This window comes from Prinia subflava, chromosome 31, assembly GCF_021018805.1.
Source record: "Prinia subflava isolate CZ2003 ecotype Zambia chromosome 31, Cam_Psub_1.2, whole genome shotgun sequence".
Classification (NCBI taxonomy): domain Eukaryota; kingdom Metazoa; phylum Chordata; class Aves; order Passeriformes; family Cisticolidae; genus Prinia; species Prinia subflava.
Genome location: NC_086277.1, coordinates 861453 through 977043, shown reverse-complemented (window position 1 = coordinate 977043; position 115591 = coordinate 861453). Strand labels below are relative to the sequence as shown.

General features: G+C 56.6%; 9 protein-coding genes and 1 long non-coding RNA gene across 14 annotated transcripts; 5 read left to right on the top strand and 5 right to left on the bottom strand.

The window, feature by feature from the left end:
• Nucleotides 1–17734: 17734 nt before the first annotated feature.
• On the bottom strand, nucleotides 17735–34151 carry IQGAP3 (IQ motif containing GTPase activating protein 3). The gene is made up of 38 exons (XM_063420331.1): nucleotides 34089–34151; nucleotides 33150–33237; nucleotides 32658–32814; nucleotides 32299–32376; nucleotides 32037–32113; nucleotides 31834–31901; nucleotides 31465–31578; nucleotides 30887–31065; nucleotides 30531–30618; nucleotides 30111–30274; nucleotides 29838–29925; nucleotides 29509–29672; nucleotides 29198–29358; nucleotides 28838–28962; nucleotides 28490–28653; nucleotides 28232–28322; nucleotides 27985–28152; nucleotides 27718–27860; nucleotides 27103–27273; nucleotides 26741–26824; nucleotides 26194–26265; nucleotides 25584–25653; nucleotides 25005–25213; nucleotides 24647–24799; nucleotides 24375–24538; nucleotides 23586–23810; nucleotides 23360–23500; nucleotides 22817–22901; nucleotides 22295–22527; nucleotides 21673–21805; nucleotides 21267–21369; nucleotides 20977–21109; nucleotides 20725–20812; nucleotides 20244–20456; nucleotides 19968–20134; nucleotides 19723–19824; nucleotides 19283–19391; nucleotides 17735–19083 (listed from the first exon to the last, which is right to left on the bottom strand). The coding sequence occupies exons 1-38, from the start codon at nucleotides 34111–34113 to the stop codon at nucleotides 18970–18972; spliced, it is 4911 nt and encodes a 1636-aa protein (XP_063276401.1). The 5' UTR covers nucleotides 34114–34151; the 3' UTR covers nucleotides 17735–18969.
• A 744-nt stretch (nucleotides 34152–34895) lies between these two features.
• TTC24 (tetratricopeptide repeat domain 24) lies at nucleotides 34896–39529 on the top strand. Of its 3 annotated transcripts, none has more exons than XM_063420380.1 (11): nucleotides 34896–35499; nucleotides 35790–36608; nucleotides 36687–36905; nucleotides 36986–37114; nucleotides 37249–37370; nucleotides 37483–37599; nucleotides 37719–37789; nucleotides 37887–37951; nucleotides 38067–38172; nucleotides 38427–38603; nucleotides 39251–39529. In XM_063420380.1, exons 2-11 carry the CDS (start codon nucleotides 35810–35812, stop codon nucleotides 39348–39350), a joined length of 1905 nt encoding a protein of 634 aa, XP_063276450.1. In that variant the 5' UTR covers nucleotides 34896–35499; nucleotides 35790–35809; the 3' UTR covers nucleotides 39351–39529. The 3 variants fall into 3 exon arrangements, with proteins under 3 accessions (XP_063276450.1, XP_063276449.1, XP_063276451.1); XM_063420379.1 differs by having other exon boundaries at nucleotides 38067–38199; XM_063420381.1 differs by lacking the exons at nucleotides 38427–38603; nucleotides 39251–39529 and having other exon boundaries at nucleotides 37719–37787.
• Nucleotides 39530–39670: 141 nt separating this feature from the next.
• On the top strand, nucleotides 39671–41821 carry NAXE (NAD(P)HX epimerase). Its single transcript, XM_063420507.1, has 6 exons — nucleotides 39671–39872; nucleotides 40140–40248; nucleotides 40610–40720; nucleotides 40852–40965; nucleotides 41053–41200; nucleotides 41298–41821. The coding sequence occupies exons 1-6, from the start codon at nucleotides 39703–39705 to the stop codon at nucleotides 41498–41500; spliced, it is 855 nt and encodes a 284-aa protein (XP_063276577.1). The 5' UTR covers nucleotides 39671–39702; the 3' UTR covers nucleotides 41501–41821.
• LOC134562867 (G patch domain-containing protein 4) lies at nucleotides 41781–44423 on the bottom strand. The gene is made up of 7 exons (XM_063420485.1): nucleotides 44169–44423; nucleotides 43741–43814; nucleotides 43566–43658; nucleotides 43229–43336; nucleotides 43005–43111; nucleotides 42844–42894; nucleotides 41781–42718 (listed from the first exon to the last, which is right to left on the bottom strand). The coding sequence occupies exons 1-7, from the start codon at nucleotides 44242–44244 to the stop codon at nucleotides 42124–42126; spliced, it is 1104 nt and encodes a 367-aa protein (XP_063276555.1). The 5' UTR covers nucleotides 44245–44423; the 3' UTR covers nucleotides 41781–42123.
• Nucleotides 44424–48261: 3838 nt separating this feature from the next.
• On the bottom strand, nucleotides 48262–59893 carry UBQLN4 (ubiquilin 4). 2 transcript variants are annotated; one of them, XM_063420366.1, is made up of 11 exons: nucleotides 59680–59893; nucleotides 57632–57783; nucleotides 55164–55369; nucleotides 54581–54843; nucleotides 53279–53437; nucleotides 52388–52613; nucleotides 51890–52029; nucleotides 51373–51456; nucleotides 50670–50785; nucleotides 49853–50030; nucleotides 48262–49466 (listed from the first exon to the last, which is right to left on the bottom strand). In XM_063420366.1, exons 1-11 carry the CDS (start codon nucleotides 59836–59838, stop codon nucleotides 49314–49316), a joined length of 1836 nt encoding a protein of 611 aa, XP_063276436.1. In that variant the 5' UTR covers nucleotides 59839–59893; the 3' UTR covers nucleotides 48262–49313. The 2 variants fall into 2 exon arrangements, with proteins under 2 accessions (XP_063276436.1, XP_063276437.1); XM_063420367.1 differs by lacking the exon at nucleotides 51373–51456.
• A 356-nt stretch (nucleotides 59894–60249) lies between these two features.
• On the top strand, nucleotides 60250–62185 carry LAMTOR2 (late endosomal/lysosomal adaptor, MAPK and MTOR activator 2). The gene is made up of 4 exons (XM_063420537.1): nucleotides 60250–60404; nucleotides 61309–61471; nucleotides 61587–61676; nucleotides 61966–62185. The coding sequence occupies exons 1-4, from the start codon at nucleotides 60337–60339 to the stop codon at nucleotides 62020–62022; spliced, it is 378 nt and encodes a 125-aa protein (XP_063276607.1). The 5' UTR covers nucleotides 60250–60336; the 3' UTR covers nucleotides 62023–62185.
• A 696-nt stretch (nucleotides 62186–62881) lies between these two features.
• RAB25 (RAB25, member RAS oncogene family) lies at nucleotides 62882–66397 on the top strand. Its single transcript, XM_063420522.1, has 5 exons — nucleotides 62882–63160; nucleotides 64049–64244; nucleotides 64361–64554; nucleotides 64709–64789; nucleotides 65568–66397. The coding sequence occupies exons 1-5, from the start codon at nucleotides 63121–63123 to the stop codon at nucleotides 65696–65698; spliced, it is 642 nt and encodes a 213-aa protein (XP_063276592.1). The 5' UTR covers nucleotides 62882–63120; the 3' UTR covers nucleotides 65699–66397.
• A 466-nt stretch (nucleotides 66398–66863) lies between these two features.
• On the top strand, nucleotides 66864–80207 carry LOC134562887 (ras-related protein Rab-11A-like). 2 transcript variants are annotated; one of them, XM_063420516.1, is made up of 5 exons: nucleotides 66864–67005; nucleotides 70630–70825; nucleotides 70901–71094; nucleotides 71176–71256; nucleotides 74194–80207. In XM_063420516.1, the coding sequence occupies exons 1-5, from the start codon at nucleotides 66966–66968 to the stop codon at nucleotides 74223–74225; spliced, it is 543 nt and encodes a 180-aa protein (XP_063276586.1). In that variant the 5' UTR covers nucleotides 66864–66965; the 3' UTR covers nucleotides 74226–80207. The 2 variants fall into 2 exon arrangements, with proteins under 2 accessions (XP_063276586.1, XP_063276585.1); XM_063420515.1 differs by lacking the exon at nucleotides 74194–80207 and adding an exon at nucleotides 71496–72851.
• Nucleotides 80208–85253: 5046 nt separating this feature from the next.
• Nucleotides 85254–98449, bottom strand: MEX3A (mex-3 RNA binding family member A). The gene is made up of 2 exons (XM_063420446.1): nucleotides 97950–98449; nucleotides 85254–87133 (listed from the first exon to the last, which is right to left on the bottom strand). The coding sequence occupies exons 1-2, from the start codon at nucleotides 98416–98418 to the stop codon at nucleotides 86028–86030; spliced, it is 1575 nt and encodes a 524-aa protein (XP_063276516.1). The 5' UTR covers nucleotides 98419–98449; the 3' UTR covers nucleotides 85254–86027.
• Nucleotides 98450–101337: 2888 nt separating this feature from the next.
• On the bottom strand, nucleotides 101338–113851 carry LOC134562904 (uncharacterized). The gene is made up of 3 exons (XR_010083274.1): nucleotides 113486–113851; nucleotides 105264–107798; nucleotides 101338–104565 (listed from the first exon to the last, which is right to left on the bottom strand). It is a non-coding gene; the product is annotated as an uncharacterized LOC134562904 (long non-coding RNA).
• Between the last annotated feature and the right edge of the window lie 1740 nt (nucleotides 113852–115591).

Below are 115591 nucleotides of genomic sequence, written 5' to 3'. Positions count from 1 at the left end.
GACCCCGGGCCCGGGGCCGCCGAGAGGCGTTTCCTGGCTCACCCCAGGGCGAGTCAGCGCGGGCTGGAGGAGGAGGAGGCTTTTTCTCGCCCACAAGGCTTGCACGGGAGCGTGAACATATTTTGCTTCCAGGTCCATGCCTGCATCCTGCCCTCCTCTCCCTGCCGTGCTCCGAACCCAGCCCAAGCGGGGGCCGGGAGCTGTGCTGGGCAGGAGGGGCAGCTTGCGTTCCACATGCAGGCTCCCAGAACCCGCTCCCGGAGCCAGAGCCACACTCGCGTGTTTATTCCCGGCTGCCGGGCCCCCAGCCAGTCCTTGTGCCTTCACATCTGGGCTTCGCCTCTGCCCGAGTTACTGGGCAGCTCAGCTGGGTCCTGGGGGCTGGGAACGGGCTTTGCACGGAGGGGAAGTGCCAGAGCTCTGCCAGGGCGTGGGATGCAGCGAGTTTTGCAAGGGCTCAGGTGCAGGGTGCAGTGACTTTTACAAGGGCTCGGGTACCTTCCCTGAAGCCCACTCATCATTTCTGTTCCAGGATATTGTCTGGCAGCACTGCAGGATGTCCCCTTGGCTGTGCCTCCGGGCATTAGGGTGGGTGGGACAACACCCCCCACCCCAAAGCACAGCCCTGCTTCCTTGCTGTGTCCATGCTGCAACACGGGGGGCTATTTTTGTCCCTTTCCTTCTATTTATTTGCCAGAGCCATGTGCAATTGGAGAAGGCTGTGGTGTCTGCTTTGTGATTGCTTCCTTCCCGCCCATAACCTTTTGCCTTAAAACGGGATTCGCCCTGGTCCTGGACCCAAGGCCGGGAAGCCTGGGCAGCATGCCATAGGCGCTGGCACTGCAAGGCTCTTAGGGGACAGAGATTCCTGGCTCTGACCCTGGTTTTGATGCAAAGCTGAGCGCAAACACACTGCCCTTCAGCTCCCCATGGCACAGTCCTGAATATCCTCCCCTCGAGCATCCCCAGCCCCCAGGCAGTGCCTCCAGCAGCGCCCGCACTGCCACCTCACACCCAGCCTGTGGAATGCTCACATTCCAAAGGGAGACAGATGGGTGAGTGGGAACCATCGTGGTGAGCCCTCAAACAGGAGACACCACAAGAGAGGGGAGAGAAAGTAAAATAACTCAAGTTACAGAAAGCAGCCACCCTAAGTGGGGGCCACCCCTTGCAGGCAACAGGCAGAGGCAGCCCTGGACGAGCATCCCCGGGGCGAGCAGCACACTCACTGGGGACAGACCATCCTCATCCTCCCTGACACACTACTCAGGGCTCTGAGCCAAGGGGAGAATTATCAGTGCTGAGCTGGACTACCATGGCTGCTAGGCTTGGAGTACACCTGATAAATTCCAGGGGGTGGGGGAGGACCCCACTGCTGTTGCAAAGCATCGGTGTTGCCTTGGCCTGGCCACTGGTCAGGACTATTTGCCAACAACCCCAGCACGCTGCTGCCTTCACCCTGCTGCAGAGTGTGGGATCTGCTCACCAGGGCTGATACCCTGTGGGGTAATCACCAGGGCCAAACCCCAGTGGGAAATGTCCAGAAGAGAAGGACTTGAGGCTGTTGGGGAATGAGAAGCTCAGTGTGACCTGGCAATACAAACTGGCAGCCAATACAAACAATGCTGTCCCACAAATGTGGGGATCATCCTACAGCATGGGCAGCACCTAAAGGGGGGGAGTCTGTTCCTCTGTTCAGCTCTGGTGAGACCCTACCTGCAGAGCTGCCTCCAACTCTGGGGCCCCCAGCACAGGAAGGACATGGAGCTGCTGGAGCAAGGCCAGAGGATGAGATATTGGAAAGAAATTCTCCTCTGTGGAGGTCAATGAGGGCCTGGCACAGGTTATCCAAAGAAGCTGGGCTGCCCCATCCCTGGAAGTGTTCAGGGTCAGAATGGACAGAGCTTGGAGCAACCAGGGATAGTGGAAGGTGTCCTTGCCAGTGGCAGGGGGCGGAACGAGATGATCTTTAAGGTCTCTTCCAACCCAAACAAGCCTATAATTCTGTGATTCTGCAGGCAGCAAACCCAGCTGGGGTTTAGCTCAGCCCGAGCTGGTGGCAGCTTTGCTGGTTTCCAGCAGCAGTTCCTGGGGCAGAACAGGCACAGCAGCACCCCCATCTCCTGCTGCTGGGGGTTTATCAGCTAGGTAAGCATCTTCTAGCACATTTTAGCACCTCGAAGGCTTAAGCCCAGCACAATGCTTATCAGCTAATGGAGACTGGGAACACTTTCGAGCACCCTGCAATTTTAAATTAACTTGATGTCTCCTTTTTCTTCCAAGCATAAAACTGCAGCCCCGTTCTGGTGCAGGCAGTGGCTGTGGCAGCCAGCGGGTAGAGCTCCAGAAGCTCCCCAAGCAAGCGTATCTCCTCCGTGTGTAGGAGTAGCTGCTGACTGGGAGCAGCCCAATTTCCAAGAACTCCCAAAAGTTACAAGCCTTCACGTCTGCTGAATCAGTGCAAGATCCAGAGCAGCTCCACGCTCAGCAGCTCAGAGAAAGCAAAGATCCGTGTGTCTGCAGCCAGAACCTCAGTGCTGAGCAGGAACATCATCCTCTCCTCCTCGAGAGGCTCTCAGTGATTCCTGAACACACACCCGGCCCTAATGAAAGGGCCCGGCACCTCCCCATCGCCCAGCCAGTTAAACCTGCACAAACTGAGCCCATCGCACACAAAAAGCCTCTCCTGGGTGAGTTCCTTATCACCCATGAGTCAAGGCAGCCTCCCCGCTGTGGCTCCGACCCATCCTTGGCACGGATGGGAGGTGCCCGGGACTCCACACCCAGACCCGGCTGCTGGGCCCCAGGAGGGGAGGCTGGATCCCTCCTTGGGCCCCAGGAGGGGAGCCTGGATCCCTTCTGGCCGTGGCCCTGGGGAGCGTGACCCCCCGTGAGGCTGCGGCCAGCCTGCCCTCGCTGCTGCTCACTTGATCCCGTCTCCTCCCCGCCTAATCCTCGCTCCCCTCCCGGTATCCTCTGCTCCACTTTAATGCCAGAGTTGGCCGGCAGCCACTCGGCTCCGAGGACGAGGACGCTTTTTTTTCCTGGTTATGCAACGCACGGCTGAGCTGTTTGCCTTTCTCTGTGAGGAGTTTTGGGAGGCTGGGCTGGCTACCCTGTCCGGGCAATGGGCAGGTCCTGGGATGCCCCAAATGGGGACTGAGAAGCTGCACACTGGTTTGCCCCCTCTCTCTTGCTCCAGGGGCTGTTGTCCATTCCTAATCCATTCCCCTTCTCCTTTTCCCAGGTATCCCCGAGGGTTCAGCCATGCTCCCTTTGTACATGGCTTCTCCATGCTGCAAGAAGAGCTTTCCTCAAGCTCACAGTGTTCCTGGCACTGCATCCCAGTGAATCCTGCCACAGCACCTCAGTGAACCCCGGTGAAGCATCCTGATAAACCATACCACAGCTCCCCAGCTAACCCTGCCATGGCATCCTGATTAACCCTGCCATGGCATCCTGGCTAACTCTGCCATGGTATTCTGGCTAACCCTGCCATGGCATCCTGATTAACCCTGCCATGGCATCCTGGCTAACTCTGCCATGGCATCCTGATTAACCCTGCCATGGCATCCTGGTTCTCTCTGGCACAGAATCCTGGCTAACCTGCCATGGCATTCTGGCTAACTCTGCCATGGCGTCCTGACTAACCCTGCCATGGCATCCTGGCTAACCTGCCATGGCATCCTGGTTCTCTCTGGTACAGCATCCTGGCTAACCTGCCATGGCATCCTGGTTCTCTCTGGCACGGCATCTTGGCTAACCTGCCATGGCATCCTGGCTAACCCTGCCATGGCATCCTGGCTCTCTCTGGCACAGCATCCTGGCTAAGCTGCCATTGCATCCCGACCAGGCCTGCCATCCCAGTTACCCCTGCTGGCTCCCAGCTGGGATCATCACCAACCTTGAGTGGCAGTCCCATTTCACACTGCAGTGCCATTGTGCTGCTGACACTGAGTCTTATTTTGCTTCTCCACACGAGGCAGAGCACCTTGAGCACCCACCAAGGACCACAAGGCATAGCCCTGAATTCTGGCAACCCCAGGGCTAATTTCCCCAGTCCAGGGCCTCCCCTCACTGCCTTTCCCTTGAGCCAAGGCTCCAGCAGCCCCTTTCAAGTGATGGGTTTATCTGCTCCACCACAGCCCCTCTTCAGTGCTGCGAGCTTTGGAGATAAGCAAGAGCTCAGGAGAATGCAGATTTAAGGCTCCAGCTGCCTCCCCCAGGGATGCTGTTCCTGGGCTGCCACACACACAGTAGCATTTGCACCATGTGCTGGGTGGCCAACTGTGCCACCAGCTTATTTTGGGTAGACCTAGGGTGCCTGCTGCCAGTGCCCAGGGCAGACAAGACGCTTTCAGCCATGGCTGAGGCTGCCGTGCCCTTCCAAAACCCACCGTGGCATAAAAAGCTGCCAAAGAGCCTCTTCCAGGGAACAAAACATCCCCAAAGCTGGCTGCTTTGAAGGCATCCCAGCCACCTGCCACCAGGCCCTGGGGCTCCTGACATCCTCCAGCAGCCTCCCTGGACTCATCACAAGCCCACTGAGGTGGTGGGGGGAGGTTTGGGACACTGAGGACACTTTCTTCCCTTCTCTCCCCTTAAATTATTCTGCCACGTATAATAGATATTGGTGCTATTTTTAGGCCTTGCTTGTTTAATTATTGAGAAAGGTTTTGAAGGATCTCTTGAAGGCAAGGAAACAAGGGTGCTCGCTGGATTTCCCTTCCTGAGCACGGGGCAGAGAGCAGGGCTCTAGCAGGTGCCACCTCCCCTTTGCCACAGGAATCCTCTGACACCAGTTCCAGCCTGCTCAGTGTTGGCCTGCAGGGATGGAGAGAATGGCTCTGGGCTTTGGAACTGCTGCGTGATCATGAGGAGAGTGGCTCAGGAGCTGAAACAAGGGACAAGCCCCGTTCCCAAACCAGCACTTGTCTGGCACTAGGGACTGTATCAGAGCTGAGAAATGCTGGGTCCCAGCTAACTGGAACCAGTACAAACCCAGCACTGGCTTCCTTTAGGAGTGAATGTGGCCCAGAACTCACTATTTTTATTTTTAACTGAACGGACACTTTCCTTGCTGAAAAATGACCTTATTCTCAGCTTGCCAAGCAGAATTGCAGCGGCAGATTTTTTTAAAAAAAACAGTTCCTTTCGTGTTTCCACTTACAAAAAACCGGAGAATGGCCTTTATTGGAGATTAAAGAGGTTTGGTCAACTTGAAATCCGCTGAGACTTCAGCAAAATGGTATATAATGAAGCAAGAGCCAAACTCTCAACTGGTGTCCTTTGCCCTGGCTTCAGCAGCTTTGGCTTTCCAATACCTCTTTGTACCTGTCAGCAACCTGGCCCAGGACTTCAAGGGAAACATTGATTTACCTCGGCTGCCAGGCTCAGCCAGCTGGGATTAACTTCCCCCAGCTGAGGATATCCAGGGTATCTGTGATCTGTCCAGGTTTCCTAAGGAATATGTGTGTGTATAGTCATGTATTTGATCTGTTCATCCTCCCCCTCTCAATCACATTGGATACAAAGGCAAAGACACTAATTTTAGTAGTGAGGTGCTACATGTTGCATGAAAAATAATTATCCTCCATGCTGACCCCGGGGAAGGACAGCAGGATAAGACAGCAGGATAACTCTGACTCCATCCCACCACAGCAGGAATGGCCCAAGAGAGGCGTCATTGGTTCAAACTCCCCAAAACCACCTCTGCCACAGCCCTCCACCTGCATCTGGCCCCTGGTTATTCCTGGGGAGGTCAATGAGTGCTGCCACACTGCCAGGATGCTCCAAGGACTGCTCTGAAGGAATTTCTGCACTCGGATTTGGGATGAAGCCGGGTCTGGGGTGGGGACTTTGTGGCAGAGCCAGGCTGCTCTGGCGACACAGGCAAGGGGGGCAAGTTGTCAGCCCTGCTCCTTAACACCCTGACAAGCTTATAACTATTTCATTTGTTACACTGCGAACCTTTTTAAATTAATGAGCATAAGGTTGTCACGGTTGCTGTGGCGACGACACGTTGCTGGGGCAACGGCAGCGATGCAGAGCCTGTGGAGTGTAATCAGGGGTCAGGCTGCCGTGGAGCTGGGATGTGTGGGGGCTGCGGGAAGGGGCAGCCAGCCCCGCTGCTCCCACCAGCCCCACGCTGCTCCCCGAGCCCCAAACCAGCACAGACAGGTGGGGAAAGCACCACTGCTGCCCTGTCACAGCCACCCTGACCCAGGAGCAGCACTGCCTGCACACGTCAGCGTGTGCACAGCCCAGGAGTGTGCTGCGCTCTGTGCAAGGGTGACCCACAAATGGGACAGCTCACAGAGCCCAGCCCATGGGATCACCACCTCCCCTCTCCAATTTTCCAAATCCCTCTGGGTCTCTGGTCCCTCACCCCACCACAGAGTCCACCCAACACAAGGGTGGCTCAGGCAGGACAGACACGGCTGTGGGGCAAAAACTGCACCTCCTGCACCACCTCTCCCAAAGGGACATGAGGACACCAAGGTGGTTTTCAGGGGGTTTGTAATCAGCTGTTCTTTCCACCAGGCAGAGGCTGGGGCCAGGGACAGATGCAACTCAGCATGTCCCCACCCTGGCAGTTCCGGGGCTGAGTGTAATCCAGAGGTTTTGCAGCCACAAAACTCTTCAAAAGCATTTATTTCCCCCCACGCCAGCAACAAGTTAGAAAAGGGAGGGGAGGGAGGGGGCAACCAAACCGCTCTGCAGGGAAACTCCCCAAAATTCAAGCAGGAAAATGATTTTGCAAGATCTCTGGGCATAGAGGCCTTGAGCTCCTCTTCCTAAGTCCAAGTAAAAGGATGGATAGGACAAGGAGAAGCATTTTAACACTAAACAAGGTTGATTTAGGTTTGATAAGGAAGAAGTGTTTTACAATGAGGGTGGTGAAGCCCTGGCAGAGGTTGCCCAGAGCAGCTGCATCTGCCCCATCCCTGGAAGTCCAAGGCCAGGTTGGATGGGACTTGGAGCAGCCTGGGATAGTGGAAGGTCTAGAGGCAGGGGTGTGTAAAGAGATGAGCTTTAAGGGCCTTCCAAGCCAAACTATTCCCTGATTCTATGAGTTTACAGCCTTCAGTCCCTCTCACTCCCCCAGGGACAGCTCAGCAGCCCCACAGTTCTGCAGAGTTGTTCCCTCCCACACCCAGGGAGCTCACACAGAGGGGACCCAGCAGGGAGAGCAGTGGGCCAGGGGAAGGCACAGCCCCGCTGGGTGTGGAAGGAGGCTCTCTACCCCCCTGGAATGAGGCAGAGCAGTGGGGTGAAGCCTGAAGGGCTGGGACAAAGGGAGTGGGGTGCAGGATGGGGACTGTCACCTCCCCAGCACAGGGTGTGGTAGCCACCCTCTGCTCAGGACAACACAGCTGACATCAAAACCCAAGGGTGTGAGCAGAAGAAAAATGGGGTGTGGAAGGCAGATTCCAGGGCTGGGGATTTCTCTGCCTCCTGGAAAGGGGGGTCTGAGCTCATCCCAGAGCCATCTGCACAGAGGAGAGGAGCTCTGTCCCTCACTGACATGCCCAAGGTCCCCACAGCATCCTGCAGCTCCAGATGGGGTTTTCCCTGGCCCTTTCAAGGCACATCCAGCCCAGACATCTTCTGATGGGAAAATGGGGGGCTGGTATGGACCACAAACACCAACCCCCTTTCCAGCCCTGACAGAGTCACAACATAATGCAAAATACATATTTGTAATATATATACTACTACTTATTTAATACAAAACTCCTACTATAGTGAGGTTTAATATGCTATATAGTGTATTTTAATATACTACATATATTTTTGTGTACACAACACTTATATATATATATATATATAAAAAACCATCTCCAACCCATCTTATCCAGATTTTGAAGATAGCTTGGTTCTGGGCTGCTGGCAAGAGGAGTGACCTATGGGGTGAGCGCTGACACTTCACCCTGTGAGTCTTGTGCTGCTGAGGATGCTGCATCCCCCAGCCTGATTCTTCGTGCTGAGCTTTCATCAGCACACGTGAACGGTGCTGTACCACAGCTCCTCCAGCTCTGCTGCCTGTCAGGGAAATGTCTAAATATTTCTATTTTCCCCAAATACATTTTTCATCAGAATTGGAAGGGGGAAAAAAAATTTAAAAGCCATGAAAACACTGAAATCTGCATTAAGGGCTGGAACAAAAGCAGTGTGTGAGCATTAGGAGGAGGACACACCCATGGGCCCCAGGGACAGATCCCCGTGCCTCTGGGGCTTTGTTGGGCTCTAGTGTTCAGCAAATCCCCGTTTCCATCCTGTGAGGGGAGGTGAAGCATACGCAGTCCCAGGGGGACAATTTGCCGTGCTATCTCCTGAGGATATCCACACCAGCCACGGAACAGGGACCAAACTGGAGCCTGGCTCTGCTTGTGTCCCAGATAACGCTGTCAACCCACAGAAACCAGGCTCGTCCCAGCAAGCTCAGCAGAGGCCACGGGGTGAAGGAGATATGTCAGAGCCACCCTCCCGCTGGGAAAAGCAGGGCTGTGACACCCAGGAGGGACGAGTGTCCAGGAGACCTTCCCGGGATGGCCCCGGCACTGTTCTCTGTCAGTCAGCAGCAGCCACTGGGAGCTGTGGCGAAAAGCACTAAGCCAAAAGTTAAAATAAATAATTAAAAAAAAAAAAAATATCTGGAAACCCTCCATGACCTCCACAGGTGCTTGGTTTAACCTAGAGCTTGTTTCCCAGGAGCTGAGCATTGCCCTCGGTCACTGCTCATGGGGGTCCCTCACTCCCACTCCAGCCACCCACCACCAGTGCTGCCACATTTCCCTGGGGGCTGCTGAGCCCTGCCCAAGCTTGGCAAGACACTGCTTCCCTTTGCAAGAGGGAAACTGCTTCCCTTTCCAAGAGGGTCATTTCCAGAGGCCAAACTATGACCTGGCAACCAAACCACAGCTTCTCCTTCCCACAGTCCCAGAGTCAGCATCATGTGCCTCAGTGATGCTGCTCCCCCCCTCCACGGCCTTTTCTGTGTGCAAGGATGGAAGAAAAAGAGAGAGGGAGAGGAGAGGGAGAGGAGAGGGAGAGGCGAGAAGGAAAAAGGAGCCTGACCTCACTGAACCCTGCAACTTCAAGCCAGGGCCAGCCTCAGAGAGGAAAGGACCAGCAAAATCTGCTCCAGCAGCCGTCAAGGCTAATTAAAGAGCAAATGCAGCCATTCCCAAAGGGTTCAGCACTCTCCAGCTGCAGCTGCTGCTGACCCGTGGTGCAATCTTGGGCTGCAGCTGCCCATTGTCACCTCTCTCTCAGTAGCTCAGCACCCCAAAACCTGGGGTACAGCTCCCTGCTGGGTCACCCCAGTTTGCCTCCCTGCCTGCTCCCCCTCTCCCTGGCTCAGTCAAGGACTGCTGGGTGCCACAGAGCACATCCCAGGGCACATCCCAGGGGCTGCCTGCCCCCTGCTCATCCTGATCACCCTCCCACCCTGCAGCTTCCTCTGTCCTGAAGTCAAAGTCACTCACGCAGAAAGACTCTGCTGGTTCTCAACTTTGCTGAGCATGAGGGACTAATCCCATTTTGCAGATTAAGGAAGCATTCTGCCACGTGCTGGGTTGGAAATAGTGCCAAGCTCCCTTCCCTGCTCCAATCCATGGCCATTCCACCTGCCAGCATCCCTGTTTTAATTTTTGTTAGCTCTAATCCCAAGATTTTGGTCCTCCTGTTCTTTAGGGGCAGGGCTCAGTTTCTCCTACTCAGTCCCATGAAGAACCTCACTCCTCACTCCCTCTTTCCCAGCACCAGGCATCTGCTGCACATCCACCTCTGCTCCTTAATCCTCCTCATCCTCATTTCTGCCTCTGCCTCAGAAAGCCCTTATCGAGCTCCCTTGTCTAACTCCAGGGCAGAGATAAGTCACCATCTCCCACCCCAATCTCTTCCACAGTCTATTTTCTTCCTGCCCAGAGTTGATTTCCCTCACCTAATTGCCTAGAAAGCTCTTTTTCCTTCCTCTAATCAGTCTGGAGCAGACTTTCTCCAGATAATTGTGCTGAGACCTGATCACCCTTCTCATCTCCATCTCTCCAACACTCCCATTCCTTCACTAAACTCATCTGCTGGAGCTGCATTCCTTGGTCTAATTATTTCAAGGCTCCGTTGAGTTACTTAATTGCTTATTTGTCTGGCACCTGTATCTGGAAACTCCCAGAGCATCTGAGACAGGGTGCAGGGCCGAGTTATCCTGGTGTAACTGCCTTCCCAGTGGATAAAACTGCTCCAGGTGTGTGACAGTGTAAGCCCAGAGCAAAACCTTACCAAAAAAAAAAAAAAAAAAAAAATTCATCTGAAATTCACTTGCTCAGGTTGCCCAGAGAAGCTGTGGCTGCCCCATCCCTGGGAGTGTTCCAGGCCAGGTTGGTTGGGCCTTGGAGCAGCCTGGGACAGTGGAAGGTGTTCCTGCCCATGGCAGGGGCATCGGAAGGAGATGAACTCTAAGGTCCCTTCCAAGCTGAACCATTCCATGATTCTGAGATTCTGTGGAATGAGGAACTTTCTGCTTCTCTTGGTGGGAGGAACAGCTGAGGAGCTGTGTGAGGCTCACACCAGCCACAGCCAACAATGAACTCATCTTCAGGCCAGGTGTGAATTCACTCGTGCTAAACTGAAATAGCCCACCGATCTCATCCCAGTGCCCCAGGTGCCCATGGCCCTTGGATGCTCCAGCTGGGACCATTTTCCCTTTTTCCACCCCTTCCCTGCAGCTCCACCAGCACCACACTCAAAGCTATTGGGATTGTTTTGACTGGCCCCTATTCCCGTTATCGCCTGGCCACCTCCTTTTTCCCAGCTAATTGATCCACTGTTTTGTTTTCTTATCAAATTGCTCTCAGCCTGTGATGCTCCTTTAATCAATGCTCGGCCCTATCAGTTCCAGGGACTGCTGGGAGACCTCCTCTTGCAGCCACCTCTGTGTCTAATCGCTTGGGGACTTTACCTAATTGGTGTAAAACCTGATTTCTTTCTCTAATCGCTCCGAGGCCCTGATTCACTTATCTAATCGCTCCAAAGCCCAGGCCTTGCACACCTCTCTCCAGAGCGCCGGCATATCCTTCTCCTGCATAGGTTTTTCCCTCCCCCGCAGGTGGCCCAGCTCTCTTGACTCCCTAATCCCTCAGCTGCTTGATCTCTTTAACAAATCCAGCCAAGATTCGGCACCCTGGCTGGCTGCCCCCGTAACCCAGTGCCGCAAGGAGTGACCCCCCCCAGAGCCCCTTTGCCCATCTTCCACCCACCCCACAAAGGCAGCCCCACCACCGAGGGGCTCTGCCTGCCCCTGCACCCCAGGGGACCCTTGGGAAGAGTGATGCACGTCCCCAGCACTCAATCCCCTCAGGGTGTGGTGGCCACCCCGGTGACAAAGGCACAGCCCCCCCAAGGGTCACCGCTCCCCCGCCAGAGGAATCTCCTCTCTCTGCCGGGACGGGGTGCGCCGGCTCAACCAGTTCCCCCTCTGCTGCACCCACTGGGCTGGGCACAGGGAGGGGACAGCCGTGGGACAAGGGGAATGTCAGCCCCGAGTGTGGCTGCTGGCGGTGAGGGGGATTGGGGCGCTGGTGTCCACTGAGGCTCACAGCTCACCCCGAGCCCTCTCGTTCCTCCCGGTGACTCACGTCCGCTGATTCAAGCAAAAGAAGTTGACAGGGGAAAACATTCACAAGCGCCAGCCTGGAAGGATCCCAAGGCTGAGGACAGGGTGGCAGGAGCAGAGAGGAGATTTATCTGTTTTTCCCTGTAGTTTTGTGGAAAGCAAGTCCCATCCCCGGGTGGCTCACGGATGCCACTCACCGAGCCTGGCAATAGTTGGGAGTGCCCTGCTCCAGCAGGCCCTGATGCTCCTCCTGCAGAGAAGGGCAGACCCCAGACCCTCCCTGACCTCCACTGCTCTGGCCCTCTTTGGGCAGCGGTTTCAGCCCCAGAGCTCATTCTTTCCTCTGGAGCATCCGGCCTGAGCAAAAGCTTCCCTTTCCCGTGGCTGTGGGGCCGCGGCCTCAGCCCACGCTGGCTCAGCAGCACAAGGTCGCTCCTGCCTTGGCAGCAGCTGCACAGGGTGACTCACGCTGGCTCCAGCTTCTGCTCAGCCCCGTGCGGAGAGGTTTTTGGGGCGGAAAGCACTGTCCTCCCCTCACACCCCCCCACCATCCTGTGGATTCAAGGCCCAGCTCCGACCTCTTATTTCTTCAGTTTTCCTTTGCCCTCAAGATCGGGCTGAAACTGCACCCGGAGATGCTGCAACCAGTGCTGAAAGCAAAGGAATGGGAATTGGGTTTCACCTGATGGCTACAGCAGGGATGACAGAGAGCTGGGGCTGATTCTTGCTCTCTCCTTTTCAAAGAGGGAACTGCAGAGCAAATCTCTGCACAAATCTCAGCCCCCCATCAGTGTTAAAGTTGTGTTTCCCCCACCCCAGACAGCTCCAGGTGCCACCAAAGCCCCCCCTGCTCCAATGCAGTGGGAGGCAGGCAGACACCCAGCCCCTGCCTGGGTCCCTGCCCTCCGTGCAGGGCCAGGAGCACATTCCCAGAACCCAGCAGTGGGAATTTAGCGTGTTTATTTGCAATCCAACAATGACCCCGGGACGGCAAGGAGAATGAGTCAGCTTCCAGTTCAGGGCAGGATTCCTCATCAGGCATCTAAGTTAAAAAATCACCATTTGGAGATGCGGCAATTAAACAATTCCATTAAACTGGCACTTCTGACTAGTTACAGGCTGAAACCTTTCCATACTGGCACTCTTCAGGCCAGGTGGGATGGGAAGCAGCAGAGCCCTCAAACCATTATCTTGCAGAAATCTCTGCCCAAACCCCGGGTGGACGGCAGTGCCCACAGCCCCGAGGAGCTCAGTCCTCCCACTGCAGCCCCCAAAGAGTTAACTCACATCTCTGGAGCTGCACAGAACGTTCCTGCTCCCAGGGGCGCAGCCTTCACCCACCCCCGACTGCTCTGCCCTGGGGATGCCGCGGGGCACACAGGCGCCTGCTCTGACGGATGTCAGCTCGCACAGCTCGCGGGGCTGCAGCAGGGAGAGAGGGGCTCCGGGAGCATCACCATCCTCCCCGAGCTGCCCTTGGCCCTATCCCCTCCTCTGCCAGGCTCCTCTGCCCTTGGCCCATCCCCTCCTCTGCCAGGCTCCTCTGCCAGGCTCCTCTGCCCTTGGCCCTATCCCCTCCTCTGCCAGGCTCCTCTGCCCTTGGCCCTATCCCCTCCTCTGCCCTGGTGTCCCCAGTCTCACGCTGCCCCTCAGGACCCTGGCTCCATCCTGCACAGGGAGCAGCCCCTTCTGCACAGACCTACAGGAGTCAGAGAGCGGCAGGACCCTGCTCACATTAAGCCACGCTTCATTACCAGAGGAATGATTCCTGTCCTCAGCAGATACAGATGACCCCAGAGCCCCACAGCCTTGCCTGACATTCTCGCAGCCCTCTCTGCATAGTAGCAGCCACCTCTCGACCACACTTGTTTCACTCTCTTTCCTCTAGACAAGACAAGAGAGGATGAGCCCAGATGCTTCCAGGCTCCTGGGGAACAGCAGGGCTGATCTCCATGGACCCTTCAGCCAGCCTTCCTCTGCTCACCTCCAAGCCAGGTCTCCCTCGGAGGGCCCATGGGATGCGTAGCAAGTGCCCACCCCAGGCTCACCCGAGAGAGCAGCAGCTGAGCTGGGCCACAAACGTGACCCCATCAATGCCCTGCCCGAAGCCTCCCATCCCCACCGGGCCAGAAGTTCATCCCCGCAGAGCAGATCCCCAGCTCCCCACCACACCACACCGGTACCCACCATGCTACAGCCTGGAATGTCTTCCCAGGGTTGCCAAAGCAACCGCAGAAACACAACAAACAGCAACAACACACAGCAGACAGTCGGCAAACATTCCCCTCTTATTTTCTCCCCAGTTTGGTTTGTGCTTTTTCCCCTCTCCCACAAGGAAGCTGCTGCCATCGGAAGGGAACAGCAATATTATTCTTCAGTGCAGCCTGTGCCATCCCAGCAGGATGCAGAGCCCCTGGCATTGCCAGGCAGGCTGCTGCTCCTGTGGAGGAGCATGGCACAGCTGAGCTGAACCCTGACTCTGCCACGGGCACTTGGGGCTGCTCACCTGCCTCCTCGGTGCTGCCAGCACGGGCGTTGTGCTGGGTGACCAGGGCTGAAGCCAGGTTGGCCAAGCAGGTGAATCCTCCTCCTGGGCAGTGTGAGGCTTCCAGAGACTGCTGGGATGTACCTGGGGGTGCAGCCCAGCCTCTGTCCAAGGCGTCTTTTGGGGGTGTCCAGACCTCAGGACCCTTTTGCACAGGGCAGGAAGCTCCTGAGCATCCTCAGCACTGGAGCAGCAGCAGCGGCAGCAGCAGCAGGAGCAGGCAGAGGACGTGGGCACGTCCAGCTCTGCCTGTGGAGAGGAGCTGGGTGCAGGGACAGCCTCGAGGCAGCCCCGCAGCAGCCGTGGCACTGAGGGGGATTAGCGGGCACAGCTTGGGGCGCGGGCTTTCGAAATGGGATTAGCAACACTGAGGCACGTGACAGTGGGGACAGTGGCGACAGTGGGGACAGTGGGGACAGTGGCTCTGCAGGGGCAGAGCCTTTGAGCTGGCCTGCCCAGCAGCACCCAATAGCAGCAGCACCCAACACCCAGAACCAGTACCAGCTCCCAACAGCTTCTGCACCACGCCAGGCAGCCCTGAGCTGGTGGGATCACTTGCAGCAGCACCTTTCTGAGCCCAGTTTTACAATTTTTCATCCCTTTTAGGTGTAGGGATTCCTGTGAGCAGGCTGGAGTGGAACAGAGACAGTGAGCTCCCAGCTGTGAACCTCCCAATGCTCCTTCATTGTTTCTCACCTCCCCCTCTCAAAGCCTGGGAGATCCCAGCAGCAAATTTCCCACCCTGGAGCGGGGGAGCAGCCCTCATGTGGGGCACCTTTCTCCATGGATTACACTTTCCTACATACGCTGAGTGCCACAGGCTGCAGGACTTACACCAAACCAGCCTGGTGAGATGTGAAATGCTGAATGCCTATCCTGTACCCTGGTGCCATTTTTCTCTCCCTCTCACACACCTATACAAATGCACATACTTATACACGTAGTTTTCTTAACCCTCCCTCGTTTCTTTTTTTTGCTTTACTTTTTTCCGAAGTCCCCCCTCTGGGAGCTCGTTTGTGCTCCTGGAGGCAATGGTGGCAGGCAGTGATGAAGGAGCAGGAGGGAGGATTGTGCTGTTGAGGGCTGTGTGGCACCTGAGGATGTGGCACCGCCATCAGCAGCCACTGGCACAGCCAGCAGCACTCGCAATGCCACAGCTGAGTGTGTAGGTGCAGAGGGGGAAGTCAGTGACGGGGCTTAATGAAGCACGATGATTCCATGTGCCATGCAGGCAATGCTGGTGGGCCAGAAATGGTGCCCGGGTGCTGGACAGGGTGTGGTGGTGCTGGTCAAGGTGAACTAACACCTCCCTGTACCTAAAGAGTGACAAGGCAAGGGGGAATGGTTTCCCACTGCCAGAGGGCAGGGTTAGATGGGATACTGGGAGGAAATTCTTCCCTGAGAGGGTGGTGAGGCCCTGACACAGGTTGCCTAGAAAAGCTGTGGCATCCTTGGAAGTGTCCAAGGCCAGGCTGGACAGGATTCAGAGCAACCTGGGATGGTGGAAGTTGTCCCTGTCCATGGCAGGGGCTGGGACTGGATGGCATTTAAGGTCTCGTCCAACCAAACCATTGTAGGATTCTCTGCTATGAAACATGAGCCCCAGGGGGAGCCCAAATTTCTCCTTTTCTCCCCCTTCCCAAATAACACCTCTCAGGATGATCTTAGGGATGGCTTGGAACAGGACCTGATTTTCCTGGGCAGCACCACACGGCACTGGCGGGCCCAGTGCTCAGGGAAAGGCTGCAAGGCCGAGGAGAGGCTCCTGCCATCTGCAAGCTCCTGCATTGCTTTGTCTGTCGGAGTCCAGGACATCCCTCTGGCCACTCTGGAGGGTTTGGAGACCGGACAGGGGGTCTGGGATCTGTACATGGGGCTCAGCCAGCCTCACAAAGAGCCCAGGAGGACACTGCCTCTGATCCCTTCCCTGGGAGTGAATACCCACATTGTATGAAGAATCACAACCCAAGAGAATTCGAAATGAGTAGTTGTTAGTTTATCACAGAGTGTGAATGTAGAATTTAGGATTTTTAGTTTATGGGTTTGAAGAGGCAAGATGGAGGAATTGGGGAGTGGTCCTGTCCTCCTTGTTCTTGTTCTCACCCCCCAGTTTCTGCTGAGTTGGATCACAAGGATTGGTTTAGAGTAGAAATGACATGTTAACATAGGTAGTAAGTATTGGTAAGATTTTGTAAATAAAAAGTACATTTTGGACGGTGGTTGGACCAGAGCAATGGAACAAAGGGTCCGGGACCCTCTGACCTGCCCAGTCCTGCCGCGTGTCCTGCTCTGCTGGGGACGCCCTGCAGAGCTGGGAGAGAACTGAGAGATAATGAAGAATAAACAACCTTGGAGGCACAGACTGGCAGACTCTGTTTGTCTTCTCTGGCTCTGGACCTTTCGGGCAAGAAAAGCTCAAAACCCCTCCACACCTCAGGGAACAGCAACCCCGAGGAGAACCTCAGGGAACAGCAACCCCGAGGAGAACCTCAGGGAAAAGCAGCCCTGAGATTTGTCCACATTGGGACGTGCTGGGATTGCTGTGACGGACCCACCCTTGGCGCTGGGGCCCCGCTGAGCGTGTGGAGCCTCCGGAGGAGCCCCGGCGGGGCCGCGCTCGCCCAGCGCTCCCGGCCGCGGCCCCTCCAGCGCTTATCCCCGGCTTGCAATGACACCTAGTGGAGCTGTCTCGGGAGGAGCCCAGCCAGCCTCCTCCAGCGCTTCCAGCTCTTCATTTTCCCCTCCCGACCTCCTCTCCAACATGTGGGCAGAAGGCGAGAGGTGGCACCCTGGTTCTGAGTCACGGCTGGCCACAGCACAACTTCGGGAGCCGAAAATAAATCACCTTTTCCACAGCAACACCGAGTCCTCTGCAGCCCATGCTGCAACTGTGCTTAGTGAATAGTCGGGACTATTATTAGGTGGAGTTCTTTACCTCAGGCTTCCCCCTCCATCCCCAAAGCACCTGAAAAAAGTGTTTTCAGTGTGCCAAATGCTGCTGGTGCAAAGCACGTGGCTGCTTGGCTGCTGGGGAAGGTGGCTGGCAGCAACAAACCACACTGAGCCACAGCCAGAGACATGTTGGATCCTCCCCTAAAGGAAGGAAAAAAAGAAATGTGGTAACCAGAAGATAAAAACCTTAATGTGGTAATGGTAATGTGCAGCAGCAACTTCCCAGGATCCTGCCCTGTAGATGGTGCAGCATCCAACAGGTTAATGGCAGCCCGCTCCTATTTTAAACACAGAAGAGTGCTGTAGCTTGATCCCACTTCATTCCTGTAGAGATATAATCATAGTCTTTAGGAGATGTAATCATAGTATTTATTTAAGAATTAAGTGTGTCTGAAAGTGGCCTAAATTCCCTGTGCAAGAGCCGAGTTGGTGCCTCAGCACCTGACTGGGCACTGCTGTGAGGGAGCCAGTCCCTGGTGTCCCTGGCCAGAAAGCCAAGGGGGCACCTTGTTTTGGGAACAGGGGGCTGCAGAGATGTCACCAGCCTCAAAGACCCCGGTAAGCCAGGGGAGAGGCAGGTGAGGAGCACAGGGAAATGATCATCCAGAGAAATTCTGCATTTTCTGATACATCTTTATTTAGAGTCAACAAGCAGAGGCAGCACAGCCCAAATCCAGCATGGATGAGGAGAGAATCAGCACAGTTTGAGGCATTTATATGAGAGGGGGGAAAGAAAAAACATATAAAAACCTCAGAAACAAACATCAGTTTCTAAAGACAAGACAGAGCCTGAGATGCCAAGAGATGCCTCAAGGTCCCACAGCGGTTACTGAGCAGCAAGGGAGATTCCTATCCCAGTCTCCCAAAATGCTTCCTTTGCAGAGCAGGTCTGGGACCTGCTGCTCCTGTGCCTGAAGGAGATGGGGTGGGAGGAGGTTGGGACCACCAGCAGCTCCCTTCTCATCCCATGGAAGGGGCTGGAGAAGGAGCTCACACAGAGAGAAAGTGCTTTAGATACAGCCGTGGTCCCACACTTGCAGACCAATTAAGCACCAGAGCAAATCAAGAGGGGACAGAGGCACCACCAGCCCTACTGAGATGGTGCTGTGGGTTGTTCCACAGCAGATGCCAGGTGCCAATGTGGTCCAGAAATGCAGTCCCTGCTGCAGTCCCTCAAAACATCCACGGGACAGCAGTGACACTGAGCCTCTCTCTTGTGTTTCCCAGCCTGGCTGAAGAACAGTGAATTTCTTTAAATCTTTAAAAATCAAATTTTTTCTATTGCACCTCAATGTACTAGAGAAGAGCTCACAGGTGTCTTCACAAGCAGTTATTGCCTCTCTGTTCTGGCCTCTCCCTATCCCTCCATATAAAGACTAATTCTGACATTTCCCCAGCCTTAGCATGAAGAAGAAATATATATATACATATAGATATATATATATAGATAGAGATATATTAGAATACCTTTATTACATCAGTAAAATTTGTGTAGTGTCCAGAAATACAGTGTGTCTTTGGGCAGCTGGCTGTTGGCAACACAGGCATTAAACAGCCAAAATATTCAGATAAAATAGACTTTAAAAGCAACACATGCTGCAAAAGCTTTGGCAGCTGCATCCTCCTGCAAGGAGGTCGAGCACTGGTTTAGTACCAAGCTCGGGGTGCCCAGGGGTGGGGCTGAGCCCTCTGTTCCCCACTCAGGCACTGCTGGCTGCAGGTGCTCAAGCACCCTGCACGATTCAGGAAAGCTCCATGGCCAGCAGCAGCTTCCCTGCCCTGCAACCACCAACCCTGAGGTCTCCTTGCCAGGTTTACATTGCCCTCCTTCCCTGCAGCCCCACCCCTGACCCCGTTACTTCTTGAAGAACTTCTTGTTGAGGAGGAAAATGAGCAGGTTGACATTGACCTTGGCCTTGTCGAACATCTTCATGACTGCTACGCCCTCGTACTGCAGCTGCAGCAGGTCCTGTGGGAGAGGGGACCCTCACTGCCACCAGTGCTGTGCCCAGCCAGGGACAGGGGGCTGCGTTTGCAGTGGGAGATGCACAGCCAGGCTGCCCCCAGTTCAGGGCAGGGCTCCACATGGACTCCAAGAGCTGCAGGTGTGGGGGGAACACAGCTGCCCTCATCCCTGACCCCCAGCAGCTGCAGGAGAGGTTCCCCACCTGGTAGTGCAGCTGGAAGCACTCCATGTCAATCCCCATGAACTTGGCTTTCACCTGGAACCTGCCTGATTCCTCACAGGGGATGATGTCGAAAATCACATTCCTGAGCCTGAGAAGACAGAGCCACCAAGAACCAGGTCACCCACCCAGTGCACCCCCTCAGCACAGCAGCCAGACTCACAGCCCAAACCCCACTGCAAATCCCAGCTTTCCTGCATTCTCCTACACAAAACAACTTGCCCCACATGGCAGGACAACAGTGGCCCATCTGCACCCTCCTCCTCGGTTATTTTCCTCTACCTCCGCAAGTTTTCATAGGATCTGGAACATCCTGAGTCAGAAGGGACCCACAAGGATCACTGAGTGCATCAAGTCCAGCTTCTGGCCCTGCACTGAATAACCCCAAGCACGAGCTCCTCCCCTGGAGCAGGGTTACTCACTGGCTGGGGGGCAGGTCCTGGATCTCCAGCAGCACCCCCTTCTCCCAAAGCTGGGCTGCAGTGTAGTGCAGCGAGGGCAGCTTCTTGCTCTTCCCACTGACCCTGGAAGAGAAGGGCAAGATCTCATCTCCAGCCATCTGTGACCTCTTGGATTCCCAACACCTCCAGGACTCACAACGACCAGAGAGCAATGAAAACAAGTAAATTTTTTTTAAAAATTACTGATTTTTGGTAAGGAACCGCACTTGTTGCTGGCTGCCAGGTTGTCAAGGCAGGTCTTGATGTACTGGTTGTAATAATCAATTTGCTCCTCATAAAACAGAGTCTTGGCATCGAGGCCCTCCAGGGTCTGCCTCAGCTTCAGGAGCTCCCTGCGCCGCTGCTGCCGGTGGCGCCGCTGGTTCCGGATGTCCTGAGGAAACAGAGCCAGAAAGCCAAGATCTGTCACCATGAGCTTCACCAGAGCAGCACCTCCAAGGGCTTTAGGGGTGATCTGCACCTCAGTGTCCCCCCCAGCACACCTTGGCCAGCTCATCAACAAGCTCCTGGTACTGGCTGGCAGAGTCCACCAGCCCCAGGCTCTCCAGGCGCCGCAGGTTGCGGAGGACCTTGCGCTTCTTCTCCTCCATGGAGAGCCGGCTGTTGGCAGCCAGGGAGTGCTGGCGCCTCAGCTGGGCACAGGCCTGGGCATCCCGCAGCGCCCGCTGGCGCACGAGGTGCTCGTGGGCAGCTTCCTAGGGGGGAGAAGGGGCGAGCCTGGAGCGCAGCTGGAATGGGATATAGAGATGGAACAACCCAACTCCTGCACCCACGCTTTGATGTGGGTCTATCCTGGCCCAGCACACGTGATTTTACTGAAAACCAGAGTGCAGTCACTGCTGGATCATAAGAACAGTGGCCAAAGCTCTGAGAGGAGCAGGGCAGCTTTTTGCTGAGAACTTTTTTACTGTTTGCCCACCAAGGTTTTCAGTTCACCCCCAGCAGCAGCCTCACACATCCCACCTCATGCTCTGAGGCTGGTGTCCACAGGATTTCTGGGAGGGAATCTCCTGGCTGGGACTGGATCAAATCCACCAGCATCTGCTTGGTGCTAGAGACCAGAGGGAGATGTCAGGCATCCGCACCAGACCATCACCCTCCACACAATATTCAGTTGCCTCCCAAATGTTTCTCACCTACCTTGAGCATCCCAGCCCCCAGTACCCTTCCAACACACCCAGTACTCATCCTGACGCCCACAGAGTCCACCCTCACCTCAGCAGCAGGCTCCTCGTATCACTCTCCTCGCTGCTGGCCACTGGCACCAGCTTGTTGGTGAGGGTGAGGGAGATCTCTGTCCTGCTGAGCTGCTCAGCACCACTGTCTCCCAGGCTGCCAACACTCTCCCCTGCAAGGGCAGAGAGAGCCCTGCTAGCTGTGTTGGGCTTTAGAGGGCTGGCTTCCCATGCCCTAAGCAATCCAGCTCCACCTTTGTGCAAGGAAGGTGTGCCCACATCCATCCTCCTCTCCTCGGGGTGTGTGGTGGGGACCAGGGTTCAACCTACCGAGCAGGGACTGCACTGTGGGAAGCTCATCAAGATCCTCCAGGAGCTCATGCAGGGGGTCGCTGTGGTGTGGTGCAATGGAGTCCTGGTGCTCGAGCAGGAGCTGAACAGTGCAAGGGACGAGTCAGTGGCAAAGGAGGATGCAAAGGGACACTGAGGGAGGGCCAGCCAGGAGTGACACAACACCCTTTGCACCCGAGGGGGGAGGGAGAAGATATGAGGTTTGCAAAATGACAAACCTGCAGAATCTAGGTTGTTTCCTTGCTTAGAAGAGAAAAAAAAAGGGTCAGGAAGAGGGAAGCTGTGCTAAGAGTGGGATACAGAGGAATGGGAGGAAATGCAGGAGAAAGCCCAGGAGGTGGGAGCGGAGGAAATGGAGATTGCCATGGGCTTTATATGCCCTGACCTTGTGCGTGTTGATGAGCTCCCCCACAGTGATGTAGATGACTGGTTTGGCCACTGCCACCATCTCTGAGTACTCATCCATGTTAAACCTCTCCTCAGGCTCAGGGACACAGCAGGCAGCAGCGATGAACCTCCTGCAGGGAGCAGCCCCTTTGGTCAGCCCCCAGCTCCCAACCACCCTCCCAGCCCACTGCCATCCTGGTGCTGCCTTAGGATTGGGTTCTTCTGTTCTGTTTTATTTGATGGCATTAAATGGTGTTGGGATCTCTTCACAGGGTGATGGGGGTAGGGCAGTCTTGTCCTGGTGGGGAATTCAAGGACACTGTCTCCAAGCTCCAGGCCCGAGCATAAACAGCGTGGAAGAGAAAGGCAAGCAAGGAGGACGGTGCTCAGTGATTTAGAGTTGTTGATTGGACAGTTGGTTGTTATATGTAAATGAATGGGAACTTGTAAAAGGGGTAAGATCTCGGGACAAGCCCCTTGCCCCATCTTGGAAACACCCAGGCAAGGCCACTTCTGTGGCTCTGGAGACTCCAGGGCATGGCTTTGAATAAATACCCACTTCATTCTTTGAACTCTGTCTAGCCTCTGTTTCAGCCTCTCAAGGCATCACTGGGGCCCACCTGAACTTGTCGTGGGTGTCCTCCAGGTACTGGTTCACCCCGCAGAGGTGGGCACTGTCCCCCTGGAAGGCCTTGCGGGCGGCGGCGTGCTGCAGCACCCTGGCGATGCAGCCCAGGCTGCGGCGCTGCTCGGGGTGCAGGGCGGCCCCGGCCGACACGTCCACGATGGCAAAGCCGTCAGGGGCCACCACGGCCGGGTTCATGAAGCGGTAGTAGAGCAGGTTGCCCACGATCTAGGGCATGAGAAGGGCTGGGGATTGGGGAGCAGATGGGCTGGGGCCAAGGGGGTGATAGCTCAGCAGGGAAGGATGTTTCATCCTTGCACTGCATGGTAGGGCCCTCCTGGAGGAGATGGCAGTGCAGGGAAAAGCCCACTCTTGGCATTTCCTTAGTGGCTCAAGGAAAATATAGACTTGGAGGTGTTTTTAAGTCAAGAGGGGCTGACCTTTTGTGGAGGGGTATTGGCCCTTCATGTACAGACACAGCTGAACCCCACCAAACCCTGCAGGTGCCCCATGGTACCTTATCGACCTCCTCTGCCGGGGCCTTGGGGAATTTCTCAGCCAAGGACATCCTCAGGATTTTGGCCATGTAGCGCATCCCATAGCTGAGGAGAGGTAGGGAGAGGACCATCAGCATGTGGGTCCACCCTGATGACCCAGTTCTACTACCCATCATCCAAGAAGCAGCAAGCCTCCAGCTGTGGGGTGATGAAGAAGCCAATAGGCAGGATTGGCAGCTACAGCACCCCTCAGCTCCCTCCTCCACCCTGCTGCCTCTGGAAGAGTCCTTCATCCTGAGTTGACCACAAAGCTCAGATTCTTCCTGACAGACATCTTAATGTCATCAGTAAACTGCCCAGAAATAGAGCAGAAAATCAAGCCAGCCCATGGGGTGTTGCTGGTATTTGGGGTTCCCCTTGCTGACAGTGCAGTAACTCAGTCCTGCAGCAGCAAAGGGGCCAGGAAACCCCCAGAACCCAACCTCCTTTCCAAGGCCTTGCTGGACACACCTTAGAGCCAACAGCACTCCTGGGCTGTGCACAGAAACCATCGGGATACTCACGGGATCTTGTCGACAGAAGAGGTGATGGCAGAGACAAACTTGTCTGTCATTGCCAGGAGATTGCGGATAGAAATGTCCAGCCGCCTTTGGACCTCGGGGTGGCTGAGAGCCTGCTCAGGGCTGACCTCATATGGGAGCTTGCTGTGAAGGGAAGGCAAGATCCCCATCACCATCCCAGTGCCCATCACCCTGTGGCCGAGCCAAGCCTTTTTACCCAGGGTCTGACCTCCTGTGCCCGCTCTGCGACTCCGTCTGATTGATCCACGCCTTGTAGATGTCCACGGGGTCCGTGCGGATGCTGAGGGTCCTGTCCTGCAGCACCTCCTGCACTGGGCCAGCCAGGATGTGCCGCAGGGCGTTCTGCCCACGCACGTTGCGGTAGAAGCTGACCACCAGCCGGATCACCGTGGCATTGCCCGTCAGGATGTCATGAACGTGGTCCACCTTGGACCTGGGGGCACACATGGGGCAGGTGGGATGAGGGGATGTGTGTGTTCTGTGGAATTGCATTTCATTGAAATGGTATGCTCTGGCTGGAAAGTGTATGGTTTATCCCAAGTCTGTAACCTCCCTGCAGTATGGTGTCTCTGTAACTCTATTGGCTGGAGAATCTATCCGCGCCCATTTCGAATCTCCCTGATGAGTGCAGGGGGAAGTGGGCTTGCTCTTTTTGCCCTGGAGGCCGCCAGAGGCTCTGCTCCTCTCCCCTTCCCTTTCTCCCCCTCCTTCCCCCTCTCCCTCAGTGACCATGCTGCCTTCCTGGGGTCGAACTCCAAATAAATCCTCACCTCACAGCACCTCACCAGCCGTCTGCAGTCTCCTTGCCTACCAGCATGCAAATACCAACGAACCTAAAGCCCAGGGGGCTCCCAGGGAACCCTCCCCGGGGACCCCCCTTAAATCTAAATTACAACAGTGTTCTTCAAGCAGGAGGCAGCAGACAGGAGAAGTAACAGCATCCAAGCTGACACAGTTCAGCCCTTCCCTGGGCCTGTCCCCACAGCAGGACACCCACCTGATCTCCTCCTGCAGCGCCACTTTGAAGAGCTGCAGCAGCAGATAAGCCTCCCGTGGGTTGGACGCGTAGTTGTAAAGTGTAAAGATCACTGACTCCATGAATTTGGTAGACTTGTTCTGGGGCATCTGGAAGATCAGCCTGGCCAAGTACACTGGCTGTGTCTGCAGGGAGAGGGACAGCAAGCTAACCCAAGGGTCACGGGGTACCTGGGGGTCAGGTCCCTGCACTGCCCCCCCAGCTGTGGGAGACAGCAGAGCCCCCAGCCCCACCTGCAGCAGGTAGAAGAGGTGCTGATACGCCTCCAGCTTCTGCCGCTTCTCCTTGCTGAGTGACTTCAGCCCCTTCTGCTTGTCCATGGACATCATCTCCGAGAGCTGCTCCTTGTTCTTCTTGGTCAGCTTCTTGCAGTGGGAGACCACCTCCTGCAGCCACATAGGCAGGGAGAGAGGCACTGGGGTCTGCCTAAGGCTCCGGCATTCTGACCAGAGCCAGAGGCACCCCAGAGCTCCCCAAGCCCTTCCTGACTCCTCCAACTGCTTAAAACGTGAAGCAGACACAAGTCCAGGCTGCGATCCCACTGAGGGCAGGACAGCAAGAGGTGACCCAGTCCTCCCCCACTCTCTCTACCTGCAGCGTGATCCTGTTCTTGACCAGCAGCCCGATCTTGATGTCCATGAGGTCCAGGTCGCTCTCCAGCTGCCGGCTGGCACGGATCCTCTTCACCACCTCCTCCTGCAGCCGCAGCACCTCCGACTCCTCCCAGAAGTCGTGCTGGCTCTGCTCCAGCAGGTGGACGAAGCGCCGGACGATGCCCAAGGGGGGACTCTTGGTGTGGACTGCAGCAAGGCACAGCAATGCCGTGAATATTTGCAGGTGGATGGAGTGGCCACCCCCGCCACAGAACCTCAGAATTCTCCCAGACACCCCCTCCTCCTCCCCAAAAAGCATCTTCTTGCAGTTCCAGGACATGGGCCAGCACACGGCCATACTGTGCAGCAGCCTCCAGGAAGCTTTTAGGGGCAGAGGGGCAGCCCCAGGGCTGATGACCCAGGACTACCAAGGCTCTGTTACTCCTGACCTTGCCAAGGGGCCACCAGTGGCCCACCCACAACTGCTTCCCCACTATGCAGGGCCAGCAAGAGAAGAGGCAGAGTCCCCTTCCCAATTAGCCATTGCATTTCAGAGCAGCAACGAGCAGGCACTTACCCAGCTTCCTGTAATCCCCACGGGCCTTGTTTGCTCGCACAAAGGCCTGGATTTTAATTACAGCTTTAATCTGCCAAGACAAACAAGGGGGTGGGAGATGTTTTTTCCATGGTGTCCCTAACACAAATGAGGAGTGAAGGAGAGCTGGACAAGCATATTGCTGCTTGGTCCCACTGCTGGGAATGTATTAAGGCCTGGGATGAGGGTCTCTACAACACAGGAGAGATTTTGGGATTCTGTCCTTCTCAGTGGTCATTCCCCTCCTCTTACTGTATATCAGAAGCTGCAGCAACTCCTGGGGTGCAACTTCACTTCCTCAGCTGACACCTCTCCTTTTCCCCAAAAAAATTCCTTCCCCTCTTAATGGGCATCTGAAGTAATTTTTTGATGGAACTGGAGAGTTTTTTCTCTCCTCACACTTTACAAAACCTGAGAGTTTGGCTTCCAGACCCACCAGGTACTTATTACTTCCCATCTGTCTCCCTGCCAGGATGAATCAGTTCTTCCAGCTGCACTGCAGGCAGTCAGGGATGGAGATCTAACTGTGTGCTCTGGATCATCCCCCTACATCCCCACCAACACGGGCCCAGGAGTTGTTTGACTCACTCACATTCTGCCTGAAGTAGCGCAGCCTCTCCTGGTACTTCCTCCGTGCCCGCCACATCCTCACAGCTGCCTGGATCTGGGACAGATGTTCAAACATTTGGATTCTGGAAGGACTTGCTTGACCAAAGGGAATGAGTGGAGGGGAAAAATCATGAGGACCTTCTAGGGGAGGTTTAGGTTGGATATTAAGGAAAATTTCTTCATGGAAGGGGTGGTCAGGCATTGGCACAGGCTGCCCAGCAAAGTGGTGGATTCACAATCCCAGGAGGGATTAAACACCCATAGAGATGTGACACTTGGGGACAGTCAGTGGTGGCCTTGGCAGTGCTGGGGCAGCAGTTGGACTCAGTGATCTTCAATGGCTTTTCCAGCCTCAGTGAGCCCGTGGTAACAATTCTATGATTGTTTTCTCCCCTGTCTCCACTCACACAGTGCCCTGGCCCAGCTGCCACAATCCCCCCAGCTCCTCTGTGCTGGGGTAGATGCCACCTTCACAAGCAGGTGACAATGCCCAACATGGGAACAAAGGCTGAAGAAAGAATCTTCCAAACCTTGATCGCAGCCTCTGTGTTGGATTTCAGGTAGTGCAGCCTCTCCAGGTAAGCTCTGCGCTGCCTGTACCCCCTCCAACAAGCCTGGGCACAAGAAGACACCAGGTAGAGAGACCTGCATGAGGTTACTGTGACTCCATTCGTTTTTCAGGGAACACATGAGGAAAGAGAATAACACAGCGTGGGGACAAGAGGGAACCAGCACAGGTCCCACACTACTCTGTGCAGCACCTCAGGGGTCCTGGCAGTAAAACTACAGAGCAGCAGGCACTGGCAGCCCCCGGACCTGCCAGAAGGTGCTGCAAACACCTCCCTTGGTTTGTGCTGCTGTGTTCAGAGGAGGGAGAGTCTGGCTGTGTCACCTGGATCCTGATGGCAGCTGGCCTCTGCTGCTGCAGGACGCGCTGCCGTGCCGCAAACTGCTGGCGAGCCAGGAATCCACGGAGCCGCGCCTGCAGCTTCACCACCAGGGCAGTGCTGGACGCCCACAGGCACTGCCGACCGTGCGCCGCCGACACGCGGGCGATGACCGACTGCAAGGACACGAGGCACACCTCAGCCCTGTCACTACGAGGTTTTTTACTTTTCTGAGCAGTTGTATTGAAGTCAGGTGTTTGCCACGCTCAAATGACTACACACGGAGGCTGAAAATTGAGAGAGAGGCAGCAGGGCAGAAAAATCCTGCCCCTTGTTTATTACATCCTATTATATACTGTCAGAAAGGTGACAATGGATTCGAGGGTGAAATCCCACCCCACATCCACCATTGGCCAAAAGGACTGCTAGACAGCCCCGTCCTCTCCTGGAGAGGAATGCAAAACAACGGCAATATTTACAAAAAACAATCTTCTGTTTACATGAGCAAAGCGTGAGAAAGTGAGAACTTCTACTTCAATATGACTGCTCAGAAAACTAAAAACATCTCACACAGCCCCAGCGATGCCAGCGGCACTCACGCAGCCCCATCCTGCCCATACCTGGATCTCCTCCCAGCTCAGATGCGTGGTGTTGAAGCTGCCACTGCATGGGCACTGCCAGCTGCCCTCCAGGGTCTGCAGGTTCAGGTAGTACTCAGCACCATCCAGCAGCCTGTGCCGAATCCAGGACGGCTTCGTGCTCCCTGCGTGCCGGGATGGATGGGAGCTGCTGGAGAGTGCTGCTCCCCCTGCCCAGGGTGCACCCCAGGCTCTCGGCGTGGGGAAGGTTTTGCAGCCCCCAGGGTTTTGCAGCCCCCAGGGTTTTACCTGCTGGTCTCTTGGTGGCCATCAGAGCTGCCAGCTGCTCCTGGTAGGCGTCAGCACAGGCGCTCAGCACCCCACACAGGGCCACGGCAGGATTGCACAGCACCCGCAGTGTCTGTGACGCCTTCCCTTCCTTGATGGCCTGGTTGATGGCGGCTGTGCCCAGAGCCACTGCGGGAGCAGAGGGGCTCATGTCAGCCCCCCCTTGTCCCCTGACCTCCAGCAGTACCCACATGGGGAGAGCACTCACTGCTCCTGGCTGCCACTGTGTCCTGGTTGGCCTGGCAAACCCCTTCCTGGATTTCTTCCCACCAAAGAACAGCTCCATTATCCCCTGTGGCCTGCGAGATGGGGAAAATGAGGACCAGTGAGCCCCCTTTGAGCACCTGCTGCATTGCTAGGGTGAGGGGTTGCTGCACAGTCCTGTGACCAAGGCGGGGTACTCTGCACCCAGGGGGAATGCCATGCTGCCATGGAGGTACTCCACAGCTGATGATCCCCAGCCCACCTGGACTTTCTGCCTCCGTGCCCTGGCCAGGACATGGTGGTAGCGTGGGGCAGTTGGGAGGGCAATGTCGGGCAGGGTGGGCGCCAGGAGCAGCAATGCTGCCAGTGTCTTCTCAGGGTCCTCCTGCAGCAGCGCCTCGTTGACCAGCCAGACCGCGTGGGCTCCTGTGTGGGAGGGAAGGGAGACGCCTTTCAACCCCTACAATGCTCTGGGCACTCAGGGGAGTCACAGCCCAGGGTGGTGCAAGGTTCTCTGGCGCCTCATCGGGGCTGGAATCCCAGTGCAACCTCTCTCCCAGGGTATCTGCAAACCCCCTGCATGCCCAAACCTTCTGTGGGCAGGACTCACGGTCGTTTTCATCCTGCACTGATGAATTGGTGCTGTTGATGCTGTCCTGAATGTCATTCCAGCTCAGGAACTCAGCTCCTGCTTTCCTCAGCTGCCCTTTCAGCTGCAGCAAGTCATCAAAGTACCTGCAGGAGAGACCAGGGCAATGACTTGGAGCATTCCAAGAAGGGCTCAGTGCATTCCAAGGAGGGCTTAGTGCATTCCAGGCACCTGCCAGAGCTGCCCAGCTCTTCAGAGGGCAGAGGCAAAGGCACAGGGCAGGGAGGCTGCTGGAACAAGCCCACAGAAAGCCCAGGCCCCCTGACCAGCCCTTTCCACAAGATTTCTTCACACCAACCCCCAACACAGAGCCCAACTCACCGCTGTGCATTTGCATCTTCAACTCCCGAGAGGCCTAGGGCAGGGCTGACCAGGCTGCTCCAGAGCCTGCTGGGGTTCCTGGCATCCAGGGCTTGGTTAACCAGTGCCACAGCTGAGAGCATCTCCACAGCCACAAACAGCTCCTCCTGTGCCAGCTCACCCTGCACAGGGCAGGCAGAGACACTGAACCCCCAGAACCTCCTCCTCCAGCCCCAGCTTCCCTGGGAATGCAGCAGCAGAGGAAGCACCCCAGTCCTAGCAGGGGGACCAATCCACCCACTGTCAAGGGAACCCATCCCTGGGGCTCTCACCCGTGGGTGCTGGCTCTGCAGCAGGGCCAGCTGGTGCTGGTACAGGGGGGCAGCAGGGCCATGCACATCAGGCAGTTGGGCTGCAGGGTCCATCAGCGCTTCCAGGGTTTCTGCTGGCATCCCTCGGCGCACAGCAGCATTGATCCTGCTGACAGCCTGCAGCACTGGGGGACAGACAGGGGGGCTGGCACACCAGGGCTGGCACAGCGGGGCTGGCACAGCAGGGCTGCAGGAGGCAGCTGTACCAGACAGGCTGCCAGCCAGGCCCACCAGCTCCTGGGATGCGCTGGGCAGCAGAACCTGCACCAAGTGTTCACCCAGGCACTCACTGGCTCGCTCCTTCTCGTGCCTCCGGTTCGCTGTGAGGATCCCTGCCTGCACCTCCTCCTGCTCTAGCAGCTCCAGGTAGCCCAGCTCCTGCAACAGGCAGGGAGAGGTGTCAGGTCTCACAGCTCATCCTGCTTGTGCTGGCAGAGCAGCCATGCTCAAACCCCTGGCAGAAAGCTGCCAACTCCCCAGCCCATGGGACCTCCCTCTTCTGGAGACCATGGGCTGCCCCCCACTGCAAACATTCTGCACCCCAGGCTCCTGCCAGCCCCTACCAGTGCCTTCTCCTCCCGGTCCGTGCTGAGCTGCTCCAAGTAGAGCTCGAGGTTGCTGCGCTGGAGACATCGCAGGGCCAGGGCAGGGTCCTGCAGAGCACGGTGCAGCGCCTGCACATCCTGTCTCTCCAGGGCATTGTCCACCTCTTCCAGAGCCCCACGCACTGCAAGAGGCCAGTTCACCCCAGAGGTGAGCAGAAAAATCATCCCACAGCTCCAGGGAGCCAAGGCAGCTATGGCTAAAGCCTGTATACCCATCATTTTAATTTCTCCTTGGAAGCACACACCCCAGCCCTTCTTCCCACTAGGTCTGAACAGATTTCTTTCTGCTATGCCCACCACTCTCTCCACTCCCTGGGCTACCATGGTGCCACCATAAGCCCTGGAGAACCCCCAGAGGGAAGGCCCAGCTTTGCTCACCATTCACTTTGTTGATGTTCCCTTGGATTTCAGCCTGGGTCAGACACCAGTCGTAGACGTCCTCTCCTTCAGAGATTACCTGTGGGTACTGGACAGGGACTCCTCAGTCTGAGCTTTCTGCCCAAGAACACCTCACCATGTGCACTGGGGTCCCCTGCCTGTGCCTGGGCTCATTTCCCAACTCCAAGCCCTCAAAGAGGAATCATCTCCCCCACCTCCTGCTCAGCACAAGGGCTCCCAGGCTGTGTTTCAGCCAGCAAGCACCGTATGGCCTCCAGCTGGAAGAACCCACCTGCCCATCAGCAAAGGGACTGCTCCTCTCCCAGCCCCCCCAGAGCACCCTATGCCCTCCTCACCCTGTTTCTGGCATTGCTGCCCTTCTCCAGCTTGGCCTGGTGCAGCACCTCCTGGTAGGCATCTGCCAGCTCCTCCCGCAGCTCCCCCAGCATGGCGTGGGGGTTGAGGAGGGTCTCCATGGTCCGGGCCGCCACCCCCCGCTCCACCGCCTCGTTGATGGCCAGCACCGCAGCGTGGACTGGAGGAGAGGCAGGGAGCAGTGGGTGAGGTGGGACACGGAGGGGTGAGATGGACCCCCTGCTTTATCCCTCAGGCAGCGGGACAAGGCATTCCCCAGGCAGTGCTGGGAACGCGCCTTGTTCAAAAGGCAGGCTGCAGTCTCCAGTCTGTGCCTCACAGCAAGCCCAAGGAATGCAGAACCCCAGCTGCTGCTGGCTAGGAAAGGGCTGTCCCAGCACCTGCAGCCTTGTGCCAGGCTGAGAGAGAACAACCAGTGCCTCCCACTGCATCCCAGACCAGCATCACCTCGCAGAGCACCCCCTCCCAGTTTGCTGGCCCCAGATTTGGCATTCAGGGGCTGAGCCAAGGTCCTGCTACGGCTGACACCCAGCCCTGCTCCCCACCAGGCACCCATCACCTGCTGCTTCATCCACTGAGAGCTCGTTGGCCAAAATGCCACCAATCTTGCTGAAGGCAGGCAGCTGCAGCCCGTATTTCTCCAGCTCCTGCTTCATGTTGTTGATCTCTTCCTCTGGAGCAGAGCAGAGGTAGCACTGCTCAGCACCAGCCCTGTAGCCCAGTACTGGAGCAGGGGCAGCCAGCAGAGCCCCCCCTCCCCTGCCACACCAAGACGGGTTCAGAAAACTCCCACACTGGGGTGAGCATCCCTGAGGCAGCTTTGGCAAAATGAATCCAAGACTTTCCCCTCCTGCCAGGGGACCCAGAGCATTGGTGGCAAACCCCCCTCGGCAGCTCCCAGCCCAGGTCTCTCTGCATGGCTCCATACCTGTGAAGTTCACTTTCCCATACAAGTCCTGGATGGGAGGAGCCAGCCCTAGCTTGAAGAGGTAGAAGCTGAAATACAAACCCACACCGTGGCATCACCTGCTTTCTCCCTCCCGATGCTTCTGTGTCACCTGAGGCTGACAGGTGACACCACCAAACATGAGCACGAACACATTCCATGACAGCCAGGCCCAGGGCACCCACCTGAGTGCGTGGATGCAGTAGACCACCCGGGGCATGTTCTTCTTGTCGTAGATGTCAGTGGTCTCTGGGTGGAAGATCTGCCAGCAAGACAAGAGACACCTCAGGTAGCAATGGCACTGAGACAGTCCCCAGGTTGGCTCATGTCAAAGAGTGGGGGACAAAGACAAAGCCCCCCTGCCATACCAGCACCCCACCCCCAGTACTGCCACAAGGCAAAGGCCAGCGTGTCCCTAGGCTGGGGACAGCAGAGGGGAGAAGTTACCGAGGGAAGCCCCACGTGGCTCATGGCATCGCGCCAGTGGTTGATGTTGTCCGTGTGCCGAAAGTGAAGCCCGGCTGCCTGAAAGAGAGGGGCTGAGGTCAGGCTGAACCCCATTTTCTGGCATCCCTGGGGGTCCCCCTTGACCCCAGACCAACCCAGCCAAGGCAGGGGGTTAAAGACAGAGGCAACGCCTGTGACACCAAGGGGCAGCACAGCTCAGGGACGCCACTGCAGCAACCTGCTGCAAAACCATCCCTCAGTGACTGCTGTCCCTCCTCACTCTGCACTCACCAGCAAGGGAAGGTTTAGGGGTACACCCTAAGGGGTACTACACCTTCCCTCTGGTGCCACAGCCTTACCTTGTACCGTGTCTGCTCAGGGTCATAGATCTTCTTCAGTGGGATAATGGCAGGGGCAAAGCAGTGCCCCAGCTTGGCCAGGAGGACCCCGTTGCGCAGGGTTTCCTCCAGCTCCGTGGGTGGGGGCAGCTCCTCACCCAGACAGGCCTCCATCCAGCTGGGAGGGCAGAGACAGGGCACGTCACAGACCTCAGCACCCCACCCAGCAAAAAACACCCAAAGGACAGACCCCCCCAACCCCATTCCAATAAATCCTCCCTGGCAGGGGAGCTCAGCCCTCAGGCTTTTGCTGCTGGGTGGTTTTCACTTTGAGTGTAGGGCTGAGTGTCCCTGCACAATAAACCCAAACTCCTGACCAGCTTTGAGGAGACACAAAGCCCCAGGATCCAGGCAGCATTATAGCCTCTCTCCACACATTCCCCCTGTCCCTTGCCTTCACACCCCTTTCCCCGCCAAATCTGAGCTCAGGGATCTCCCCAAGTGCAGCCCCACCGCTTGGCTTCCTCCAGGTGACACAGGTACTGGTAGGCCACGTTCTGCCTCCTCTGTTCGTCCATCTCGTCTGCAGTCGGGCGCTCACCTGAGCAGAAAGGAGGCCTCCCATCAGAGCCCCCTGCTCAAGGAGACTTTTTGAAGCCCCCATGGCCACTGAAACTAAGATTTAGGAAAGGAAGCCAGGTTTTGGGTGCAGTAGCCTCCCACAGCCCTCATGGGAGTGGCCACCAGCGTCACAGTGCCACCAGCCAGGCCCTTCTGGCAGTGGGAGGAAAGTTTCCAATTTCTCTTTTCCCAAAATAACGGCCATCAGAGCTGGAACTGGAGTGGGGGAGGGCGCAGAGCAAGCACCCAGGGAGGAGGTGGGGAACACAGCTACAGGTTTGGGGTCCTTTGACACTGCTCATGCTGGAGGCACCCATGACTTCTGGGGGGCACCCAGCTGTCCCCCAACAAACCACTCCTCAAAATATGTCCCCCTCAGTTTGTCCCCAGGGGCCTGGCACCTTGCCACCGCCATCCCTCTACCCATATGCAGACCTGCCTGTTCCCCCAAACCACCTGCACCCCTGGACCCAACTGTTCCCCCATCCCTCTGCATGCCCAGAGTCCCTGCACCCCACACCTGCCTGTCCCCACAGCCCCTGTCCCCCCAGCCTTACCTGTCGCCTCACATCCCCCTGCACCCCAGGTCTGTCCCCCCATCCCCCCACATCCCCAGACATACCCGTCCTCTCCCATCTCGCTGCACCCCAGACTTGTGTCCCTCTCGTCCCCCTGCACCCCCGGCCGTGCCCGCTCCCTTCATTCCCCCGGACCTGCCCGCACCCCGGCCGTGCCCGCACCCTTCCTCCCCCCGCACCCCCGGACCTGCCCGCACCCCGCACCCCGCCCGTGGGCAGCCCCGCTCCGCCGGTGCCGGTGCCGGTCACTCACCGCGCCCCGGCCCCGCTCCCTCCATGGCTGCGGCGGCTCCGGCGGCTCCGCCCGCGGTTTGAATCTCCCGCCGCACACGTGGCTGCGCGCGGGGGCTGCCGGGCGGGACAGCGGGACAGAGGGACAGCGGGACAGAGGGACAGGGGGACAGAGGGACAGAGGGACACCGGGACAGGGGGACAGCGGGACAGAGGGACACCGGGACAGGGGGACAGCGGGACAGAGGGACGGGGACAGAGGGACACCGGGACAGGGGGACAGCGGGATAGAGGGACAGAGGGACAGGGGGACAGAGGGACAGGGGGACAGCAGGACAGGGGGACAGAGGGACACAGGGACAGCGGGACACAGGGAGAGAGGGACAGGGGGCACCAGGACAGCGGGAGAGGGGGCACCGGGACAGCGGGACACAGGGACAGAGGGACAGCGGGACAGGGGGACAGCGGGACAGGGGGACAGAGGGACACCGGCACACCGGGACAGCGGGACAGAGGGACGGGGGGACAGCAGGACACCGGGACAGCGGGAAAGGGGGACAGCGGGGAGCCGGGACACCGGCACACCAGGAGACCAGCGCACCGGCACACCACCGGGGAGAGCATGGGACACACACTGGGGAGCTCAGAGAGCACCGGGACACTGGGGAGCGGGGGCACCGGAGGGAGCCCTGGGGAGTGGGAAGCACACGGGGAGCTCAGGGTGCTGCGGATGCGGGGAGGTGACATACCGAGAGAGCGAGGGGGGCCTCGGGTTGCAGGGGGAACCTTGGGGTGCAGGGGCTGGGCACACACTGGGGTGCAGGGAACTCATGGGTGAAGGGCTGCTGGGGGACTCCACGGGCTGTGTCAAGGGGTCAGCACCGTGCCAGACCAAGGACATGCCATCCGGCCCCAGGGTGCTCTGTACCCTCGCTGCTCTGAGCCCATCCATCAGCCTGCTTCAAAGCACGAACCTGCATGGAACAAGCCCCCAGCACCTGTTGGGACAGCGAGGAGCCGGTTGTGCCATCCATTACACGGCTGTCCCGTCCATCACACAGTTTCCCCATCCATCCATCACAGGGCTCACACTGGCACTGCCGCACGGAGTTGCCATGGCACTGCACACCACCGTGGTGACACAGATGAAACTGGAGCCAGCGGAGCCATTGTGGGATGTGCTTTCCCAGGAACAGGCCTAGCTTTGTTCCAGCCTGTGGCACGCTCCTGTCTCTCAGAACCTGGCTGTGCTCTAGCAGTAGGCGCTGGCGTCCAGCACCAGGGGCTGCGGCCCGCTCCGGGCAGCTTTGCAGGCAGCCCAAGCCCCGGCACCAGAGAGCCGTGGCTGGCGGCAGCAGCACAACTGCAGCAGTGGGAATGCCCTGTCTCTCTGCTCCCTGCTCTCGGCACCCTTTGCACCTGAAGAGCAAACAGTAAGTGTGTGACACTGCTTATTCTGCCTCCCGAAGCACCCCAGCAACATCCCGCTCCATGCTGTGGTGTCCCTCCTTCTCCCCCAGTGACCTCTTTCCTCTCTCATAGCCACCAAGGTTTGTGGGGTCCTCTATGGCAAAGGCCTTTTTTCTTCCTGAAACTTTATAGCAAACAGACTACGAGACATCCCTAATTTTTCATAAATAATATAAAATAACGCTGCTCGTTTGAAGTGCTCCCTGGCAGGACCGTGCTGGCTTGGCTGCCTAAGCACCTCTCTCTCTTGCAGGCAGGTTGCTGCCTCTCCCCATGGATTCAGAAGAGGCTGCTGATGTGGGAGTGCAGCCCACCACCCCCACACACCCTACTGCCCCCTCTGCCCCCACCATCACCACCACCCCTGCAGCCCCCGCAGCCCCCACCACCTGCAAGAAGAGCCAGAAGAAAAAGGAGAAGGCCGAGATCAGGGAAGCTGCTCAGGAGGGAGGGGATGCAGGGCGGCTGGATGCCATCAAGGGCCTCACACGAGCCGGGCACCGGGCGCTGGCTCTGGGTGCTGGGCAGGAGGCAGTGGGGTTCTTCAGGAAAGCCCTGCTCCTCTCCAGGGACACAGGGAGCCCCCAGCTCCACAGAGCTTGTGCCTTCAATCTGGGGGCTGCCTATGTGGAGGCTGGGAAGCCCAAAAAGGGACTCGAGTTCCTCCTCCAGTCCCAGCCGTCAGAGATGGAGAGCAGGGACCACTTGGGGAGCCTTTATTTCAGTGTCGGGGCAGCTCATGAAGGGCTCCAGGATTTTCCAAAGGCTCTGGAGTGTTTCGAGAAGGTCGCTGGCCACGCCAGCACTGCGCAGGCCGGCGGCCGAGCAGGGACCTGCGTGCAGATGGGCTGCTGCTACCTGGGGATGCGGGAGCCGGCCCGAGCCGCGCGGTGCTTCTTGGACGCGGCGCAGACCTACGCGGCAGCGGAGAGCCCCGAGGCAGCGGCCGTGGCTCTGAGCAGGGCCAGCAGCTCCATGCTGCAGAGCCGGCAGTTCCGGGCAGCAGAGATCACCGGGGTCCTCGCCCGGTGCCGCTCCCTCTGCGAGACCATCCCCGACCCGGCCCTGCGAGGTAACACTGCACCACAGCCCTTCGCTCTTAGGGCCCTGGGGGGCAGCTCCCACCCCTGCTTTTCCTCTCGGCCCCCAGGGAAACTCTACAACGACATCGGCCTCGGCTACTCTCAGCTCCACATCTTCTCCCTGGCTGCCGAGAGCTTCGAGCGGGCCCTTGGGCTGTGTGGTGGGGAGTCAGAGCGGGACCGGTGCCAGGAGGCAGCGCTGCTGCAGAACCTGGGCGCTGCCCACAACGCCCTGCGCAGCTTTGGCACGGCGTTGGGCTGGCACCGGCGTGCGGCCGCCCTGCACGGTAGGCCACGCCGCTCTCTCTGCCTCTTGGCTTTGCCAGATGTGCCAGCTCAGCATGGAGCCCTGTGTTCCTAATTCCAGGTGCTCTGGGGAACCGGAGGGCTCAGGGACAGTGCTTTGGGAACCTGGCATACGCCTGGAGCCAGCTCGGGAACCACGGAGCTGCTGCAGAGAGCTACCTGCACGCCCTGCAAGCCTTCCGGGACTCAGGTGAGAGAGGCACAGGCACCCTCTGGGGGGAGTCAGCAGCATCCGGGAGCCAAGTGGGCTCAAGCTGGGTGATGCTGCCTGCCAGGGATCTCGGCTGAGCAGTGCTGGGACTGATGTAGCCCTTTGCCCCCCAGGGGACTTGCATGGGCAGTGGCAAGCGTGCGAGGGGCTGGGTGCAGCGTGCTTCCACCTGGGAGACCCCCAGAAAGCCATCAGGCACTATCAGGAGGCCCTGATTTTGCTTTCCCACTGTGAGGTAAGGCATGATGGGGCACCCCCGGGGCGAGACCCTCCCATGCATCAGGGGGCAGTGGCCTCAGCCCTGGGGCACACCCACTCAGCCCATCACACATCTGAGTTCACTACAGGACAGCCCCAGAGCTGCCCACAAACGGGTCGTGCACAAGCTCACGGACGCCATCCAGCACCGACTCCGCCTCAGCCACCTCTCCTACCAGGGGGGCTGGGCACCCACCCCAGCCCCGGTGAGCACAACACAGGGCATGGGGCACTCTGGAGGGCTGGAAACTGAGACCCCAGTAGGGGTTGTGGCAAGAGGTGCCTGAGTTTGCTCAGGGAGAGGGACACGTGTTAATCCCATCAGGAGCTCAGCCAGCTGCGGTTTTGCTACACACTGCCCCGTGCCAGTAGGACACAGCTCCAGGGGAGCAAGGTGTGAGTAAGAAAGCTGCCATCCTCTGTCTCCTGCCTCTGGAATGAATTTCCAGATCACAGGAGATAAGCCTTCCTTCCTTCACTCCATGTCCTTCAGGGGGGAAGCCCAGGCTGAGGACGAGCTGTATATGTGTACACCAGGAGCACATCCCAGGAATTCAGGTGAGAGGGTGCAAACTAAACGTGGGATTGAGCCATCCAGGCAATTCCTGATGGAGCTGAGGCTTTGGCACAGTCTGATAATGTGTTCTTGCCTGTTTGTCCTTCCTTCCTGGAGGCACAAGAGTGGCCCTGACTGGTGGTCTCACACTGGAGCCCTGCAACCCACACGGCCTCCTGAGCACTTCTGGGGAGGATGACGATGGTCCCAGCTCATCTCCAGGGTATCACAGTGAGCCCCAGGCTAACAGGTGGGTGGGCAATGGGGAGGCGCCTCAGTATAGCCCCTGACACTGAAACACCTCTGCAGCACAAGGGACTTCTCCTGTTTAATGGTGAAAATCCAGAGATTTTTAAAGATACGTCATTTTGGGAATGCATTTGGGGTAATTCCAGCTGGATCTTAGGGAGGGTTCAGTCACAATGTGATAGGGGACGGTGTGTCAGAACTCACACATAAAGTCAATTTGTCTCTCAGAAAGGGGAACACCAGCCCCCTGCGCCTGGCCAAGCTGCCCCATGCCAGCCTCCAGCCACGTCAGTACCACACACAAGCAGAACATCGCTCCTCCAGCAGGCCCAGGCCTGAGGGGCTCCCACCACATTCCACAGGGCATCAAAACTGCCAAACCCTCCATCCAAAGTGTCTGGAGAGGTAGGTGAGGGCAAGGGAGTGGATGTGAGGTTTGAGCTCCAGAGTATCCTCTGAGGGGAGGGTTCGTGGGTGGAGACACCAGCAGGGCTTGGGACAGCCCTGTTTCTTGGAAAGGACATGACCCCAAGCCAGAAGTCGCAGGGGCTGGGGATTCTGGCACCTCGTAGCCAGCACCAAAACCCCACCCTGTGGATGGGGCAGCAGCTCTAAGGGTGGTTTCCAGGACCCTGCTATGAACCTCCTGCCCACTCCTGCCTTCCAGTGCTTCAAGGGGCTCCAACAGAGCTAGAGAGGACTTTGGACAAGGGCCTGGAGTGACAGGTCAAGGGAGAATGGCTTGCCACTGCCAGGGGACAGGGATAGATGGGATATTGGGAAGGAATTCTTGGCTGTGAGGGTGGTGAAGCTCTGGCACACCAGAGAAGCTGTGGCTGCCCCATCCCTAGAAGTGTTGAGGGCCAGGTTGGAAAGGGCTTAGAGGAATCAGGGACAGTGGAAGGTGTCCCTGCTCATGGCAGAAGGGTGGGATGAGATGGGCTTTAAGATTCATTCCCACCCAAAACAGTCTGTGACTCCATAATTTCATTATTCCATTCTGCATCCTGCTGGACACCCTCACTCCCCACGATGCCTCCGCGACCTTGCAGCCTTGCTGAGGACCCCACTGCCGCAGCCGCTGGCTGCTGCTCCCGCCGGAGACCTCGCACGGGGCCCAGGACGCTGTCCCTGGTCTGCAGCCTCGTGTGAGCAGCAGGACACCGGGCAAACGCCGTTTCCCGGAGGGCCTGTGCAGGCCCAAACCGGAGGAGGGAGGAGGGGTCGTTGAGCCAACATGGTTTTGACCCTGCTCCGTTTCTGTCATCCTTTGTGTGTCAGGGTCCTGGGGAGCAAATGAAGGGGCTGCAGGGATCCGCGGGCTCACGGCGGGGCCTGGCGGGGCCTGCGGGGATCCGCGGGCTCAGCGCGGCTCCGCCCCGGCCCCGCCGCGCCGTGAAGGGCGCTCCGCCCCGGGGCGGCCCCGCGCCTGCTCCGTGGGGCTCCGGGTGCCGTACCGGGCCATACCGGGCCGTGCCGGGCCGTACCGGACCGTACCCGCTGCATGCCGGGCCCCCGGGCGCTGCTGGGCCTGGGGCTGCTGGTGGCGGCGGCGCGGGCGGGCGGGCGGTGCCGGGACCGGGGCTGGGGCTGGGAGCGGTGCCGGTGCCTTCCCCGCCGCGCCATGCACGTCCCCAGCGCCGGGTCCGGCCCGACGGGGCTCCGCTTCCTGGGGTAGGGCCGGGGGAAGGAGGGAGGCGGGAGGGGAGGCGGGCGGTGCCTCGGGTCCGCAGGGGGACGGGCTGCGGTCGGGCAGGGCAGGGCAGGACGGGCTGAGGGGTGCAGGGGGGCTCGGCAGGGCGTGGGGTTGGGGTGCAGATGTACACGGGGGCTCAGCTCTGTGTGTGTCGTCCCTCCCCCGGCTCATGCAAAGTCATGGCAGCCCCCAGGCTGGGCCTGGCCGGGTTTTGGGGTACCCAGGGGTGCCATCTCCCACCCTAGGCAGGAGGAGGCCCAGGCCATCGACCAGGAGCTCTTCACTGAATACAAGTTCAGCGTGGACCAGCTGATGGAGCTGGCGGGGCTGAGCTGTGCCACTGCCATTGCCAAGGTGGGGATCCTGGGGGGCAGAAGGGGGTCCTGGCACTGTGGGCTGAGCTGTGCCACTGCCAGGGTGGGTGCCCGGGAGGTGAGTAGAGGTCCTGGGGGAGAGTTCCAGCACTACAGGCCGAGTGCTGTCACCACTGTCTACAAGGTGGGGCCCCTGGGGGGCAAGGAAGGGTTCTGGGGGTCCTAGCATTGTGTACCTGCTGCCTGCCACCATGGTAGGCACCAGGGAGGCAGATGGTGATCCTGAGAATGGTCCCAGTCCCGTGGGCATGCCAATCCCAAGTTGGGGGTCTTGTGAATCCTGGCCCCATGGTCTGTGCCCACTTCCCCATCATAACGCTGTGCCTCATGCCCCCCATCAGGCCTACCCACCCAGCTCCTTCACCACGAGCCAGCCCGCGGTGCTGGTGGTCTGCGGGCCAGGGAACAACGGCGGTGATGGGCTGGTCTGCGCCCGGCACCTGAAGATGTTTGTGAGTCTTGCACAGGCCCCATGAGGGTGCTGGCCCTGTGCCCCCCTGTACCTGTGGGCTCCAGGATCCCACTCCTCTGGCTGCTGCTGGTGCCAGAGTGGGATTAGTTCAGGTCCCTTGTGCTCTTGCAGGGCTACCAGCCAACCGTGTATTACCCCAAGCGCCCCAGCAAGCCCCTGTTTGAAGGTTTGACCACTCAGTGCGAGAAGATGGATATTCCCTTCCTCCCCGAGTTCCCAACCGAGGTGAGGAGCAGGCCCCAGCTTGGCACACCTGCCCTGGCTGGAGCTGTGGCCAGGACTGCCCTTCACCTGCTGCCATCCTTGCTGCAGGCTGCGTTCATCGACGAGCTCTATGGCCTGGTGGTGGATGCCATTTTCGGCTTCAGCTTCAAGGGAGCAGTGCGGGAGCCCTTTGGCAGCATCCTCAGCACGCTGGAGCGCATCACGGTGCCCATCGCCAGCATCGACATCCCCTCAGGTGAGTTCCCCTCAGGTGAGTCACGGCTGCACCCACCGGAGGAAGGTGCCCAGCCAGGGCGGTCCCAGCTGCAGCCCGGCCGTGGGGCTCGTTGCAGGCTGGGACGTGGAGAAGGGGAAGGCAGATGGCCTCCAGCCCGACATGCTCATCTCCCTCACGGCACCCAAGAAGGCGGCGATGCATTTCAGCGGCCGGTACCACTTCCTCGGGGGCAGGTTTGTGCCCCCTGCGCTCCAGCAGAAATACGCCCTAAACCTGCCAGCGTACCCCGGCACAGACTGCGTCCTGCAGCTGACCTAGAGCTCGGCCACAGGGTCTGGAGGGGCAGGCTTGGCTTCAGCACTGCACACCAGGGCCAAATTCTGCCCAAGCCTCTGCTAGGAGGGTGCTCAGCACCTCCTTGGGCTTCAGTGTGAGCAAGCAGGGTCGAAAGAGCCTGACAGAAGGCCCAGGTGGGAGTGGTGAGGGGCTGCAGGAGGAGCTCTGTTCGGGGTTGCTGCCTAATCCAAGTGCTGCAGGTGTAAAGGTGATCTGGATCCGGGGCTCTGCCAGTCATGGCACCACTCACACTTCAGGATAATCTGATTACAATAAAGATTTATTCATGCCCTTGAAAAAATATTTCAGTACTCTGCAGGGTGTGTCCTTGTGTCCCTCTGTGACAGGCCCATGGTAAATGGGTCCCTGCCCCAGAGCCTGGGGGGAACCAGGGTCACCCCTGAAGGTTCAGGTGGTGAAATAAAGCTTGATCCAGCTCCAGACCAACTTGTCCCAGCCCAGCATTCCCCTGCAGCTGGGACACAGTGCTGGGCTCCATCTGGAACAAGCTCAGAGCACCCCATGGCATCCACCAGCACCAGGAGCAGGACCCTTCCAGCCAGGTGGGACTGGCAGCTGCACAGCACAGCAGCCATGTCACTTGCTCACTCTGGCTCCCTCATCCTCTTCTTCTTCTTCCTCTTCTTTGTAGGGCTGTGTCCCAAGTTTGGCTCATCTGTGTCTTGTAGAGGTAGGTCTGTTTCAGCTGGCTCTTCTGTGTCCTCCTCCTCCTGCTTCTTCTTCTTCTTTTTCTTCTTTCTCTTCTTTGCAGCCTTTCCCTCCTCTTCTACCACCTCTTCTATGCTTACTTCTGGCTTCTTCCTCCTCCTCTTCATGACCTTCTCCTCCTCTCCTGATACCTCTTCTCCACATGGCTCCATGACCACCTTCTTCTTCTTCCTCATGACCTCTTCCTCTCCTGTCAGCTCCTTTTCTCTGCTTGGCCTCTGGTTCTTTTTCTTCCTCTTCACAACCTTTTCTTCTTCCAACACCTCCTCCAGTTCTCTGTTTGGTTTCTGGCTCTGTGGCACCTCAGGGTTGGCTCCATGCCAGGACTGTTTCCTTTCCTTCTTCTTGCCCTGGCTGCTCTCCGGGGGCTCCTGCTGCCGCTCCCGTTGCCGGTATGTGGCCAGGAAGGCTCGTTCCTGCTCCTCCAGGCGCGCCAGCTTGGCACTCATGGTCAGGCCGTGGCGGGCACCCCTGCAATGAGCACAGGCAGTGAGGACTGGCACCTCCCCAGCGGGGAATGTGTTCCCCAGCCCAGCCTGCTCAACAGCCTCTGCGAGGGGGGGACAGCCAAGCCAGGCAACCCCCCAGCCACTCACTTGTGCGCTGTGCGGCCCCCACACGCCTGCACCAGCTCCTCATCCGTCAGCCTGTGGGACACAGACAGGACCTGTCACCCCCAGCATCTGTATGGGGGGAACACGAGGCTCCACCTTGCAGCCCCTGTCCCTCCCTGTCAAGGGATGGGCCCCAGCTTCACCTCCTGACTGAAGACAGGTCCAGCTTCTCCTCTTCCTCCTCCTCACTGCTCTCAGAGCTGGCAGGCAGCGTCACAGATTCCTCCCCAGAGGCTCTGAGTGTGGCTGACTGCAGCACAGAGACACAGAGACTGTGAGAAAGGAGAACAAGGAAAACAGAGCTCTGGGGGCCACAGGAGCAATGAGCTGGGGGCCGTGCAGCCCTCGGGCTCCTGGGGCCAGTTACCTTCACAAAGCGGCCGTACAGCAGGCTCCCACTGCTGGCAGCCTTGCGCGGCTTCTTATTGCTGATCCCGCCTCCCTGCTCAGAAAGTGCCTTCACAGAGATCCCATCCTGGGTGGGAAAAGGCAAAGGGCTTGGAAATGATCTGTCCAAGGGGCTTCACCCCTCCAGCAGCACCTCTCCACCACCACAGCCCCTGTGCAAGGCGCTGCTTGCTGCCAGGGCCTGGAGGGATATAGTGGCAGTACAGGAGCCACCGAAGGAACCCAAACACCCTCCCCTGCCTTCAACCCCATCCCTGTCCAACCGGGGTGCCCCTGCCACCCTCCAGCCCTCCAACCTGGCCAGCCTCCACAGCGATGTTGGCAGCTGCCTTGTTGAAGACGTGGTCCCACCAGTGGAAGGTGAAGGGCTCCGCCGCGTCGTGTCCCACCTGCGGGGTGCAGAGGAGCCGCCGGAATGGCTGCGGTGGGCAGCGGGCACCGGGCCAGGGCCGGGAGGGGATCTGCACTCACCCCGGCCGTGTCGCACTTCACCTTCACCCGGATGGCCTCGGCGATGCCGTCCTCCCGCCGGCCCAGCCCCTGGCCTGCAAACACGGCACCCGTCAGCCCCGCACGGCCCGGGGGCACCGGGGCCGGGATGCTGCAGGACCCCGGGGCTGCGGGGTGAGGTCGAGACCGGGCACTGCAGGAGGGTGGGGAGGACGCAGGGTCTGGGGACCGCAGGGTCTGGGGTGGGGGCCTGGGGGCTGCCGGGGTCTGCAGGGTCCCGGGGGGAGCTGGGTCCTAGAGGGAGCTGGGGGCTGCTAGAGGAAGATGGGGCTTGGGGGGCACCGGGGGAGACGGGGCTTTGGGGGGGATCGGAGTGTAGGGGGAGCCGGGGGAGCTGAGGTGGGGTGCAGGGTCGGGGGGCGCGGTCCGGGACCCCCGCCCGGGCCCACCTCGGCGCCAGCCGTGCCGCCTCAGCTGCCTCTCGGCGAACAGCATCCCGCGGCCCGGCGGCTCCGCGACGCTCATGGCCCGGGGGAGCCCGGAGAGTCTCGGGGAGTCCCGGCGTTCCCGGTGCGTCCCGGCGGTCCCGGTGTGTCCCGGGGTGTCCCGGCGGTCCCGGTATGTCCCGGCGGTCCCGGTGTGTCCCGGCGGTCCCGGCGGTCCCGGTGAGTTCCGGCGGTCCCGGCGGTCCCGGTGAGTTCCGGCGGTCCCGGTGAGTCCCGGCGGTCCCGGTGAGTCCCGGCGGTCCCGGCGTGTCCCGGCACCGCCGCACGAGGCCGGGACGGGATCACGGCTGCGCCGCCGGGTAAGGGCTGTGCGCATGCGCGAGGGGCGGGGCCGAGGATGCGCCGGGGGCGGGGATCGGGACATGGGGACAGCGGGACACACGGACACGGGGACAGAGATCGGGACATGGGGACGTGGGACACACGGACACGGGGACAGGGATCGGGACAAGGGGACAGCGGGACACACGGACACGGGGACAGGGATCGGGACAAGGGGACAGCGGGACACACGGACACGGGGACAGGGATCGGGGCACGGGGACAGCGGGACACACGGACACGGGGTCAGGGATGGGGACAGGGGGACAGCGGGACACACGGACACGGGGACAGGGATCGGGACAGGGGGACACACGGGGACAGGGATAGGGACAGCGGGACACACGGACACGGGGACAGAGATCGGGACATGGGGACGTGGGACACACGGACACGGACACAGGGATGGGGACACGGGGACAGCGGGACACCCAGGGACAGGGATGGGGACATGGGGACGGGGGATACACGGGCATGGGGACACACGGACGCAGGGACACAGACATGAGTGTGCACATACCCACATCTGCCCTCGTGCTCGCACACGCACACGCGTGTGTATGCTCACACACATGAACGTGTGCTCACACACGGGCGCACACACAGACACACTCGTGTGAACATGGCACACGCACAGACCCACCCTCACCTGCTGAGCAATGCTCACGCCTGTGCTGGGTGTGCCACACGCACACACTCAGAGCTGACTCTGCCCTGTACACACACACACACGCACACACACACACACACACACGCACACACCCTTGCCCTCCCTGTTCCAGTGCACCACCACTGTGGGCAGTGTTGGCTCTGATACAGCCAACCCTACAAACTGGAACCACCCAAAACCCCACAGCAAACTCTGCTGAACATGACCAGCACCAGCCCGGCAGTGGCAGGAAGCCAGGTTTAATTCCTTGCTGGTGAAATTAAAAAGAAACCATGTCAGAGAAACACAAATATGGCCCTAAATGTGCCATGGCTGGGTCCTGCAGCAGGGCGTTGTCAGGGCTGGCTGTGGCTCAACCATGCTCTAAATCAGGGTTTTCTGCCCTTAAATGCTGCACAATTCAGCAGAGAGGCTGAGGAGCATCATTCAGGAGTGTCATGACTCCTGTGGCTGAGCAAATGTGCTGCAGCAGTTCCACATAAACACACATATATTGTCCAAGTTATCCTACTCCATGTCCTCCTAACCCCAGGATATTTCCCTACCAACCCTCTCTTGAGTCACTTTGAATTTGCCCCTCCACAGTCAGGGCTGTGGCCATCAGAACTGCCCATACCATGGATCTTGGTAACCAAAAAACTGGTTTATTGAAAGGAATGTAGATGTTGGTTTCCTGCCATCTTTCTCTCCTCCACATTTCAGAGGTTTGATTTCGAAGTGTTACACTGGGATATTGGGGGAAAAGGCTGAGGATCCCCTCCAGGGAAAGGGGGAGGAATGAAGTGAAAATATATCCTTGACAGCAGAAATCTCTCCCAATCAATCAGCTGGATTTGCCACTACCTGCAGCAGAAATTGCTTCTTTAATTGTGTTTTAAAATAATTAATTCTATTTATCAGAGTAAAATGAGAGGAAGCAGTCAGTGAGAACAACTTTGGGCAATTCCTTGGGGAAGAAGAGATATGGAAGCGAGAAAGTGCAGTCATTCCTTCAGAAGTGGGCCTTTGAACACACATTACCAGGGATTAGGGAAAGCTCTGGAGGGGATTAAGGTTTCACTAAAAGGCTCCTTCTCACCAGCCTTCAAAGCACCTTTTTCTTTGGAGCCTGGGAAGGCCAGATCTGCATCCCCCGTTGGTACCAAAGGCCAGACCCAGCTGCATCCACCTCCCAGCTCTCTCCCAGTGATCCCTGCCTCAGTGTCCCACCACTGAGGAAGCTGCAAATTCCCAACTCTCCTTCCCAGTACAGCAAAGCCCTCGGGAGCAGTGTGGAATGGGCAGATTTGCCAGACTGTGGGGGGAGGCTGCAGAGCTGTGAGGTGGCATCAGATGGACAAAGGAGGCTGCAGGCTGCCCTGTGTCTCAGTTTTAGCATCTTGGCTGGTGGGCTGGCAGCAGGGCAGGAATGATCCCAAAGTGGCACAGGAGCAGATGCTACAATGTACAGGAGAAATGTTTTCCCACTTAAACAAGCAAGAGACACCAAGGACTGGACAGCCTGTGAGGGCTCATTGTGGCCTCTCAGGAGTTAAAGGGAACATATGAAAATGACAAAGTTTTTTTATATAGACAGATAAAAATGACTCAAAGGGAAATGGTTTTAAACCAAAAGAGGGAAGACTTACACTGGATATTAGAAGGAATTCTTCCCTGTGAGCATGGTGAGGCCCTGGCACAGGGTGCCCAGAAAAGCTGTGGCTGCTCCATCCCTGGATGTGTTCAAGGCCAGGCTGGACAGGGCTTGCAGCAGCCTGGGACAGTGGAAGGTGTCCCTGCCTGTGGCAGGGGTGTGGAATGGGATGAGCTATGACGTCTCTTCCCACCCAAAGCATTCCGGGGTTCTCAAACTCCTGTGGACTCTCCTCAGTGGTTCACAGCCATCTGCACACACTGCAGCAGGATTCCTCCACCACGCAAGGATTTATTTCCAGCCAGCTTTGGAGTCACTAAACTGCTCCATCCCTCCAAATCCCTGTTCTAACACAGATCCCCTCACACACACAGACCCCTGACATCACCGTGTCACACCTTGCTGACACACTGAGGGGGTCAAAGGATGACTTCTGCCTGGCCAGAGACAACACTAGAGGGACTAATTCTGCTCCTCAGAGGTTCAAACTCACCATGGGGGTATATGGTGAGTACCACTGCCATTCCCTGTGACCCTGAGCAGCCCCTCTGCACCCTCCCTTCCCTGCTTGCACCATCCATCCTCCCACAAGAGGGAGGATCCCTTCCTTAAAAGAGCTGGCTTGTGCAGGGACACAGATTTCAGTGCTGCCAAGGGACACTGAAGAGATCCCAAGGCTCATACAGGCCTTTTCAGGAGCCTGTTCTGAGCTGCAAAGGGGTCAATCAGTAACATTTGGGAAGACCTCTGACCCCGCCAGTGCCAATTGGGACCTCCAGCCCCATCCCTACACAGCTCTGTGCAAATGTCTCACGTCTGAGGAGAGGTTGCACAAAGCAATCCACACATTTGTGCACAGCCTCCAGAAGAGGTTAAAGCTGCTTTCTAAATCCTGCTCCAAGGGACTGCAGTCTCATTAGGATGCACACACAGAGGCAGGAGTGTTTTCAGCCCTGTGTTTTCTCCACCACCTACACTCTCAGCAACACGAACACCCATCGATCCCAGTTGCAGCTCCGGAGCCAGCTGGGTGCAGCAGGTTTTACAGGTATGCAACAAACCTCCTGTTCCCTCTCTGCCCAATCCTCCCACACTGAAACAAACGTTAAACTATCACACAGCACTGACTCCCAGCTCTCACCAGTTCCAACAGTTCCTAACTGCCAATTCCGATTCAAAAGAAGCTTCCAAACCGCCAGTTTAGGACCAATTTTGGGAAGCTTCAGCAGCATTCCTGAAGTGTCAAAGGTTTCCTAGCCCCGAGGGAAGGCAGCCGGGCCAGGTGGGGAGGGACAGTGACACCCCCATGCCTGCGCTGAGCACGGGGAACAGGACAGGACGGGTTAATCCCAAGAACTGGGAACTGGCCCAGCTGAGCCGAGGCAGGCAAGGATGAGACAGGGATGCAGGGAGACAGATGGTTGTGCGCATTTATTTTCCTTTGATAAAAATGGTGTATGCAAATTACACAGCCATGGAGGCTCCTGGGAAATACCACCCTGCTGGTCCTGGGGAGTCTCTTGGACAGTAGGAACATCCAAACACATCAGAATGGAAGGGGGGTGGAGGATGGAGCTAAACTGGGAAGAACATGAACTTCAACATTTTCCAGTGAAGCAAGAAGACTGTTAGCTTATTTTTCCATTTCCTTTTTAGTTTTCACACTTGTAGAAATGAGCCCACTGAGCACAGGAGTCAGTGACCCTGCACACTTCCAACCAGGAACCACATGACTTGGGCAGAAACACACCTGAACACCTTCCTCTGCACAGCACCTTCAACTCAACCTCAAGAACAGCACCCCTGGTCACTGCACACCCCTGGGCTCCCTTACACCACCCCCAGAGCGTAAAGAGGCCACACTTCAAATGCAGGTTTTGCACCCATTAACCCTCTACCAGGAGACTGGAGGCACCTGTGAGTGAGGGACATAGGCTTGGTTTATCCCAGAAAACATTAAGACAAATGACATCAGAAATTCTCACGTAATTTCATTTTTTCTTTTGATCCATTCCCAATAAGATACTGAGAGAAATAAGCAATCCCCAAACTTGGCTCAATTTTTTAAATATTTGCCTGAAAGGAGGGCTAGGGGAAGGAATCATGTACAGTTAAAATCAAGCTACTCAAAACACAATCATTCAGGTAAGTAACTAGAAGTATCGCCTCTACCATCTAGAGAGAGAGAGAGAAGAGTGTCTGAGACAGGGCATATTTAGGAAAAAATACACATCTGAAGTCTCTGTGGCCACGATGAGAACTGGAATCCACATACAAGCCAGTTAAAGAGCATTTCAACATGAAATCTTAACTTAGTAGGAAGGTCAAGGGTTAAGCTGTATCTTTTTGTTTTAAATACATGGACAGCTGTCAGATATGAAAATGATGGCGGGCTTTCCGGAAAGATCCCCTGTGCATGTGTATGGATGCATGTGCTGACGTCTGTGGGACAGCAGGACAGAGTTTAGGAAGGCTGGGAGCCCAGCAGTCTCTCGATTGCTGCGTTGATGTCCCCACCGGTGGCGATGAGCGCCTGCAGATTGGCCTCACGGTTGATGAAGCCCATGGCATTCAGCTGCTCCAGCTGCTGTTGGAATCGCACTTCGGGACTCTGCGCCTGCCAGGAGAAGGACAGAGAGCCTGGAGTCAGAGAGCACAGACAGCGTTCCACCACGGGCACTGCCAGCAGCCACAGCAACCCCGAGCTCAGCGTGGGGACAGTCTCCACGTCCCCTTGGATTGTGGCACAGCAGCCACACCGGAGTCAGTCCTGGCTCAGTACTGACAGTGGCAGCAGTGCAGGGAAAAGGATCCCCAGCACGCTGAGCTTAAACCTCTCAAAGGGTTCAACACCCCGAAGAATCAGCCAGACCCAACACCAAATCTGGCCTACAGCACCACAGTCACAAGAGACTGTTGGGGACCACATCCCAGAGTGGGGTGAGATGGGAACCTCCCTGGAGACCTCCCTGCCCGTGCCAGCTCCTGCTGGGTGCTACGTACTTGAGAGCTTCCTCCGGCCAGCAGCTGGATCATCTGCTGCATGAGCTGCTGTTGAGGGTTACCACCCCCAGCTGGAGAGGCACTGGCCGGCGTCGAAGCGGAGGGAACGGGGTTCTCCGGGATTGTGCTTCCTCCTGTGGAGGACGGGGGCATCCGGGGCATGCCAAAGGAGCCGAGGCTGCAGAGGAAGGCAGGGCATGCTCAGGGCAACACTGGCACTCTGGGCACCCCCCAGAGTGGGGCAGCAGAGCAGCCAGCAAGCGTGACCAGGCTGGTCCTCACTGAAGGGCCTGCTACAAGGCAGCTCTGAAAACTGAACAGGCTACACCCATGTTCTGGTCACACATGGCACTGGGAGTGAGCAAAGCTAACAGAAGCCTGCAGAGAACTGCTGTGATGGAGCATGACCCATGGTGACAGTGAGCAGAGAGCTGCCAGTAGATCAGCCTGCCCCAGCACACCCACCCAGACTTGTATCTGTGTCTGTCCATCTCATACTGCTCTCCAGATGTTCTCCATGAAGTTCTTGAGTTCAGCACACACTGAATACAGCAAACAAAGGATGGGAGAAGGACCAAGTGCATTCCAAACCTTTTCTCCAAAAAGGAAGGGTCAAGGACTTCCCAGTGAAGCACTAGCAAGCAGCAAGTGCTAATTAATTCGCTTGCTCAGAGAGGCCTACAGGCACACACCCGCACAAGAACCCACGACAGAACACCCTAAGCAGATCTCCCAGATGAATCCACAGGCAGTTCTGCCTGCTGGTACTGGGCACAGCTGTTGTGCCTGCATGGCCCCACTCTGGAGCACGCCATACCTTGGCACTAGTCCGGGGGCCTCCGTCTGCAGCGTCTGGAGTCCCTGCTGGATCTGGAGCAGGGCCTGCATGGCGCGAGGGTTGGTGAGGATGGACAGGGAGTCCGGATTCTGCATCTGGGGACCAAGAGAGACACCACGGTACCAACCAGTGAGGGCTCAGGCAGTCAGAGCTCCAGCACTGTCACAACCGAGCCAGCGCCATGCCGCGCCTCTTGCCTGCGGCCAGCGCCAGCCTTCATGTCTGGATCCTCCTCTGAGGCTCCAGACTGCAGGGCTCACCTGCAGGGACACTAACAGAGCTCACATCAGGTTTCCTAAATGAACTGGGTGAATCAGATGATTACAACTGGGGACACATGCCTTTGGACTCTGATTTACCTGAGAACCAGCTGCTGTAATTTTTGTAAAGTCAACAACAGTGAGAAACTGTCTACAGAGGGGTTCCAAGTAGCTTAACAAGCCTAACCTGGAGTCCACCTTTCAGTAATTCAGATGAGTTAATTCAGACTACCTTGTCTAACCAAGTTCTTCCTGTTTGTCTCCCCTGTGCAACCCCCTTCCTTCCTCAGCCCGGCCCCCCAAGCCCCCATGCTTCCTACTGCACTCAACCAAGCAGCTGAGATTCTGCCTGTGCCACAGTGGGGGGAGAAGCTCTGGAGCCAGGGGCTGAGGGCAGCACACGGCCAGCCAGAGGCCTTTACCTGCTGCAAGAAGACAGGGAGCTGAAGGCGGAGCTGTTCTTGAAGCTGTGGATTCCCAGCAAAGAGGGGGACATTTACCATGATCTAGCAAGAGACAGCACATGTAGGTAGGATCAGAGGCTGCCACTTGCTGTTAAACCCTATGCAACTAAGCCATGAAGAACAGGTCAGTCATGGGGCCCCTGACTCCCTCCCTGGGCTTTCAACATGCTTCCCTGCTAAGGGGGTCAAAATGCTCAGTTCCTGACAGCAGTGTTGAACAGGTGCCACTTGGCCATGGGCAAAGAGAAGGGTCATTCCCGTGTCCTTTTGAGAGCCACCTCTTGTGTTAGCAGCTCTGCAAACACACAGGGCTCAGAGCTGGGGCTGTCCTCAGGCTATCGAGAAATACAACCAAACTGTGCATTCACTCTGCTCCAGGGTCTGCAGGAGGAACCAGTCTGACCCCAGCAGCAGACTGACCTCACACTGAGCTCATGGCCTGCCTAGCAACAGCGGACAACGGCAACACTTTTACCTGTGCTGCAAAGTCCGGGTTCTGGGCAAGAGTTTGCATCATGCTCCGCATGTAGGGGGCAGAGATCATGTTCTGCATCAACTGAGGGTTTTCGGAAATCTGCTGCAGGAGTCCTTGCATCTCTGGACTGTTGAACATGCCTGCAAGGGGAAGGGAAGACAAAGCAAAACCCCTGATGAGCCTGAGCACCACTACATTGCCTGAAACACAAATTGCCTGTACTCTATTGCCCCTGCAGCAGCAAACATGACTGTGGACAGCCATGGCAGTGCCCTGCTGGCCACTCTCCTGCTCTTGAGAGCTTCAAGGACAGCAGAGTTCCCAAAGAACTGTCCCACAAGTGCATCAGAATAATTAATTAGTGTCTGCAAGTAGGCTAGACCCATTCCTCTGGATAACAGCCACAGACAGGGCTCAAATGCCAGAGGAACTGGCCCTCCAAGGAAACCTGGGTGACCTGCTCAGCCAGCAGCACCCTCGGGCTCTTCCCTTACGTACCAGCACCAAAACTGGCAGCATTCAGCCCGAAGGGGTTGGATACAGTTGGGGTGCCCTGGGTGGTTGCCGAGCCCGTGCTCCCTTCACTGCTGGGTGCCTGACTCTGGGAGGCAGGGGGTGTGGGGCTCCAGGGGTTTGGCAATGGCTCTCTGTTCTCCGTCCGCAAAGGCTGAGAGCTCGAGCTGTCAGAATTCCCCGTCAAGGAAGAGAAAGGATTGTTGCCAAACTAGGGAGGAAAAAAAAAAAAGAAACAGATGGAATCAGTTAGTCCCAGCAGACCAACCCCTGAGCGAGCCAGGGAACAGCCGATGATATTCAGCCAAGTCCAGAATTTGCTAAACACGTGCCATGATCCGCCTCCTGAGAAATCTGCAATCCACAATACACCTCACTCAGAAAAGACCAGGCACAGGAGTGGCCACAGCCTCGGATTCAGCTCCCAAACACAGGGCTTCAAAACGCCCCTGTGAAACCAGCACCCGGACATACCAGGAGGTAATGCTGGACTGGAGTGTGCCTGCACAGCCCTCTGCAGCCAGACCTGTGCTCCCTCCTCCCGCACTACCGGCCAGCTGGATGTGAGCCAGCTCCGTTGCAAAGGCGTTGGGCTCCAGCTAATCCAGGGAGCAGAGGGCTGTGCTACAGTGACAGGGCCTGCCTCTCGGTCAGGGCTGGCATCCAGCCTGCTGGGGGACTGCAGGAGCCAGAGCAGGTCTCTCTGACATCTAAACCCATGTCACGACAGGCACTGCACCATGTTCTCCGGCCAGTGCCTGTACTGGAGTGGAGGGATGAAGAGCCACACTCTAGGAAAACTGCCCTGTCAGCACAGTGCACAGGGAAAGACCCCTTTCCCACACTACACCCCACCCACAGGAATGCAGCCAATACCTGCTCCCTGGCCGCACTAAACATGGGCTCCTGGATGTCCGTGTACATCCGGCGCAGGGCATTGTATCCTCCTGGAATGCTCTCGAGGTTACTCAAAGCACGGTCCTGGTTCCGCATCATCTCCTGCATCATCGCAGGGTTACGAGCCAATTCCATCGTCTGGGAGAAGGAGGAAAAGGTGGAAAGCTCAGGGCCACAGCAGATCAAGAGCCTGGTCAGCAGCCAAGCCATGAAAGAGTTAAATCTCAGCTCCCAGGAGAGAGAGGATAATTAAACCCTATTCACAGGCAGAGGGCAGAGAGATCATTTATCCAAGCAAAGAGAGCCCAGGGATCCAGGCTCCTCCCCAGCCTTGCTCAGCTCTCTTCCTTCTCAGCCTCGGTTCAGCTCGATGAGACTGTTCTGTTCCTAAGCAGTATCAGGATATCCAAACATCTGACACCCAAATGCTCCCACTCAGACTGATGGACTACATACAACAGGGAAGGTGGATCCTTCCACCCTCTCCACACTTTTGATGGGTCTCCCCATCAAAATATCCAGGTCTCATTTGAGGAACTGCTTAAGTACAAATTATTCACAATTTAGAACTGCAGCTCTGGAATTTCATGTATGGCCGATACAGCTGAAAACAGAATAACTGAGAAGCAGATGGAAACTAGGCCCATTCAGCACAACCCTCCTGACAAACCTTCCCAGGAAACAGCAGAGTCCTGTCTACAGCTATTAACACCCAGATTCTCACTGATCCCTTAGGATTCCCTTCTGATGAACCTTTGGTCTTCCAGACAGCCACTCCTCTTGGACATGGGTCCTCTCTGTTCTGGGAAAAATGAGAACCCTCTGGGATCCCAGTCTACACTAGGGCTCCCCACTGACACAGGTAGTGAAACACTAACTGTACAGCTCTGGAGTCTCTGTAATCTGTCAAAAGAACTAGAGAGAAATAAAGAATTTTTGCAGTAGCTTCACTTCTCTGGCACTGTTTTTACTCCCATCCCTGAGTCAACACACAGCCTTGTAGTCAACATGCTAGGAAAATCCCAGCATCCCTTTTTTTCCCTATACACCATGGATTCAATAGCTCTGAAATGGAGATAAGAGTTGCAAGGATGTGGGTTGAGTCATGAGTATTCACATAACTCAAGACCACCATCTGTTTATGGGGAGCTCACAGCAGGAAGGAAGAGACCTCCAAATCCACTGCTCTGGCATTCCCATTCCTCCTCTGCAGTGCAGATACTGATGTTGGTCCACAAAGACTCTCCTCAACACTCTTTATTGAGCCCTGGTGTGACTCACCTGCCTCATGAGCTCTGGGTTATTGAGCATGTGGCTTATCTCTGGATTTCGCTCCATGAGCTGCTGCATCTGGGGATTGGCCATGATCATCTGCCTCATGAGGTCAGGGTTAGACATCATGTTCTGCACCAAGGGATTCTCCATGATCTGGGAAAGCATCTCTGGGTTGGACATCAGCTGCCGCTGCATCTGCTGCTGGAGCTCCATGAAGTTGGCAGAGCCCATGCCAAGGTTGCCCAGCCCCGTGATGCCACCGAAGCCAGCTGGAGAGGGAACAACACACGGGAAGAGAGGCGTGAGTCAGTAACTGCCAGCAACTGCAAGAGAGGACAGGCACATCAGCTGAACTGCACTCCTGCAAACCCTGGGGTATCCTGTATTCCTAGGGCAGCCAGCTTCGAGTAAAGACAACCCTACACACACACACTTCACTAAGTGGCACTACCTTGAGCAGGGACACAGCCGTGTGCCATGGGAGTGACTCATGCAAAGCCCACGGCAAGCAGAGACAACAACAGGGGTCAAGAACCCCAATTCCTTTGTCTAATCCCAGAAAGTTCTTCCTTCTCACAGCCCCACTTACACAGGATGGATGCAGCACTGTTGGGGCCTCCATCTCCAGGACCTCCCATGGTCCCCGACCCACTGCTCCGTCTGCTGCCGCTCCCTGCATCCGGACCAGCACTGCTGGATGTAGAGGGCTGAGACGGGGCAGCAGGAGAAGAAGGGGTTGTAGTGGGGGCAGAAGCAGCACTGGGGGCAGAAGCAGAAGATGTTGAATCTTGGACCCTGCAAAGGATAAAAGGTATTAAACTCCTGGTACCTGGGGAAGGGCAAGGGGAGTCCTCCGTGAGGACACAGGATGCACACCCCACAGCAGCCAGCCTCAGCTTCCATCCCATCTCTGCCTGCATTGATCCACAGCTGTGCTCCCAGATGCCTCCCATCTGCTGGAGTCTGCCTCCCATCCTGATGCACTGCAGCCCCTGACATGTCCTGGCCCACACAGGGCGGCTGGACTGGTCTTACCCTGAGCTGTACCCAGCTCTCCCTGAATCCCACTGAACTATTTACTGCAGCCATATCCTTGAGCAATGAGTGTGCTCCAAACAGGAAAATCACTCTGCTGCTCCCACAGAAATCACAAGAGGTTACAGCAGGCCTAGTGCATGAGGTAAATAACAATGTTCACTTCTGAATATTCCTATCAGTGCTTCTAGGGCAAAAAGAATCATTAGCATTACTGTACAAAGAGAGAAACTGAGGCACAAGGCAGCCAGCACCTGTCTCACAAAGCCATGGAATGTTTCTGGCCAGCTTGGCTCCAAATTCCCAGCTCTGCCACTGGCTGCACCTTGATGCAAGGCTCCTGCTCCAACACAAGTTGTCTGGAGCTTCTTTTAACACACCCACATAGACACTGTGCTGTCAGCCACCACACAGCAGGTGCTGGACATCAGCTTTGCTGAATACACCAACCCAGGTTAGTCCCTTGTTACTCCTCAAGTAACTCACAGTTACTCCTCAAGAGTGTTACAGGAATTTGAAAGAGAGCATTTAAAGATTTTCTGAAGCCTTTGCAGCCACAACAGTGAGTCCTGGACTAACACTGAAGAGCTTTCGTTAAATTAGACCAAAAAATTCACTTTACTCACCTCAATAATGCTATTATACCTCTGACAACAAGAACAATGATTTCCTGATTTTTTTTCCCAAACCAAGAATTGTTTCCTTTCTCTATCTCCTTTTCCTTTTTCACTCTTCTAGAACTTGAAAAATTAACCCTGAATGTCCCTGTCCACTGTTCAGACTAACCTGATTGCTGCTGAAAACCACTGGCCACTGAGAGAGGCAGAGTGGGGAAACAAAGCAAATAGGAAGCTGAATAAGAGAGAAGAAGGAAGCTAGAGAAAGGGCACTTGGTTTCTCTCAGCCTGTTCTCACAGGAAGAGGCTGTAATGTCTTCAGTAAGCACTTATCTAGGACTATTAGCAGGAGAAAAATGAGCGGCCTAGGACAGCTCTGATTCACCCTTTGAAATGGTTTGCCAATACTACATTTATAGTGGAGACAGCAGAAACAGCATCAGGCTCTCAGGCTACTTGGAGAGGCAGAATCCAAGGAGAGGCCACAGAACCTGACAGTACACTTCCTTGTGTTTGTAAAAAAATAGGTGGGAAAAAAAAACCAAACAGGGAAAAAACCCATCTTGATTAATGCAGCTCTCCCAGGGGACAGCAGAACTGCACAGAGACACAGGCCTGGAGCTCCATGGGAGCTGGGGCACAGCGCTGCTGGAGCCCAAGGCACAGCTCTGAAGGGCCTTTCAAGATCAATGAAATGTGGCTGCAACTCAAGCACAGCAGCTGTTCCCAAATCCCTCCATGCCCACCATCCCTCTGGACACTGCTGGGAAGAGCTAAACACAGGAGCCTGAGGCCAGCCCTGTGTCCCGCTCTCAGCCTGAGGTCTGTGGTGCACATGAGCCACATCCCCACTGGAAGCTCCCCCGAGGGCACCCACAGCACCCCGTGAGTGAACCCCCACCCTGCCCCGTGGCCGTGGCTGCACAGCCTGAGCCTCTGCACACTCCTGGTGTGGAGCATCCTCTGTCTGTCGGCCTGTGCAGCCTCCAGGGGCCACACAGAGCTCTGCAGGCCACGTGCCTCCTGTGGCACCTCAGAGAGCCTGAGCACAGGCTCAGAGCTGAGGATGTCACAGGTGACAGAAAACCCAGGTATTGGCTGCTACAGCAACACAAATTCACTGGGAAAGCAACTTCTTGTATCAGAAACTTCCTCTAGAACTTTTGCTGGTCTGCTAGAACCAGTATCCATTTGTGATGGGTTCTTCCAAGACACACACACGAATGTTAAAGGGTACCAGCCCTTCCAGGTAACTGCCATACACCATCACAGCTGTGTCATCCATGGACAGGTGAGCGACAAACCCCATTGCTGCATGGCACAGCTTGGGCAGGGAAAGCTCTCCAGGATCAGCACAATCAGTTATTCCCATTTGACCCCAGCCCCTCCAAGATCAAGCTCTTACTTCTGCGGAGTCTTAATGACCAAGTGAACAGTGAGCCCATCTTTGATCCCATGTTGATTCAACGTGTCTCCATCCTTCAGGATCTTTCCAGCAAAGATCAGAACCAGCTGATCCTGTTTGGCTTTAAACCGTCTAGAAATCTCTTCTTTGAACTGAAAAACAAACAGAGCACTTTTCAGGCACAGGATTTGTACCAGCAACATAAAGCTCCAGAGACCACATCCACTCTGGGAACAGCACAAGGAACTGACAAACCCTCAGAGTCCATGAAGGTACCACACAGGCACCAGTTGCTGATGATGTCTGAGGTGTTAATGAAAACCAAAACAAAGCAAAGACAAGCTCTGAAATCACAAACTATGGAGTAAATCTCAGAAAAAAAAGAGCTTTTCCCTCAGAAGAGCTGAAGGCTTCCAAAGCCAGACCAATAGTGCTTCAGACCTAACCCAAACACACCATTTATCCTGAATGACTGAACTGGTTTCGTCTGCTCATTTGAGTTTTTTTTCCTAAGGAAAGCCAAACTCTGATTTAATACAGGACAGAGCTCTATGGAAAAGGGAATAATCCTTTATCAGCCAATGGAAATAAACTAGGTCTTCTCCAATTCCTATTTCTGCAACTGAATTCCCTGTGAGCGTGCCATGGAGCGTGGACACCTCTTCCTTACTGTGTGCTGTGCTGGGATTTACACCTGCAAGCAAGTCTCTCACTGCTGGCCCTGCTGGGGCATTCCCAGATTGATTTGCAGGAAATAATTCCTTGCACATGGAAAACACAAACTATAGGGAATTCAGAGGGGAAGGCCAGGATGGAGGGAGAAATGCATGCCAGTTCCAGACCTCTCAGCCTTCACAGCAGAATCTAAAAACAAGGCTGGGCACAGCACAGCCCCAGATCACCCTGTCTGTGTCTCTCCCCACACAGCTCCACGTCTGCCCGTACAGCTCCATGCTCTCCCTGCAGAAAGCCCTTACTCCACACCCCCTGTACCAATGGGCTCCCTGGACGGAAAGGATCAGGAGGGCCACACGTGCACAGCCCCTGCCCACGCCGTGAACGGCTGCCCAGAGATCCCTGCCAGGCCTTTCACACGGCGACCTCGTGCCCTGCAGCCAGCCCAGCGCAGAGCCCATGACACCTTGTCCCAGTGGGCATCGCCACTTCCTCAACGCCAGGAGCAGCTGCAGAGCCAGCCCCTGCCAATCCCAGCCTTTTCTAACCCCAGCTCTTGCCAATCCCAGCCCTCTCCCACTCCCTAGCAGGTGCAGAGCTCCCCCCGGCCCACCCATGGAAAGGCCGATGTTTCCTCTCCTCCACCTCATCCAACGTTGGCCTCAAACATCTGCCCGGCTTCTCTCCCCTCGCCCGGGGAATCTGCCTCCAGAGAAGTCCAGACCACCGCCAGGACTCCCAGATGCCCACCCAACAACCCCCCACGCACCCATCCGGCTCTGCCCGCAATTCCAACACCTTTCGCACACCTCCGCTCAGGAAACAATCTCCCACGCAGCCCAGCCCACGGCCCAAGCCCCCAGACCCCACCCTGGTCCTTCACACCCCTCCCACTGCCACCACCTCCAAAGCCGCTGTCCGAGTCCCTCAACTATTCAGGTTTCGACACCCAGGACCCCTCCCACAGGTGAGCCCCCCAGATCACCTCCCGCCCCGGGGACTGCTTCGCTTCTAAAGCCCTCCAGCACCTGCCCTCCTTCAGAACTCCCCGCTCCCTCCCAGCCTGGCTCCAGCAAAGCCCAAGGGCCCGGGGGGCCCGAAAGGTTACGAAGCCAGCCCCAGCGCTGATCCGGGTCTCCAAGAAGCCCCCCGGACCCTCTGACCGCCCCCCAGCCCAGAGCCCCCTTCCCCCGCTCCTCACGCCCGCCCAAAATTCCTCCCCGGCCCCAAACTCAGATCCCTTCCCAAAAACCCTTCACCCCACTCCTCGATCCCCCAGTCCCCCAAGAGCTGCCGCCCCCGCCCCTCAACACCCGCGACAGCCCCCTCCAGGCCTCTCCGCCCCCCCGGCCTGCCTCCGCCCCCACCCCCACCTCGCGCACGGAGGCGCCGTCCGCGATGACGATCTCCTCCTTGTCCTTGGGGGTCTTGACGGTGACACGGATGAGCGTCCCGCCAGGCCCTGCCTGGCCGTCCCCGCCGGGCCCGGGGCCGGGGCCGCCGCCACCGCCGCCACCACTCGGCTCCGCCATCTTCGCCGCCCGCCACCAGCCCGGGCCGCCGCCACCACAGAGAGCCGGGAGCGGCGCCACAGCACGGCCTCGCCCCGCGACAGCGCCCCGCCGCGGCCCGGAGGGACACCGGCAGCGCGGGGCTGGGGGGACAGCCCGGGGCGGGGGCTCACAGGGCCGGGGGAGGCAGAACGGGAGCGGAAAGAGGGGCCCAGAGCCTGGGCAGGGCAGAACGGGGAGGGGATGCGGCCCGCAGGGCCCCACCGGTGCCCCCAACGACCCCCCTTTAACCGGCCCCATTCCCGCTCCCCGCGGCCACCGAGGGCCCACGCCTGCCCCGTGCTCCCTTCTGCTGCCGAGGCCCCTCTGGAGTCCCGGTGCCCCCGGGCCCCTTCCCACCGAGGCACCGGCGGGGCCCGGCCGGGACTACAGCCCCCGGGATGCTCCGGGCGCGGCGCGGCCCCGTGACGGCCCCGCCCGGCGCGGCGCCACCCCCGCCCCGCGGTGCCGGCGGCGGCCATGCTGCGGCCCAAGGCCCTGACGCAGGTGCTCAGCCAGGCCAACACCGGCGGCGTCCAGAGCACGCTGTGAGTGCGGGGGGCGGGCGGGGGGCGGCCTTCCCCGAGCGGGCCCGGCGGGCACCGGCGGCTCCTGATGCGGGGTGACGCCACTGCCAGGGGATGCTTTCCCTGCCCCGGGATGTTTTCCTTGTACTTAGGCCGGCAGATACTGCCCCTGTCCGTGCCCCAGGAGACGCTGCCCCTGCCCGGAGATGCTGCCTACCATTCTCCCGTCCCTGCCCCTGTCCTTGTTCCTGTCCCAGCCCTTGCTCCCGCCCCAGATTTTGTCCCTACTCCTGCCTATGTCCTGAACCTGCTTCAGGCATGCTGCCCCTGCTCCTGCCCCGGGAATGCTGCCCCTGCCCAGAGATGCTGCCTGCCTTTCCCCAGCCCCTGCTCCTGCCTCTCCTTGGGGATGCTTCTTGCCCTTGCTCCTGTCCCTACCCAGGGATGCTCCCTGTCCCTGCCCATGGAAGGCAAGGGGCTCTTCCAGGGGCAGGCATGGCACTGAGGCCACACACTCTGCACGGTGCTGGGCTGCAGATGGTGCTGGGACTGAGCACAGTGTGTGGGGCTGAGGCCTTGCACCGTTCCAGATGTCTGCTGCTGGGATGCCTTGTGCACAGTGCAAGGGCCATGCTCCGAGCTGGGGCCGTGCACAATGATTGTCCCCAAGGCTCATGCCCAGCCTGTGGCAGGTCCCACTGCTTCAACAGACAGAGCCATCTCAGTGCTGCACTGCCCTGCTAGGGCCTGGGGCCACTGCTGAGCTTTGTGGCTTTGGAGCCCCTCCACCCCCTGCCAAACTCCTGCAGAGTGGGAGGTCTTGGGAGCAGTGCTTGGGACAGGGTGGGAGGGTTTGCTCTACCCCTGGTACTGAAAGAGGGTCTGGTTTTAGAGGCATCAGTTTGCCTTACTGTGTTCTTCTTAGGCTGCTGAACAACGAGGGGTCCTTGCTTGCCTACTCGGGCTACGGGGACACTGATGCCAGGGTCACTGCGGCCATCGCCAGCAACATCTGGGTGGCCTATGACAAGAATGGGCACCAGGCGTTCAACGAGGACAACCTCAAATTCATCCTCATGGACTGTATGGTACGTGGGGCTGGGGCCTGCCCTGCCCTCCCTGAGGACCTGGCTGTGGTGCCAGGACCGTGCTGGGGGTCCAGGCCAAGCTGGGGTGCAACAGGGGCTGTTTCTTCCTGGGCAGGAGGGGCGAGTGGCCATCACACGGGTGGCAAACCTACTGCTCTGCATGTACGCCAAGGAGACGGTCGGATTTGGGATGCTGAAAGCCAAGGTAATGCAGGTGGGGAGGTGGCCAGGGGGTCTGCAGGGCTGCATGCCTGCTTTGGTGTGGGAAGGAGCTGTTGACGAGGATTGGGATGGAAGGGTTGGAGGAAGCTGCTGTGCCTGGGACACTCTTTGCACCTTGCAGAGACTCCTCTGTACCCCATGCCTGCCCAGGCACTGCATCACACCTTTTTAAAGTTCTAAACTGAAATAAAAATTACAACAAGCAAGTGGGCAATGGGCACACAGGTTGCAAAACCCACCTGAGCGTGGCTCATGCAATTCTCTGCTTGCAGGCACAGGCACTAGTGCAGTACCTGGAGGAGCCGCTCACGCAGGTGGCCGCATCGTGAGCGTGTAGTGGAGGCTCTGCAGTGCCACTGGGCTCCAACACCGTCACCGTCAGCGTGGGCTGGGCGTGGGCCCCATGGGCATCCCGGAGCTCTAGTGTGGTGTTAAAAATAAGGTGGCAGGAATACAAAAGCTGGGGAAATAAAAGTATGTTTGATGCTTGTGTCCATTGTGTCTGTTGTTGGGGGAGCTGAGGGGTAACAGCCTGGCTGGGCTGCCCTGGGGAAAGACAAGAAGTTGCAAGGGGCTGTTGTCAAAGGAGAGGGGTTACAACAGAGCTGAGCCCCAGCACAGCCCTGCCGGTCACGCTGGGATAGCTGGGGGCGGTGGGGGCTCCTTCCCGTCCCTATTTCCCTGGCTTTCACACGATGGCAGCAGAGGCGAGGGAAGATTCAGAACAGCGGGAGCCGGGCTGAATGGGGGTTCTGCTCCTGGCACAGCTGCCCTCGCTGCTGTCCCACCCTACATTGCCCTGCTCTGCCCATGCTGTCCCGGTCTGCCTTTGCTGCCATCGCACCACACACTGCCCTGCTCTGCCCGTGCTGTCCCGGTCTGCCATCGCTGCCCTCGATACCATCGCACCCCTCCCCTCCCCACGCTGCCCTCCCTGCCCATGCCATCCTCCGTGCGCCTGCTGCTCGTGTTGCCCTCGCTGTCCTGTGTGCGCTGCCCCAGCCTGCCCACGCTGCCCTCGCACCCCTCCCTGCCCATGTTGCCCACGTTGTTCGTGCTGTTCTCGCTGCCCCAGCCTGCCCCGCACTCAGGATCGGGCCCTGGCTCCTCCTCCGGCCGCCCCGTGACGGTCCCAGGGGTGACATTACCTGCCCAACCTGCGCTGCGACACCCAGTCCCACCCCTTGAGTCAACCGGCCGCGCTGTCGCCGGCCCGGCCTCTCTCGCTGCCGGCTGTCCCGAACCCTCCGCGCCCCCCGGACCCTGCGGTCCCGCCCGCTCCCCGGCACAGAGGAACCTTCGCTCGCTCCGTCTCCCCGCTCGGCGCCTCCGGGAGCCCGGCCCGCCCCGCCGTCTGCCCCAGGCTTGGCAGCGGCAAGGAGGAAACCCAGGGCGGCCCTGCGACGGCAGGCGGCAGCCGGGGCGACATGGGCAGCTCCGAGGAGGACTACAACTTTGTCTTCAAGGGTGAGTCTTGGCCTCGCTGCGATCCCCCACTTATCCAAAAGAGGTGGAGCAGAAAGCCAGGAGCTGCGGGGAGAGAGCGGCTGTGTCCCGAGCTGGGACGTTGTGGACTATCCCTGCAGCTATGATGGGCTTCGGGAGCTCCGGAGGGTCAGGGGACTGGGGAACAGGCACCGACTGCTGACAGCAGTGAGACCAGGGCTGGTGTGCGGCGCCAAGGTCCGCAGACACCCGGGGAGATCCACACTCACCCCAAGGGTGCAGGTGTGCCATGCCAGGCAAATTGCTGTTGAGGGATGGGGCGGCTCTAAAAGCTGGGGCTGAGTGTGTGAGACGTAAATGCCACCAGAGCCTGTAACCTCCGAAAGCAGTGGGCATTAAAAAGTCATTTTCTGTGGTGACCTGAGTGGTGGCACATGCAGAGAACATGGGGGTCAAACCTGAGCTGGAGAAATGGGGACACAGCCTCACACCTCCTTGATGAACTCCTTGAGCCCACCTGGTCTCTGCCAGGTACTATTGGCTGGACTCTGCTGGAGTTCAGGGCTCCCTCTGGGCAAGTGGAGACAGACAGGCTCTGGTGTGCCACCCGTCCTGGGTGCCCACTGCAGCAGGGTGACCCAGGGCTCACCAACATCCTTGCCCTGCTCCTGCTGCCCAGATCCCAGTAGCCACGACCCCCCTGAACAGCTCTGGGGCCACACCAGCACTAGGGAGCGCAGGCTCCCACGGTGACCCCCGTTTGCTGATGGAGCAACCACACTAGAGGTTAAAGCCACACAGCTGCCCAGCCTCTGCAACCTGTTTGGGGTCATCAGACAGCAAGCAATGCCCATGCAACCAGTGCTGGTAGCTGGGGCAGTCCAGTGGGATTTCTTCTTCCTTCCACAGTTGTCCTGATCGGGGAGTCTGGGGTGGGAAAAACAAACCTGCTCTCTCGTTTCACCCGCAACGAGTTCAACCATGACAGCCGCACCACCATCGGCGTGGAGTTCTCCACACGCACAATCCTGGTGGGAGACGCCGTGGTGAAGGCTCAGATCTGGGACACCGCCGGACTGGAGCGGTACCGCGCCATCACCTCAGCGTAAGGATGGCAGGCCTGAAGTCCATGCTGCTCCTGGGGCCTGGGCTCAGCCCCATGGGTGAGGATGCTGGGGGCGGTGGATCTGGAGCATGGAATGATGATGAATTCTGTCACAGGTATTACCGGGGGGCTGTGGGGGCCCTGGTTGTGTTTGATATCACCAAGCACCAGACGTACGATGTGGTGGACCGCTGGCTGAAGGAGCTGTATGACCATGCTGAGGCCAGCATCGTTGTCATGCTGGTGGGGAACAAGACCGACCTCGCACAGGCTCGAGAGGTGCCCATGGAGGAGGCAAAAATGTTTGCAGGTAGGCACCTGCCACAGGGCTGGAACCTTGAGAACCTCCCCAAAAGCATGGACCTGCACCAGTGCAGGTACCTGAACATCTCTGAAGGTGTTCCAGATTGGAGCCATGTCCTCACTCGGGTGTGCATCATCTCAGGGGGCTCCTCTCCTTGCAGACAACAACGGGCTGCTGTTTGTTGAGACTTCGGCACTGGACTCCACCAATGTTGAGGAAGCATTTGAGACCATCCTGAAGGGTACAGACACTAGTGCTGTGGTGCAGCAGGGTCCCAGGGCATTGCGAGGTCCATTTCCCAGGGATTCAGGGCTGTGCAGATGATGTGCAGCACTTCTCTCCTTGCTCCACTTGAGCTATTTTGGGCTAGTTTCATGAGATCTTTTGGTGGTGTCTTTCTGGGTGCTTTGGTTTTCAGCCTTTGGTGCTGGGCGTTTCATTCCCCACATCCGAAGCTTTGTTCTCATGGCCCCTGGGCATCCCTGAAGCCCCAGGGGCTGCTTCTCCCCCATGATCTCCAGTCTCCTTCCTGTTGTCCTGAGCTCTTGACTTGGTGTCACCAGCATCCTGTCAAACCGGCCGTGGGGGCCTGGGGGGCCAGGGATGGAGTCCAAGCTCTCCAGGAATGGCAGCCAGCAGCGTCTGGGCAGTGAAGTGTGCCATGCCATGCTGAGCCATGCCAAACCATGCAGTGCTATTCCATGCCATGCCGTGCTGTGCTGTGCTGTGCTGTGCTGAACCAGCCTGGCCCAGTGAGCTGCCCGCCCCAACACAGGGTGAAGCACTAATCCCAGGTTGGGCAAGAGGAAATTGGCCAAGCACAGGGTGTTCCCCAAGCGCTGTAGGGATGTAACCTGTGGAAGCCTCTCCCTTGTCACCCCTCAAATCACCCCTCTCCTGCACAGAGGGGAAAGAGAGGCACCGGTGTGCCAAACGGTGGGCGAGCAGTGGGAGCTGCAGGCTTGAAGCTGTCCCTCCATCCCCAGGGGGCCTTGACTGACACACTTCTTCTTTGGCAGAAATCTTCTACAAAGTGCAGAAGCAGAAGCAGAGGAGCAGCCAAAGCAACACGGTGTCACTTGCCAGTGAGAACCCTGCAAGCACAGCCCCAGCACAGGGAGAGAGGCGTCCGTGCTGCGTGGCCCTCTAAACCCCCCGGGCACACCGGGAACCCCACAGCCCTGGGACACACCAGGGGCCACCAGCACAGGCTGGTGTCACCCTACCTGCACTGCCACCCCTGTCCTGGTGCAGTGGGGACCAGCAGCCTGGACAGGGGCCAAATTCTGCCATAAACAGTGAGAAGCACCAGTTCCAGGAGCTCTTCTCTCTCGGTTTCATTTTTGCTGGGCCCTGATTAGCATCACCACTGTCACGCACCGTATCAGCCCTTCTGGAACTGCAGGGCAAAAGGACCAGGACACATCCCTGAGGCACCTCTGGGGAAGAAGCCAGGAGGTTCTGGGCAGGACCATGCCAGCAAGAGGAGCCTCTCTGATTGTTTCTGGCCCTGGGGTTTCTCCTGTAGGGCCACCCTGCGCCATGCACTGAGGATGTGGCTGCCCAACAGGTGTCTGTCCCACCAGGGACTGCTCTGGAGTTGAGTCAAGCCCTGGGCTGTGAAGTGGCAGCACTCAGCCCTCGGCTGTCTCATCCCTAGACAACTGTCCCATCCCCAGACATGGGGCACATGTGGTAGCAGGACCAAGCGAAGGTTCCTGCTGTCTGCATGGCAGGACAAGGCTTGGCACAGGGCCCAGTGCCATGGGGCCGGGAGCAGCTCTGTGTCCAGCACGGGTGTGACACAATCATTAAAGGACTTGTGAAATGCAGGTTTACTGAGCTGGAATTCCTGCGTGTTTGTGGTCGACGCCCTGGATCCCCACCTTCATAATGTGCTGAAGATCGTGGCCTCCAAAGCAGCCCAGCTGGATGCCACGGCTCCCCTGTGCCCCCTCCTACCCTGAAGCCATGCTCCCCCTGTGCCCCCTCCCCGTGCAGCCTTTCCCAGTTTAGGTCCTGTTTGAACTTTATCAGTTCAAACGATGATGCAGCCTCTGCCAGTTATTTGAAACCCCTCAGAAACGGGACAATTCCTGCTGGATTCTCCGTGCCTCCACTCGCTTTCCCCTTGCACCACGCGGGACGTGCCAGCCCAGCTCCGCTTCACATCCGCGGCTCTGCGTGGAGCGCATGGCCCCGGCAGGAGCACACACAGGTGGTGGCCGGACCCTGCCCCCTTACCTGGCCCAGGTGAGCACACCTGAGTGCTGACGGGCAGCCCCGGCCGCCAATGGGTGCGGAACAGGAAAGGCTGTGGCCACCAATGGGTGGCGGGGGACAGCCCCTGCCAGCGCTGGGTGAGGCCCGGAACTCCCAGTTAGCCCAGTGCGAGGGGGGCCGTGGTGCTGGGCGAGATGCGGGGCAAGGATGATGAGTACGATTATCTCTTCAAAGGTGGGTCTGCTGCCCTCGGGGCTCCCCGCAGCACCCTGGGCTGGGGCGGGGATATAACACTCATTTCCCGGGACGGGGCTGGGGTAGGTTTCTTGTGGTGTTCCGCTCTGCTGAGAGGGAGGGTGGATGTGCTGAGGCTGGGGTTGAGGCGCTGCCGCTGCCGGAGGGTTTGGGGGAGCTGCTCTGATGGTTCGTGGTCCCGGTGCTGGTTACAGCGGCTCTGTGCTGCTGCGGGGCAGGCTGGAGCCCCGGCTGGAGCCCCGGCCTGGAGGGGCGGCCGTGGCCGTGGCAGGGTGCTGGTGCCGGCCGTGGTGGGGAAGGCTGGTCCGTGGAGCTCTGTGGGTGCTGTGTGGGGCCCTGAGGACCCGTGGGTCCTTTGCTGTGCGGCTCTGGGCGAGGGGAGCGCAGCCGGGGGCTGAGCAATCAACCCCAAGAGAGACAGCTCGCCCTCCCATGGAGGGAGAGGGTCCAGGGATCCAGGCTTGTCCTTCCTGGTGCTGGTGGTGCTCTGACCTCACTGCTGTGCAGGGGGCGGGTTGGGGACAGGGACAGGCTCTTGGAGACACAACACTGGCATTTCTGCCCGTGGGAGCCCAGCATGCCCCTGAAGCACCCCATCCCTGTGCATGCCAGGCTTCCCTACTGTGGCCAAAGCAGGTGCTGTGGAAGCAAAGGGACATCTTGGCAATGCCACAGCCTCCTGAGCCATGAAATCCAGGGTGTGAGCTCACCAGTGGGTGGCTGTGAGTCAGCCTACCCACACAGGCCTGCCCGCAAGGGCCTGGGTAATTCTAGCCACCGATGTGACGTAATTCCAACCAGCAGTGTGCTGGTAGCCCCTGGTTCCTTGCACACCTCCCCTGGCTGCTGCCCAGGAAAATCCTCCTCCCTGGGGTTAGTCTGGGACCTGGTGTGGGAGAAGCTCTGCTGCTGAGTGAATACAATGCCCAGACAGGAGCTCTCCCAGCTGCTTTGTTCTGCACTTCCCACCTGGTGCTGTGCCCGCTGTGTGGCTCTGAGGGGGCTTCAGCACAGGGTCCTCCTGTGTCTGTCCATCCCCTGTCATCCTACAGGAGCCAGGGCTGGGTGCAGCTCATACGGGCTCTTCATTCCCCTCCTGGGTCCCACGGTGGTCTCTGGAGTTCTAGAGAACTCAGTTTTCAGTGGAAGGGCAGCTCATCCCTTCCAAAGCAGGAGCAAAGTCAAAGGGGACTGCAGTGTCCAGGGGCATGGAGCTGGGCTAGTGCTCCCAGGGTCCAACTCCTCTGTGAGCCCAGCCAAGCCCTTGAGAAAAGGGAGGTTGTCACAGCTGGAAGCTGCATTATCCCAAGTTCCACTGACACAGGAGTATGAGTTGTTGCAAAGCACATTGCATGTTCCAGCTGTGCCAGGCTGTGATACTCTGGAGGGGCTCAGTATGGCTGAGGAGCAGCTCTGGGCATGGCTGTTCCTGCAGCCCTTCCTTGGGGCCCTGTGTGGAGCTCCAGGCTGTTTCCATCCCTGCTGTGAGACGTGGTGTGGTGAGCACCTTTGGAGGCAGTGAGAACAGCATGTGTCAAATGCTTTTTGTGCCTGGGGTAGGGGGTGGTGCTCCAGCTCCTCAAGCCATTCAAGCTCAGGGACATGGGTCTCATCACCTCCTGCACCCTGCAGGACCCTGCACCACCCACCCTGCATCCCTGGTGTGCTCCAAAGCCCTCTGGAGCCTGCCATGGAGCGTGGCACTGCCAGGATGGGGGTTGTGGCGGTTGAGCTGGGGAAGCAGCAATTTCCTGCTGTTGGTGTAAAACCAAGCCCAGATCAAAACTTTGAAGCTGGGAAAGTGATAATGATCCTGGCTCACCACTGGCCTGCATTTCCTTTGGTCTTGTCCAGGGTGGTCTGTGCTGTTACGGTCCTCTCAGACCTCCATGCAGTGGGCAGCAGCTGAGAAGTCTCCCCAGCAGCTGGGCAAAGAGTGAGGGGGGAATTCTGCCCCTCTGCTCCACTTTACCGAGAACCCCCTGCAGTGCTGCCTCCAGCTCAGGGGACCCCCAGCACAGGAAAGATATGGAGCTCCTGGAAGAAGTTGGGCAGGCCACAGAGATGTTCCAAGGGCTGGAGCCAGGCTGCGAGAGCTGGGGATATTCAGTCTGTAGAAAAAAGGCTCTGGGGGAACCACAGAACCCCTTCCAGTGCCTAAAGGGGCTCCAAGGGAGCTGGAGAGGAACGTTGGACAAGAGCCTGAAGGGATAGGACAGTGGGGAATGGCTTCCCGCCGCCAGAGGACAGGGATAGATGGGATATTGAGAAGGAATTCTTGGCTATGAGGGTGGTGAGGCTCTGACACAGGTTGCCCAGAAAAGCTGTGGCTGCCCCATCCCTGGGAGTGTTCAAGGCCAGGTTGGATGAGGCTTGGATTAACCTGGTGTAGTGAACCAAGGAGTGGAACAAGATTGGCTTTATGGCCCCAAACACCCAAACCATTGTGTGATGCTGTGGAGAAGCTGCTCTTCCCTCATTCACTGGCTGTCCTGACACAGCCATTGCCAGCTCCAGGTGCTTTACAGCTTCCCCCAGTGATTCCAGAGAGCTGTTCCCCTCACTGCTGGGCTTCCTGGTGCCAGGCTGTTTGCTGCCTGCCCTACACTGAGGGTTTTGTCAGCAGAGTGGCTGCACTGCTGCAGGCTTTGCACCATGCAGGGAAGCCATGCCTATGAGCTGGAGCTCATGGAAAGGGTTATCCAGAACATGGAGCAACATCCTTGCTGTATGACAGCTGCTGAGCCTTGGCTGAGTGTAACTCTGCCTGCTGGGGCTCCTGCAGTGTGTGGCATCCCAGTGGCCCCTTGCTGGTGCTGCTGTTCCTGTGTCCTGCCCACCTTGGTCACTGGATGGTGGTGACCACAGTCCTGCTGTTGTCCAGACCTGGTGGGGATACACGTCCCACAGGCAGGTGAAGTGAAATGTCTGAGTACACCTGGGGAATGAACAGAATTGGCAGTGAGGGAATTAAAAATAACTTAAAAAATGAAACCGAAAACCTGTTGAGTCATAAACTCAACAAACTTGACTGGGAAGGTGTGTGATAAAGCTCCCCAGAGCCTGTTTCTCCAGCTTTTACAGGAACCAGCCAGATCTGGGACAGACAGAAAATGCATTTAACCCACACCCAGGAACTTCCCGGCTCATGGGCTGGACCAGCAGCAGCAGAGGAGGATGCTTCCTGTCAAACCATGTCTTTAAGTCCTCCAGTGTGCCCTCAGGGTTGGAGGGCACATAGGGTTGGCAAGAGGAGCCCCAGATCTGCCTGGCCTCTGGCCTGGCTCTCCCTGCACAGGTCCTGATGCTGGTTTTCTGGCCATTTCATGTCCATCAGTGCATATGGTGCTTTCCCATTCCCAGAGACAGAAACTTCTGGTGACTTCCCAGTGGTGGCAGGGATTTTCTCAAGGGGCATTTATAGGGATGCTGCTAGGAGGAGTGGAGGCAGCTGGTCCTGCTCTGCTTCACCCCTCCCCTGTCAGCTTTTCCTGGGTGAGATGGGGTCTGGATGAGGAGATTCCCATTCCTGGCAGGCTGTGGGGTGGGGTGGGTGGCTTTCTGGGGGGCTGGGGGAACTGACACCCTATTTGTGCCCCCCAGTTGTGCTCATCGGGGACTCGGGGGTGGGGAAGAGCAACCTGCTCTCGCGCTTCACCCGCAACGAGTTCAACCTGGAGAGCAAGAGTACCATCGGGGTGGAGTTCGCCACCAGGAGCATCCAGGTGGACAACAAGACGGTGAAGGCTCAGATCTGGGACACGGCCGGGCAGGAGCGGTACCGGGCCATCACCTCAGCGTGAGTTTCCTTGCTCTCCACCTGTGGCCCATGCCTGGGGCCCTGCTGTGACCCTGTCCCCTCACTGTCCCCCAGGTACTACCGGGGGGCAGTGGGAGCTCTGCTGGTCTATGACATTGCCAAGTACCTGACGTATGAGAATGCAGAGCGCTGGCTGAAGGAGCTGCAGGACCACGCTGATGCCAACATTGTCATCATGCTGGTGGGCAACAAGAGTGACCTGCGGCACCTACGGGCCGTGCCCACCGATGAGGCCAGGAGCTTTGCAGGTATCCTCCCCCATCCTGTGCAGTCCCATCCCATCTGGCTGGAGTTCGTGGCACTCACCTGAGCTCACACTGTTCATGCAGAGAAGAACGGGCTGTCCTTCCTTGAGACGTCTGCTCTGGATTCCACCAACGTGGAGACAGCTTTCCACAACATTCTCTCGGGTAAGGGGCAGCCAGGAAAGAGAGGGGCAGGAGTAGAGATGGTTTTGGACATTGTGTCTTCTCAGGACACCCCTGGGGGCCTGGCTGTACTGGGTGGGATCTGGGTTGGAATCCTTCTCCCCTGAATGGGGAGAGTTGGGCATTTGCACTCCTGGGGCTGTGTGTTTGTGGAGGGAGCAGCTCCCCCACTGAAATCCTTACCTAAACAGCTTTTTCACTTCCCCTCTCCCTGCTGGCAGAGATCTACCGCATCGTGTCCCAGAGGCAGATCGCTGGGCAGCCGGAGGCAGAGTTTGGCCCCTCTACCACCATTGAGCCCATCCGGGTGCTGCCCATGCAGCAGGAGGGCCGGCAGGCACCCTGCTGCCAGAACATCTGAGCCCCTGGGGTGCCCCCATCTTGACCCCCCACCACCCAGCACCCGGTGGCATCGTGTATCTCACCCTCCACCTGCCTCAGCTCCCTGAGCAGTGCAGGCTGGCAGCTGCTTTTGTGTGCACCATCGTCCTGGCTGTATGCTGATCTGCCTGTGTTTGTGTGGGACCAACAAAAACGGGGGGAGGCGAAGCATCAGGGTGTCTCCCCTCTCTCCCCAAGGTTGGGAGCATGCCATCCCCTGTGTCCCTGCTCCCTTTAGCCCTGCAGGCACAGTTGCTGGGTGACTGGGTGGCATTGAACAAGCCCAAACTCGGTGGGTCCCTGTTTGTTGACACCCTGTGTGCAGCCCCGTGGGATGGGTGTGGAGGGGGACACTGAGTGCATCCTTCTGCCTGTGAAACCAGCAGTGCTGCAGCCAGTTGTGCCCAGCCCTGTCCCTGCAGCACTGAGAGCTGGGAGTGCCTCTGGGTGCTGCTGGGGCCATCCAGGGTGGGGTGTGGGGGTGACACTGTTTTTGTGTTGTGACTCCCTCCCTGTGGCATAACCCCAGCAAAGGAAAAGCTGTGACATTTCCATGGAAAGAGATGTGGGAGCAGGGACTGGGGGGCCTTGGCCTTCGGGGAGCTCCAGGGAGGGTACAAGGGGAGAGACCAGGGATTGGGGGGGGCTGAGGGCGAGGGCAGGGATGAGGTGCAGAGGGTGGGGACACTGTCCCTCTGCACAGCTCCTTGTGTGGGAGCCAGTGTCAGCACTGGGGACCCCTCGGCTCCAGCTGCAAGGACCCCCTGGCATGGCTTGGCCCTTCCCTGCTGAGTGTTTGGCCACTGTGGCTGGTGGCTGCATGGCCCTGCCTGGGGACGTGCCACCACTGGATGGAGTGTCTGCTGCAGTCTCCCTTGCCTGGGGAACAGCGGCCACCTCCCAGGGTGGGCATCACCCACAATGCTGGGTCGAGCCCTGTGCTGCTGTCAGGGGTGATTGGCAGGGGTCAGTCAAGAGGGGTGTAGGTGGGAAACCCTGCACCGCTGACCCAATACCGGGAGTGTGGCCCCTGTCACAGTTTTGGGGGTCTCTTTCTCTCCAGAGCTGTCCCCAGTCTCTGCATCTCACTTGCCTGTGCCAGTAGGAGTTGGCCAGGGCTTCCCCCTTGGGACATGATTTCTCAGTGAAATGGAAATTGAGGCAAAATCCCCAAATAAAGCTGCTGTTGAAGCCTTTCTCCCTCTGCCAGGTCTTTCTTTCAGGCAAGAGCAGTGCCAGCCCCACATGGGGCAGCTGGGAAGCAACCACAGGCGATGAAGGGTGAGGAGGAGAGGAGGGTTGGGAGGAAGGTATGGCTGTAGCCTGGGCAAGGGTGTGTCCTGCTGGGAGGCCAGAGGGGAGAGTTTGAAATTCAGGGTTAGAAGAAGGTGGGATCCTGCTGCTGGCACAGGGGCAGTGTAGGGATGCACAAATGGGGTGCAGAAGTGGCTGCACCATATGGGTGCCCCTTTTTATCCACCCACTGTGCAGCCACCCCAGCTCTGGCAGCACCTTAACCTTGGCTCCAGCCCCCAGCACTGTGTCCTACACCACAGCACTGCCCCCTCCAAAGGCAGCCTCATTCCTGAGCTGGCCAGACCCACCCTCTGTCATACCCTGGGTCTGACTACACCCCGGGCTGTCCCCGGGTGAGGGGTGGCCACTGCCCCACAGGCTGTGCTTTACCCCATGCCCACCTCAGCTGGCAAAGCGCTGGCAACATGCAGACCAGCTGGAGCTGCCAAGCACCACCTCCTCCCATACCATCTGCCCACACCAAAATGCGGTGCCAGGAGTGATGTCAGCCCCACCGGCTGGAGAGGTGGGCATGCAGGGCATGGATGCTGCTCCACAAAGGGACAGGGCTGAGCCAAGTGTCCCTTGGGCCTCTCTGGCTTTGGACGTCCATCAGCCAGGCACTGGCATGGACACAGGGGATGATGAGTTCATTTAGATTTGTGGAGACACTCTTGGGCTGAGCCACTCAGGTTTTTTTCCAGGCTTTCCAGTTTTCAGATGTTTTCTGCTGGGATGAAGAAGTGGGAAGGGTGAAATGTGGCACAGGGTGGCTCACGGACATGGGACATGCTGGCACCAGCACTGGGAGAAGCAGCTGCCTCAGGAGGCTCCTCATCTCACAAGTGCTTTAGTGAACCCCAAGAAGTGCTGCCAAAAGCATGGGGGATGCAGGAGGGGTGGCAGAGGGAGGTCCAGCCCCACTGCCCTGGAACTCAGCCCAGCAGGGCCTTGTTCTCAGCCACTGCTCCTGGTTCCTCCTGAAGTGCAAAAAGACACAAACCAAGAGCAGATACCAAGTTTCTTAAGTAATAATACTTTAATAAAATTAAGTTCTTAATGTAATTTAGCACATTTAATACATTAACCCTTTCCCTTCTTTGTTTTCTACAAGTTGTGCAACATCATTATTTTAATTTTATTTTATTTTAATTTTTTTCCTTCTCCCATTATACTATATGCCTCAAAACTCAGACAACAAGCCTAACTCTACTTCTGTGTTCGGTTATATCTCTCTCTCAGGCCTTTATTTTTGCGTGATGCCAGAGAGATGAAAATACCTGGATGGAACATGTGATCGGTTTCCAATAGTAACAATCCTGACTACAGGTTTCCTATGATGTTAAAAGAAATGAGGAAAAGAAAAAAATAAAAAAGCTAACACAAAATAATAGGGAATGGACTTTGAATGGAAGGGCCACACAGTCGGCAGGGCTGGGTGACTTTGTGGCCAGCTGGCTCAGCACGAGGCGGGAGTGCTGTGGGGCAGGACCGTGCCACAGCGCCCAGACCCGAGGGAAAGCGGATACACCAAACTTGGACATCAGCCTGAAGCGAGGATGAGAGGAAGCACAGGTGGTGCTGTGCAAGCAAAGCATGAAGGGCTGGGGAGGGCTGTGCTGCCCCGGGTGAATATCAGCGAGAGCGGCTGCTGGGGGGACCCAGGGCTTGGGGGTCGTTTTAGCACGAGTCGTGTGGGGAATCCCGCTGGAGCCGGCCTGCCGGGGTCCCCACGGCAGCACGCTGAAACCTGGATCTCTTTGATACCGGGGCAGAGCCAGAGGAAGTCCTCTGCAGCCCTACGGGCTCCCGACTTCGAAGTCGGATGCCCGGGGGCTGCTCTGGGCATCCCTGGGGATTTCCTTGGCTTGCCTGGGGCTGGGATCAGAGCTGGCTCTGCAGCAGTTGCCAGACCTGCCAGTCTGGGATCCGCCAGCCCTCTGCCCATTGCCTTTCATGTTTGCTTAACACTGCTTTCGAACTCAGGAGCAAATCCCTTACTGCAAAACAAGATCCAGCCCCTGGTCTTTTTTTCCCCTTTTTTTTTTTTTACAATTATCTTGAACAGAATTCATAAAGAAAAAGGTAAAAAGAATGCTTATGGTTTCACAGATAAGCAAAACAGCCTGTGACCACGTCTTGTGTCCCAGCTCCTGGGAGCCAAGAACAGATCTCAATGGCCACACCACACTGCTACGTCTCACCGCTCCATTTCTCTGCTAGTTGTTTCAAAAGCATCATCATAAGCCCGGAAAGCACATCCTGCTGTCAGCAACCCAGTGCCACCACTGGATGGGGAATTCATTTTTGCACAGGCAGTAGTGGAACTACTCCAGATTTTACATTAGTGTCACTTTAGTGGGGGTGACTTTCAATTTGCTCCATTGGCAGCCCTGAAGCGATGCTGGAGCAGATCCAGCGGGGATGCCGCAGCCTGCCAGGGCTGCACTGACTCCAGATTCCAGTAGAGTAACCCACTGGAATGGGGGAGTCACATGGGAGGGAGGCAGGAGCTGCCCAACCTCTGCTGGCACGGCACGGGCAAACCAAAGTCTGCCTAGCACAATTCCAGCTGAATTTTTCACTGGGTCAGCTGACAGCAGGACATGACTTCAAGTTTCTACAGGATGTGAAAACCCACACTAAAACACAGAGATTCCTCCCTAACATCCTAGAAAGGGTTTTGGAAGAACCAGCCCACGCTGGCTCTGCTGCCACCAAGGACACCTTGCTGGGGCTCAGCAGAGGTGGGACAGGACCCACCATCCGTACACAAGTGAGGATAAAGTGCATCCACTCTCCAGTCCAGGGCACCACTGTACAATGTCCATCACTGACGCTTTTTCAAGTATCAACTAAAAAAAATGAGGTAAAACAAAACTGAAAGAGCAAACAGGCCGCCTCGCCACCCCAGCAGGGAAGGACCAGGCGCTTGATTCCACCGAGCATGAACCCCCCTGGAAGTGCAGGAGACACCGTGCCCTGCTTCACAAAACACCCCAGGGTGCCAGGAGGGTCCTGGGGAGGGATCTCAGATTCACAGTGCTATTTATACGCAGAAACCTAATGACAACTGTCTTCATTCCTGTCCTGACCTATTGCATGGCTTTGCTGAGTGATGAATGCTGGTAAAGGCTACCCCAGCCCCCAGAGCAGGCATTGTCAGGGGGCAAGGGGCAGCACCACGCTCCTTGAAGGCATCTGTGTGGATGCTCCCGAGCTGCAGGAGATCCGTGGGTTTGCTACGGCTGAGCCAACACAGAGAGGAGCAAAGGCTAAACCCAGAGGGAACCAACCTCCAAGGGCGTTTTCCTTGCGGCATTGGCTTTGCTAAACGACAACGTTGCCTCTTGGATGTTTCTTTCTGAATTCTCTCCTTTAAGCAGAGATTTTGGTGCAGTGAAAAGCACCACCAGTGCTGGCCTGTGTCTGGAATGAACGGAGCAGCTGGCAGGGGCTGTCTTGCCCTGCCCTGCGGTGCCCAGAGCGTGTCTGCCATCACAGTACCCCCTGCGTGCCGCCAGCTCGAGGAGCCCTTGCTCCCACTCTCAGCATTGCAGGGACTCAGGATCCATCCAGAGACAACCCCCTGTGCTGGCTAAGAACAGCCTTCAGCCTCCTCTGTGCTGCTGCAGCCAAAATCCAGGCATATGCCACAAGTGTCACTGTCCCTGATCAGGACAGCGTCGGGGCAGCTGCCGGGAAGCAAATGGGGAATCGGGAATGTCGTGGCCCATTAGGGCTGCAAGAAGGCCCCCTCGAGCCAGCAGGGCTCTTCCACACATCTCACCCGCAGCTCCAATGCTCGAAACTGATATTTGGAGGCCAAGCAAAGAAACACCCAACAAACCAAATCTCCTGGAAGATGCCATGTGCTGAGCAAGTGAGCTCATCCCGAGGTGTCTCCCACTGCAACGCAACCAGGGTGAGGGAGAACCAAGAAAAAGAAAGCGAACAAACAAAGAGGGAACAAACCAACCCTAATGCCCTGACACTGCCCAGAGCAAGGGCAGAGCCTCTGCCCAGCACCTCGCTGCCTTCGAGCTCTGTCTGTCACCTTACAGAGGGGAGATCACCCAATCTTCCTTTCCTTCTCCTTCACACCTGGGATGGTCCCACCTGCCCATCCCAGGATCTTCCCACACCTTTGGTGCTTGGAGAAGTTCAAAAACCAAGAACAGCCCAAGGAAAGTAACAGCAACTTTGAACATTTTTCTGCAATTTCCTGCTCCAAGCCCAAGGCTGGAAGTCAGAATAAGGCAAAAATTAATGGCCTAAAACTTCCTTATTTTGTTCCACGACTAGCCAAATCTGTCTATTTTTATTAAAAAAGCAACATAAACCCCCAAACGTATCTTTTTAAAAAAATACATATTATTAGATCCATTTTTTGTCTTTTTTTTCCCCCTCTATAAAAATAACTTCAGGACTTTGATTGACAGTAGGTACCAATTGGTGGTCATTATTTTGTTAGGCTTTCGGTCATTTATTTGTTTGCTTCAGAAAAATAGTACCAAAAAAAGATGGAATTCCTGGGGAAGTTAACAATGATCATGTTCACAAGTTTATTTTACATTCTGCTCTGTCTGGGATCACTTGGATCTACTATAGATTAAACAATATGGATAGCATCTACTATTTGAACTAGTTAATTTTTTTTTAATCTTTACTCTAGGATTATATGAAATAAATTTGAGTGTTTATTATTATTAACATTTTTTAATACCCATCAACGCAAACCTTTTTTTTTTTCTTCTCATTTTTGGTTAAAAACAAACAAATAGGAAAAAAATTTCTTATTTTAAAATGCTTCTTTGAAAGGCAACAGAGCAGAAGCATCACCCCGTCTTCCTGCTGCTTTGGGAGGGGGAGCAGGGCACGGAGTGGATTCGGGGTGTGAGGGGGACAGACTTCACCACCCCTCAGCCCACAGCGAGGTCACGGCTGCTCAACACATCCCTAAAGCAGCTCCTGGGACAAGACCCCGTGAAACACTTCAGGATGTGCCCGAGCCAAGCGTGTGCTGAAGTGATTTCCTGCATTCAAGGAAGCTCAGAACCCAGTGCTCCCATTGCTCTGGCTGCTCCTGCAATTGGTGTCTTGCAGGAGATGTGCCCACACTAGCTTGGGGGAGCACACAGGGTGACCTGTTCCCATCCAGGATGGGCTGGAGCACACAGGGTGACCTGTTCCCATCCAGGATGGGCTGGAGCACACAGGGTGACCTGTTCCCATCTAGGGTGGGCTGGAGCACACAGGGTGACCTGTTCCCATCTAAGATGGGCTGGAGCACACAGGGTGACCTGTTCCCACCTAGGATGGGCTGGAGCACACAGGGTGACCTGTTCCCATCTAAGATGGGCTGGAGCACACAGGGTGACCTGTTCCCATCTAAGATGGGCTGGAGCACACAGGGTGACCTGTTCCCATCTAGGGTGGGCTGGAGCCAGTCAGGAGCTTTGTGTATCTCAGCCCCTGGCTGCTTAAAGCACCACAACAAGCCCACGGCTCTGGTCTGGCACAAGCTCCAAAGGAATGACCATGGATGAACTCAAGATCACACCTGGCCTGAACACTGGGACCAAACCCTCCTGTCCCTGCAGCCTGCCCAGCACAAGAAGAGACGGAGCCAAAGCCTAAAGGGAGGCAACAAAGACAGTGACCACCCAGTGGATCCACAGAGCCCTCCACCAGCACGCCCAGCCAGGCCAGTAGTGGCCATCAGTCCTGCCAGGCAAGGCCGTGGAAAGGACCACAAATTCTCATGTTACACTGGGCTGTCTGCAACCAGATCAAGGACAAAACTCCTCTGGGATGGGATCAGTGCTGGTAACAAGGAGGAGGAGGGCAGGGAGGTGGGCAGTGCCAGCTTTGCCTTCTGAGCACCCAGCCCTCCAGCAGCCCCTGTCCCAGGGAACCACAGCAGGAGCAAACTCTGCTCCCCAGCACCCGCTGGGCAGTGGGTCAGGCCAGGTCGGGTCAGGTTGGAGCCTGGGATGCTCAGGGTGCCCAGGAAAGGCTGTGCCACAGCAGGGCCAGGGCTCGCCAGGGCCAGCATGGGGTGATGCCACCCAAAGACTGCCCCAGAGCCAGCCCCGAGCTGGAGTCCACCCAGACCTTGACCCTTTCCAAGGGGACTCCCAGATGGAGCAGCCACAGGATGAGGGCACAGGCTTGGGTTTATAGTGGTTTTTCTCTTCTACTTCTCTGCTTTTAATTACCTTTTTTTTTCTCTTTTTCGGGTTTTTTGGGTTTTTTTGGTGTTTTGTTTTGTTTTTTTGTCGTTTAAATACATCCAACTGTGTTAATTTCTTATTTGTGGAAAGGGCTATCTGCACCATAACTATCACCTTTACATACACACACACACACACGAAAAAGGAAACATATATTAAAAACACTTTTTAAGCAATACTCTGGATACAAATGTATTTTTTAACCTACATATATTCTAAACCTTCTAAACTTTTAAGGATCACTTTATCATAAAATAAAATATCCTTTTTTCTTATAATAAATTACCTAATAAAAAGTATTTTTATTAGCCCAGTTCCTTGCTACATTTACATGTAATAAATGCATTTATTAAAATAGAATATTAAATTATAAAGAAATGTTCTAATTTTAAAATCTTAATCTTTTTTTCCCTCCTCTCTCTCTCTTTAAAAAACACCAGGAAATGCATCAAAATAAACCCTTCAAACACCAAACAAAACAGGTTGGAGTATTTTGATTTCAGAGGTTAACAATATTAACAGTCTGAGCCTTTGTATGTATTAAGATTATTATTTTTTAAGAAAGAAAGAAAAGAGAAAAAAATAATAGCTATCCCTCCAGCTGAAAAATACTTTTGCAAATGGGAGCTAGGACAAGATATTTTTATAGTATCTCCTCATTAACTATAAATCCAATTTTGGTTCTTTTTTTCTTTCTTTTGTTATGCATTATAATACACACTATTCTCTATATAATTTATGTCGATGAGGATGACATCACAGCGCGATATTACTTTCTCCCTCCGTTTCCCTTTGTTATGTTTTGTCACCCGCTCCCCCGCCCCGTCCCGTGTCCGAGAATCGCAGTTCGCGAACACCCCCCGAGGACGCGGGTTTGGGACTATCGCGACATACCCGCAGCTCTGGTGACATCCCACCAGTGCCGGCACCGGGGAACCCTCGCTCCCACAGCCCCGGCACTGCTCGGCTCGGCCCGGGATATCGCGTCCACAAGGAAAGGTGGCAGGGTGAGTCCCAAAGGCAGCACAGCCCCGGGTCCCAAAGGCAGCACAGCCCCGAGTCCCAAAGGCAGCACAGCCCCGAGTCCCAAAGCCAGCACTGTCCCGGGTCCCAAAGCCAGCACAGCCCCGGGTCCCAAAGGCAGCACAGCCCCGAGTCCCAAAGCCAGCACAGCCCCGAGTCCCAAAGCCAGCACTGTCCCGGGTCCCAAAGCCAGCACAGCCCCGGGTCCCAAAGGCAGCACAGCCCCGAGTCCCAAAGGCAGCACAGCCCCGGGTCCCGCAGCCAGCACTGCCCTGGGTCCCGCAGCCAGCACAGCCCCGAGTCCCGCAGCCAGCACAGCCCCGGGTCCCAAAGCCAGCACAGCCCCGAGTCCCAAAGGCAGCACAGCCCCGGGTCCCAAAGGCAGCACAGCCCCGGGTCCCGCAGCCAGCACAGCCCCGAGTCCCAAAGCCAGCACAGCCCCGAGTCCCAAAGCCAGCACAGCCCCGAGTCCCAAAGGCAGCACAGCCCCGGGTCCCAAAGCCAGCACAGCCCCGAGTCCCAAAGCCAGCACAGCCCCGAGTCCCAAAGCCAGCACAGCCCCGAGTCCCAAAGGCAGCACAGCCCCGGGTCCCAAAGCCAGCACAGCCCCGAGTCCCAAAGCCAGCACAGCCCCGAGTCCCAAAGCCAGCACAGCCCGAGTCCCAAAGGCAGCACAGCCCCGGGTCCCGCAGCCAGCACAGTCCCGAGTCCCAAAGCCAGCACTGCCCCGGGTCCCAAAGCCAGCACTGCCCGAGTCCCAAAGCCAGCACTGCCCCGGGTCCCAAAGCCAGCACTGCCCCGGGTCCCAAAGCCAGCACTGCCCGAGTCCCGCTCCTCGCTCGCAGCCAGTGCCGAAATCGGCGAAAGTTCGGCAAAGCGCGGTGGAAATGCCAGCGCTGAGCTGGGCACGCCCCGCGCCGGGGTCCCCCCGACCCCCGCGGGGCCGATGCTGCCCGGAGCCGGGCACGTCCTGCCCGCAGCTCAGCTCCCCCCGGCGCAGCTCTGCTCCAGCCCTCGGTGCCACTGCCTGTGCCCTCGTGTCGCTGCCTCGCTAAACACCACCACCACCGGCATTCACACGGCACGGCGCGGCACGGCGCGGCACTGCACGGCACGGGGCGGCACGGCACGGCACGGCACGGGGCGGCACGGGGCGGCACGGCGCGGCACGGCACAGCACGGCACGGCACGGCACGGGGCGGCACGGCACAGCACGGCACGGCACGGCACGGGGCGGCACGGCGCGGCACGGCGCGGCACGGGTCACCTCGGTCCCCACTCCGCCTCCACCGGCCCCACGGGCTGATGGAAGCCCCGGGGAACTTCCCACTCCCCAACCGGGACGAGGGGAACCAGCGGCGCCCGTCGGCACCGGGCCCGGTCGGGCGGTGCCCGTGCCCTGCCATCGCCCCCAGCAGCCCACCCCGCTTCGATGGGACGGGATTTGCAGGGCAGAGGTCTCACGGACCAGGCTGCCCGCGAGGGTCCTGCTGCTCCTAATCCAGAGCGAGGAAGGGCCGGGTTGGCGTGTGGGGTCTCAGCTCCTCCTGCCTCCCTCCAGCCCCGGGGTGTCCCCATCGCTTCAGCGCCCCAAAGGCGTTATCCCAAAAGCCCGGGAGGGACCATGAAGCCAGAGATTCAGTCCAGCTGGTTCACACAGCAAGGAGTCACCAAGGGCATCCTCGCGGTGCGAGGGAAGGGGAGAAGAGCAAGGACCCTGCTCAGTGGGCGCTGCAAAAAAGGGATGGGTGCAGGAGGAGGGGGCTGCTTTTAGTTATCGTTATTGCTGGTGAATTAGACCAACAAGTCATTTTTAGTCACCTATCAAGGAAGATACAAGTCAGAGAAAATAGTTAAGGTCATGGGCATTTTTCTTGTTTTTTGTTTTTATTTTTTTTTAAAGATTTTTATATATATACATATATTTAAAAAGAGAGAAAAAAAATTACGCAAATTTGTTGTTTAAGCCCCACAACCGGGCTCCCCATGGATGCCAACAGGCAGGGCCCGGGCTGCCCCTCTCCGGGTGCCCCATGGGGCCAGGGAGAGGCCCGAGCCCCCCGAGTTCCCTGCAGCCCCCGCTCGAGGCAGAGGTAGCTCTCGGTGCATTTACAGCGCCTGTTTTTCCTTTCTTCCAAAGTTGCTACATCAAAATATGGAGTCGGTGGGGGGTACAGCGGGAAGCAGGGGACAGGGAAAAATCAAAATAAAACAGGGGCCGAAATACTTCTATTCATTTTAAACTAGAACTGCTACATCAAGCTTTTTTTTAATATATATGTATATGTATATGTATATATATATGTGTATATATATATATATATATATAAAGGTTATTGGAACTGAAGATTTTATTAAAGGCCAACTTGGAGACTTGAGTAGGAACCTCATCTGCAGAGAGGGGCAGCCCCCCCCAGGACAGCCCCACTCCAGTTCCCAACAGCAAGCATTGGACGTTTGTTTGGGTCATGATTCTCTTTTTTTTCCCTTCTTTTTTTTTTTTTTTTTAAAGAAAGGGGGTTTGTTTTTTTCTCTAACATTTTTTCAGCATGCAGGAGGCTTTTACATCGTTTTCGCTTGTTAAGGTGAGGGAGGAGGTACAAGGAGCAGAGGTGAGCCCCCTGTACCTTCCCCATTCCCCACGCCCTACAGTCAGTGCTAGAACAGGTCCCCCCACCCCAGGTCCCCAACACAGGGGTCTCCTTCCCCCCTCCCCACTCCCACCCACCTCTTCACAACCTGGCATCAAATAAAGACATTGATCAAGAATTTGCTCACATTACCACGAACAGACTCCACTCAGCCAAGAACGACTACTCACTCACTAACACAGCGGCTGCGGAGCCGCCCCCAGCTCAGCCCCTCCAGCGCCAACACCAACACCTCTGAACACCCCTCTGAAGGGTGCTTGACCCCCCACCCGCCCCCCACCCACCCCCCAGCTCGTGCTCCAACCACTCTCTCTACATCAGTGGGAGAATTTTGTGCAATGAACGGATAAAATACAACCCTGGAGTGGGAAGGGAAGGACACGATGGAAGAGGTGGCACTGGGGAGGGGAGAGGTTCCCAGAGAACAGGAATGTCTCCCTCTCCCTTCTCTTCCCTTCCTTTCCCTTCCCTTTACTGGGACCAAACTGAGGCCAGATTTTGAATGAGAACTGGGTCAGTTTTAGGAAGCATGTGGCCACTGCTGGCCGGGGCTCCAAAGCCTTTGCCGCGGCCACGCTGCCATGGGGAGGGACGGCTGTGTCAGGACAATGCCAGGGCATGGGGGCTCTGGGGGTTCATCCAGAGCACCCCAGCCCTCCCTCACCCCACAGCCCCCACACCAGGGGGTCCAAACCACGGCGCCTTCCCCAGGAAGCGCTCACATCCCAACCCAGTCCTGGTGTGAGCGGCTGTGCCGCAGGGCCAGGACAACCGCACGGCCAGGGATTTCTTGGAGCTTTGGGGAGGAGGGGAGTACCAATTCTGCCTGATGGTGTCCCGTTAGGACGGCATTGTTACTTCTGTCTTTACTTTTTCCAAAACATCAGCATCTACTACAGCCTGGGAACATTGCCCACCCCTCCAATCTACCTCTTGCCCCTACAGAATAGATTACTGTTGATGCAAAACAGTGGAGGCATCCCATCATCTCACCACCATTTCAAACCCTCCAACTGGTTATCTGAAGATCAAAATATGGATATTTATCAGCTCAGAGCACCAGCACCACCTGCCCCAGCACACTGAGCTCAGCCCCTTCAGGGACTGCAGCTGGTGACCACGGCTGGCCTGAGCCCACTGTGCCAGGGCAGACAGCAACTGGGAGCAAGAGCAGGAAACCAAGCAGAAGAGAGGATGTTCCCAGGAACATTATTACGATGAAAATAAAGTCTCCTGTAACTGAAGGGAATAAAAAAATCTCAGATTTGTTTGTTTGTTTGTTTTCTGTTAGAACTGTCTCTGCCAAGTTGTGAAACTTGTTGGTTCAGTTCTAAATCAGGGTCCAGGATCTGTGAGCAGAAGTTGAGGGGTAGGAAATGGGGAAGTGGGAGAAAAATTATATATATGGGTTTATATACACACATATATATATATATAGGTGCTTGATTAATTAAGTGCCTATATATATATATACACACATATATTTATAGCTGGGTGTACTGGTACTCAATAGATCAATCCAACACATTTTTACCATCACAGCATTTTGGCATCCACAGACCAGCTGAACAAACCTGATGGAGTGAAGGTGCTGGCCCGCACCTTGCATGCGTTGGCCCGGGAGCCAGATGTCAAGCCCATCGTCTCCCACTTCCCAATGGTTTCAAAGTATCTCATTTAACAAAACCAGGAGTCTTGAAATTATTAAAGGATGTTCAACAAGGCAATTTTTTTTGTTTTGTTTCGTTCTGAAAAAAATATAATATATAAAAGTGGCCAACCTCAGGAAGATCCAGGAAAAGGACAGCTGAAGAGGTTTTGGTCCATAAAGAAATACTTTTTCTTCTTTTTTGTTTTTTTTTTCCCCACTTGGTTTGGGTAACAAAAGTTTTGGTCCAGTTTAAAAACGACGACAACAAAATTATGTCTATAAACTAGGGGTTTTTTTGCTCTCTGTTGGGATGCATGTTGGTTTCATATGGGCTCATTGCCTGTATTGCATGATCGTCTCTTAGGTTTTGGTGCAATAGGTATATTTTTTAAGAAAAGAAAAGCACAATGTTCTGTGTATGTGTGTGTGTGGTGTGTGTAGCTGCAGCTGGCATCACTTGGAGAAAAGAATGAAGAGTGACCTACGGAAATGTGGAAGTCGATGCACTCCCCCCATGGATGGGAACTCAGGACTGCTTTGGAAATACCCTGTTAGTGACTCCTGATTGGACTGATGAACAAATCCCTGCTTGGATAAGGAAAAAAGAACAAAGTTCCAGACTCCACGGTGGCTCAGAATAACAAAATAAACACTCGTCGCCTGGTGTGATCCCAATAGGTTCTTCCAAACCTTCTTCAGTTTCACTGGCGTCGTTTTTATTTCTTCACCTTCTTCTTTTGATTTTCTTTTTTTTTTTTGTGGTTTTTTCTTGTTTTTGTGGTTTTTTCTTTTTTTTTTTTTAGAAAAAAAGGAAAACAATAAAAGTTCTTTAGCTGTGATTTTTTTTGTTTAAATCTTTGAGGTAATACAGTTGTGCCCTCGTTCTAACAGGTTCCCAGAGGTTGATGGTTTCTTTCTTGTTCTTCTAAATCCCTGTCATCCGTTTTCCTTTCTTTCTGTTGTTCCTTTCTGAGCTCCCAGTTGGGCCAACAACCCTGGGGGGAGGAGAGAGGGGGCTTCAGGCCAAGACAGAGGTTGAAGGTGGCTGGAGAAAGGCTGGCAGGGCCCTCCCTGCATCCCTGCTCCCTCTCCAGTCGATCCAGGTGGCCTGGCTTGGTTGTTGCCAAGAAGTCCCAATCTCACCACCAAAAAGAACTGAACTAAACCACTTTACTTGCGAGATCCGAGTGTGCGTTCTGAGTACTTGGTTTGCAAAAGACATTGCAGGCTGGAGCATTGTTCACCCTTCAAAATTTCTGGCTTTGCTATTCATTTTAATTTTATTATTCACTTATTTTTTTTTGTAAAAAATAACATACATTGCTTGTAAAATAATTTCTTTTCTTCTTCTTCTTCTTCTTTAAATTAATTTATTCTTTCATTCTTTTTTTTTGTTCTTCAGATGTCATTATTATTATTATTATTAATTATTATTATCATCATCATTTTTTCTCTCATGGATCCCCCCCACTCTCCCTTCCTAGCCCCACCCCCCTAATGCCCTGTTCTGTCTCTTTAGGAAAATATTCTAATGGCCTGAGTGGCTGCCGCGTGGCACACAGGGCACTCGGGATCAGTCCTCTCGCAGATCCTCACGGCGCACTCCATGCAGAACAGGTTGTGGCCGCAGGGCACCAGCGCGGCCGTGACCTCGCTCTCGAAGCACACCATGCACTCACGGCTGCTGCCCACCGACGTCCGGGCAGCGGCCGGCGTCCCCAGCTTGGAGAAGCCCTGGAGAGGCTCCCCCTGCGACCGCCTGGGCAGCCCGGAGAGGCTGGGCTCTGGGATGGAGGAGGACGGGGAGCGGTGGGAGTTGGGATGGATGGTGCCCGTGCTGCTGGAGCGCTGCTGCTTCGAGAAGAGCACCGAGACGGGGTTGGTGTTCTCCTGCCCTGCCCACATCGGGGCCCCTGACTCCGGCACGCCGTAGTACAGATCCTGCTTGTTCACACCGTAATTGGGGAAGAGGTAACCGTAATTGAAGTCGTTTTGGTCGTTCAGCCGCGGGGTCTCGTAGACGGGGTCAACAGAGCAGTCGCCGATGCAGCCCAGGCTGTTCTGCCGGAAGGTGGAGAGAGGTTTGCAGCCCGGCGCCGGCGTGTGGACCCGCCAAGCCTCTGAGTAGCGGTTCTCCATGCCAGAGTCAGGGCTGCTGGAGAGGAAGTCATTCTCGTTGTTATACTCCAGGATCTTGCCTGTCCTCACCGCAATGTGTGTCTCGATCTCCTCCCGGGCACGCTCCACGTTGCCCGGTGCCCCAGTGATCTCGAAGACGGGGTCCCGGTCTCGGCTCGGCGTGATGATGTAGGTGTTGGTCTGCTGCTGGATCCTCTTGATGGTGGCTCCCTTGGGGCCCACCACCAGCCCCACCACGCGGTAGGGCACGCGCACCCGGATGGTGACCTGCCCCGGCAGGGTGGGCGCGCTGCCGAAGGTGGTGCCCGCCTTGTTGCGGGAGGCCCTGATCATGGAGAAGTGCTCGGCCGCCGAGATGATCTCCCGCCGGGCCATGGCCACGTCCTCCCGCCGCCCCGTCACCATGAAGACCGGCTCCTCGCCCCGCACTGGGGTCTTGATGTAGGTATTGGTCTTGGCCCGCAGCGCTTTGATCTTGCAGCCTTGGGAAGAGAGAGAAGAAGGCACGGCAGTTAATGAGGCTGTCCCACCACTTGCCCCGCTCTGCGGGACACCGCGCTGAGTGGCTGTAATCTCCTGTGCCACCTGGCAGAGCAGGACATGGAACAAGGGAAAGGCTCTATCCCCTTAACCCTGTGTGGAAAAGCCAGAGGGAGGTCCACGTCACCATTCCCGGAGACTCCCTCACTCAGGAGTGCCATGCTCCCTCATCCCCCAGCTGAGGGATCACCGACTGGTGGTGCACCCCACCACACCATTCCCCCCAGCTGCCTTCCCTCAGCAGTCATCCCTAAGATCTCCCTTCCATACACCCCAAAACCAGAGTAATGGGGATCCACCCCAGGTATCAGTGTCTCTGTGATGAGGCCTGTCTCCAGAGCCCCAGGGTGGCCCTCCAAAGACAATGGGGACAGGGCTGATGCACGGGACAGCCTGGAGGTGACAGGAGAACAGGGGGATGCTGGTTGCACAGCCTGGATGGCCAATGTGGAACCCCTTGTCCACCCCATGCCAGCTCCCAAGGGGAGTCACTGGCCATGACTCCAGAGAGAGGATTTTGGTACTACCGTGAAGGTTTTGGGGTGAATGAAGTGAACTTGAGGGGGGCGAGTTTGGAGGGGAGTTGCAGAGATGCAGCAGTTTGGGCCTCCCCACTGCAGATATGGCAGGACTGCAAAGGCCAGCAGAGCTAGATGGCCAGGGGTAGCAGGAGACCAGGATTTGCTTTGGGGCTGAAACAGCAAGAAACTGGGCAGGGCTGCCCTCCTGTGGACCCCACCCCAGGCTGTGCAAAGACTCCTGCTCCAGGTGCTCAGACCCTCTCCCAGGATCACTGGCCAAATGATGCTTTTGTGTACCAGTGTCCACATCCCAGAGCCCATTGAGCTTGTTCTCTAACTCCTAGAACCCACCAAGCCCAATCCCCAGCTCTCCAAATCTCAGAAGACAGCCTTCTGCTTTCTCAAAAAGGGCAAAAGACTTTCCAGTGTGTTTTGGCTTCCAAATTATCTTTTGAAGGGTCTTGATCCAGCTGTTTGGCTCCAGGCTCCTGGATGACACCAGGACGACATCAAGCAACTAATTGTTTTTACAGATGTGGCCCAGTTCTCTAAACTACTCCTGGACCACTCTTTCGTGCCCCTCAGACCCCTCTCTCAAAAAGCCTCACTTGGTGCCCCAAGGCATTCCTGAAGCCTGGCACCGAGCTCCTGTGCAGGCTGGGGGTTCCTCTGCAGGAGGCATGCTCTGAGCTCAGATCCCAAAGAAAAGTTAAAACCTGTGACTCTCCAGTGCAGATGAAGTAAGGTGAGCACTTTGCTGCAGTTTCCCAAGGATTTGGGTGTCTGACAGATGATGAGGACACACCATTGGGACCTCTGTGAGATCCTCCAGCACCTCCTACCCCACCTTCCCTCCCCAGAAAAGACGATCTCCTGTATTTCCTCTGACTGTCTGACACCAGCAGGTTTTCCTCCACACACTCCACTGACACCACACTTCAACACACAAGGACCTGCAAACAGCACCTGTGCAACCACGAAATGCAGATTCTTCAGCTCCTGGGCTGGAACATCATTATTTATACAGATCTTAATAAATAACAGCATCTCTCAGGCTGGGAGCTCCGGGCTGCCACTCATCAACAGCTCCTCTTGTGAGACACAGGCTGGCAACATCGGGGTGCTCACTGGAACGCAGCGATCCCAGCACCCTGTGCTGCTGGCAAGAGCCGAAGCCCAGCCCTGTGGCGGTGGAAAGAGCCTCGTGCCACTGGAGCTGACAGGAACGGCTCCCTGGGCTCGCGGGCGCCGCGGCAGCCACGGCAGCCAGCAGTGCCCGGTGTGGAGCACGCTCAGCCCCGCCAGCCGTGCTCACAGCACGGCACCGGCACCGGGCACAGCCCTGCCAGCCGCGCTCTCGGCACCGGCACCGGCACCGGGAATAGCCCCAGCCAGCCGCGCTCACAGCACCGGCACCGGGCACAGCCCTGCCAGCCGCACTCACGGCATGGCACCGGCACCAGGCACCGGGCACAGCCCCGCCAGCCGCGCTCACGGCACTGGGCACAGCCTCGCCAGCCACGCTCACGGCACCGGGCACAGCCCTGGCCAGCCGCGCTCACGGCACAGCACTGGCACCGGGCACAGCCCCAGCCAGACGCAGGTACACATCAACCCCAGTACAGCCGTGGACCCACCGCCCCTCGGAGGGTCTTGGCAGCAACGTGGGACAGCCCCGGTGAATCAGAACTTCACTGTCGAGTCACAGTGTGACTTTTAACTCCTCGGAGCTGCTTCAGCTTCCGGAGCCTCATTTCCCATTTCTGGAGCAGGAATTGCTGTCTCCTGCCTTGTGCTCCTGCAAAATTTCCCCTTAACATTCCACGTCACAGTGCTGCTGCACTAAACCCATCTCTGAAACAGGAATTCCATGTTCCTGGGTAATGGAAATGCCAGATTTGGCACAAAGAAGGATCTGGGCAAATCCCCAGACCCATCCCTTGCCTGTGTAGCTCACAGGTTACTCCCCAGTTTGCACCATGAGGTACATTTGTGGTGCTTTGTTGAGTAAAGTTTCCTAACAGCCCATGGTCACCCAGTGGTGTGCTATTAATTCCCAAGAAACTCAAAGGACAGAACCTCATGGAGTCAGGCACAACTCAACTGTAGGATAAACCCATGATAAAAGTTCATCCCCAGGAGAGCTGGATAAAACCATGAGAGCTCACCTATGCCCTCTGGCACCCCTGGGCAGGCTGGGCTGTGCCTGACCCACCGCTGGCAGACATTTCCCTGCCCCGTTCCTGTGCCGCTCACTCCAGAGAGGGAGATTCCATCTTAGGAAGATTAACTGAGATGCCACCATTTCCCCAGGGATATCACCGGAGCATCACACGGCAAGGCAGGGGTGTTCACGGCAGCTGAAAATGCCTCCCCGTGCATCACCCCCGGCTGCAGGTGCTCCATTGAATTCCGCAGTGACCCGCGCTCTGCCTCTGGAGTGCCAGGCTCGCTCTCCTGGGCAGAAAAGACCTCAGGCAGGCGTGTGGCACGCCTGGGATTGGGCTCCGAGGCATTCTGAGCCGTGGGACAATGACGGAGTGCGGGGGAGAGGGATCTGGGCCCGGCACGACAGGAAACAATCACGGAGCCGACAGGGAGGGTCAGGCAGGCAGAGCAGTGACAAAGGACGGGGGCTCCATGCTGGGGACAGATGGAAGGGAACAGTGGCAAGGAATACACATGAATGAGAGCAAATGTAAGCACGTTACATGAGCTGCAGGAGCGGGAGGGAGTTGGGGATGGAGCAAAGGTGATGGAAATTGAGCAAAAGGCACACCCTGATACCTCCAAGGGAGGAGAAGGATGAGGTGTGTGTGGAGGCAAATCCAAGACGCCCCAAAACGGCCAAAGGAAGAAGGGCAAGGAGAGAGCACGGCGAGAGGGAGGGGAAGGAGGATCTGGAACGGACAAAAGGACGCGTGGTGCAGTCGGTGGTGTGAGAAGGGGGGGAGGAGGGAGGGTCTCTGTGCAGGCCTGCAGACGGGAAAGCCAGCTTTGTGGAGACAGACAGATGGGAATCCTGCGCTTTAAACAGGAGAAAATCACCTCCTAGGAAATGAGACCAACTCCAGCCAGCCCAGCAGCCCAGTGGGTTTAGCAGCCCCAACCTCCAGCAGCTCTAAACTGGCACAGCCCAAATCCAGAACTCCACAACTTCCAGGGGTACCGCGCTGGTTTACATCAGTTAAAACCAGGCTAAGCTTAAATGTGATTTACTCACTTAGTGCCAAGGCTCTGGGCCTATCTCAGCCCTATCCCTCAGCTATGCACACGAAAAAGGGGCTGAGCCTCCTTTGAGATCACCCTCTTTCTGACAGAGCACAGCAGGATCAGGATGCAGCCCATGACATCTCAGCCAGATGGGCAGCACACCCTGATATTCTTATTCCAAACAAAATTTGTCCTGCATGGGGTGTTTGACACTTTCTCTCTGTGCATAACTGAAATTTGAAAACACCATGTAACAAAGCATTTTACTGGGGGGATTATTCAAAGGGGAGGGAGGTGGAAGGGAGGGAATTGCCTAGCAGGTGGTGTCAAAATGAAGCTAAGGGAAGAAAAGGACCCATGAAAGCTGTACTAATACATAACTTGGTGCATGTTCTCCTCATTATGACAACGCACAGACATCAGTGTGTCAATCCCTGGAAGACCCCTGCCACTTAGATTTTTACATTAAACAGAGAATTAAGCCCTTTCTCATTGTGCTTCCATAGCCTACCTCCTATTATCCTGGATTTCGCCAATAATGTGGATCCCAAAGCATTTCATGAAGGAGGCTGTAAGCTCAGTTCTTCCCCTCGTCCTTTTTTCTCTTTAATTTCACTGATTATCAATTGACTCAAAGCATACATATTTGCAAATGACCTGAGTACATCACAAACATTCCCACACAGGACTAAACCTAGGAGGAGTGGAGAGCCTCCGGTGCCCAGACCAGTCAGCTAACTGGAATTAATCTGCAGAGCAGCCATCTCTGGCTGAAAACATATAAATAAATTGAGTCTAGACATTGCCAAGATGGGTGGTGGGGGTCAGGGGGAGATCTGGATGCACAGCCAGCTCATTTCTGCTTACCCCTGCATCAGGGCAACAAATCCATCAGAATTAACAGAGAAGACTCTAGGAGCTTGGTTCACCTCTCCAGCAAAGGCAGCTGCTCACAAGGGACACAAGGGTGCTGGATGCATCTGATCTGTTGTTTTCTTGGCATGAACACATCCCAAATGTTCCCATCTGAGCAGCCCCAGACCGAGGTGTTTTCACAGGACCTCAGCAGGATTTACACCAAGGCTCCCAGGCACTGCTCCACCAGCGGGCAGAGGATGGATCAGTGCATGGAATGGATGTGCCCAGCACACCACCACGGTGGCAATGCCACCAGGACAGTGCAATGGCACACACAGCTGTGCCCGTGGAGCAGATCCCTCAAATAATTTCATTTTGGTGTGTGTAAATTCAGGGTTAGACCTGCTGATGACCTTCTCCTCAGTGCTGCCACAAGGCCAAATCCTGCACAGGTATATTCTGCTGCTGATGCAGTCTACAGACTCCCACCAGCAGCAACTGGCACCTCCAGCCCAGGAGCACGGCTCTGACCCTGGAAGCACCAGAGGAGCTGTACCAGCTACAGCAAACAGCTCCGGAGCCAACCCCGAGGTGGATCTTTTTGTTTCACTGATGTGTTGTGGTTTTATTTTGGGAAACACACCCCACAAATCACTCCAGGTCCTGATATTTCTTGTTTTCATCAGATACAAAATAATCTCTACAGACAAAAGCTTCTGAGCCCTCTTCTCGTTTATCCCAAGGCACGGTTACACTGCACAGATACAAATTACACCTGTAAATACCCCACACAGTCCATTCTGGCAGTGCTGGTGGGGTGCAAGAGGGTCTAAGGGCAAATTAGAACTTGGGGTTTTTTTCTATTGTAGTCATAAAATTGAAGAGGATCATAAAATAAAAAACCCTCAGCTACCTCGGGTAAGGTGGGGCATTCTTTTCCTCGTTAACATGAAAGCCCTGTTAAAAGACAAGCACACAAAGAACCTCACAAATAAACCCTCCTGACGGCCTGTGGGGTAAGGTTTTGCTGCATTGAAAACCTGACGAAAGTGGTGTCAAAAAACACAAATGCACACAAAAGGACCACAACCAACCAACTAAATCTCTTTGCACCGAGGGTTTATTGTCCTGATGATGCAAGTTGTGTTTACAAGAAGGGGAAAAACACCACCCAATATAACATGCCAGGAAAACCAGCGACTGCCTCGCTCCAGCATTGCGATTTTACGCTTTTTCACATTGTGCTGAAAGTTGTTTATGAAAAAAAAAAAACAACAAAGAAAAACAGGGGAAAGCCCACAAAAACACCCAACAGAAACAGCCCCAGCGCCACCAGACAATCGCTGCCTTGTGCGGCGGAGGAAAGTTGGGAAGTGGAAGCCCCCGGCCCCGCCAGCCCCGCATGGCGTGCAGTGGGTGTGCCCGCGGCACCCGCACGGCACAGCCGCGGCACCGGAGCCGCGCCGGGGCCGGGCAGCGCCGGGGGGAGCGGGGCACGGCGAGCGGCGGGGGGATGCGGGGAGGGGGCTGCCAGACAAAGGCGGGGGCCCCCACCCAATGACAGCACGCTTTCCCACTGCCCTAGATTCCGGGCGGCTGCGCTGCGGCGCGGTTCACTCGGTCAGCGCGGCATCCATCCAGCCGCCCGATCCCAATCCCAGGCGCGGGGGAGCGTGCGTGTCTCCCGAGAAAATTCCCTTTGTCTCTCTCCCAGACCCGTTCCCTCCTCCCACCTCCAGTTCAAACAGCACAAAGTCGATCCCGTTCCGCACTTCTCCCTTGTGTAAATTCAGACCAATTCTCATTAACACTTTGTAACAACCCGTCACCGCTGCAATATCTCTCCCTTTAAGGCCCATCCTGAGCTGCCACAGCAGCGTACGGAGGTTGTCTCCAGACCCCAGCAGGTCGGGTGGCTTTCACTCCAAGATCTCCGTGAAGTAAGGAGACAAGGAGCTCTGCCCCCCTTGCTGCTCCTCGGATGCTGTGCATACATCCACCTCCACAGGGTGGGTGGGGGAGCTGCCATCATCAGACTTCCTCAATGGAAAAGGCTTCCTTGGACTATTTTTAAATGCTGAAAGCATTGGAGCATGTTTGGAGCTACACAAAGAGGTTTAGTGGGGCTTCTTGTTATTTGACTTCACCTTACCAAGAAAGAGCAATTTATGTTAAGATCCTCTCTCACATAAGCTCATTCCTGGCGACAACAGGCTGGTTGGAGCAGGCTGGGAGATGCTGCATCAAAGGGTGTCTGTGAGTACAGGTGACAATGGATGCTATTCCTGTGATGAGACCAAGAACCCTGAGAAGGACCAAAAATCCTTAGTCCAAAAATCCTTACAGGGAAAGTCTCATTCTGGGAGTGGATGCATCACGAAGCCAAACCAACCCCACACCTTCTCCCGACCTGCACACATCAGACACACAAAGGACCGGCACCACGTCTCCCTAACCACAACACCTGGCCTTAAATACGCCCTGCAGCCTCTTCCCTGGCTCCACCAACAGCAGCCCAGTTTGTCTTTGGGAGCGGGCAGAAAAGTTTGGATATGAATCTTGATCTGGCTGATTCACACCCACCTCTGGTCACTTCTAGGGAAGAACATGGACACTGCAGTGACTGAGGATTTCTGCCCCTTTCTAATTTCAGTCTGCACAACCAAAACATGATGCCCTTCAGACACTCTGCATTCCTCCCAGCACCTCTCCCATCTCAACCCACATCCCTTGATGTCCCACCATCTCCTCAAAACCCTACTGCAAACCCCTTCAGTGCTTTGTCTTTCCAATTCCATCCACATGGCTGTGAGAGCCAGCACAGTCATGGACAGGCTACTGCAGGCAGGACACCCACAACGCGAGCTGGCAGGAGAAATACCAGAGCCACCAAGCACCCTGATGTGCCACACAGACCTGGACCGGTTCAGAACCAGGGAGTGCTGCCCATGCCATGGCACACGCCAGGAGGTTCAGTCACCCAGCTCGGCACAGCTGGAGTTCACACATGTGCCAGGGGAAGAGGGGATGACCTGCAGGAGCCCTGACTCAGGCACAGACCCACCCCTGCCCTTCACCCTCACAGCACAGGAGGACAGGCATGGAGGTCACGGCTCCACCTCCAGCCAGGGAAGGGATGTCACTACCAACCATGCCCAGGGGTCACAGGCGCCAGTCCAAGGGATTCTTGTGACTTCATCCCCTCATTCTTCCTTTTCCAGTTTCCTGTCCTCAGGTTTGCACAGCAGCCCTTGGCACATTCCACCAGCCACCCAGCTCTTTGCCATGGATTCCGGGGCACGAGGTGGAGGAGCCTGTCTGCCCAGTTCCCACCACTGCCCATTTCCAGAGCCCACCATCTCATCCTCACCAGCCCCTCATCCCAGCCGGCTCGCGGCTGCGCTGCTGGAGACGCGCTGCTCAAACCCAGCACGCGAGGCAGCCCCAGCACAAACTGGAGCAGGGCTTCCAGCAGGCGATTGGCTCTGCGAGGGCACGTTCACAGCTCCTGGGGAAAGCAGGAGCTGCCAAGCTCAGGTTGAGTTCCTGCAGCATCTCTTGCTTGGAGTGGAGCCACCCCCTCTACCACAATTACATCTCTTCACAAACCATCCTTACAGGCATTCCAATAAAAATATATCGGGCTCAAGCCTTATTTACACTTAAGTGCCTTTTCACTTCTGTGGCAAAGTGAGGGGTGGCCTGATGGCAGGTGGAATTCCCATGGGCAAGTGTGTGCACCACGGCCCAGATCCAGGCCTCTCATATCCACGCCTGCCTGTGAGGAACACTTTCATAGATGGTTGATATTATTGTAAAATAATCTGAAGGGATAGTTGAAGAAAAAGCTAAACCTTGTTACCATGTAAAGTCGTGAAATAATTTTTATTTCATTATTACTTTTTGCCCCCTTCCTTTTTCATCACCCTGTTCACAGACACCCAAAAAACAATTGTTTTCCTAGAAAACCATCCACCACAGGAGCAGTACTACCAGGGGGTGACAGTCTGCAGTTTCTGGGATTCCTGCTCAGGCATCCATAAGAGTCCAGGATTCAATCCCTCTGGGAGCCCCACACCCAGCTCTAGACCCTCTTAATCTGGCTTTCTACACAAAAACAAGGCACTGGAGACAGTGGAGACATTCCTACAGGCCTTTAGAAACAAGTGTGGGCCATGATCTCTGCTGGAGTGAAGAGCTGTAGCCACAGGGTCTGTGCTGCAGGAATGCCCAGCACAGGATCCATCCCACCCACCTCCACGATGGGGCACAGGCTGTCGTGTGTATCAACATCTGTGCCACCAGCCAAAGGAGCACAGCCACAGCCTTATCCCCACAGCTCGAGCACACTGACATTTCAGTTTCCTAGATGTGGGAAAACCCTTACACACACAAAAAATGGTGGAAAAAATCCAGGAATGCGCGTTTTCCTCTCCATCGCTCTGGACACAACAGGCACGTGCTGTGTTCTGAGCATATCGGAACACACCCCCTTCTCAGGAGTCTGGGGCAGTAGTGAGATCCGGAGAGAAAACAGCCCTGGCACATTTCCCCTCGGTTCCGCCTGCCGAATCCTCTTTCCCAACTTTATTAAACAAAGGGGGCCTGATTCTCTATGGCCTCACACCCACCAGTGCAGAGTTGGTGCTGAGCCCCACCGTGTCTGCCCAGGCTCCACTCCCGGCAGTGCAAAGGCAGCACAGGGAGGATCAGGATCCAGGCCAGTGGGATCTCCTGGGCCAGGCTGTAACAGCGAGTCTTTTACACCAGACCTTCACCCCTTCCTGCCCATCTCCCCGGGTGCTCAGCTAGGGACCCCCATCCCAGTGTGGACGCCAGAGTAAGAGCTGTTTCCTGGGCTGCAGATGCCCCAAGTTTTGGGGAGGCCAGCACCCCCCGGGCTCCTGCCCACTCTCCATGCCGGTGTAGGAACCGGACCCTTGCACGGGCGGGAGCCAGCGGAGCCTCCGCAGACCCCATTGTTCCCACCGCACGCCCTAGCGTCAGCGATGCCCAGCGAGGAGCCATTTGTGTCCCTCTCCCCGTGGCTTCCCCTCGCCCAGCTCAGCCCTTCTCGGGGCACTGGGGGTCACCACCCCCCGGGTCCCACCGCAAACCCCTGCCCAGGGGCCTTCGACCCCAACCCACGGGGAGCATCTGCCCATGAAGCTGCAGGCTCTGCCCATCGCACTTCCAGAGCGTCAAGTTACTTGTTCAGAGAAAGAAAGAAAGCAAGCAAGAAAGCAAGCAAGAAAGCAAGCAAGCAAGAAAGAAAGAAACAAAAAGTCCAACACTTAGCCGCACTATTATTGCTTTTTTTTTTTTCTCTGTAGCACAAAACTTCTCTCGGCAGCGCCGTGCCCCGGCTCCCGCAGTGCCCACGGGCGGCGCGGAGCCCCGCACCACACACCCGGGAGTGGTGGGAGTGGGCGAGGGGTGACTTAAGAGTGGGTGTGGTATGGAGATATATATATAGAGAGAGAGGGAGATATATATGTATTTTTTTTTAAAGCCCTCCTCCATTCCACCTCGCTCCGAACGGAGCCGTGAGGAGAACAAAAGCATCACTGTGGCGGCGCGCGGGCAGCGGCTGCGGGGGGCCCACGCCGGACGGCGGGTCCCGCTCCGGGGTCCCCCCGCTCCGGGGTCCCCCCGCTCCCGGGGGCGGCGGGAGGCGCTCGGCTCCCACCCGCTCAGCGGCCGCTCGGACCGAGCCCGGCACCACCACACCCCCTCCGCCCGGCCAACAAAGGGGGACTCCGCGGCGCGGGGCCGGGCTCAGCCCGCACCCCCGCCCTTCCCCCGCCTTATTTCCAGGTTTTTTTTTTTCTTAAGGAGAGCGCGGTCGGGATCGGCTCTCCAGCGGAACCGGGGAGCGGCGCGTGGGGCTCCGGTGCCGGCAGCCGGACAAGCCCCAGCAGCATTCCCACAGAGCCCCCCATCCCACCCTGCCCAAACCCCACCGTGACGGGAGCGCAGCCACCCGCACACAGCCCGGGAGCCCCAGGCTTTGTCCCCGGCGGGGCCGAGCGGCCCCGGCCCCGAACAATGGGCGAGAGGGAGCGGCGGGGGCGGCGGCGGGGCCCCCCGGCCGCGGGGGAGTGTCCCGAGGCCGGCGAGCGGTGACACCGGGGGGGATCGCGGGTACCGGGGGCCCGGCGCTCACCTTGCCGTCCCACGATCTCGGCCACGTGCTCGGAGCTGGGCACCGGGACGCACTCGGTGGTGTTGGAGCTGCTCTTGAGTCGCAGCTCGGCCTCCTTGTAGAGCGCGCACAACTTGGGCTCCGCCGCCCCGGCGCTGGGCGCCGCCGAGCCCTTCGGGGCCGCCGGGGGCGGCGGCGGCGGCGGCGGCGGCGGCTGCTGCGGCGGCGGCGGCGGCGGCGGGGGCTGCTGCGGCGGCGGCGGCGGCGGGTTATTGTTGTTGTTGTTGCTGTCCTCCACCAGCACCACGGCCGAGGAGGAGGAGGAGGAGGAAGGCTCGCCTAGCCCCAGCAGGCAGAGCTGGTCCAGGGCGAGCTGCAGCGCCCGGTCATCCTCAAGCAGCGCTCTGTCTTTGCCGCTCCCACCGAAACAGCCTAAATCGCCGAAACCCCCGTTCCTTTCCATTATCCCTGGGACTACCAGGCTAGGCATGGCTAACAAAGGCTTGGGAGGGGGCTGGGGGCTGAGGGGGGGGGGGGGCGAGAGGAGGGGAGGGGGGGGACACAAAGAGCTCGGGAGGGAGAAGGGAAAAAAAAAGGCAGAGGGAGAGAACGAGAGAGAGAAAAGGACCCTCCGCCCCCCGCCCCCCGCCTGGCCAAGCCCCTTTCCCGTGTAACCCGAGCCCCGCGCCCGCCGCCTCCACCGCGGTCCCCCCGCCGACGCCCCCGCCCCCGGCCGCCGCCGCCGGGGGGTGCGGGGGGTGCGGGGGGCGCGGAGCGGAGCGCGGCCCCGCGGGGGGAAACTCTTTTGTTTGAAGGCGGCTGGGCGCTGCGGGAGCGGCCCGGCCCGCGGGCTGATGGGGGATGTAGTCCGGCCGCGGCACACCCCCGCCCGCGGCGCCGGGGACCGCGGCGGCGGGACCGGGGCGGCGGGGCCCGGAGGTCGCGGGGGCAGGCGATATGGGGAGGGGGACCCGCTGTGACACGGGGAGGGGGGCGTGGGGACCCGCGGTGACACGGGTGGGTGTGGGATGTGGGGGGACCGGCTGTGACACGGGGAGGGGGCTACAGGGGACCCACCGTGACACGAGTGGAGAGACTGCACGGGCATCCGCGGTGACGCGGGTGGAGCGTGGTGTGCGGGACCGCCTGGGACACGGAGGGGAGGCTGCTGTGGGGAGACACGTGCGGTGGGTGGAGAGGCTGCAGGGCACACACGGTGTCACGGATGTAGGGACTGCAGGGGCACCACGCAGTGCCACCAGTGGAGGGGGATGCAGGAGGATCCACCATGTCACCGGTGCAGGGACTGCAGAGGGACATGCCGGGACATGGGGGTGGGGGATGGGGGTAACTGCTGTGACACAGGCTGGGGCGGTGCAAGGGGACCAGCCGTGCAATGGACGGGTGAAGGGGACTGCGTGGAAAGCCACTGTGACACGGCTGGAGGGTGATGCAAGGAGATCAGCCATGCCATGGGTGGAAGGGACCGTGGTGGGACCCATTGTGGAGCAGGCTGCAGTGGAATTCCCTGTGTCACATGTGGAGGGGGCTCCTTGGGGACTCACCATGCAACGGGCGGGTGCAGGGGCTGCATGGGATCCACTGAGACACGGGTGTAGGGGCTGCATGGGATCCGCTGAGACACGGGTGTAGGGGCTGCATGGGATCCACTGAGACACGGGTGTAGGGGCTGCATGGGGCCTCACTCTGTGTTTCATGAGAGACTCACTGTGCACACCCCTGGCATAGAGGGATCACAGAAAAGAAGGGTCTGTGAGGGGACCCACTGGGTGCACCCAGCAGGGAGGGGTCAGGAGTGGAAGGGGTCTACGTGGGGACCCACCACTGTGGAAGGGTCATGGGCGAAGGAGGGTTTGTGTGGGGACCTGTTGTTGCCCACTCATGAGGGATGCTGCAGAGGTGTCCAGGGTTGGAATCCAGAGATCCACAGGGACAGCAGGGATCCCTGGGAGGAGTGATGGCTTGGCAGGGACACCTTGGGGTGGAACTGCTTGGGTACAGGATAGAAGGGCATCAGTGGGGTAAATGGTGGGACAATGGGGCAGGAACCCCCTCCCATGGACAAGGAGTACACTGCTTGTCCTTTTGGAAGGACACGGCCTTCCAAAAGGGTTCCCCACAAACATGAGGACTTCAGTTTTGCAATGAGAAGATTCCTGACATGGCCACGAGCATTTGAGGGACAATACTGCATGTCCACCAGGCCTAGGAATTATGGAAAACAAGAAGGGGGAGCCCCCCAAGGCCTTGTAGTGGCTCCAAGCACAGTGAGGCTTGTTGAGGCTGCTGGGGCTCAGCTCCCCACCCTTGGCTCTGTGTCCCAGCAAAGCCCCTTCCTGCAGACTGGGAATGCTGGCGTGGCCGTGGGACAGCCCTGCTCCCTGGGCTGGCCTTTCTCATTGAAATGAGGAGGATTCAGCGTGGAGGGAAAAAGCAGTGACAAGAAGCATTGACAATCTCCCCAGCCAGCCGGGCTGGGCGGCGAGTGTGTGAGCACGCGGTTCTCCCCTCGCCCCTTTCTTCCCTTTGAATCAAACCAGATGTCTCCCATGAAATGAGATTGCCGGAGCTCACACTGGAGAGGGACAATGCGGAGGGATGCGAGGCTCACACCGCGCTGCAGCTCTGCCAAAGGCAACGGCTGCGGCGCGGGCTGGGGGCTGGTGGCACTGGTGCCTTATCACTGGGGCTGGACCTTTCCACCCCCCACTGTATCCATTATGATTTGCTCTCTTTGGCTCTGGGATCCTTACAGGAAGGTTTTTTTTTCTTTCCCCCACTCTCCCCTTTCTGGGTCTACCCGGCAGAAGATCTCAGCTGCGGCTAAACTCAGCAGATGGGGCACCCAGCACAAGGAGATGGCTCATCCACTGACTCAGCCGGTAAGGTGCTGCTGGAGCTTTCCCTGGGAATTTGCTCAGGCACTTCAGGAAGGGAAATTTTTGCTTTCAGTTTGGTTTTGGCATCCAGGTTTCCTGATGTGTAGTACAAACACAGGGAGGTGCTGGGGCACCAGCCGGAGGGGCTGCTGCTGGCAGGTCCCCTCTGCAGCAGGACCTGGCATGGAGCAGCTGTGGGTTAGAGCTTGTGGTGGCTGTGCACAAAAAAGAGAGAAAAAAGTTAATTTAAGGGCAGGAGAACTCATCCACTGCTGTGTTTCATGCAGCTCATTTTGGTTGTGGTTGTAGAACAGTGTCCTGAATTAGGCTTGATTTCTTTTTTCGACTTTGGGTGCTGATGGGACTCCTGAGAGTGGCAGTTTGGGATGTTTTCCTTCGTGGCAGTTCGGGTCATTCCTTCTTCTAAGAGGTGTTGTCTGTTTGTGTTGGGATGTGATGGATGGTGACTCCATAGGGCACATACACATCTCAAGGCAAGTTTTAACACAGGCACTCAGCCAGAAATGGCCAGAAATGTACATTTAATGCTCATGGACCTTCACACACACACACTGCTGGCTCCCTTGCACACACCTGCTGGTTGTGGCTCACTCCACGCTTACAACCAGGTGTAATCCTTGTGTGTGTCTGTGTAAGAATGTGTCACTGGTGCAAACACAGAATTCTGTACATTGAAATATGTCCATAAACCACACGCATTTGTGTACAAAGTGTTTGTATTCACCTTGCAGAGGTGTTCCCAGCATGGGCAAGGATCATGTGTGTGCACACGTGCTGGAGCACACGTGGTGGTGGTGGGAACTGTTGTGCTCTGCCCTGTAAATTGTGCGCTTTTCACTTGTCCAAGTTGGATCTCATGTGTGAGGCTGGCAGCAATGCCTGCTCTGCAGGCAGCATGTCATTTTAGGGACATGGTTTTGCTTCCACCTCCATTTTAATTTCTGTCATGGAGGTCTCAGAAGCAGAAAGCACCCCTGGAAATCAGAAAGTGAAAGGAAAAAAGGTAAAAACTATAGAGCTCCAGCTCTGAGCATTCCAGCAGCATGAGCCAGACCCAGAAATCACCAAACTGACTAAAAAGTTCATGTGACTCCAAAAAAAAAATTGAAAATTGAGTTTCTTTTCATTTGCCTTCTCCTGGGGCTGTCAGATTTCACTCTGGTTGCATCACCTTACTTTTCTGCACAGCCACAAGGTCTAGAAACTTACTTTAAAAAACAAAAATTCATACTTGCGCAGATTCACATGACTCACAGAGTTGGGAATTTAAGGCAACCAGAAATGCTCGTACAAAAATCACAGGAACTGGCAACATGGGCAGTGACTAATCCTGATGGATCCCTGATAGCAGCATCTCTCAGTTCATACAATATTTTGGGGGCGTAGCTGGTCTACAACCAAGACTTTGATCCTCTTCCCAGTGATAGCAGCTGCTTGGGAATGATCATACCTCCCGTCTGGCATCTCTGCCTCTGGGGAAGCTGGATTTCAGGAGTAATTCAGGTTAAAGTTAGCTCTGCCAGGTGGCTTGAACCAGCTCAATGAGCTGGAGTAGGTCATAGGGGCTCATGTTGCTGGGCTGTTGGGGGCTGGATCATTCCCAGCTCCCTGGATAGAGTGGTAAAAGGTTATTTTTGGGGGACAGGTAATGCTGGATTCAGAGTGAAGATTTCACCACGGGTGTAGTCTCTGCACAGCTACATCCACTCAGCGAACAGCCCTGCCGAGGTTTTGGCAGAAACACGGTGTTTCTAGTTAAAAAGCGGGTATTTCCAAATGCTTTCAAATCCACATCCCAGAATTACTGTCAGGGGGAAAAAAAAGTATTAATTAAAGCCAGGGACGGCAGCAGAGTCCTGCGAGCGGAGAGGTCGGGATCAGGCAGCGGCATCACGTGCCCCTTCCCGAGGCATGAGGCTGCAGAACGATCAAAGAAAAGGGAGAAACTGCAAACTGCAGCTGCTGCCTGTGCCAGGGCTGTCGGGGAGGGGTGGCCGGGCACCACGACTGGTGACAGAAAGTTCTGTGGGAGGCAGGAATAAAGCTGACATTCACTGAGGAGGTGCCAGCAGTCTGTCCTTAGGCAAAACAGCAACTTAAGAGTCACCATCAAGAGTTAACGCAGAGAGAAACTTTCTGGATGAATTTGTGTCATCAATGTGAAGCCAAATTTGGCACTTCCCTCTGCCCATTGACATGACCCAAGTCTGGGGGAAATGTGGCTGCTGCTAGGAAAGGTTTAATGCTGTGGAAGCATCCCATAGACTGAGGTGATGAGCTGATAGTGAACAGGGGGAGCAAACACCTGCTTGGAACCAGGACACCTTTTTTAGGCTTTTCTTCTTTTTCATCTTGCATAGAATCACAGAATATCCCGAGTTAGAAAGCTCAAGCTGGGATACCATCACCAAGAGTGGTTTGAGACATCATATCCCTGTCCCTGGACAGCTCATTCCAAGAACTGCTCAGCTGCACATGAAACAGAAGTATTGCAAATGCTGGAAAGCTGGGAGGGCTCCATTCCACTCTGAGCCCACAGCCCTATGTGCTGGTTGATCCCTGAAGCACATGGTTTGGAGGGGACTCTGCTCTCTGTGGTGGCCAATCCACCCAGGATGTCCCTCCAGCCCCGTCTGTGGCCACCACTGTCCATACAATTCATCTGCTGGCTGTTGATGTTAAACCTATTTGCTTTGTCAATGGGACTGGCAGCAAGAGGAGTCTCACTGTCCGTGCAAGGATCCTAAAGTGCTTTGCAAACATTTGTTAATTAAGCTGTTCTATGAGATAAGTAAATTAGCACAAAGCCTGATCCAAAGCTTCTTGAAGTCCATTGGTTTTGGTGAGTCCAGGCCCATGGGATCAGGCCCAGGAGACCAGATTTTAAAACCCCTCAATTTTGTTAAGAGCTCAGCATATTGGCTGCAGATGGGTGCTAAGCTACAGGGACAATCTGGCACCGGGATCGCCGGTGCCACACCCTTGGCAGACTGGGTTGCAGTTGTAACACGGAGGGTTTGGATTTCTTGTCGTGAGGGATTCTTTTTTAAAAACTGCACTGGGGTTGCTGAAAAAACTTCTGCTGGATAATCTGAAATCTGGATAATTTTAGGTCTGGAATCAAAAGGGGATGTTCAATTGCAAGGTCACACTCTCCCCTTATTCATGCTGCTTGTACATGTAGTTCATTTTCCAAGGAACACATTTTCCTCCCATTGGAATCCCATCTTCTGCAAGGAGATAATTCCCGATTTCAGCTTCTAGAAGATCAGAATTACCACGTGTTTTCCTTGGGTGTGTCCTCTTTTGAATTCCGTCCAGGGGCATATTGGGGATTTGGCACTTGCCTATGTCTGAGTCTTCATCATCCCAGAAACGCCAGCACAGCCGCGGATCAGCTCCGTGAGCTTCACACCCACTCTGCCGTGGTGGCAGTGGGGCTGGTTCCCTGCATGTGCTCCCACTGCCTGCCCGGTGCATCCATCACTCAGAGGCTTCCTGGACATGTCAAGCCCAAGGCCCATGTGCTGACCAGATGGTCCATGTGTGCCCAGCAAATCCAACACGCCCAGGATGTGTTGTGTTTGCTGCACATTCACTGTCAAGCTGTGCAGCGCATGTGCACATATTTCTGTCCAGGAAATCTTGAAGGGAAATATGGAAGGTTCATCTGAGTGACTTACCTGTCTCCTGTTATCCTGACAAACAAGCCCTGCCTGTAAGAGAGAGGGGAATGAGCCGTATTCTAAAGACAAAGGGAAACAGTTTCAAACCAAAAAGAGAGTAGATTTACATTAGATATTAGGAGGAAAACCTTCCCTGTGAGGGAGGTGAGTCACTGGCACAGCTTGCCCAGAGAAGCTGTGGATGCCCCATCCCTGGAAGTGTTCAAGGCCAGGTTGGATGGGGCTTGGAGCAGCCAGGGACAGGGGAAGGTGTCCCTGCTCATGGCAGGGGGATGCAACTTGATGAGCTTTAAGGTCCTGTCCAACACTAATCATCCCATGAGTCTATGATTCTACAATTTCTAATTTCAAGAAAAGAATTTGAGTCATGGATTCAAACCAACTTGCACTAGGTGCAACAAGAGTGCCACGGGCATTTCCCTGAGCTATACATGAGCTCCCTCAGCACAGTCACATCTTCCCACTTGGAGGCTCAATGCACCCACTTTTAATGCTCTTTCTAGTTATGAGTTATTTTAAATTAAATTAGGGGACGTTTATAGGAGGGGCAATGCCCAGTGAAATCCCATTCTTTCAGGAACATGGATGTGGGTGATGTTGGCTATTTTTAGCCAAAGAAGGCAACAAAGAGTTTTGAAGCATGGATCTGGTGCTGGAGAAGAGTGACACTGATTATTCATACTCACAACACATACAGTTAAATACATGTAAAGCAGATTTTTTTTTACCTTTTCTCTGGGTGTTTTCTTGCTGTTTATAAATCTCAGGTGGAGTTGGCATGCATGAGCCTTAATTCTTTTGTGTCTTTCTAAGCAATTTCATCAAAGTCACGCAGCAGGTCCAGGGTGTAGTCCAGGGAGCCAGCATCCTGTTTTTTCTCCTCTGGACAAGTGCTATCACTGCAATTTTGTGAAGAAGCACCTTCCCCTGTCTCACTGCCTTGCTTTTCCCCATCATATTCCACAACGGTTGTTGCACATTTTGACAGAGATGAGGAAAGTCATTACGTTGCAGGTGATGCCTCCTTTCCAAGGAGGCTCTAATCACCCTGTTGTGCTCCAGAGCTCTTCCTGTCGGTGCTAATTTTAGTCTCCTGGTGGAAGTTGCTGCTGGGGCCTCGGGATGGGATGGACCCTGAGCCACACAGGTGTGTTGCAATCCTAATGCTGCTCCAGCATCCTGCACGGCCTGGCAGTCTGGGTGTCAGACTGTTGGGAAAAGCCTAAGGAACACATCTCAGCACTTTTCAGCTGTTTTGCACTTGCTTATGCCAGTCCAGAGGTGGCTAATGCCTCTCCAGGGCACAGCAGGGACAGTGGGGACCTGCTTTTCCAAATAGTTCAGTCTCATGCAAGTCTCTCTAAACCAAGGCCAGGTTTTCCCAGGCATTCACGTCCTGGCTCTGCCTCTTGGGCAGGCTCCTGTGGGAACTCTGGACTATTCTGAGAGAGCAGGTCCTTGCTCTGCCATGCAGAGAAGACTTTGTCAGCACAGGGACTTTGGGCACAAACAAGTGGGTGACACTGTCAGGTCTTTGCATTTATTTTCTCTCTGCAATTCCAGATCCTTTTGGAAGCATCTCACAGCTTGAAAAGAGGGTGTTTTATCATGGCTCTGGTGACAGCCTTGCACTGCTCTGCTCTGGACACTGCTTTTGGTGGCTTGGGTTGATGAGTGGGACAGAAGGACCTGGTGTGTGACAGACAGAGCAGAGGGTCCAGAGAAGCTGTGGCTGCCCTGTGCTCTTGGCTGCAACCAAGTTCCAAGGGAACTTAAAGCTCATCCAGTTCCAGCCCCTGCCATGTGCAGTGACACCTTCCACTAGACCAGGTCGCTCCAAGCCCTGTCCAACTTGGCCTTGAATACTTCCATGGATGGGGCAGCCACAGCTTCTCTGGACAACCTGTGCCAGTGACTCACCTCCCTCACAGGGAACAATTTCCACCCAATATCCCATCTAACCCTGCCCTCCAGCAGTGGGAAGCTATTCCCTCTTGTCCTGTCCCTTCAGACCTTTGTCCAAAGTCCCTCTCCAGCTCTGTTGGAGTCCCTTTTAAGTGCTAGAAGCAGCTCAAAGGCCTCCTTGGAGCCTTCTTTTCTCCAGGCTGAATTGGAGAACATTAAAAGTTTCTTAAAGTTCTCTTCACCTCTGCCTCCCAGGGGTTAGCAGCCATGGAAGTACTCTGATTTCTAGTTTTAAAACTGGGAGGAACAAGGTCTTTGTTTAGCCCGGTGTAGACTCCTGGTCTCAACCCACCTCAGTTTTGCCTGGGCACCACAGCGTGCTGCTGCACCAAGCACATGGCCAGGCAGAATCAGGCCCTGAGCCAATTTACCCCTTCTTCTTATCAGTCTAGACATCCTCATTATCCAGATAAAAGTCTGATCCCTCACTGAATCCCACTAAGCTCCTGCCTGTACGGTACTGAAGGCAGAGGGCACTCGCCCTCGCCCAGGACTCCCCTGCGGGTGGAGAGGCTGCCCCTGGCTCCAGTTCCTGTGCTGGGAGCAGGTCGCGGGGTGAGCATACATCACTCCGAGTGCTTTACCAATTACAAGTCATTACTAATGCTTTTATTACCATTATTTAATAGATCGTGTTAATTATTATTATTAATTTGCTTTAAAAGGAGTGTTTCCATAGCAACAGGGAGATGTGTGCTGCTTTTCAGGCACGTCAAGTGGACACGTTCCCGTGTCTTCCCCAATGGGCTGGCAGCCCACCGCAGAGCTGGGTGAGGGAGGGGGCTGTGCTCTGGTCCCCGAGGGGATGGTACCAGCAGAGCCATCCAGGAAAGATGAGAGCACCATCTCTGTCACTGGAGAGTCCCTTGTGCCGTGAAAAAGTTCCTGTGGGATGCAGACTTTGTGCCTAAATGCTGCAGATGCCCCAGGAGAGCAGAGCAGGTGCGGTAATGTTTGTACCTCTGTGTGACCCAGGAGTGAAGGCACTACTGTTAATTCCCACGTTGCTGATTCCCTGGACTCCAGCCCTCCCTCAGAAAGTGTCTTGTCTCCTTTTATGTTTTCCAGTCAGCTGCAGAAGGACCAGGAACTGGAAGCCAGGCACAAGTCCAGCAGACCTGGCTGCAGGATGCCAAATCCCAAAGAGGTCTGCAATGAGCTGGGGGCTGCTGCTGGCACGCAGGGAAGCTCTGAGCCTCGACAGGTTCTGCAGTGGTTCCAGGGATGAAGGACCGTTCAGGATGCTCAGGTGCCACTTCCCAGTCTCAGGCTGTCTACAGGCTCTGGTACAGGTATCCCTGTGGTGAGGGGGAAATGCAGGGATTGGTGCTCTGAAATAAATCCCCCTGTAGCCCCTTCAATGTTCCAAGGCTATCTCAGACCTTAGAGGGCTTTGGAGGAATATTTCATGGATAGGACAAAGGATTCAAAAGAGGCTCTGACCCCCAGATGTAGTTCAAGATGTTTATTCCAGGTGGTTTCCAGAGGGGAAAGAGGATGAGTGTAGAAGAAGAGGGCCTTATCCAGGCTTCTGCCAGGGAGGGATAACTGGGACACAGCCAGTAGGGTCAGAAAGGGGAGGAAGGGTTAAACTGCATGGTTACAGGCTCTAGGGGTCTCTGAGGGGGGAGAAACCATTCCCAGGGGAATGGAACAGTGCTGACTCTTCTGGGGTGTGTTGAAGGCTTTGCCAAGGCTGGGAAGGTAACGCATGCACTCTGCTTTGTATATTTACACACCAGAGGGGTTTAAACACTGAAGCCATGTTTAAAGTTGGTCTCTGATCTGTCATGTCCCTCTGACGCTGTGCCCGGCAGGCCTTCACCCCACACTGCCCCAGTCACTGCTCCCAGGAGGGATGTGCCTCTCACACACCTTCTGGGGGTGTCACCTGCTGGGGACCATGGTGGTGGTGGAGGTACCTGCATGTTGGGCTGTGTCCTTGCCAGAGACGTTTGCAGCAGAGGAGATGCAAGAGGCCAAGGTCAAGCTCAGCCAAGGGCGATGTGTCAGGGCATGTTCTGAGCCTCAGCACTGTTCAGGGAGAGCCCCTACCCAGTGATTGCTCCAAAACAAAGCTGCAGCTAATTGCTGGCAGCCAGAACACAGGGCCCAGCACTGGAGAGCCCATGGGGACCACGGCTCCATCTGCCCAACCTAAAGGAGTCCCTGGAGGGCTGGAGCCAGACATGCTGTCACCTTATCCCTGCTGGTCCAGGTGGCCCCAGGGGCTGCACCAGGAGCAGACACACATCCCACACCAGCTTGGTGCCCTGCCTCTGCCTCCTGCTGGCAGGTCATCACCGATTCATTTGCCCACTGCTTTCTGCATTGTCAGAGCAGTGGAAATCCATCACCTTCATGAAGGTTCCAGCTAAAGCCTCGATCCAGCAGCTCCTCACTGGGGGTTTGGAAGCTGCAGCCTTAAGGAACACCAGCAGTGACACCCAGGCAAGCAGCAGAACTCAAGGCACTTGCTGTAAAGCTAAAAACACTTGCTCCACAGTAGCACATCCCACATTATTCCAGTTCACCCTGCTCTCCTTGGTTGCTGTGGGACTGGGACAGGGGATTGCCCTGCTCAGCCCTGCATGTCCCTGGGGAGAGCAACTCCTGGCAGTGTTTCGGCTGCTTGGGGTCAAAAATGGGGGTGGCAGGTGGCCTTGTGTCACTGTCACCCCTCTGTGCCAGCTGTGGCACTCCCAGGGGGTGCTGCCTGCTCTGATGTGGGTAGGTGGGTGCGGGTATGCCCAGATGGGACCCACGGGAAGCACGGTGGCCCTACAGTACTGCAGGGACACCCGTTCAAACAGCCCTGCACTGCACAAGAGCTGCCGGACGCGCCCGCGCCTCCCCCTGATCCTCGAGGACTGGAGAAACACAAAAGAGAGAGGCAGGAGGGCTGGGAGCAGTGGGAGAGAGGGAGGGAGGGGAGGGAGAATCCCCCGTGCCCGGAGCTAATCCCAGCTCCTCTAGGAGAGGGATCTCAAATAACAACCGTCCGTGGTCGAGGCCAGATGGATTTGATTTAATAACAAAGCAGGAGAGTTTGGGATCATTTTGGAGCCTGCCAAAGGGCCAGATCCTGGGCAAGCAGCAAAGGGCCATACAAGCAGTGTAAGTCCAAGTGAGAGCTGCAGACTGCTTGCATGCTTCCCCAAATGCTGGGATTGCCTCGACTCTGCTTCTCTGAGCTCCTGAGTCCCAGCCACCCTTGGGGCACAGGGCAGCACAAAAGACACGGAGGCTCTGGGTTTGTCACGTCATCACAGCCAGGAGGGAAAGGGGAAGGGGAGTGGGGGGACAATTCCTGAGCCTTCCACAGCCCCAGCTGTGGTGTCTCACCACTCAGCGCTGCTGTGGGCTCAGACCCTTTTAAGGAGCACAGGAACAGACGTTGTCCTGCTTTTGCAAATCCAAGAGACTCCCACTGCACCCCACAGTGTCTGAAGCCTCCCACTCGTTAGCTTCAGCATCTCGGAGGCAGAGAGGTGGCTCAGGACAGTGTCACCCTGTCCCTGTGCCATACCAAAGGAGGAGGCTGTGGGTTAGGAGAGGGGGTAGCATGTAGGGCAGCAATGCTCATCCCAGGTTTTACCCTGCTCCTGCCTCAAATTCTATCTTTAGTTTGCCTTCGAGAGGATGGGTGAGCATAGGGAGGAGTTTCCTGCACATGGCAAGAATTCAGCATCTGGGCAAAGACCCCTCCCCAGCTGTCTGAGGCCCCTCCCGGCCTTCCAGGACACATGAGGCCCTATTCCTGACCCCGCTGTCAGAAGATGCAGTGGGCACTTTGGGCATGTTCCCTTCCTTGGAGCAGCCACAGAGCCAGTACCAGCAGGCAGATGCTGGGGACGAGCTGGCTGAAGCAACACCAAAATCCCTGTATCTATTGCTGTCCCCTGTGGTCCTTTGGGATGCTCAAAAGGCGATGGTCCTGTGGCAGGCAGGTCATGGTGCAGCAGAGCAGCACCTTGCTGCCAGGCTGTGGTGGGGACTGCCCTGCTTACCACGTCTGCCAGTTGGTGCTTGGGCCAGCAGCCTCCCTGGAGATCTTGTTTCTGGAAACCGGAGCAGCCTTGACGCTGCCCCACCAGCTTCCCCAGCAGCGGGAGGTGCTGCCGTCAGCCCAACACCTGCAGCTCAGGCTGCCACTGCTCCCATCCGGAGCGCTTGGCGCTCTGCCCTGGGAGCAACGAGATCCCGGCGCCACTGATGTGCCGGCAAGAGGGAGAGGGGCGTTTTCTGCTCGGGGGAGAATGCCAGGGCTGTGCAGCTGGGCTGGAGGGGCACCGGGAGGCAGGAAGAGCTGTGGGTCCGTCCCAGAAGCAGGGAGCCAGGAGCCTGGCGGTGTGTCCGGCAAGTTCCGTGCAGAGAGGCTGGGATGCAGGAGCTATCGCTTGCATCCCACATCTCCAATGGACCGTGTGTCCTCCTCCAGTGGTCTCCTGCTCAGGGAGCTGTGCTCATCTCCATCCCCTTCCCGCCTGCTCTTCAGTGGCATCGCGTTTGCTCACTCGTGCGGGAGCTGCTGCTGGTTTCTGATTCCTGCCTCCGCCCGGCAATGCTGCTGGCAGCGTGTCCCGTCTCCCGGCTGGCTCACCGGGACTATCTGCTGTCCCAGGAAGGTTTTCCCCCTCTTTCTGTTGGCAAAAAGCCTGGAGGGAGAACTGGGTCAGCGTGGGGTGGTCGAGGGAGGCATAGGCTGTGCTGCCACTGCTCTTCCACTGCTGGGCTGGGACATGGTTGTTCCTCCCCATACCAGCGTCAAGGGGATGCTCCCCCTGCACTGGGGTTCAGTGCCTCAGGGACTCTGGCCCTCAAAGCGCTGCCGGCAGTGCAGACCCCGCCGAGGGAGGGCTTCTCTCACCCCCATGGGAAGACACAAGCCTGGAAAGGGAGCTCGGGACCATTTACTCCCCGCTCTGCTTCCCTAATGAGAAGCAGCCTCTCAGCCTTGGCCCCGTTCCTGCAAAAACGAATCTCTGCTTGTGCTTTCGGTGCCACGAGCTGTGCGGCCAGAGCAGAGGGTCCATGGAGAGGAGTGGCACAGCAAGGGGCTGGCATCTCCGCGGGCGAGCGCCCCTGGGCTGGCGGGAGCCCGGGGGCTCTGGACGATGCCCACGCCGCTCCAAGTCTCCAGGCTGGCACGTCGCAGAGCCGAGTGACACCTTGGTCCCGAGTCCCAGCCTCCTGCCGGAGCCACGGGGTGAGGCTGGGCGAGGGTTCGGGCAGCCCCTGGAGCCCTCCCGCCGGGACACGGGCAAGGAGCCGCCGTGTCCGGCGCTGTCTCGGGGCAAGGCTGGGCTCTCCGCTCTGTACTGCGGGCGTCAGACACGAGATGGAGCTGCCGATCCCTCCTGTGCCCTGCCAGGACTCGGGCTGTGCTCAGCTGAGCTTTGGCCCCCGCTCGGCCGGGCCAGCCAGCTGCAGAGCACAGGCGGAATGACCTTGGCATCACCTCCGGGGGCTGCAGGCTCCCCTTGGCCGCGCGTCTGGGCTGCGGGGTCTGGGGGTGAGAGAGGGTTTGGTGTTGTGTCTTTGCTGATGCAGTCCCATGGGGACTGCCCCTGGGCAGGGCAGGGGAACTGGGATGGGCCCAGTTGTGTGTCACAGCAAAATCACACGACTGGCCAGACCCTGGAGGTTACAGAATCACTGAGTGGTTGGGGCTGGAAGAGACTTTAAAGCCCATGTTTCACCATGCTGCCACGGGGAGGGACAACTTCTACTAGCCCAGGTTACTCCAAGCCCTCTCCAAGCTGGCCTTGAACCATTCCAGGGATGGGGCATCCACAGTTTCTCTCAGCAGCCTGTGCCAGGGCCTCCTCACCCTTCTCCTTTTATCCTTTGATAGAGCAGAGGGTCGTGCAGAGCCTGCAGTGTGGATGATGCTGTATAATCATTAATAATACATGACTTTATTTGCATTATGTTAATTTCCAGCATCCTCACATGAGAGCGAGGCTTGGCTTTGCAAGGGGCCATGTGTGGAAATCCTACCAGAGAGGATTTATCATGGGACCTGTTGATCACCAATGCAACTGAGCTTATCAGCAACATCAAGATTGGAGGCAGCCTGGACTGCAGTGACCACACACCAGTGGAGTTCACAGCCCTGAGAGATGTGGGACAGGCAAAGATTCAAGTTAGGACTGGATCCTGAATTTTAGGACAGCAAACTGCAAGTGGTTCAAGGAGTTGGTCAGTGGGACCCCTAAGAAACTGCCCCTAGGGATAAGGGGACAGAACAGAGTTAGCAGGTCTTCAAGGACTCTTTCCACAGAGCGCAAGAACTCTCAATCCACATGAGTAAGAAATCAGGAAAGAAAGACAAGAGACTGGCATGGCTGAGTGGAGACCTGCTGGTGAACTGGAAGGGCAAGAAGGAAATGCACAGGCAGTGGGAGCAGGGATCATGGAAAGAGGACAAATGGCAACGGCTTTTAACTGTAAGAGAGTAGGTTTAGATTAGATATTAGGAAGCAATTCTTCCCATGGGGGTGGTGAGGCACCAGCACAGGTTGCCCACAGGCTGCCCCATCCCTGGAAGTGTTCAAGCTTGGACAGGGCTTGGAGCAACCTGGTCCAGTGGAAGATGTCACTGCCCATGGCAGGGGGGTGGAAGGAGCTGGACTTCAAGGTTCCTGCTACTCCAAACAGTCTATGATTCTGAGATTCTGTATGCTGGAAGAGCCCACCTTCATGCAGAGAAACCCCCAGGTGTTAAGGCAGTAATGGAAGAATGGAAAAATTGAAGAATGTGCTGAACCCAGCCTGGCAAATGCAGAAACCAAGGCATGGACCTCTGCATCATTGACAGATGAGCTCTGGAGACCCCAAACCTCTCAGGAGGGTGGAGGGGATGTTTTAGCACTTGGGCTGAGCACTGCAGATCAGGCAGATCTGAGCAGCCAGTGAGTAGGGCCAGGCTTTGCACAGAGAAGGGAAAAGGGCAGAAGTGGAGGCAGTGGAAAGGACTCACCTCCAGCATGGAACAGGAACAGTTTGGTGCTCTCTTTCTTTGTCGTTGGAGCCAAGGGTGTTTTCTGATTGTCCATGAGTCATTCCCAGTAGGATCTATCCTCCAGCCCCCCTTGTACAGTGGTTCTTGGGGATGGTGTGTCACAGCACCCTCTGCTTCTGCTGCCACTGGCCCCCACAGCCTCCATCCTACTGCTCTCTGCAGCAATTGGGGTCTCCAGGCAGCAGAGCCCCCTTTCCTGGTACCACAGCTCAGTCCTGCCCAGTCCAACCCCACCCTGTGGTCTCAGCTCTGCCCTCAGACCACAGCAGGGATCCCCCAGCTTCCCCATCCGAAACCCTCTTGAAAGAGTGGCTGAACCACAGGACTCACACATCCGAAGCAGCAGCCACAGGTCCCTTGACAACAGGCAAACAAACAGCCCGTGGCTGCCTTCGTCACCAGCGTGATTCATGGTGAGGCCAGGAGCGCCTGTTCGGCCACTTGGCCTCTCCTGCCCGGGACAAACTGGGATGAAACACTCTTTTATGGTATTTTTTCCTTTGATCTTAATCTGTACATCTCCAGCCTCTACTGCCAAGCCCCATTAAGGAAACTCGAACTGCTCCTCCGCCCAGCAGCCTGGGGATGCTGCAGAGCAGCTCCAATGGGCAGCACAGGTGAGCCTTGGCCATGGAGCTGCTCTGCCTTTGTCCCGTGCTGCCAGCCCCAGATTTCCTCTGCAAACCACAACTCGGGGTCTCCCTGAGGACATTTTGGCCCTTCCCTGGAGCCAACATCCACAGCTTTCCCCACAGGGCAGATTTGTTCACTGTGCCTTGGGAAAAGGCTTCTACCTCCCAGCTTGGATGAGAGCAGCCTCAGGGCTGTTCTACCTGTGCAGGGGTGATAATGAGTCCCACACCTCTCTCTGCACCATGCTCTGACTCCACCTTTGTGCAATGTCCTGCTCTAATTTCTACAACTGAACTCGTTTTCGTTTTCTCCTTTAATCGGAGAGATTCTCCCAGTGCTTGGGTTTTGTACTATTTTGAGTGCTTTTTTTAAAAAAAATTTGGCTTTTTGGATCACTAAATGTGGTGAAGCCAACCAGCCTCATCATGGTGCCCTCCACCCCTGTGGCAACACTGAGGGGGCCAGGAGGGAGAAGTGTAGTGACTATCAGGGAAACAGCCCTGTTGCAGAAAGCACTGTAGATGGAAATGAATGGAAGTGGCTGTGGGCACCCCTGTCAGGGCTGGCAGGGTTTCCCCATGCAGCTTTTCCTGCTGATGGAATACGGGCAGTTATGGTTCACCTCCAGGAAATACAGAGTGTGGAGAGGGGGAAAGGTGCTCAGCAGCCCACACAGCCCATGCCCAGGGCTGGTGTCCATCAGTGCCTGGCACTGCAGGTTCCCTCCCCAGACGCTGCAGCCCCAGCAGCTCTTCTGCTGCAGAGGAGCCTGATGCTCAACATGCTGAGTGCACAGGGAGCACGAGCCTTGGGACAGGGAGAGAATTCTCCAAGGGAAGGGCTGGAGCTGCACCAGGGGAGGGTCAGGCTGCATATGAGGAAAAGGCTCTGCCCCCAGAGGGTGCTGGGCACTGCTCAGGCTCCCCAGGGAATGATCACAGCCCCAAGGGTGCCAGAGCTCCAGGAGAGCTTGGACAATGCTCCCAGGCACAGGGTGGTATTGTTGTGGTGTCTGTGCAGGGCCAGGAGTTGGACTTATGATCCTTGTGGGTCCCTTCCAACTCAGGATATGCCATAATTCTATGGTTTTTCCCATGGAATCCTGCTCTCTGAGCTTGTTAATATTGCTCAGAGTTGCCTCCGCGGCAGCAAAGGAGGCAGATGTGGAAAGAAAGAATGGAAGAATGGAGACTTCCATGTACCTGACATTCTGAGCTGAAATAAGCTAACCCCGTGTTTTATATCAGAAAATGTCTGGGATGTTTCTGGCAGGATGTGCTGACACTGAGGTGTTCATTGCTGTCGGATCCAGGGTGGTTAAAGGACAAACAGGGATAAGATGCTGGGTTTGGAGGAGCAGTGAGTTTATAAAACATCTCTGGCATAAGAAGACCTCAAAATGCTGATAGCTGGATTTGCTGGGGCTTGATT

Excerpts from the sequence above, each read along its gene's own strand:
- TTC24 (XM_063420379.1), top strand. The coding sequence starts at position 35,810 with ATGGATTCAGAAGAGGCTGCTGATGTGGGAGTGCAGCCCACCACCCCC. Across the intron at positions 36,906-36,985 it reads GCGTGCGGCCGCCCTGCACG|GTGCTCTGGGGAACCGGAGG; the intron begins GTAGGCCACGCC and ends TCCTAATTCCAG. Across the intron at positions 37,952-38,066 it reads AGCACATCCCAGGAATTCAG|GCACAAGAGTGGCCCTGACT; the intron begins GTGAGAGGGTGC and ends TCCTTCCTGGAG.
- LOC134562887 (XM_063420515.1), top strand. The coding sequence starts at position 66,966 with ATGCGGGGCAAGGATGATGAGTACGATTATCTCTTCAAAG. Across the intron at positions 70,826-70,900 it reads TACCGGGCCATCACCTCAGC|GTACTACCGGGGGGCAGTGG; the intron begins GTGAGTTTCCTT and ends ACTGTCCCCCAG. Across the intron at positions 71,095-71,175 it reads TGAGGCCAGGAGCTTTGCAG|AGAAGAACGGGCTGTCCTTC; the intron begins GTATCCTCCCCC and ends CTGTTCATGCAG.
- IQGAP3 (XM_063420331.1), bottom strand. The coding sequence starts at position 34,113 with ATGGAGGGAGCGGGGCCGGGGCGCG. Across the intron at positions 31,066-31,464 it reads CTCAGTGGATGAAGCAGCAG|TCCACGCTGCGGTGCTGGCC; the intron begins GTGATGGGTGCC and ends CCTCTCCTCCAG. Across the intron at positions 21,370-21,672 it reads AGCTCATCAACACGCACAAG|CTCCTGCTCGAGCACCAGGA; the intron begins GTCAGGGCATAT and ends TGCACTGTTCAG.
- UBQLN4 (XM_063420366.1), bottom strand. The coding sequence starts at position 59,838 with ATGGCGGAGCCGAGTGGTGGCGGCGGTGGCGGCGGCCCCGGCCCCGGG. Across the intron at positions 54,844-55,163 it reads CAGTGCTGCATCCATCCTGT|CTGGCTTCGGTGGCATCACG; the intron begins GTAAGTGGGGCT and ends TTCCCTCTCCAG. Across the intron at positions 49,467-49,852 it reads TGGCCGGAGGAAGCTCTCAA|GCGCAGAGTCCCGAAGTGCG; the intron begins GTACGTAGCACC and ends TTCTCCTGGCAG.
- MEX3A (XM_063420446.1), bottom strand. The coding sequence starts at position 98,418 with ATGCCTAGCCTGGTAGTCCCAGGGATAATGGAAAGGAACGGGGGTTTC. Across the intron at positions 87,134-97,949 it reads CGAGATCGTGGGACGGCAAG|GCTGCAAGATCAAAGCGCTG; the intron begins GTGAGCGCCGGG and ends TCTCTTCCCAAG.
- RAB25 (XM_063420522.1), top strand. The coding sequence starts at position 63,121 with ATGGGCAGCTCCGAGGAGGACTACAACTTTGTCTTCAAGG. Across the intron at positions 63,161-64,048 it reads CTACAACTTTGTCTTCAAGG|TTGTCCTGATCGGGGAGTCT; the intron begins GTGAGTCTTGGC and ends TTCCTTCCACAG. Across the intron at positions 64,245-64,360 it reads TACCGCGCCATCACCTCAGC|GTATTACCGGGGGGCTGTGG; the intron begins GTAAGGATGGCA and ends ATTCTGTCACAG.
- LOC134562867 (XM_063420485.1), bottom strand. The coding sequence starts at position 44,244 with ATGAGCGTCGCGGAGCCGCCGGGCCGCGGGATGCTGTTCGCCGAGAGG. Across the intron at positions 43,337-43,565 it reads TCGCTGTGGAGGCTGGCCAG|GATGGGATCTCTGTGAAGGC; the intron begins GTTGGAGGGCTG and ends TTTCCCACCCAG. Across the intron at positions 42,895-43,004 it reads GACCTGTCTTCAGTCAGGAG|GCTGACGGATGAGGAGCTGG; the intron begins GTGAAGCTGGGG and ends TGTGTCCCACAG.
- LAMTOR2 (XM_063420537.1), top strand. The coding sequence starts at position 60,337 with ATGCTGCGGCCCAAGGCCCTGACGCAGGTGCTCAGCCAGGCCAACACC. Across the intron at positions 60,405-61,308 it reads GGCGGCGTCCAGAGCACGCT|GCTGCTGAACAACGAGGGGT; the intron begins GTGAGTGCGGGG and ends TGTTCTTCTTAG. Across the intron at positions 61,677-61,965 it reads TTGGGATGCTGAAAGCCAAG|GCACAGGCACTAGTGCAGTA; the intron begins GTAATGCAGGTG and ends CTCTGCTTGCAG.
- NAXE (XM_063420507.1), top strand. The coding sequence starts at position 39,703 with ATGCCGGGCCCCCGGGCGCTGCTGGGCCTGGGGCTGCTGGTGGCGGCG. Across the intron at positions 39,873-40,139 it reads ACGGGGCTCCGCTTCCTGGG|GCAGGAGGAGGCCCAGGCCA; the intron begins GTAGGGCCGGGG and ends CTCCCACCCTAG. Across the intron at positions 40,966-41,052 it reads TCCCCGAGTTCCCAACCGAG|GCTGCGTTCATCGACGAGCT; the intron begins GTGAGGAGCAGG and ends TCCTTGCTGCAG.